The sequence below is a fragment of the Pan paniscus genome, chromosome 11 (genome assembly GCF_029289425.2).
Source record: "Pan paniscus chromosome 11, NHGRI_mPanPan1-v2.0_pri, whole genome shotgun sequence".
NCBI classification, from domain to species: domain Eukaryota; kingdom Metazoa; phylum Chordata; class Mammalia; order Primates; family Hominidae; genus Pan; species Pan paniscus.
This window is the reverse complement of record NC_073260.2, coordinates 122,850,090-122,994,268: the sequence shown is the minus strand read 5'-3', so window position 1 is coordinate 122,994,268 and position 144,179 is coordinate 122,850,090. Positions and strand designations below refer to the sequence as shown.

The 144,179-nt window shown below is 39.1% G+C and overlaps 1 long non-coding RNA gene across 1 annotated transcript; it reads left to right on the top strand.

Annotated features, from left to right (window-relative positions):
- Window positions 1-58,815: 58,815 nt before the first annotated feature.
- On the top strand, window positions 58,816-124,520 carry LOC134728551 (uncharacterized). Its single transcript, XR_010109069.1, has 3 exons — window positions 58,816-58,957; window positions 124,039-124,084; window positions 124,183-124,520. It is a non-coding gene; the product is annotated as an uncharacterized LOC134728551 (long non-coding RNA).
- Window positions 124,521-144,179: the final 19,659 nt, after the last annotated feature.

The following is a 144,179-nucleotide window of genomic DNA, read 5'->3' as shown; positions in this document are numbered from 1 at the left end:
GTGTGTATCCAAGAGAAATGAAAACACATGTCCAAAGAAAAATGTACACTAATATTTATAGAAGTAATATGCATAATGGCCAAAAAGTACAAACAGCCCAAATGTCTATCAGCTGATGAATGGGTAAATTCAATGTATTGTATCTATACATCTGAATGTTATTCATATATAGAAAAGAATGAAGTACTAATTCATGTTACAGAATGCATGAACCTTGCAAACCCCACGCTAAGTGAAAGAAGTCAGTTACACAACAGACTACATTAATATTAAATATCTATAATAGGAAAATTTATAGAGACAAAGTTGATTAGTGGTTGACTATGGCTGGGGAGTAGAAGTCACTGATGGATGTAAGATATCTTTTGAAGGTGTTGAAAATGTTCTAAACTTAGACTTTCATGGTGGCTACACAACTCTGTGAATGTTCTAAAAGCTATTGACATGTACATATTAAATAGGTGAATTTTATGTGTTGATCATATCTGAAGAAATATATTAAAATATATACTGTCTAATACGATTAATCTGTTTCTCTCCAAAGGAGTTTCGTTTTCCTCAGGTGACAGGAAAATAATTTATCTATAATGTCACACAAATAATAGATTTTTCCTCCATTTATGTTTGTGTGTGTGTGTGTGTGTTTTCCTTTGTGGGGATGCTGAGGAAAGCCCTAACATAGGAAAAAAAGTGGGGTAAAATACTACCCTAACAGGCCCTGTCTATCTCTGCCCTGGCTTTGCCGTCTTTGGGCCACAGAGCCATGAACTGACACAGCATGGCACTCTTTCTTGCTTCTCCCTTTTCATCACTGGGCACTTTTAAATGGCTGCTGCTGTGTGATAAGCAATATGCTAGGTACTCATAGATGCTAATATGTAATGACCTGGTGGGGAGGTGAAGAGAGATGTTTTCTCTTCATAGCATGTTAGATAATTTGCCCAGGGTCATACATATCCAATAGGGATGGCACAAAGGGCTTTGGAGCAACTGAAGAGTGTTGGGGATGACTCTGGAGGAGCTGTTTTGTAAGCAGTGTCTTGAGTAGGAGTTGACTGCTATGCCTGGGTCAGGCTCTCATGGCCCCTTAGCTGTTTCACTGGGAAGGCTTCCTCACACATCCTTGTCTGTGTAGTCTTTTATCTAGCAATCCTCCACTTAGCTGCCAGGGAATAAGCATCACTTCCTTTGATTTACAAGCACCCTGTATCCTTAATGGCTAACAAAACAAAACCTTAGCATGTGTATTAGTCTGATTGGGCTGCCATAACAAAATGGTGACCCAGATTGAATGACCTCCACGTCAGAAATTCATTTCCTCTCAGTTTTGTAGTCTGGAAGTTTGAGATCAGGGTGCTAGCATGGTCCGGTTCTGGTGAGGGCCCTTTACTGGGTTGCAGACTGGACTTTTCCTTGTATACTCATATGGCAGAAAAAGCAAAAGATGGAGTGCTTTCTGTGGTCCCTTTCATAAGTGCACTAATCCCATTCACAAGAGCTCTACCCTCATGATCTAATTATTTCCCAAAGGCCTTACCTTCTAATACCATCACATTAGGGATTAGGATTTTAACATTTTAGGGGAACACATTCAAGCCATTGTATAACCTCCTCTAGAGTCTTCTGTGTCTCCAATGTACTTTATGTCCTTATTAATTAACCATGTGACCTGGACAAGTTTCTTATTCTGTAGAAACTCCAGCTTCCTCTCTGTAAAGCGAGGATAAAAATAATGATATGATATGATATGATCTGTCTTACTGGGTTGCTGTCAGGATTAAGCAGGTCAAAGCACAGGAAGTACCTAAAGCACACAGCGGGAGTGCTATGATTAATCTTATTCTTTCTTATGTCTTCCATGAGACAGTGGGCTCCTTGACATAGGGGCATAGTCATCTCTTTTATTCAGCATTTTATTTCTTTTTATTTCCAAATAATATTCTGTTAACATACATTTACCACCTTTTGGTGTTTCTTTTTAATTTTTTTGTTTCAGTAACTTTAAGGAGTACAAGGGATTTTAGAAACATGGATGAATTCTATAATGATAGAAGTCTGGGTTTTTAGTGTCACTGTCAGCTGAATAGTGTGCATTGTACCCAGTAGGTAGTTTTTCATCCCTCAGACCCTGTACCTTCTTCCCTTGTGAATCTTCAGTGTCCATTATAACACTCTGTGTGCCTTTGTGTACCCATATCTTAGCTCCCACTTGTAAGTGAGAACATGCAGTATTTGGTTTTCCATTTCTGAGTTACTTCACTTAGCACAGTGGCCTCCAGTTCCATCTAAGTTGCTGCAAGTGACATTGTATCTTTCTTTTTTGTGGCTGAGTAGTATCCCATGGTGTATATGTACCACATTTTCTTTATCCACTCATTGGCTGATGGGCAATTAGGTTGATTCCACATTTTCAATTGAATTGTGCTGCAATATGTGTGCAGGTGTTTTCTTTATATAATGACTTCTTTTCCTTTGGGTAGACACCCACCCATTAGTGGGATTCCTGGATCAAGTAGTTCTTTGAGAAATCTCCATACTGGTTTCCATAGAGGTTGTACTAAGTTACATTCCCACCAGCAGTGTATAAGCATTCACCTTTCACCACATTTGTGCCAGCAACTATTGCTTTTTGACTTTTTAGTGATAGCCATTCTGGTTGGTGTAACGTGGTATCATCTCAATATGGCTTTACTTTGCACTTCCCTGATGATTAGTGATGTTGAGCATTTTTGCATATGTTTGTTGGCCATTTGTATATCTTCTTTTGAGAAATGTCTGTTCATATTGTTTGCCCACCTTTTAATGGGATTATTTCTCTTTTTTTCTTGATGATTTTAATTCCTTGTTCATTCTGGATATTAGGGGGACATATTCACCTTCTTATGCCTATGACACAGTACACAGCTATGGACACGATAAACAGCGATGGACCAATCAGACCTGAAAGGATCCTTCCACATCATCCTCTAACTCACACATTTCAAAGATCAGTTTATGGAGTTTCAGAGAGAAGGAACTTGCCTGGGGACCCACAGTTAATTGATGATGGGGCCAGGGTTCTGACATCAGAAAAGTGCTCTCTACTCTTTCTCATGTTACCTTGTGAGCTCACAAATTCAGAGACTCATTTTTTTCTTCTTGGGCAAAACTCTGTTAAGCCTATCACAATGATTAAGTGAAGGCAAGCAAGGGTTGCTCATTCTCTGAGCAAATCTGTGTGATGTGAACCTGCCTGAGGCAGAAGTTCTATAGGCTGCTGCTGCTGGGCAGCTATGGCTGCGTGTAACCACCAGGAAGCCTCTGTACACACCAAATTTCATCCCAGAACACCTCTCCTTCTGCGGCCCCATAAATCACTGCAGAGAGTTTGCCAGACTTAACCAGTGCATTGTTTTTTGTGTTTCTGAGAGTCATTCAACTGAGTTATGGGCAACTGAACATGAACATATGCATTTCACACAAATGCTCTGAGACCTCTCAGAGCATTTGTGCAAACTCATCAGAATCTGAGCCTGATACAAAGTTTGTGACCCAAAGAATCTAGAGAGCTGTTAGAATACCTAATCCCCTCTACATTTTAATCTCCCCCTTTTTAAAAAAAACAATGGTCTTGTTATTATTTTCTTGTTTAATATTGAATTAACACTTCTGACACATATAATAGGAGAGGCTCACAGTGTACAAGAAGTTCTGATTTATTATTGAAGTTCCCACTTTCTAACTAACAAGTGGACACTTGCAAGTAGTTTAACCTTTCTGATCATCAGTTTTCTCTATGGTTTCTAAGATCTCTTCTAGCGTCAATGTTTCCTGTATCTAAATCTACTCTATTACGTATTGAAATGACTCTTCAGGGAGTGTCTCTGACTAATTTTTTTGATAACTACATATTCCTATGGCTGGCAGTTGTGCCATCTCCCTCAGTTTTGTACAGAAGTGGGTGAAAGAAAAACACAAGATTGGCATTTGTTCTGTAACAGGAGATTTCATGACATAGAAGAAAGAAACAGATGGAGATTTAACTCTTAACACTGCCAGTAGTAACACTCTATGAGGCTGTAGTTTCATTATACAGTACATATCTAATGCGCTTAGCAAAGTGAATTATATTTATTAAATTTAGGTGTTTATGATATCTATATAATGCACCTAGTACAATGCCTGGCATACAATAGATGCATACTACATACTAACTGACCATCTCTCCCCTCTTGCTGTTCCTGCTCCTCAGTAGCGACCCTCGGTGGATGGATGGCAGCTGCCGATCTGGAGCTTCTAGTGATTTTGTCCTGAGCTCCCTTGGGGACCTATCACATTGAGCCAAACTCCTTTGCTTGCAGAGAGCTAATTGGAAATTATATCTCAGATAGCTTCCTTGGAAATTCTATGTTTCATAATCAAGGGACGTTCACTCCTGTCATTGTTTAGTAATTATTTCAAGCTGGACATTACAAACAGGCAAACTAGAAGGATGGTATTTTGGATGGAAAATATCTAGGATAAGAGATTACCTAGAAATTCCAGATCCATTCAGAGCTTTTAATCCCCAAAAGGCAGGTAATGTGGAGAAACTAGCTGTTTGCAAATGTTTTTGTAAGTCCTCCTCACTGAAACAGCCATTAGACATTGTAATGAGAATTGAATCTTTTGCTCTCTGTGTGTCCAATTTTTTGATACACCTTCTATCCTACCTCAAAGGCGACATTTACCAGAAATTTTGCTTCCAAGAAGCTTTTTCTCCTTTTTGAAGCAATTTGTATACTGACCAAATACAATGCATTTTATTGCCTTAGCCCTGGGATTTCCTAGTGTAGTGGTGACAGAATTAACTTCCTGTACTACTTGGGGATACTTTGCTCAGTAACAGGCCCACAAGCAATAAGATGCCTCAACTATCACGTTGCATTTAAATAATGTCTTCTTGTTCACAGAATCTGGGGAGGCAAGTGGTGTATGGGAAATTCTCCATCCTCAAATTCATGCAAACACTTCTGGCAAGTGACAATCTTTTCCACAAATTATTCATTTACCTGGTAAATTCAACTAGCTGCCTAACACATGGACCAAGCTCAGCACCTGGCAGTGTTATTTTGGCCTTTGCAGGGTCCTGCCTCAGCATATGGATGTGACTATTTCACCAAAAATTGATTTTTATCTTTGGTTGTTACAAGCTTTTCAGGCAATTTCCTAAGGCAATATTTAACGGAGAGAAGGTTATTGCCAAATAGATTGGGACAGGAAGTTCCAATCTATTTGATAATATCCTTCTCTCAGTTAAATAGTTGGGAAATGTACATTTCTTGCCAAAATGCTTGCCGGGAGAAATGTTTAAACCAAAATTTACTTTTTTTCCCTCTTTCCCTACCTCCTCATTCCTACAGATTTCTTGGAAGATGGAAAGAAAATTTTATAATATGCTAATGTATTTGTCCCTTTGTTATATTTGAAAAAAAAAAAAAAACAGACTTCAGTCCCTCCAGATGTTAACTTATTGGCTTATTTTAAAATTATGAGCAAGGAATTTCTTTTACTTTTGTAGACTTATTTAAAATATCCTGTTGTTTATGCTTATTAAATGCTGTACATCAAAGATAAAATTTATATATTCATATTTGACTCGTTTGATGACCTCAAAACATATATTAAGTAGACCCTTCAGAAATCCAGTTATTTCCTTTGATGAGGGAAGGACAGTCCTCCTCTTTCCCAGGCAGAGCCTGAGGCCAGGAAAATGGCATGTGAAAGCCTTTCTTCTGCAGCTGCCTCTGGCTCTAAATCAGCAATTCATGCCTACCTCTGTCCTCCAAAGACACTATGGCTTGGCAACTTAGGAAAACTGCAAAATAGCTACATAGATTTCGTCAATTTTTATCAATAAATATCAAATTTCAATGAAATAATTCTAGTTTTAAATATATACACATATCTGGCTGGGCGTCGTGGCTCATGCCTGTAATCCCAACACTGGGAGGCCAAAGTGGGCAGATCACTTGAGGCCAGGAGTTCGCGACCAGCATGCCCAATATGGTAAAACTCCGTTTCTACTAAAAATACAAAAATCAGCTGGGCACGGTTGTGGGCACCTGTAATCCCAGATACTTGGGAGGCTGAGGCAGGAGAATGGCTTCAACCCAGGACGTGGAGGTTACAGTGAGCCGAGATCGTGCCACTCGACTCCAGCCTGGGTGACAGAGGGAGACTCCATCTAAAAAACAAAAAACAAAAAACAAACCTAATATATATATAAATATAAAATATATAATTATATGTATGTATATATGTAATATATAACATATAAATACATATATAATTTAATATATATTTTATATAAACATACACATATACGTGTATATAAACAAACATGTATATACACACACACACATATCTACACATGCATGCACACATGCTTCTTAGGTTAGGTTTCCCCAGAAGTATACCCTAAGACATAGATTCGGGGTGAATATTTCATTTAGTTGGTGATCCCAGGAAGTACTGGTATAAAGTAAATACACAGCATGTTAATAAGCAGGCTAATGTTGGAACAACTACAGCTCAGTACTGTTAGGGTGGATATTGTAGTTTGAGTTGTCCCAATAGAGGAATGGAGAAGGCAGGGTATTGATCCACTAGCTCTTAACTGCCAATGATTGAAGGTCCATCCTCTGGGGGGGTGTAAATGCCTAGCACTCCCAGCTTGCCCTGTGTCTGCCTAGCATGTTCTCTTAAGCAGAGAGTTGCACGTGCTACAATAAAATACTACCCTGGAATGGTGAATGCCAAGTGGCCACACCTGGACACTAACACCTACTACATATGGCATCTAGCGCTTTCATAAAAGGAAGTTGAAGTGGGAATGAGGAGTAGCTCTGAGTTGTGAAGTCAGATAAATGCTTCAATAAGATGGACAGGATTTCTCTCTTCTTTTAATTCTAATTGTACAATCATTCACACAGTGCTATAGGAATTAAAATCACTTTTTAATTCAGCTAAAATGAGAAACACTTTTCTTTGTGGCTATTCTTGTTCTTTTCTACCTTTCCTATTTTTTCCTACCCCTTAATTACTAGCACCACATCCTGTACATAATAGGTACACAGTAATGTTTTTCTACAGCTCTTATTTCTTAATGCCAACCTTCCAACTTCCAAATGCAGCCTGCCCTTTCAGGCTCCAGCCTTCCTTTGCCTCTCAGTATTTTACAGAATCTGGTCTAACTTCTAATTTCATACATTAGGTTTTAATGATTCCAAGAGGTGGCCTGCCTTGGCCAATGTAAATAAGCAACTGTCCTATTTTCCAATCCCCTTTCAACTCCAGCTTGTCACTTCTGGTTCTTATTTGTTTAATTGCAGCAAGTTTTCTACCCTGTAAATTTTAATCAAGTCCCATCGGTCCTCTCTGGTCCTAAGCATTCAGTTTTGCCTTGACTCTGAGGAGGACTGGGGTGCAACTCCATCCCCCATCCCGGGACTTTTTTTCTTTGCTCAGGGGACCAGCTTTGGGCCAGTATTGCCAGCTCCATCCTCAACACTGACAAGCCTTCTGACTTGAGTAGAGATAACAGCTTAAATGTAAAGGGTCTGTTCTCTACCAAGAAGAGGATTTTTGTTTTCTCAAGCACTAAGAAATGAAGCAGCCTCTCACTCTAAGAGAAAAAAATCATCTAATTGTCACCTCATCTATGAAGCCAGACAAAGGTATAATTCTTCTGCAGATCTCTAAATTCCTTCTTGATTTAAAACTTAGATCGTTAGATTTTTTTTTATCCTACAGTACTTTATAGTCAGCCTTCAGTCTGTAGCAAAAAGAGTGAAAAACTGAAATAGGAGGCTGCAATCCCAAATCCACAATTTAAAATTTGCCCCAACCCATTGGTTGGCTGGAGGCTGAATCAGTGACATCACAGCAAACAACCAACCAACCAACACCTAAAACGACTTACTGCTTTAGGGACGGGGACTATCTTTTATGTTGTCACAGCCATTCCTGGTAAAAGCTCAGCCAGAGATGAGAATACTTATATTAATAAATGGTATAGGAGAGAGAGTCCTGAAAAGTCAGTAGACTGACATGCCCTTGTAGGTCCTCAACCCTTATTGAAAGACCAAACGATGTGTGTAAAGAGTCTTTCTAATTTTAGGACTAATTAGTCATGTAAATATGGACAAAGGGGTGTGTTTGCCTGTGTCCTGGACCGTACAATAGGGACATATATGCCCTTTTCACCTAACAAGAGCTTAGAGAGGATAAAATAATACAACAGAGGGAAAGATCTATTTTGTAATCACAAAAGTGACAATTATTGACTTGGGTTCTTAAGGAGGGAAGTAGGTTGTAAGGTCGTTGATTATTTCAGCTATAGCAATATTTAATTGCTTCCTGAGTCTTGGAAACATATAGAATTTTAATTTTTTTTCTATAAGACATGGAAGATCTGATTCATTTTAGCTGCTAACCCTGCCCTGAATTCCCAGCCTGTTGTTCTCAGCCAAGACTAGCAGAATGTTAGGACCCTGCTTTGGCAGGAATGAGATGTAGACTTTGCTTCTCAGTGACCAATTGCTTAAGATCAGTTTATAGCTATAAAACCTACCATGCTATTAAACATATTCTGAAATGGAAAATGCTTTTTCCCCATTAAAATATTTATTTTGTACATTGCTAGTACCACAGTTGCCCCAAACCATTGCTGTAAGGTGTTTACTTGGCCCTTATGAAACTGGAGGTACATTTGGGTTACTTCCAGAGTATAATGAGAAGAACTCATGTCCTAGAACCATACTCTGGCTTCTGCTTTTCCTTTGTCATAGCTAAGTCCACTCTACTGAACTAGAACACTGTGCATGAATGCGTTAAGTGCCTACCGTCTGCTTTATGCTCTTTAGGGCTCTGGGGAGGGTAAGATGGGTTATTGTGGATGTGTTCCTGATAAACAGACATGAATACTTCTCCCTTGGCAGCCTGAGACATCTGCCGAATTTGGGAGCATGATTATCCTTGTTCAGCATAGCCACAGGCTCAGTTTACTTTCTGTCACTATGCTATTTTTTCTTCTGTCCCTTGGTAAGGCCTGGGGAGATGAGCATCCCTTCCTCTGATGTAGAGCCAGTGGCCCCCAGTACCAGTGAGGGCTTCTTCATCTTTATTGTGCGTGGACTCCTTTGGAAATCTGATGAAACCAAATAACTCTTCTTAGAGTAGTATTTTAAATGCATAGGAAAATACATAGAGTTATGACAAAAAACAATTATATTAAAATTTTATGATGAAAAACTCTAAAAATCCCTATGGGTGAGGAATCCTTCTTTTTTGATAGAGAACAATGGTGCTACACAGAAAGAGATTAAGTATTTATATGGGTCTTTACAGCACTTTTCCTTGAAGTGCTTACAGAGTTTTATTAGAAACATTTGAACTGTGATAACGTCTCCTCAATATAGACACAAAAACCCAGTCAGTTCAAAAGCTGCTACAGTGGAGGGCCTCACCTCTAGCTTTCTCCCGGCTGTGGCTCTTGCCAATGGAGTGGACCAAGACTATCCCAATTCTCAAGTACCTGACCATTAGGGAGAGTCCCAGGGGTGTAAGGTGGTGTCGCTATTGATAGTGTTAATATAAGAGCTTGGAATGAGAAATGCCAGAGGTTTCATATAAGACTAGGTCATATGTAGCAAGCTTGGAGAGGATGGAACAGACAGACAAAGCCAAAAGTAGTCCCAAGAAGTGAAGTATGGATGTACAGCAATGGTGGGTGAAAAAAGCAGTGGAATTCCAAATTGGGTTAATTTCTAATTTTGCCAACTATGTCATAGCATAGTTCTGCTGTAATTTAAAGTGTCTAAGCCAAGAGAGAATTAAGTGAAATTTTAAAGGTAATAGTAGCAATATTTGGTAGTGTAGTATAAAAAACACATATTTTATGTTTTCTGCAGGTTAATAAAAATTCCCATTTTTGCAAACAAATTCTAGTCATAAAAAACAAACTTGGAAATGTCCTGTAAATTTTGTTGGCCAGTTAGGATTGTGTATTTATTTCTAGTTTCTTACTGACTACTTTAAAAAAATTGAGGCAACAGATAAGTCATCCTCATCCACATAACTGCTTAAGAGAGGCATTAATTCTGTGCTATGAACCCCTAACTTCCCTCATTAAACTAGTCTGTCCTGAGCAACAGAGGCACCTAGTGGTTGTTACAGGAAACTCTCTAATGCTGTTTCTTTAGTGCTTCTCAATCCGTAGCCTGCAGGATCTTCAAGAGCGCTAGTTAACACACAAATTGCTGGACACCACTCCCAGAGTTTCTGATTCAGTAGATCTAGGACGGGGCTCAGTAATATGCATTTCTAACATGTTCCCAGGAAATTCAGGAAAGCAATGCCGCTAGTCTGGGAGCCACACTTTGAGAATCTCTGCTTTACCATAATGGTCGTTCTTCTAAGGAATGTATGTAAAGGTTGTGTGCCATGATTTTCAACACTTTTACTGACCACAGGTCAGCTCATTTCACACTTCAGACCATTTTTTTTCTGTGGCCCCACAGCTTCTTATGTAACTGCATATTTGTACCATGTCTTGTCTAGCATTTACCTAAGACATCAAGAAAAAAGATCCTTTTTTTTTGTTTTTCCTTTCTTTTCATTTTCTTTTTCTTCTTTTTGTAATTGAGATTAAAAAAGGAAAAAGAAGAACCTGACATGGTCTGATAAACATGACTGGTTAACACATCTGGTTAAATAAATAACCCCACAAGCTTTGAAATTTGCCAATTGCCATTATATACTGAAGCCTTAGAAAGTGTCCAATTATTCTTATCTCCACTAAAGTTTCCACTTGCTTCCACATCTTCCTCTAATTAAAACGTGTTTTCATCAATAAATAATATGCAGAGTAGAAAATGTTATTGTATTATTTTTGTTGTTATTATCTATTTTGTTGAAAGCAAGCATAGAATCTCATAAACACATTAGGTGTTAAGGAGATTTTGAGAAGCCATAAACATAATTTATATTCTTATTTCTCTGTGGAACAGGCTCTAACTTCTAAAATATATCAACTTATAAGTGACCTTTGGAAACTATCCATTTATAAGTTTATAAATGCTCACACAAGGCTTTGGCGATTCAGTTGCCTTGTGTACCTATAGGAATCATAAAAGAGAATTAATTAAAAAACAGCAGAGAAGCAGGTCTGTGGTGCTTAAGACTGTTACTCACAACCAAATGGGAGAATGTGGCTTACCCTATAACTTTCAGAATTGTCATGGTGGTATTTTTAAAGTCCTTATCTTTTTATTCAACGTTAGGAGCATTTTGAAAATAAAACTACACAAACAACTGTTCCTCCTAGTTTCATCTTTTCCAAAAAAAACCCAAAAACCAAAAAACTTCATGAGACATTGATGCATGTGCAGCTTCCTCAGAGCCAGTGTGCAATCCATCCGTCACTTCCCCCCAGCAATTATGTCTCAGACTCTAAAACAGGAAGCTCGAGTATCCACTCTCGATGGAGATGAAAGATGTGTGGAGAATGCCCTGACGCCACCTTTTCAGTGTCTCCACAGCCAGAATGACTTTATAGGCCAAGTGAAAAACTACTGAGGACTAATTTGTCAACAAAGACTTTCTTTGAAGTTAGGCAGACAAGTGGATTCAAAACAATTGTATGTGTGAGTAACATTGGGCATGCTTTTTTTTTTTTCTCCTGGAAACAGCCAGGACTTTTGACACAGCAGAGCTACAAGTGTGGAACATTGATTTAGTAGGACCTTTGTGATTGACAGTCTCTTAGATCTCTCAACCTCTGGAAAATAAGGAAAGCTTATAAGGTAAACTGAGGTGTTGATGCTTCCTACGTCTTTTTCAAGGTTTCTTCTGTGAGGAAAGATGGAGCCATAATTCTCCTCTCCATTCAACCCTGAGACCCAGCTTCTGCAGCCCTAGCTGGGATAAGGTATTGGTTTATGGAAAATGGATATTTAAGATCATAAAGGTATTGCTGACACCCATTTACCCAAAGACACAAGCCCTGGAAGGAAACATGGGAGTTAATACCCTGTTACGTCTCCATGGGTCTTGGGATTCTGGCTCCAAAAATGTTGGGATGTTTGTCTCTTACTGAGAGTGAAATTCTTTGGAGATAAGGTTATGTGACTGAGACTCAAGAATCTGGTGCTGAGCTGCACCAGATTGCTCTGGCCAAGAGTGTTCTCTTCATATGCTCCTGTAAGGTAACTAAATCCTAATCTCCTAGGAGCAGCTGCTGTGTTGCATATAACCAAGGATACCAATCGTGCTGTAATCAATAGAATTCAAATTTAAATTATCCAGCATTATGCCTGCTTGCAATTCACAACCAAACTCATCAGTGGCAAAGATTTCATCATCTTATCAGAAAAACTCTCTTCGAATGTATTAGACTCATTATACTTGTGTACTTAATTCCCACCAAGACTCAAGTGGAATTATCTTCAAATCAGCTTGTTTATGATAAGCAGTCCAAAATGACCTCAAAAATCCTGGACAAGCCTGAAAACCTGAGAAGGATGACAGTCTTCTACCAAGAGCAAGGGATTTTCCAGGTTGGGTCCCCTTTTGTCTTCTTCCTTCTTTGCCTTCAGGGCAGGATTTCTACCAACTCTTGGTATTCTTTGGTTCCAGAGCCCTCCCTTTGCAAGGCAGCTCCAATATCCTTACACTGGGGAGAGTCCAGAGAGTCCAGGCCTGCAGTGCAGAATACCAGTGCCTCTCTGTGTCCGGAAGGCAACACGTCTGTATTTATCATCGTCGGAATAATATCAGCATATGCAAAAAACAACTGCTGCCTTCAGGTCTCCAGCACCCAAAAAACAAAAATAAGTCCAGCAAACCTAATATATTTTCCAGTGCGTGTCCCAGAAGTTTGAAAAAACTCCTTAAATTGCTTTTCTTTCCATTTTTATGGCCCTGGAAGGGGGGAATATCTATCAAATTTAATATATGCATTTTAGTTGGTGACACTTTCAGATTCAGCCATATCTGTAATGAAAACAGAGCAACCTTTAAAATTAAAAAAAAAAAAAAAAAAAAAAGAAAGTCCTTTCTACCAGAGACATGGCCTGAATCAGTGCCAAAGATTTCAAGCTGGTGAACCAGCAAAGGAGTCAGATAAATCAGAATGAGTGTAACAGATCTGATCTATTTCAGCTCAGATTAACCTCTTTACTATGTCTTCAATGGCCAAAAAGCCTGGGTCACAGGAGTAAAAATGTCTAATAAAGCAGAACCCTGGGGAAAAAAACTAAAAGAAGTGAATCGCATAAAGAAAAGTGAGACGTGTGACCATGGCAATACATGACTGGCTATGGTGAGGATTGAGAAAGGGGAGGGAAACATTCTTTACCATGCCAGTCCAAGAGGCAGATTTATTTCACTTGTATATAATAATTCTAGATCCCAGTGACAATTTACATTACTTGACAACAGCTGCTTATAGGTCAGGTAACAATAGCACTGAATAATCTCATAATGAACAACTGTGGATTTCACATTGGTGTTAATTGCATTTCATGCTCTTTGAAAGCCTCAAACATATACCTAATGCTAGATGACGAGTTAGTGGGTGCAGCGCACCAGCATGGCACATGTATACATATGTAACTAACCTGCACAATGTGCACATGTACCCTAAAACTTAAAGTATAAAAAAAAAAAAAAAAAGAAATAATACATAACCAAAAAAAAAAAAAAAAAAGAAAGAAAAAAAAAAAAAGAAAAACACAACCAGGTTCTTCTTTGCTTATTTTTTTTTCCCCCTGGGAGAAAGCCTTTCCAAATCCTCAAAAGGAAGGTGGAGGGTGAGAAGATGATCATGCGTCATGGACCAAGAAGGCCTTTCTGGGCCAAAGTTTGTGGATGTTTTCTAAGAATGAAGGATACCCATTTAAGCTAAAAGGAGTGGGAGGAAATGGTAAACCAGTCCATTCTTGGGGGCTGACCAGGACTGAACAAGATTTTGTACAGGATGAGCAGGGAAATTAACACACAGGGTTTACCCACTCTGTGTCAGTCATGTGTTTGGTTTAATTCTGCAACTTAAGTATTACAGTGACTGGAACAGCCCAGATCAAATTCCAGTCCTGTAGGCTGGATGAGTGTGCTAGATCAGTGTTTCTCATACTTTAAAGTGCATATGAATTACCTAAGATGTTGCCAGAATGCAGATGCTGGTTCAGCAAGTCTGGGGTGGAGCCCAAGATTCTGCATTTCCAAGGAGCATCCAGGTGATGCTGAATGCTATCAGTTTTTGGACCACATTTCCAGAACTGGGCTATAAACTCAGGCCTTTCAACAGTTCTAACGGTTTCTGACTCTGAGCACCATTAAAATTGTAGACTCTCTGGGACAGGAGATGTTACACCAGATGGCCTCCTGTAATGCTGAATGCTTCAATGCAAAGTTAAGTTGGGCCAGTTTCCGATTCCTTTTCCTCATAACTCATTAGGGCTACTCCAAAAAATTTATTGTGCTGTGACCACTAGCTTTGTTTACATTTTCCCAATAGATATTCTCTCACTTACCTGTGGACACTCTAGAGACAGCTGTGACAAGGCTTTGGGTATGTGTCAAAGTCTGTGACCCTTCCTCAGCTCTGATATTCACTAGCATTTATCAGAGACACGAAAATATAAACTTCAAGCACCCACACATTTTTCCCTTTGAAGACTCCATTTTCATTTAAATATTTATTGAGAAGGAAAACAGTATTGGCAAACAGGACCAGGCTAAGAATGGCAACTTTTCATTACAGTGTGAGATTTAGCATAGTGTATTCTCACTATATATAACTCCTTGGTTTTGTGATAAGATCGAGAAGCTTTACATGAATTTTGTTATAAATCAATACAAAATGTTAACACATGTATATAATTTTTAATTTTATTATACACATATGAATTTTTCTTATGAAAAGCGTGAATTTTTAGGAAAGATACCTTTAATGAATTTTTATGATATTTTTCCTCAAAACTATGCAAATTCTGTTTCATTGGAGATGTCTGTAGGACATCAAAGAGCTGGTCTCCACAGAGGAGGTGAAAATTCAAGACTTTGACACATACCCAAAGCCTCTCAGCAGAAGTTTGAGGACTTTCCACTATAGTGATATTTAGAGTTGTAGGATGGAAGAGAAAATTCAGTGGAATATTGGGGAATGTCTCCTTCTGCCTAAAATCTCCTCTGCTAGCAACAAATACCCCATTTACGTGATGTAATTATCATGCATTGCATGCCTATGTCAAAATACCTTATGTAGCCCATAAATACATACACCTATGTACCCACAAAAATTGAAAATAAAATATCATCCTCTAGTCCAGCTGAGATGTTCCTTATTTTATAAATCTCCCACTCCTAAGCAAAACACTGAGCAAGATAATTAAAGTTGAAAGGGACTTTAAAGTCATTTAATATAACTGGAGTGACTATATGATTTATCTTCCAAACTGGGACATTTTTGATAGTGAAATGGGGTAGAACTAATAATTATGCTAGGGAAACATGTAAACTAGAACTGTCCTGGGAAAAGTGAGATGCGTGGACACCCTAAATATAATCCAGCCTTTCAATGAGGTTAAAAATTCACCCAACCTCGGCACGGTGGCTCATGCCTGTAATCCCAGCACTTTGGGAGGCTGAGGCAGGTGGATCGTGAGGTCAGGGGTTCAAGACCAGCCTGACAAACATGCTGAAACCCCATCTCTACTTTAAAAAAAAAAAAAAATTAGCCAGGTGTGGTGGCGCGCGCCTGTAATCCCAGCTACTCACGAGGCTGAGGCAGGAGAATCGCTTGAGCCTGGGAGGCGGAGGTTGCAGTAAGTGGAGATCGAGCCACTGCACTCTAGCCTGGGAGACAAAGGGAGACCCCGTCTCAAAAAAAAAAAAAAAAAAAAATTCACCTGATCTCATCTCAGTTGGTCATCTGAACTCTTCGCTACAATACCTGAGTAGGGGTACCCATGCCTGCACAAAGGAATTTATTCCATTGTCAGGTAAATTGAGATTGTTTTAGTTATGAGATTGTTCTTTCTACCATTGCCATGGTATTCGCAAAACATTCCCTTAACTTCATGCTGCCACTTTGGGCAACCCAGTACAAGTGGGCTCCCTCTTGTTTGTGTTACTGCTGAAAGGATTGAGTGATTTTCTCTGTTAGGCTCAGTTCTTCAAAGCTACTTTCCTGTGTCTCCCACTGTGTGTCTCTCCCCACTAGTGAATGATTGACTCAACTGATAGACGAGTCCCTCGACAAACAATCTGAGTCTTACGAAATGTCCTAATTAGGACTATTGGAAGACATCTAGTCCAACCTCTAATCCAGTGTTCTCATCCAAAGGAAATCAGAATTTTCTCTAAGACACCCCTTCCAAGCTGTTGTCTATTCTGTCTTTAAACATTTCCAATCAATGGGAAATTTACTGCTTTCAGAGGTAGACTATTCCATCTTTGCCCAACTCATGACTAAAGAATGTCCTGCCAAAGTGCTTCAAAGTTTCATGATACACTCTATGGGAAATTTTGTGATAGGAATTTTGATCTTAGGATTTTGGAGTCAGTCATAAGACGAAATCCACGTTTAGGAAATATACGTACATTTAGAGTGAATCATTATTGCCTTAATTTATTCAAAAATATTTGTTGACCATGCATTACTTTTCAGAGATTAACCAGGTATGCTGCTGAGTCCCAAGAAAATTGTCCTCGAGCGAGAGATGATAAAATTATATGATAGCCCTTATAACATTTTATTTTTATTCACTTATAAAACTTACATAGGCATAAAAAAAGGGGACCAATTCAGTGTTGGCAGGACAGGGGAGACTCCTCAAAGGAAGTAGTAGATGAATAGCTGAACAGTATTTCTCTAGACAAAGAAGATGGAGAAAGCCACCCAACAGAGAGTACAAGAAGTGCAGATATAAGTGTCTCAAATTAGATGACCCAACAGTTCTCAGAATTCATTCCACTATTGATTTTCAGATTAAGTGACTGGGATATTTTTATATTCAAGAATGAGATTCTTAAATTTGTTAACACTGTATCTTACAGAGTGAATGAAGCTGACTTGGCGACTCTTAAAGTCTGCCATGAATGTATTCTTGGAAGTCTTTGTTCTCGTACTTGAAGTATAAGGGATATGGACTAGGTAATCTCAAGATTCTGTTATAACTGGAAAATTCTATTAGTTACATGGGTGCAGCAGTAAAAAAATTCCTAGATTGGGAGGCTGAGAGCTCTCCTGTGTCCAAACTTCACTATGAATTAGCTATTGCAACTGAGAAAAGTCCTTCTTCTCTGTAAGAGTTTCCTCTTTGTAAAATTAGGACCATACAAAGTAATTGTTAAAGTTCTTCCTGGACTTTCTATTTTATGATATTATCTCCTTCCTTTCTTTGAGTTTGCTCTATATCCTTTGTAAGGAAACTATCTTCCTTTCTTTCCTTGTGTATTGTATAATGTCCATGTTAAGAATTGGGTACTGGCTTTGCCTGAGCTTGAGGGTGACCAGTGGTCAATTCCATTGATTAGAGGGAGCTGAGGGTGAAGGGGAACAGAAAAGGGTTAGGGAAGGTAGAGACTGCCATGTGTCTCCGTGCAGCAATCTGAATAGGAAGTATGGAGCCTATAAGAGATACGGGGTGAAACTTAGCATTTTACTACCTTTTTAGTATCCTCAGCTCTGGAAGAATAATTCCCAGATTCCCAGAATTAACTCATAACTTCCTTCTCTCAGTATTTCAAAGAGTATCAAATTTGTTTTTTTAATTTTGAAAATTTTAAACATACTGAGAACTATAGAAAACAGTATACAGACACCAGTGTACCTACCACCCAAATTTAATATTGTTTGTCTACATATGAGCTTCAAATCATTTTTCTTATAAGAAAATATTGCATTACAAATATAACTGAAGCCCTAGAACACTCCTCCGAATTCCCTCTTCCCCAGGGGTAAATACTGTCCTGAAGCTGACATATGTCATTCTAGTGCATATGTTTTTTACTTCCACACTTTTATTCTTAAAATATACATGTATAGTGCTATATTGTGCCTTTCAAAATTTCACATAACTGGTATTATTATCTCTCTCTGTCTTTTTTTTTTTTAAGACAGGGTTTCACTCTGTTGCTCAGGCTGGAGTGCAGTGGTGCAACCATGGCTCACTGCAACCTCAACCTCCCAAGGCTCAGGTGATCTTCCCACCTCAGCTTCCTGAGTTTCTGAAACTACAGGATTGCGTCACCATGCCTGGCTAGTTTTTCTATTTTTGTAGAGATGGGTGTTGCCATGCTGCCCAGGCTTGTCTCGATCTCCTAGGCTCAAGCAATCCACCTGCCTTGGCCTCCCAAAGTGCTGGGATTACAGGCCTGAGCCACTATGCCTGGCCATAATGGGTATTATTCTCTATGAATCCTTGTGTGACTTTTTTTCAACTGACACTATTTTTTAAATATTTGCCCATGTTGATACTTGTAATTGACTCAACATCACATTGATGTAGCATTCCACTGTATAAATTAACCTTCTCTCTTCTTTATTCCCTATTGAGGGCTGTTTTTCTTTAAAAAAATAAAAAATCTGGGAAGAAGAACCCAAGTTTAAGGACTTTTCTTTGTGCCTTTGTTATATCCTAGCTATGTATGGGCCTTTTGTCGCATTTATCCTGTTGTTTTCTCATAATTAATTATCTTTTTTCCTGAATAGACTAAAAATGCATAAAAGCAGTTTCAACTCATTCATGCGTGCATACATTCAAGAAGCATTTAATTACAGTTATATTTTGCTGAATACTTCTAGAATAAAGAGAGATAGCCTAGATTAAAAGTCTTGAACTGGAGGTGCATGAGCTAGATTCACCACACAAAGTAGTCTTACTTTGTTTATAACTAAGCTAACCTTGAAAAATGGAAAAACCACATAAAAATCTGAGGTTCTGACTTCTCTTGAAAAACTGCAATACCACCTTACACTGTTCTTTGTTGAAAACTGAGTGGAGCTGTATAGTGGCTGTGCCCTTTAGATGGGGCAAGCATTCTTACTTGGACCACTTGCCTCATTTGTAGTGTCTGTTTGCGCCTCGTAGCCCTTCAAGTTGGTCATTCTTCACATAGACGAAGATGGGGGAGCCACGGCTGAGATCATATCTATTGAGGCAGAGCATAAGGCTAAGAAATGGAGCTGTCTAACCAGTAAGGTGAAGTGTTGGAGTACTGACAATCTATTTAGCACACAAGTAGTGTTTTGTTTAATCTCCCTTAACAGTTGTGTTTGTCAGTTTATCTTTGTATTTTACTCAGTTTTTGTGTCTTGTGAAGTATTTGATCCACGATATAATGTTAGTGTCTGCCATAACTTCATTATATGTTTTGACAATTCTAAATGGTCTCATTTATCTCATGCAATACTTTTCCCTCCAATTCTACCCTCTTAAATATCAACAATATCCATTTTCTTCCTTTTTTCATTGTATTTGCCTGATGATTCTTTGCTCATCTTTTTTTCATAACTTTTTAGTGTCATTTTGTTTTATATGTCTCCCATATATGATACAGTTTTGGTTTGGAGATATTTATCTTTTGATAGAGAAACATAACCATGTTATACTTATTATCTTTGTGTTTTAAGAAGAAAATTTAAGCAAATGATATTTAATTTAATTTGTATTGCATACCTTGTCTTGTTTTATGTTTTCTGATTTTGGTGCTTGCTCATTTTTTTCATGCATTTTCGGTTGACTTTATTTGTACTGTGTGATTACACTCTTATGGTTAGTTTAGTTTTTTAAGCAGTGGTCAGGATACAAAATAATTCTGATTCTCAGTGTATTAGAAATTGATTTCAGACTTATAAAATTCATAATTAACTGTGCATTTCCTTGCCAAAGTCAAAGACAGACTAACTTCATTTGGTCTATCCATGCCCAAGGAGCAACTTAGCATGTCTTTATGCCCCTGTTCTTCTTACTCCTCAAATCTCCTTTCTGTCAATTTAATCAGGGGTTAAAACATCACTTATGATTATCATATCATTATTATATTCTTACAATACTAGTCATATTTTAAAGAAGGTCTGATGTCATTTGATTCTATACATTTGATGAGTTTTCCTGCACACTTGAAGTCCTTTAAATACAATCCCCTATTCCTTTAGTCTTCTGTGTAAAAAAAAAGAGCCAAAGGGAGGAAGAGGAGTTTGTATAGCTGGCAAGGTTGTTCCAACGCAGTGCTTAGTTGGGTACCCAGTTTTCTGGTCTCTCTACCCACTTCAACTTAGAGTAAGCCCAATGGGGATTGGTGGATTGAATGAGGTGTTTCTTAATGGCAAATCTTAATGTTTTAAAGAACAAATAATAGGAGAAAGAATCACCAAACGTGGGTGCTAGATGAAGAGGATGTGAGAAGATCTTAGAAAATAGTTTTAAAGTTTAAAGACTCAGCAATTTCCACATTTGCTCACCTATCAATTTTCAGAGATCTATCATCTTGGGGCATTTCCTGTTTAATGACTTACAAGAGACAGGATGACTGGTGGGTGGTACTGTGGTATTACAGAGGCCTGGCTGTGGACTTTGACTCTGTCCTTTGCCAGCTATTCACTTTTAGATGGGACATATTATGTATCCGAGCCACTGATTCTTAATCTGTAAAGGGGAATAATGAAGCTCCCTTCACAGAATTAAATGAAGCAACAAACAAAGTACTAGGGCTTTGCCCGAAATATATTAAGTCCTCGATTTTAAAATATTACTTAGAGAGTTTTAGATTTGCTGTTTCCAGACTTGCTCTAAATAGTGCACCATAGGTTAAAAAAAAAAATCTGAATCCCAATCCACTTGATTGGCATATAGAAGGGAGAAGACTGACAAACTGGTGTGCCTTTAGGTGTATTAGCAGGATGTTCCGAAGTTGCACACTCAGCCATTCCCTAATTCGATAACTCAGAGATTATCAGCTCTGCCTTCTTATTTACTTGTGTCTTTCTGACTTATAATGACCTCTTTTGTAATGCAGTTTACCCATTATTTTTTCCTCTCTCTGCCATTCACAGACTCACTGATAGTGTTTCCTTTTCCTTCATCCTCATGCTGACCTATATTTCACTTCTGAGCCTTGCCTTTGCCCTCATGGATCACGCTTTATGAAGGTCTCCTCCGTAGCTCACTAGTTAGCAGTGTTTCCTTTTTGTCCTGTCTCATAGGAGTGCATCTTTAGGTTTTTTATTCATTCTTCCTGGGCACTCTTGTCTATTCTCATGGCTTCAATGGCCATCTATCTCGACTCCCCGTTCTGTATCTTTAGTGAAGGTCTCAATCTAGATACTAGTAGTTTGTTGGATATTTCTACCCGTGGATCCTGTAGAAACCTCGACCTCATTACAAGGCAGGTTCACTGTGCATTGGTATCAGTCCCTGGAAAAGGACTCTAAACACCTTGGGCTGTGCCCATTTCTATCACTTGTATGTATCTGATGAGACAAAACACATACACACAACAAATTACTTGAAGCAGGTTTATTACCTACAGATAGGCATCAAGGGATACCAGAAACCTAGGATGCATGGCAAGCTGATCACCCCAAGGCTCAAGGCTCAGGAAAGCTGCCCAGGATAAATGAAGTCTTGTCTGCATGTCCCCTACTTGCACCACAGCTGAGGGACCCTAGAAAGCATGCTCCATTCTGAGTTTTATACCCAGGGCAACATGAAACACTGAGCTAAAGCACTGTAAGACATCCTGTTCTAGGAGAAACTGGAACAGAGCACAGGCTATTCTGGTCGCTTCCTCTTCATCCCAGGATATTGCATTCTCAGCACATTCTACAGTTGTTCTGAGAACTACAAGGGAGGAAATAAGGAGGAGCTAGGTTAGTTCAAGGTCACCTGGAGAACTCTCCTGCAACTCATCACATTTCAAAATGAGTATATATCTGTCCCCTCAATCTGAGCTCCTCATTCTGTGCTCCCTGGCTCAGGGTACTATGGTATTGTTCTGAATTAAACCATGTTCTATCAGGGAAAATGAATCAAGAGCTGTGAAGTTCATTCTAGACCCCTTCTGCTTTTCCTCAAGTTTGAGGGGAAAAGACTTTTGAAATCCAACTTCAAGTAGCACCAAGTCCATCACACTGTCTTTATCCTCACCACTGGTGACTTTCTTCTCTCCCTTCCTATTTGTGGATGAATGCTACAGGCCCTTTGCTTTCCGATTCACTCTCTTCTGATATGCTTTATCTTCTAGGAGGTGGATCATTTCAAAATTCAAGTTTTCTTATGTTACTTCTTCTAGCTTTGAAACTCTACAATGTCTTCTCTTAACCTTTAGGATAAATCCCCAAATCCAAAGCCTAGCAAATAAAGCCTTTTGTTACCTGACCACTGCCTCCTTCTCCTGTTTCACCTCTCCTCATCCTCTTGTGTCCTCTCTGGGTTCCACCCATGCCAAAATATATGCCCTTCCTTGGAGACTCCACACTTTTCCTTGCTACTTCACCTTTAAAAATGTCATTCTCTTTGGCTGGAATACCCTCTCCTCTCTTTATCATTAGGTTAATTCCATCTTATTTTTTATGACCAAGCTCAAGTGTTACCTCCTCTGAAAAGCCCTCTGTGAACCCTTGTGGCATATGTTAATTAGTTAGGCAGATATTAGGACTCTGAGCAGAAGTGACAGTGTGACTTATGGACCAACACTGTTAGTAGTCAATGTGCTGCTTCCATTCCTCTCTTTCTCTGCCATGAAACCTTGGAGTCCACACATTACAAATGGCATAGCTACAGGAAGGCTGCCCAACATGCATCAGCTTCAAACGAGAGAGCAATAACCTTTGTTAAGCCCCTTAGGCTTCAGAGTTGATTTGTTACCACAGCAAAGCAAAGTCATGCTGAATAGTATCACCTCCCACTAAAATGAATAGAGGACCTTTCCTTTTTGCCTCCCCAGCCTGTCTCCACTGCAATCGTTGAGTTATTACTCTATCTTCTTTGCTAGACTATGGGTGTCTTAAGGAAAAAGATTGCTTTTTATCTCTGTGGACTCACTGCAATGCAATGCTAATGCACACTAGGAACTCAAGAAATACTTGCTGGATTGAATTGCATTTTGATTCTTTCCTAACCATAGACAGGGCAGCCATTATGATATCCATCTTCAGAGGGATTCAGAAGTGCAAGATGACTCTGCCTAAGGTCACTCAATCCACTAGACGTCAAATATGCTCCTCATATGCTCAGCTCTTGTGGTTTGTGAGGCTACCAAAGATGAAGCTTGGGTCAGTTAAAACTTTTTGTCTTCTCTCACCTTTATCAACCAGGGTCCCACAGAAAACAGATGGCATCTTTGTGTGGGAATTGTGAAAAAATGTTTACATGAAAGAATGATTTAGAGAAGTGTGGGTAGGTATAAAAGAACCCAACAAGGAATATTGAGGCACCCAGGCACTAACATGAAGAATAAGTAGAAATGGTGTTCCTGGAGCCCAGCTGAGAGCTGTAGCCAAGGAAGACTATGGCAGAAGCTACAGTCATAGAAGAATATGGTGACTAGTATAACTGCAACAAATCCAGAAGGAGTGCAAGTTATCAACACCACTCTCCTTCTGCTATTGGGCTCTTCTGCTCGTGTTTCCATGTTGGTCAAACCCAAATGAAGCCCAAGAGTAATGGAGTCCAGGTGATGCAGTCTCTAGAGGTCAGCCTCTCAGAGAAGGGATGTCAATCATTCAGGGAAGAGAGGATGAAGGATAACCAGCATATACCCTCAAATCAGCACCTGAGACTTGGTGAAGATTTCCCTTCCAAGCAGGCTTCTAGTGAAGTGTAGAAGGTAAGGTGAAAACTCAGTTCATTTTAGCACTGGTCTTTAACTCATCCTTCAAGGCCAATCTGATCAATCACATCCTCCAGGAAGCCTTCTCTAGACCCTTCTGTATGTCCCCTTACCTTCCAGTGCCTAACTCTTCCACAACACTTAACAAATTTCGCTGAAGTTATATCTATGTGTCTGTCTCCCTCACTGGACTGTAAGCTCCTTGAGGATAGGGATTATATATTACACACCTTTGCATCTAACATAGTGTCAGGCATCTAAAATTGCCCACTTTGTACCAGAGATTTCTTACTCAACAGTATACATTTTCCACCAAGTTCTTAGTCTTCAAACTGCAAACTTTCCCTTGCATGGCACTGAGCATGCCTATGGCCCAGTGAAAACTGAAAAACAGTGGTTCGTAACACAGGGATACAAAATCAACATGATGAATGTAAATGAATTTCTGGTCCATTGAGGGAAAACATGAAATTATACAACTGCTTCATGCATTATATTGACCAGACATCTCAGCCAGATCGCTGAACAGCAGCATGAGGCAGGCATGGTTCTGCTTGTAATGCCTGTGGGCACTTGTAGTCTGTGACTAACCCCCCATACAGATAGGTAAGCTGAGGATAAAGAGATAACTTAAATTTTTCTTTCAGATTTACTTACTTACACAGTGTCTTTTTATTTGTAGGTAGTGCGGGAATAGTGCAAAGCCCCTGACCCTAAAGATTAAACTGATTTGAGGTTAAATTGTAGCAAGTCACTTTGTGAGCTTGGACTAGTTTCTGACCCTTTCTGAGCCTCAGTTCCACATGGAGTTGTGAGGATTAAATTGAGCAACTTTTTGTAAAGTACAGGGTTCAGTGTAGGCACTTGCTGTGAATTTGTTCCTTTTGCTTTATATTATGGTGCCATACTTGTGGACCAAAGATGAGAAATGAGAGCCTGCCTTCCATCCTACACATACAACGGTGGAAATTTAGTTATGGAGCTGTATAGGTAGATATAAGATAAGATACCAAAGGGAAATAAAATCCTTGGAATATGATTAACAAAACAAATATCTGAATTGCTTGAACCACAGCAACTGGATCAGGTCTAAATCTCCTTTGCATTGATGTGCAAATACAAGCTGTCTTTGAATCAGGGACGGGGTCTGGGGGGCGATGGGTGCACCTATCCTCTCACCCAAATTTCCTGTGCTCTTCGTTTCATTATAGCCCTTCAGTGCCCTTCTCGGGGCTGTCAAAACTTACTTCCAATCACCTCTTCTTCTTTACAACCAACGCTCACCACAACCACACAACACGGTGAATAAAGCTGATGTAGAAGGGAGGTACAAAATCTTCCAAACAAAATGAGGAATGGGAAACAACTTTGTCTCCGTTCTCTGCTGTCAATTCTTGCTGAGTGTCAGAACACAGTCCCATAGTAGACAATGCCATCTTGTGGTTCTTGTGAAAATCATTCCTTGGAAAATTCAAGAAGGTCATTGTTTAAATTTCACCACTAGCGTTCCTTCCTATCATATTTGTACAGATTAAATCATCATCCCCTGAGGCTTCACCTAAGAAAAACAAGAGCCAGATTATTGATAAATGAGAAGGTCACTTTAAAATGGGAAAATCCCACTACTCTGTCTTTAAAGAGTCTTAGCACATTTGTGCTTTCGACTGAAAGATAGAGGCAGGCTGGCTTGGTGGTTTGTTTTCCTTGGGAAGCAGTCACATATAATTTTTTATAATCACATAGCCTGGAATACCAATTCCCATGCCACACTGTCATCCTGCATGTCAGCACTTTGAGTATTGAATCCTGTGCAGAAAGCCCTCATCGGCACTTGTCCGAGAGTGTTTCCTCTGGGTTAAAACCCGCACATAAAGGTTTCAGCAGCAGCAGCAGCAGCTGTTTGGGCCACTTTCTGGAGTTATGTGAGTACTGTGGGTTCAGTTATATTTCCTTGGAACATAAAAATAGGAGGTTTTGGTTTGTTACCTTTGAAACCTCAGGGAAATCAAAACCAGAGCTCATTTTGGATGCTGAAGCGATTAATCCATACTGCCCTCTAAGCTGAAGTAATGATTTGATGCACTGGAATAGTTTCTGCAGCAACGTTCTGCCTCTCTTCTGTTTGTAAGTGATCAGAAACAGCATTTTAAAAAATCCCACAGTAGGACACAGGTATTCTTATATATAATAAGCATACCAATTAATGGGGTTTTTTTTTTGTTTATAACCCAATTCCAGTGGAATCTATTAAAAGCAAATGTATATAAAATGTGGTTTTAAATTATTAATATTAAAGTTTAATTTGTCATATAGTATTAAAACACTTTGGTAACATTTATGGGAAAAAATAGACTATGTTTTGTAAGACAACTTGCCCTTTTAAGACCTCAAATATTCTCATAAAATTAACTTATTTTTTCAGTCAACAGATTTTTTTGAGGACCTACTAAGTCCCAGATACTCTGTGAGGGGTTGGGTACCAGAAAATAGTAAGACATGGTTCCTGCTCTGAAGGAGTTTACAGTGCAATGGGAGGAACAGAGAAATAAACAAGTAGCTACAAATGCATGTGGTTAGTTCTGTAATGGGGGGAATTGTGGGCTATATGAGCAAACATTGGAGCCACACAGCATCCAATCTTAGTAATTATAGGTTTCTAGACAAAAGTGACAAAATTAAAGATGAGAGAGTTCACTAAGTGAAGGAATGAGAAATAATATTTTGCCCAAAAAGAATAGCATGGGCAAATATCTAATATAAATACGGTCTTTGACTCAGAGAATGAGAAGTACTTAACTAAGGTTGAGACAAAGAATTAGGGATGGACTTGATTCACAAAAGGAGCAATTGGGCCTTCAAATCCATATCAATAACTGTTCCCAGTATCCTGAGGATGGAGGGAAGCTCTGGAAGGGTTAATAAAGCCAGAGGGACCAACTGTCCTTATTTTTGTGGAAATTTCACAGTTCTAGCACGGAAAGTTTTGTGTTTAAGGAAACCCCTCTATCCCAGACAAACCAGGGTTGTTGGTCCCCTTAAATGTGCCACGACATAGTTTGGTTTTAGAAATATTATCATGGCTACAAGATGGAGACTTAATTACAAGGAGTGTGACAGAAAGGAAATCAGTTAGGAGGCTGTTGAAGTGATATGGGAGAGAAATAACTGTGGCCTGAACTACAATAATGGTGACGGGGGATGAAGAGAAATGAACTGATTCAACAAGAGATGCTAAGACAAAGACTAGACAGAGGTCATATTAGACTTGTATGGTGTATTAGTGTGTTGTCACACTGCTATAAAGAAACTAGTTGAGACTCGGTAATTCATAAACAAAAGAGATTTAAGTGACTCACAGTTATGCACGACTGGGGAGGTCTCAAGAAATTTACAACCATGGCAGAAGGTGAAGAGGAAGCAAGGCATATCTTATATGGTGGCAGGAGAGAGAGAGAGTGAAGGAGGAAGTGCTACTTTTAAACCACCAGATCTCTTGAGAACTCACTCAGTATCACAAGAATGGCATGGGGGAAACTGCCCCATGATCCAATTACCTCCCACCAGGTCCCTCCATCGATACGTAAGGATTACAATTTAAGATGAGATTTGGGTGGAGCCACAGAGCCAAACCATATTATTCTGCCCTAGCCCCTCCCAAATTTCATGTCCTTTTCACATTTCATAACCTATCATGCCTTCCCAACAGTCCCCCAAAGTCTTAACTCATTCCAACATTAACTCAAAAGTCCAAGTACAAAGTCTTATCTGAGACAAGGCAAGTCCCTTCTGCCTATGAGACTGTAAAATAAAAAACAAGTTAAGTACCTCCAAGATACAATGGGGGTACAGGCATTGGGTAAATGTTCCCATTCAAAATGGAAGAAATTAGACAAAACAAAGGAGTCACAAGCCCCATGCAAGTCTGAAAGCCAACAAGGCAGTCATTAAATCTTAAAGCTCCAAAATAATCTTCTTTGACTCCATGTCTCACATCTAGGGTGCACTGATGCAAGGATTGGGTTTCCAAGGCCTTGGCAGCTCTGCTCCTGTGGCTCTGCAGAGTATAGCCCTGTGGCTGTTTTCACAGACTGGCATTGAGTGTCTGAGCCTTTCCCAGGTGCACAGTGCATACTGTTGGTGGATCTACCATTCTGGAGTCTGGAGGATGGTGACCCTCTTCTCACAGATCCACTAGGTAGTGTCCCAGTGGGGACTCTACCTGGGGACTCCAACCCCACTTTTCCCCTCTGCATTGCCCTAGTATAGGTTCTTCATGATGGCACTGTCCATGCAGCAGACTTCTGCCTGGACATCCAGGAGTTTCCATACTTCCTCTGAAATCTAGGCGGAGGTTCCCAAACCTCATATCTCGTTTTCTGCATATCCACAGGCCCAGTACCATGTGGAAGCTGCCAAGGCTTGGGGCTTACACTCTGAAGAAATGGCCTGAGCTGTACATTGGCCTTGTTGGGCCCCTTTTAGCCACAGTCTCTTGAATGCTTTGCTGCTTAGAATTTTTTTCTGCTGGATACCCTAAATCATCTTTCTTGAGTTCAAAGTTCCACAGATCTCTAGGGCAGGGGCAAAAAGCCACCCATCTCTTTGTTAAAGCATAGCGAGAATTACTTTGCTCTAGTTCCTAATAAGTGCCTCATCTCCCTCTGAGACTACCTCAGTCTGCCCTTCATTGTCCATATCACTATCATCATTTTGGTCAAAACCATTCAAGTCTCTAGGAAATTCCAAACTTTCCCACATCTTCCTGTTCTCCTGACATTATATTCTGCTGGCCTATAGGTCTTAGTTCCAGTAGGAGGAATGCTGCCACCAGGAGACACAACAATGATTCCATGAAACTGGAAGTTTAGATTGCCACCTGGCCACTTTGGGCTCCTCCTACCTCTAAGTCAACTGGCTAAGAAGGTAGTTACAGTGTTGCCTGGGGTAATTGACCCAGACTATCAGTATGAACTCAGTCTACTACTCCACAATGGATGTAAGGATCAGTATGTGTGGGATACAGGAGATTCCTTAGGGCATCTCTTAGTATTACCATGCCCTGTGATTAAGGTCAATGGGAAACTACAACAACACAATCAAAGCAGGACTACAAATGGCCTAGAACCTTCAGGAATGAAAGTTTTGATTAATGCGTAAGGTGAAAAACCATGACCAGTTGAAGTACCTGCTGAAGGCAAAGGGAATACAAAATGGGTAGTAGAAGAAGGTACCAGAGACAACCATGTGACCAGTTGCAGAAACGAGGTCAGTAATTGTCATGAGTATTTCTCCCTTATTTTGTTAAGAATAGGTTTGTGCACGTATACATTTGTACTAAGAAAATACCTTCTTTTATTTCCTTTCTTTTTCCTTTATCATGTGACATAAGATTTATTGACCTCATGTTGGCATTTAAGTATTGTTAACTTTATGCATTAATAATAGCACTTAGGTTAAGCATTAGTGCACTTCCAGTTGTACAAAGGATAGCTGTATTATGTTAGGTGTAATTATGACCTTATTATTATCTTTATTTGGAGGTTAAGTATAATTTCAGGAGATGTGTATGGGTTGAAGTTGACAAGGGGTGGACTTGTGATGGTTAATATTAAGTGTCAACTTGATTGGATTGAAGGATGCAAAGTATTGTTTCTGTTTGTGTCTGTGAGGGTGTTGCCAGAGGAGATTAGCATTTGAGTCAGTGGACTGGGAGAGGAAGACCCACCCTCAATGTGGGTGGGTACCATCCAAAAGGCTGCCAGTGCGGCTAGAAAAAGCAGGCAGAAGAAGGTGAAATAAGGTGGCTTGCTGAGTCTTCCAGTTTTCATCTTTCTCCCGTGGTGGATGCTTCCCGCCCTTGAACATCAGACCCCAGGTTCTTCTGCTTTTGGACTCTTGGACTTAAACAAGGGGTTTGCCAGGGCCTCTGAGGCCTTCAGCCACAGACTAAAGGCTGCACTGTTGGCTTCCCTACTTTTAAGGCTTTGGGACTCAGACTGAGCCACTACTGGCTTCCTTGCTCCTCAGCTTGCAGATAGCCTGTTTTGGGACATTGCCTTGTAGTCATGTGAGTCAATTCTCTTTAATAAACTCCCTTTCATATATACATGTATCCTATTAGTTCTGTCCTTCTTGAGAACACTGACAAATACATATGGTGTGGGAAGGAAGAGAGTGGTGTGGGAGAATGACGCATTTAGGATAACTCTTAGATTTATGGCTTAGTTGACTGGGTAAGTAGAAGTGCCAAACGCCAAGAGAGGAAACTGAAAGAGAAATGAGTTTGGGGAAGAAAATGATGAGAGAGTTTTGGAAATATTGGTAAGTCTGAGGTGCCTGTGAAATTCTAAGTAGACTGATCCTATAGACAGATAGTTTAGGTGAGAGATTTGGGTGAATGCATAGACTTGAGGGTCTTCTAGATATAGATGGTAACTTGGGAATGGGTGAGGTCACCAAGGGAGTATGTGAAAAGATTAAGAGAGGATAGCTAAAGTCTATAATTAGGATTTTGGCATTGTCAAAGGAAAGCACAGAGGAAACTTCCAGGAAAAGGAAAACCAGAAGAGAATAGTGTTATAAAAGCTAAGGAAAGGGGGGTTTTCAGAAAGAGGGAAGTGGCCAACATTATTAAGTGATGTAGAAACATTTAATAAGATGAGGATAAAAAGTGCCTATTGGGTGATCATACCACTGCACTCCAGTCTGGGCAACAGAGTGAGACCCCATCTCCAAAAAAAAAAAAAGTGCGTAGTGGATCCAGCAACATAGAGCTTATTGATAGCCACATGGATATCAGTTGCAAGGGGCCCCAAAGGTAGAATCAAGTTTACGGTGAATTAGTGACAGGTATTGTAAATAAAAGGTAAAAGTAGAGAAAGAAATTGCAGATAGATCTTTCACAAAGTTTGGTTGAGACAGGATGGAGGGATGATGATAGCTAAAAGATGATCAGGGATCAGAGAAGATCTTGTTCAAGATGGAAGCGCTCAACCTTCAAATAGGACAAGTGTCTTCATGCTATATCTGAGATAATTCTAGCAGTGTTGTGACTACTGGACCCCAGAATTCAGGCACTCCTCAGTGTAGACTGCTATATCCCTGTTTGAGAATGACTGATGTGCCTCCCTGGAGACTTGTGCCAATGGTAACACTTACAGTAATCATGTCAAACTGGTATAATAACTTCAAGAGCCTTTCAACTGGTCTCTCTTTCTCTAATATTTCCAACTTCAAACCCATTTTACACCAGCAGCTTGTGACCCTTTAAAACCGTAAACTATTGAACAACCACTAAGGAAACTACCCAAAGAGATACTATTAAAATGCTATTAAAAAGTAAGATGGGATTCTCAAAATTGTTCGAGTAACACAGGAAGGCAAGAAGAGAGAAGCATGGGAAGACAAATCAGAGACAAATGAAAAGCAGCTAGCAAAATGGGGGATGTTAGCTCTACCATATAAATAATTACCTTAAATTTAAATAGTCTGAATACACTAATTATGAGGCAGAGATTGGCAAAGTTGATAACTTTTTTTAAGATTTACTACCAAAAACAGAATGCATAAAAAGAAAAAATGATAAATTTGACCTCATCAAAATGAAAAACTCTTGTTCTACAAAAGACCCAGAGCAGGAGAAAACATTTATAAACCACACATCTAACAAGTAATTTGTATCTGAAATATGTAAAGAAATCTTAATACTCAATAATTATTTAAAAAAAAAAACAATCCCTGTAATCCCAGCACTTTGGGAGGCCAAGGCGGGTGGATCACGAGGTCAGGAGATCAAGACCATCCTGATAACATGGTAAAACCCCGTTTCTACCAAAAAAAAAAAAAAAAAAATTACAGTCATGGTGGCAGGTGCCTGTAGTCCCAGCTACTCGGGAGGCTGAGGCAGGAGAATGGCATGAACCCGGGAGGCAGAGGTTGCAGTGAGCCAAGATTGTGCCACTGCACTCCAGCCTGGGCAACAGAGCTAGACCCCGTCTCAAAAAAAAAATCAAATTAGAAAATGAGTAAATACATGAACATACATTTAGTTGAATGGTATATACAGATGGCCAATACACACAGGAGAACATGTTTAACATGGTTAGTGATTAGGGAAATGCAAGGCAAAACTGCAATGACATGTCATTACAACCTATAAACAAAATGAATTTTTTACAGTGGCAACAACAAATGCCAGGAAGAATTTGGAGAAAATGGATCACTCATACATTGCTGGTGGGAATGTAAAATAGTACAGGCACTCTACAAAATAGTTTGGCAGTTTCTTATAAATCTAAACATGTAATTCCTATAAGACCCGGCACCTGCACTCAGAGAAATGAAAGCTTAGGTTTACACAAAAAAATTGTACGTGAATATTCACAGTAACTTTGTTTGCAATAGCCAAAGACTAGAAGCAACTCAGATGTCCTTCAATGAAAAAAATATGGTTAAACACACTGTGACATATCTATACTATAACATATTACTCAGCAATTAAAAAGGAATTATGGAAATACACAACAATCTGGATAAATCCACAGAGAATTATACTGAGTGAAATAAGCCAATACCCAAAGACTAGATACTATTGATTTCACTTATAAAAGATTCTTGAAATGAAAAATTACAGAAATGGAGAACACACTAGTGGTTTTCAGGAGAGAGGAATGGGGAAGGAGGAGGGAGGGAGGGAGGGAGGGAGGGAGGTATCATTCTAAACGAGCAACCCATGGGGGATCATTACAGTGATAGAACTTCCTGTATCTTGACTGTGTTAGTAAAGACACAAACATGTGTACATGATAAAAGTACAAAGGACTCAAATCACAGACTGGGATAAAGTACTTGAAAAGGACATACTGATAAAGGACAGTTATCCAAAATATACAAAGAGCTCTTGAAACTCACCAACAAGAAAAGTCAGAGGAAGCAAATGAGAAACAACTAACAAAATGGAAACCAATAGGAAAATGAACTACCCGATTTAAAAACGGGCAAAAGACCCAAATGGGCACTTCATTCACCTACTGAAGCACAATTTGGCAGTTTCTTAAAAAACTAGATAGACTCTTACCATAACATTCAGGAATCTTGTTTTTTGGTATTTACCCAAAGTTGAAAACTTATGTCCAGACAAAAACTGCACATGGATGTTTATAGTAGCTTTATTTGTACCTTTCAAAAACCAGAAGCCACCAAGATGTGCTTCAGTAGGTGAATGAATTTAGGAATATATACAGATGGTAAATAAATACATGAAAAGATGCTCAACATCATACGTTGTTAGGGAATGCAAATTAGAACAACAATGAGATACCACTACATAAACCTATTTGAATGGCCCAACATCCAAAACAATGACAACACTAAATGCTTGTGAACATGTGGAGCCACTGGAAGTTTCATTGACTGCTAGTGGGAATGTAAAATGGTACATCCTTATTGGAAGACAATTTGGCAGTTGCTTAAAAAACTAGATAGACTCTTACCATAACATTCAGGAATCTTGTTTTTTGGTATTTACCCAAAAGTTGAAAACTTACGTCCAGACAAAAACTGCACATGGATGTTTATAGTAGCTTTATTTGTACCTTTCAAACACCAGAAGCCACCAAGATGTATTTCAGTAGGTGAATGAATAAATACACTGTGGTACAGACAATGGAACATGATGTGGCACTAAAGGAAATGAGCTATCAAGTGACAAAACATGGAGGAATCTTAAATGCATATTACTAAGTACAGGAAGCTAATCTGAAAAGTTAAATATTGTATTACTTAAGTGTATGACGTTCTAGAAAAGCCAAAACTGTGGAGACTAAAAAATGCAGCCAACAGACACATGAAAAAATGCTTATCATCACTGGTCATCAGAGAAATGCAAATCAAAACCTCAGTGAGATACCATCTCACGCCAGTTAGAATGGCAGTCATTTAAAAGTCAGAAAACAACAGATGCTAGAGAGGATGTGGAGAAATAGGAACGCTTTTACACGTTGGTGGGAGTGAAAATTAGTTAAACCATTGTGGAAGACAGTGTGGCGATTCCTCAAGGATCTAGAACTAGAAATACCATTTGACCCAGTGATCCCATTACTGGGTATATACCCAAAGGATTATAAATCATGCTACCATAAAGACACATGCACACGTATGTTTATTGCAGCATTATTCACAGTAGCAAAGACTTGGAACCAACCCAAATGTCCATCAATGATAGACTGGATTAAGAAAACATGGCAGATATACACCATGGAATACTACGCAGCCATAAAAAAGGATGAGTTCATGTCATTTGCAGGGACATGGATGAAGCTGGAAACCATCATTCTCAGCAAACTATCACAAGTACAGAAAAGCAAACACTGCATGTTGTCACTCATACATAGGAGTGAAACAATGAGAACACATGGATACAGGGTGGGGGAACATCACACACCGGGGCCTGTCGTGGCATTGGGAGAAATGCCTAGTGTAAATGACGAGTTGATGGGTGCAGCAAACTAACATGGCACATATATACCTATGTAACAAACCTGCACATTGTGCACATGTACCCTAGAACTTAAAGTATAATTACGTAGATAGATATGTAAATAAATAAAAATTCAATGGCTGTAGAGTTTGGTGGAAGGAAGGGATGAATAAACAGGGCACGGAGGATTTTTAGGGCAGTGAAACTATTCTATATGATACTATAATGATGGATACATGTAATTATACATTTCTCAATGCCTATAGAATGTACAGCACCAATAAATGAACACTAATGTAAACTATGGACTTCAGGCCACAAAGATGTGTCAGTGTAGGTGCATCACTGGTAACAAATGTGTCACTATAGAGCAGGATGCTGACAGTGGGGGTGTCCGGGCCTCGATGGAGAAGGGGGCATTTGGGGATTCTCTTTACTTTCTGCTCAATGTTTCTGTGAATGAAAAACTGCCTAAAAATAAAGTTTGTAAAAAAAAAATTACATAGAACTAAACACACAAGACAAATAAAACTGAGGGAATCTGAATAAGATTGGTTGCATTAATGTCAATATCCTGGTGGTGATATTGTACTATCATAGTTTTATGATATTATCATTGAGGTTTATGAGAGATATTATCATTGGGAAAACTGGGTAAAGGGTTCACTGAGTCTGTTCTATTTCTTACAACTACATGGGTATCTAAAACTATCTCAAAATTAAAAGTTTAATGAAAAAATCTAAACCAGATCAAGTCTCCATTTTGTTTAAAAGCATTTAACTTTTCATATCCCTTAAAATCAGAGCTGCTTTCTGTATTGTTTATGGTCTTACACAATCTACTCTTTGTCATCTTCTCTCTTTCTCTCTCTCTCTCTGCGTGCACGTGAGTGTGTGTGCATAGGCTTCAACCACAATGACTTTCTCTCCCTGCCTTGGATATTCCAGACTACATTGCTCTCTGAGCCTTTACATGGTTGCTTCTGCCTCGACTCTTCTCCAGGTCATTTCTATGGCTGCCTCCGTCTTGTTCATTAGTTCCAATGTCACTATTTCAGCAGATATGTTCCCGATCGTTCTATTTAAAATGATTTTCCCAGACACTCCATCACATTACCTCTATTACTTTATGTATTGTACTCACAATTGGAAGCTCTCTACATTTTTATTTGCCTTTCCCCCCTTGCGTATCCTCCTCTGCAGAATGCACGTTCCATCACTCAAGGAATGATTGCTTTGTTTCCTACTGTGCCTGGTACCCAGCTCAGTACCTGATTCCCAGTAAATGCTCAGTACAGATCTGCTAAGTGAATGAAGTTTTTTAAATGCATGAATGTCTCAAAGAAGATACCCATTTAAATGGGAAGAAAATTAAGAGAAAGAAAAAGAACTATAGCTTAAGGCCTTCAGAATGCAGCTGTTTAAATCGCACTTTTGCTGAGAAAAAAGAGCTTTAAAGGAAGGAAGACATACTGCTTGGTGGGAACCAAAATCAATTTCCCAGCTTTTCTGAATATTTGTAGAGGTGAGTCTGAAAAGTAATTAACTACAGGTTCCCACTCCCTGTGCTCTGGGTCTGTGAGTAAGGTTAATGTGCTCTTAGAAAGAAGAGTCCCTGTGCCTCCTAAGATGAAGGTCTGAGATCTGAAAGAATTACAAAGCATGTGTTTTTGGTACAGGATGCTAGGATGTTTTATTCTAGTTCATTGTTAAATCTATTATTTGCATACTGCTTGTCTGATGGCTCCCGCATTTCACTAGGTTTGGTGCCTGGAATGTATGAGGGAATGGTGAAGCATGAAAGAAAAGACATCCAACTTTTTGGGGGATAAAATGTGTTTACTCACCACAGCAGCACTTTGGCCTGACTCCATTAGGTAAAAATTGTTCAGAAGCAAAGCTCAGAAGAGGGCGGCAGGCGTTGCCACCCTTACCCCTCACACGACACATTCTCCTGATGTTTGCTGCTGCTGCTAGTCCTCTAGCTAGACTAGGAATGATTTCTCTATTTCCTGCTGTCTTCATTCAAGCTGCTATTACAAGATACCATAGACTGGATAGCTTAAACAATGGAAATGCATTTCTCATATGTCTGGCAGCTAGAAGTCTAAGATCAAGGTGCCAGATGATTTATTCCTGGTGAGGATCTGCTTCCTGGTTATGTCCTCAGAGGTGGAGGGAAGGAGGGAGGGAGAGAGAGGGAAGGAGAGAGAGAGAGACAGAGAGAGAGAGACAGAGAGGAATCAGGCTGTCTCCTGTCTCTTCTTATAAAGACGCTAATCCCATTATGAGGGCTCTACTCTAATGACCTAATCACCTCCCAAGATCCCACTTCCAATGCTATCACATTGGGGATTAGGGGTTCAATATATGAATTCTGGGGAGCAACAACATTCAGTCCATAGCTACTGCCAATCCCATCTTCTCTCTTCTGCCTCCAAGGTGGGTTTACCAAGATGTAATTTCTTAATATCCAGCGTCCATCTATAACCCAGGAGAGAGAAATGTATGAACAGTGAAGCTTTAGTCAGAAACCTCAAACTCTCTTAGTGGTTGTGAGAACTGACCTTCACAAAGCCCAGGTTCTCTGCCAAAGGATCAAATTCTAGTACCCCCAACTCCTCCTCCTAAAACAGCAAGGTTTTCATATGTTTTCTTTGTTGCCTTCTTTGGAAGATTAGATTTAGAAATAATTTCTGTAAGAGTTATATTGCTGTACCACAGAAGTTTGAAAATGGCTCTAGCATACTTCTGAATTTCCTCCTGGTTTAATTGCCAATGAGCTAATGAGTCAGTCTTCTTTACTGGACACCCTTCATAATTCAAACTTCTAAGCATCAGGGTGATTCAGGGCTCAGTCCTCAGCTCTCTTTTTTCCCCTCACTCCTGAGGGGTCCTTTCCAGTTCCTTGACTTTAAATACTATCTACATGCTGATGGCTCACAGACGTGTATCACCAGCCCTGACGTTGTCTCTGAACTCCAAGCTTCTCTGTGCAGCAGCCCATGAAGCTTTTCCACCGGAACGTGCACTGGACAGCTCAAGCCTAACCTGTCCAAAACAATTTTGGATAGAGCCATTCATTCTATATTCTTGACTTTTCTCCAAGTCATACCCCATATTTCATCCCTCAGTGAGTCCTGAATCTGCCCGTTCTTCAAAATATATCCCATCACTTCTCACCACCTGCACGGCATCCTCTTTGTCTCCTGTGATTTCCTGCTGTGCATCCTAACCATTGCCTTAATTTCTACTCTGACCCTCTGCAGTCTCTACAGAGCAGCAAGAGGAACCATTTCAAACTATAAATCAGATCATAGCATTTCCCCTGCTGAAAATCCTTGAGTGGCTTCTCATTACCCAGGGAATAAAATCCAAGCTCTTTACTTTAACTCAGCAGGCCCCACCTGGTCTGGCCCCTGCCCCTGCCCCTTCTCCAATGATTCCTTTTTCTACACTCTCCCGTAGCTGCCTGCTCCAGCTACGCTGGCCTCCCCGCTGTCCTTGCGCTCCTCTTCAAGGTATCTGCACCTGCCTTTCTTTCTGCCTTGACCACACTTCCCCCGGGTGTCTATATCCTTAGTCCCTCACTTCTTCAGGACTCGGCTCAAGTGTCTCCTCCTCAGAGAGGCCACTGCTGACCCTTCCACCTAAAATAGCAAAGCCCCTCACCATCGTTCCCTGTTCCCCTTACACAGATGGTTCCCAACTTGTGATGGGTTGACTTAGGATTTTTCAACTTTATGATGGTGCAAAAGTGATAGCATTCAGTAGAAACTATACTTCAAATTTGGAATTTGGGAATTTTGATCTTTTCCTGGACCAGCGATATGAAGTTTGATACTCTCTCTTGATGCTGGACAGTGGCATGGGAGGCACAGCTCCCAGTCAGCCCCGCCATCATGATCCCAGGGTAAACAACAAATAGTGTACTGCATTGCTGGATAATTTAGCCCAACTGTTGGCTAACATAAGTGTTCTGAGCACACCTAAGTAGGCTAAGCTAAGGTACGATGTTCAGTAGGTTAGGTGTAATAAAAGCATTTTTTACTTATATTTTCAATTTACAATGGATTTATCAAGCTGTAACCCCATTGTAAGTGGAAGAGCATCTATATTTCTTTTCTTAATACTATCCCAGTCTGATTTATATTATATTCATTATATTATAGTTAATATACTTTGTTCATTGTCTGTTTGACTCACTAGAATATAAGCTCCATGAAGGCAAGGAATTTCTCTTATTCGTTCTTCTATCTCCATCAGCCTTCAAAACAGCACCTGCTATATGGCAATTGATTAACAAATAGTTGCTGAACAAATTATCTAATTTTTCAGATAAGAAAATTGAAGCCCAGAAGATGGAAATACTAAGAGGTAAGAAACTGAAGCAATTGCTTAAAAAAATAAAAACTCTTACAAATTGTTTTCCACAGTGGCCGAACTAATTTACATTCCCACCAGCAGTGTATAAGCATTCCTTTTTCTCTGTAACCTTGCCAACATCCATTATTTTTTTTACTTTTTAATAATAGTCATTCTGACTGGTGTGAGATGGTACCTCACTGTGGTTTTGAATTGTATTTCTCTAATGATTAGTGATGTAGAGCATTCTTTCATATGCTTGTTGGCCAAGTGTATGTCTTCTTTTGATAAGTGTCTGTTTATGCCCTTTGCCCATTTTTAAATGGGGTTGTTTTCTGCTTGTTGATTTGCTTAAATTCCTTGTAGATTCAGAACTTAAAACAGAACTACCATTTGACCGAGCAATCCCATCACTGGGTATATACCCTAAGGATATAAATCATTCTACCAAGAAGACGCATGCACTTGTATGTTTATCACAGTACCATTCACAATAGCAAAGACATGGAATCAACCTAGATACCCATCAACGGTGGACTGAATTTAAAAAAAATGTGTTACATATACACCATGGAATACTACACAGCCATAAAGAAAGAAATCATGTCCCTTGCAGCAACATGGATGCAGCTGGAGGCCATTATCCTAAGTGAATTAATGCACAAACAGAAAACAAAATACCAGGTTTTCACTTACAAGTGAAAGCTAAATATTGAGTACACGTGGACACAAAGAGGGTAACAACAGACACTGGGGCCTACTTGAGGCTGGAGAATGGGAGGAGGATGAGGGTTGAAAAACTACCTATCAGGTACCATGCTCACTACCTGGTGACAAAAGCATTTGTATAACAAACCCCAGTGACATACAATTTACCCATGTAACAAACCTACACATACACCCCTCAACCTAAAAGTTGAAAAGGAAGAAAAAACCCAAACATTATTTTCAATTCACAGAATTTGTTCACCAAAATAAATTGTCACATTCAGGTATAAGGCCAAATAAAAAATCAGCATTTCCCTTCTTGACTAGTTATATTAGAGAACTAGCATTTCTGAAGGCAAGAGATACCAACATTTGTAGAGACTTTCTCAGTTTTCCACTGACATGAGCAATGACCAGGTAGTTGAGATAACATGCAAAACAAAAATAATGTGAAGCCTAGGAGTATGAAGTGAGGCAGAAATTGTGCAGTAATTCCTTAGTAATAGTCACATTCCTAGAGGGATGCACCCCTACTTTGAGATGCTGTGGTCTGCGAGGAGCCCCCTTGAGAGTAAAGGGGGATAGAGGCCACATCTATTTGTGCTCTGTGAGCAAAGAATATGTGGGTGCCCAGACAGAAGTAGCCAGTCATGCTATTTCAGGGTTAAAATAGATGGCTGAGGGAGTAAGAATAGATATGTCTGATGTACATCCCACCCTATCTATAGTATTATAGCAATAGCTCACTTAAGCATTTATGAAAAACATACAAATACCTATAGATAAATACTTTGCTCTCCTTTATAGGACAATTATTTTACAAAGCAAAAAGGATCATTGTACTAATTTCTTGATAATTAAAAAAAAATTTCTAATCTACTCATTCTGTGTCCATTGCCCCATAGAGAAAATGGGAGGAATGTCCTCTGGCAGGTCAACTGGTTGTCTCCGTGAAATCATCAGTGAATCCCGAATTGGGTCTCATCAACCTCTTTGGCCTTTAACATTGCTGTGGCTGACAGGCTGTTTTATACAATCTGCCCCTTCCTACCTGCATGTGCACACACATGGACACCTTCACACTTGTTCACATCTGGTACTAATGGAAGTCAAAGTCTTCCTGGGAAATGCTGTGCCATGATGGTAGGAGTCCAAGCCAATCCTGAATTTTGGGTAGTACCCAACCTGATATCTTAATTGTACTGCTAGAAGAGAGAACAATTTTCTTTCAACAATTTTGGTATTAGCAAAGTCTACTCACTCCCGGAAAAGATGTGCTAAGAAACACAGTACCATTGAACTTGACAAGGCCTGACTCTTAAAACTGGGTTTACTAGATTATTCTGCAATACAGACAGCGGTATAAAGGGATAAATGAAGAGGGGTCATCAAATTCTCTCCCTTGACATTGGTTTCACATTGTATTCTTTCTTTCTGAGTTTCATTCAGTGGCCATCTCTTGTAAGCAAGCAATCTTCCCCCATTTTCGCAAATTCACTTAAAAACATAGCCAGTTAACTTGAGCCACATCATTGAAGTGCAACAGTGCTACAATGATACAGGTACGTGCTCATCAATTCCTTAATGATGGAGCGGCTTACCTGCCTTATCTTTCCACTGTACAGTATGCTCTGAGGGAAGGCCCAGAATAAAATCAAAATTTTAAAGTCTATAATCTAGCATTCTCTAGAACCTCATATGGGGCATGTTAATGAAGCAGTGGCTCTGGTCCATGGCTGCCCATTAAGATCACCTGGCAACTTATAGAAAACGCCAGTGCATACGCTCTATCTGCAGGGAATGGGACTTCATTGGTCAAGCGGGGAGCTCAGGTAGAGGGCTTATTATTTTTAATGCTCCCAAGGCATTTCCTGTTTGCACCAAGGAATGGCACTACTTGGTCTGGGCAGATTTGAAAGCATGTTTCATCGTATACTACTTGTATTGTCCTGCCCAAGTTTGCTCATTTTCGAAGACAGGACTAACAATTAATATTTCCCTGGATTGTTATTCCCTGGATGGGATCACATTTTCCCCATTTGGAACTGACAACACTGCTTGAACTCTGTAGGCTACTATTTAACAGGTCAAAGATTTAGATTTCCTTTTGTAAAATGGAGATTTTTATAAGTATAAACATACAGGTTTAGTGTGGGGATTGAGTGAAATAACGTGAAAAGTACTTAGTCTGGTGCTTGGCACATAATAAGATTTCAGCAGGCCTTAACCACTCTGTTCACTGCCTAGCACAGTATTTGGCCAAGGGTACACTCTATAAATCTAAATCATTTCCTCTCCTTTCCTTCCATCTATCACTATCCCCTATCCTGATCTCTATCGTTATAATTTGGGGTCTTTGGTATTTAGTAACCAAATTCCTCTACAGGAGATTAAGATGTCTAAGTACAATTTAGAATTCCGTCTCTTTTAAAATGATGGTGAATTAAAGAGGACACGGTGTGTGTACTTGTGGGACAATGAATATATTTATAGATACAGTTAAGATGTTACTCAGGTTCTAGTTTTTAAAGGTAAAGCATGTAAACATTGGGCAATGCCAGGCACCTCATAGAAACTCACGAACATTCATAGGACCTTATTACTCAAAGTACAGTCTTTGGACCAACAGAGTCAGCATCTCTTGGGAGCTCGGTAGGAAACCATGTTCTGAGGCCCCACCTCAGAACTGCCAAATCAAAATCTACGTTTAAACAATATGGCCAAGTGATTTGTGCACACACTGAAGTGTGAGAAAGACTGCCATAGAATGATAAAATGATGGCTGACAATTGAAAGTACCCATGGACCTAGTTTACAGAGGTTTTAGTATCAATTCCTCACTGCTACTCCTGGCCATCCTCAGCCCAGGCTGCCAAATCAGCTACTAGGACCACATTGTTGCAGTGTGAGGAAAAGCTCTGAGTCTGAAGTGGCTCTAAACCAAATGCTCTAAACCAAATCCCTTTAGTGTGAACATACAGAGCCCTGGCCCTATTCACAAGCTGTGCCTCACACCCCATCACCTTTTTCCCATACCCGGATCTCCAGATCTCATCCTGACCTCCTGGACCTAGGGCTCATTGCCTTAGCCTCTGAAAATTCTCATACTTTCCCACTGGATCTGGCAAATGGTGATGCTCTTTCACTCCTCATTCTTGACTTTCCCCTTTTGGCTGCAATTGGCTCTTCTTATGTTCTCCTCTTCTTCCCACTCTGTAAAACAGCTCCACCCGGGAGGAGAGGACTCTAGAACGAGACTGGCCACTGAGAAAGGAAATCCGGCTAAGGAGGCAGAGTCAAGTGGGCTGTTGAGGGCTGCTTTGACCCTTTCACAGTCATCTGAGCCTCAGGCTGGCTCTGCGGGGGTGCAGCATTCCTTACAGGGGCATCGTTTCTTAGAGGAGGTGTCGGGTGGGAGAGGGAGTCTGTGAATGCTGCCAGAGTAACCCTTGTTTGGTAAAGGGAACACTGCAAGTGGCTAACACCACTCCTGATTTTCTCTTTAGGAACTGCCATTTTGAAATGGCCTTTCAGATTCTGGACTTTCTCCCTGTCTATTCATCTTGACCAAATTGGTTAAATAAAAGACACTCCGCTGTGCAAACCACAATTATGTTGGGAATGAAACTCAATAAAAGCTTCATCCGATGTATACATCAATCGATCATTCATTCAGCAATTGCTAAAGAGGATCCACCAAGCTGCCCTTGTTTTCCTGCAGATATGGTATTTTTGTTTATTTTAGTGCATACTGTTTGGCATCTTAAAGTAGTTTTTTATTCCAGTCATTTCACAAGCAAACTGATTTCACTGGTAAATTTCCCCCATAATGGCAATTTCACCACTTATTTTCATTTTACTAGGAGATGGCCTGTGGATTATTAAGCAGGTGTCAGCTCTCACCCACCCACATACCTTCAATGCAATCAGAAAAAGATGTCAACAGTTCTAAGGTGCGCCCAGATGATATGTAGTTTCCACAGTTTCACATTTGGAGGCATATATCATGCTATTTATGCATATAGGTTAGCTCAAGTATTTGGGATTTGTTTTAAAGCCTACTAAATTAATTTGAGGATCTCTGAATGCAACAATACAGATTTTAATTGGCTATGTTCTAGTAATATATGATTTTATACTGAATTAAAATATACTGTTATTGGTATTAGTTTAGGTTTCAAATAATATTTTGTATTTCACAAAGCCCATTTAAAAAGGTATTTGACTAGAATGAATAATACTCTATGAGACTGGCAAATTCAGGAAAAGGCAGTCTGTGGCATCTTACACCTATAAGTTCAACTGATGTGGGGGGTTGGCGTGATCCATTCCGCTCGATGAGCTAACTATTCCTGTTATAATCACACCTTCCTCCAATGCAGTAACACTCACATATTACCAATTAGGCAGATACTTTTTCATCCAGTCCCTAATACAGTATTTTTCAAAATGCCAGTTACAATCCTTTAGTGAGCCATAAAAACAATTTTGTGAGTTTCATACGGTATCTAAAACAATAGAATAGAATAGATCAGAGTGCCTCACAGGCAAATTTCAGTGACATGTATGTGTGGGTATAAGTACATGGTAATATAGATTGTATTGCTTATTATGGGTTGTAAAAAAAAAAGTTTGAAATACACAAATGAACTTAATATTGGTTCCCTCTTGAAATGATTCCATGATTTGGAAATCAAGGATTTTTATCTCTTAAGAAGCCAGAGTCCTTAGATTGCTACAAAGCTAATGGCTATCGCCATGTCCAAGGAATGGCTCTGGATCCTCTGGTTAATTAATAATATTGAGAATTATCTAATTATCCAAATCGGAGGTTTTCAAATTGTGGACCCAGGACCAGCAGCATCAGCTCTCAGCATCACCTGGGAACTTGTTAGAAATGCAGCTTCATAGGTCCCACCCTAGACCTGCTGAATTAAAATTTTAGAGAAGGGGCCAGCGATCTGTGCTTTAACAGCCCTCCAGGTGATTCTGATGCGTGCTGACATTTGAGAACCACTGGTCTATCCCTATATGCAACCCAAGTATGAGTCCGGATTTTGCTTCTACTTGTTTATATATGACCTTATCCATCTGAAAACCCCACCCCAAGTATTTCTGCAGGGCCTCAGAGGGTGTCTCCCATATGATGATTAAGTCAATTCAGTTATGACTTCCAACAATGTTTTCCTCCCCTTTTGCCCGTAGCCTCCTGCCCTCGGTTCTGCTAAGACCTGCTGGGTACTGAGACTACCTTTATTTGGGCTTGCTATCTCCCATTGGTACCACGAAGGCCCGGAAATGCCAATGCTATACATGGCTACTTCATAAAGCGGGAGAACACAGCATAGTCAGAGGCAGGGGCTTACTTTATGCAGAACCGTATAAACTCATACTAAATGGTTTTGTTTGAAAATATCACAGTCCATCCTATTCACTGAAGGTTCTTTAATATAATTTGATATATCAGTAATTCTTGTGTGATTTTATGTCCATTTTATGCACTTTTTAGATCTTAAACAGAGATAGCTTATTTAATATTTCCATAAATCTTATGAGGACTAAATAAGATAACTTAGATAAAATGATTTTTAGGTGTATGGCACAAAGTATGCATTCGGTTTCTCTCTGGCAAGATGAAGACCCTTGGCTGTTAGTTTAACAAGGTACAAGACTTTTCCTCAACTGTAAGTGTTCTGGTTTCCACAACATGAGCCCTAGTGTTTAGGGGACTACACGCATATACTTACATGAGGTTTTCAATCTGAGGGGCTAAGTAGTGTTTTTCCAGCAGAAATCCCAGTGTTTAAGTGGCGTAGAATTTTCTAAGGACTCAAAGGGCAGAGAATAGTAGGCTCTTTAGGCTAAAAAATTCTGCCATCACATCACACACACACACATCCTACAAATATCCCCACCCCCTACACAGCATACTATATACACGCATGGACAGACATACACGCACACCTTACAAACACATGGCACACATAACCATGTCCATACCACACACTGCTCCACACTTTCCCCCATATCATACACCAAGCACAAACTCACACACATACATAACACCCACACACATAACACACACAAACACACACACACACAGAGTCAGTAGGGTCTTGCTGCTATGGATTCTCTTTGCCCTGCCTCTGAGCCTGCTTCTACACTCTGTCATTTGGGACATGAGGCAGCCATGTCTTTTCCTTGACCTCTAGCCATGAGAGTAGGTGGGAAAAATGTAAAGTGTGCTTTAAAGAAATGTGAAGGCCGGGCGCGGTGGCTCACACCTGTAATCCCAGCACTTTGGGAGGCCGAGACGGGTGGATCACGAGGTCGGGAGATGGAGACCATCCTGGCTAACACTGTGAAACCCCATCTTTACTGAAAATACAAAAAAATTAGCCGGGCGTGGTGGCAGGCAGCTGCAGTCCCAGCTACTGGGGAGGCTGAGGCAGGAGAATGGCATAAACCCAGGAGGCGGAGCTTGCAGTGAGCCGAGATCACACCACTGTACTCCAGCCTGGGCGACAGAGCAAGACTCCGCCTCAAAAAAAAAAAAAAAAAAAAAAAAAAAAAAAAAAGTGAAGAGATCATTTATCATGGAAAAACATTAAACACAGTTAGAAAACTACTCTAAAAAGACTTCAACTCCAAATCACGTTATTAAGAGAGATTTCAAGCCCTCAAAATATAGATATGTCTTGGCTGGGTGCGGTAGCTCACACCTGTAATCCCAGCACTTTGGGAGGCCAAGATGGGAGGATCGCTTGAGCCCAGGAGTTCAAGACCAGCCTGGGGAACATGGTGAGACGTCATCTCTACAAAAAAATTTAAAAATTAGCTGGATGTGGTGGTGCACACCTGTAGTAGCTGCTATTTGGAAGGCTGAGGTGGAAGGATCAATTGAGCCAAGGAGATCAAGGCTGCAGTGAGCCCTGATTGTGACACTGTACTCCAACTTGGGTGACAGAGCAAGACCCTGACTCAAAAAAAGAAAAAAAGTAGATATGTCTCTCCATATAAATTATCCCAGAACACAGGAGAAGAGAAAAATACCCAGTTCACTTTATAAAATTAACATATGGTAGAAGCCAAAGCTAGACAAAGAAATGGCAGCAAAACATATCAATTATACCAATTATTATAGGTGTAAAACTTCAAAATTGAATGTTAGCAAATAGAATAATCCATCAATATATTTAATGAATAATACGTGATAACATAGTACTTTAATTGAAGAATATAAAGATAGTTCAATATAAATAAATAACCCATCATATTAGTAAGGTAAACAGAAAAATATATGATCATATGTATGAAAAATTATGTAAATGTAAGTCGACATTCATTCTTTTTTTAATCTTTTTATTGTGGTAAAAGGTACCACATACAATTTACCATCTTAATTTATAATTGTAAGTTCAATATTATTAAATATATTCATAATGCTCAATAATCACCATCATTCATCTCTGTAACTCTTTTCATCTTGTAAAACTGAAATTCTGTACCCATTAAATAACTATTATCTCCTCCCACTAGTGGGCAACCACCATTCCACTTTCTGTCTCTATGATTTTGACTACTCTAAGTATCTCATGTAAGTGGAATTATACAGCATGTGTCTTTTGTGACTGGCTTATTTCACTTAGCATAATGTTCTAAAGGTTCATCCATGTTGTAGTTGTAGTATATGTTAGCATTTCCTTTTGAAGGCTGAATAATGTTCCATTGTATGTATATCTCATATTTTGCTTACCCATTAATCCATCAATGGATACTTTGGTTGCTTTCATGTTTTCCCTATTGTGAGTAATGCTGCTATGAACATAAATACGCAAGTATCTTTGAGATTCTGCTTTCAGGTTTTTTTATTTATCCAGAAGTGGAACTGCTGGATCACATAGTAATTTTAGTTTTAATTTCGAACTGTCATACTGTTTTCCACAGTGGCTCTACCGTTTACATTCTCACCAACAAGGGTTCCAATTTCTCCACATTCTTGTCACCATCTGTTACTTTCTGTTTTTTTTTCTTTTTTCTTTTTTTCATAGAAACCATACCACTGGATGTGAGGTCATATCTCATTGCAGTTTTCATGTGTATTTCCCTAATGAATAGTCACGTTGAACATCTTTTCATGTGCTTACTGGGCATTTATATATTTTCTTTAGAGAAATGTCTGTTCAAGTTCTTTGACCATTTTTGATATGGGTTGTTTTTCTTGTAATTGTTGAGTTTTTTAATATAGGAGTTCTCTGTGTAGTCTGGATATTAGCCCTCTATCAGACATATAATTTGCAAATATTTTCTCCCATTATGTGGATCGCTTTTTTACTCCATTGAAATTGTATTTTAATGTACAAAATTTTACAAATTTTGTGAAGTCCCATTTGTCTGTTCTACTGTTGTTGCCTATGTCTTTGGTGTCATGTCCAAGAAAATGTTACTGAATCCAATTTCATTAATATTTTTCTCCATTATTTTCTTGTTATTATTTTTTTTGTATTTTGGAGACAGGGTCTCACTCTATCACTTAGGCTGGAGTGCAGTGGCATAATCTTGACTCACTACAACCTCTATCTTAGGGCACAAGCAATCCTCCCACCTCAGCCTCCTGAGTAGCTGGGACTACAGGTGCATGCCACCGCGCCTGGCTAATTTTTTTGTAGAGATTGGGTTTTGCCATGTTGTTCAGGGTGGTCTTAAACTCCTGAGCTCAAGTGATCTGCCCGCTTTGGCCTCTCAATATACTGGGATTACAGGCGCAAGCCACCATGCCCAGCCTCTCTCATGTTTTCTTCTAAGGGTTTTACAGTTTTCAGTTTTATACTTGGGTCTTTGAGAACTTTTTGTTAACTTTTGTATATGGTATAAACTATGTGTCCAACTTCTTTCTCTTGCCTGGTACCATTTGTTGAAACGTTTGCCCATTTCAACAAATGGTGAAACAAATGGTTTTCCCATTGAATGGTTTTGGCACCCTTGCCAAAGATCATTTGACCATATATGTGAGGGTTTATTTCTGGGCTCTGTGTTCTATTCCATTTGTCTAGATGCCTGGCTTTATTTCAGTACTGTGCTATTTTGATGGCTGTAGCTTGGTAGTTTTGGAATCAGAAAGTGTGAGACCTCCAACTTTGTTCTCTTTCAATATTTTGGCTATTTGGGGTCCCTTAAGGCTTTCCATATGAATGTTGAGATGGATTTTTTGTTGCTGAAAAAAAACATCCTTTGGATTTTGATAGAGATTTCACTGAACCTATAGGCTGTTTGGGGTGGTACTGACTTTTTAACAGTATTAATTATTCCAATCCATGTACATGGAATGTCTATCCATTTATTTGTGCCTTCTTTATTTCAGCAACATTTTATAGTTCTCAGTGTACGGGTTTTTCTTCTCCTTAGTTAAGTTCATTTCTAACTATGTTATTATTTTCGATGCTATTGTAAATGGATTTGTTCTCTCGATTTTCTTTTTGTATGATTCATAGTGAGTATATAGAAATGCAACTAAACATTTTGTGTTTTTTTTTTCTTGAAACTTTGCTTAATTAGTTTATTGTTAATTCTAACAGGGTATGTGTATGTGTGTATAATCTTAGGGTTTTTTATGTATAAAATATTGCCATCTGCAAATGGAGATACTTTCACTCTTTCCACTTTGTATGCCTTTTATTTCTTTCTTTTTTTTTTTTTTTTTTTTGGTCTAATTGTTCTAGCAAAGACCTAGTACTGCATTGACCAGAAGTGGTAAAAACAACATCCTTGTATTGCAGAAAGAAATTTCACTTTGTCATGGTGTGTAAGCCTTTTAATGTACTGTTGAATTCAGTTTGCTGGTAAGTTGTTATTTTTGCATCAGTATTCCATCGGGGACATTGGTCCTTAGTTTTCTTTTCTTGCATTGTCTTTGTCTGGCTTTGGTATCAGTATAATGTTTACCTCATAGAATGCGTTTGGAAGTGTTCCCTCTTCAGTTTTTAGAAAAGCTTGAGGAGGATTGGCATCAATTCTTCTTTGAATGTTTAGTAAAATTCATCAGTAAAGCCATTGAACCCTGGGCTTTTCTTTGTTGAGAAGTTCTTGTTATTCAGATTTTCCACTTCTTCATGATTTAGTCTTGGTAGGATGTGTACTTCCAGGAATTTATCCACTTCATCTAGTTGTTGGTGTACAGTTGTTCATAATTTTCTCTTAGAATTCTTTTATTTTTCATAAAATTTCCCGACATGTGCCCCATTTTGTTTCTGATTTTAGTTAAGTGTTTCCTCTTTTTTTCTTAGTCAATCTAGCTAAAGACTTATCAATTTTATTGATCTTTTTGAAGAAGCAAATCTTGGTTTTTAAAATTTCTCTACTATTTTTCTCTATTTTGTTTATCTCTGTTCTAATATTTATTATTTCTTTCCTTCTGCTAACTTTGGTTTCAGATTGTTTTCTTTTTCCAGTTTTTTATTTTATTTTTATTTTTATTTTATGTATTTTTTATTTTTTATTATACTTTAAGTTTTAGGGTACATGTGCACATTGTGCAGGTTTTTTGTGCAGGTTTTTTAAAGTGTAAGGTTAGGTTATTGATTTGATATCTTTCTTCTTTTTTAATGCAAAGGTTTGCAGCTGTAAATTTCCCTCTCGGCACTGCTTTTGCTGCATTTTGTAAGTTTTGATATTTTCTTCGTGTTTATTTGTCTGGGGATACTTTCTAATTTTTCCTGTGATTTATTATTTTTTTCAGCTAGTGTTTGTTGCATTAGTGATTCCTTTGCTTATCGTTATTTCTGTATTCACGCTTTTCTTTCTGGGATTATTTCCTTTCTTCTGAGGTTTATGCTTTAGGAGTTCCTTTGGTGAATTAGAAAACTAATTTAAGTTCTTAGTGCTCTCTATTTTAATTGCTCTGAAATATGTTTATTTTATCTCTTTTCTGTTCTTTTTTTTTTCTTTTTTTTTGTTGTTGAGACGGAGTCTCACTCTGTCGCCCAGGCCGAAGTGCAGTGGCGTGATCTGTGCTCACTGCCAGCTCCGCCTCCCGGGTTCACACCATTCTCCTGCCTCAGCCTCCCCAATAGCTGGGACTACAGGCGCCCACCACCACGCCCGGCTAATTTTTTTTTTTTTTTTTAGTAGAGACTTGAGTTTCACCGTGTTAGCCAGGGTGGTCTCGATCTCCTGACCTCGTGATCTGCCCGCCTCGGCCTCCCAAAATGCTGGGATTACAGGCATGAGCCACCGCGCCCGGCCTCTCAAACAAACCTGCACATTGTGCATATGTACCTTAGAACTTAAAGTATAATAAATAAATAAAAAAGAGAAAATATTTATCTTCCAAAAAAAAAGTGGTTTCACTAGGTATAGCAGTCCAGGTATCAGTATTTTTAACACATCGTGTGACCGTCTTTGGCTTTCTGAGGTTGCTATGGTAAGCGGAATAATGGATTTCCCAAAATGTCCTCATTCTAATCCCTGGAATCTGTGAATATGTTACTTTACATGATAAAAGGGACTTTACAGATGTGATTAAGTTAAGGATCTTGAGATGTGGAGATTCTTCTGGATTATTTGCATACACGAAATAAACACAAGAGTCGTGATAAGAGATAGGTACTAGGATTAAAGTCACTAGTAGTAAATATGATAACAGAGATTGGTGTAATGGAGCTGTGGAGGGCTGGCAGCCTTTAGAAGCTGAAAGGCGCAAGGAACAGGTTTTCCCCTGGAATCTCTGAAAGGAACCAGCTCGCTGACATCTTGATTTTGGCCCCATAAGATTCATTTTGAACTTCTGACCTCCAAGACCATAAGAGAATAACTGTATGTTTTTTAAGTCACTAAATTTGTGATAATTTGTCACAGCAGCAATAAAAATCTAAGGCAGCCTGCTGTTGGTCTAATTATAGTTCTACTTTAATCGTTGTTTTTTTGTTTTTTTTTTAATCTCTGGCTGCTCTTAAAGTTTTCAGTTTTGTCTTTGGTATTCTGTAATTTTATTTTGACGTCTAAGGTTGGATATCTTTTTATTTATTGTGCTTGAGAGTCATTGGGTTTTCTAACTGGTGTCTTTGATCATTGCTAGGAAATTTTCACCATTGCCTCTTCTAACATCAACTCTCTCCTCCATTCTATTATCTCCTCTTGGAAACCCACATTATGTTTGCAGGTCTTTTTACCCTATCCTCCACGTCCCTGTTTCTATGGGCTACATACTCTGTACTTTCTCAAATCTCCTTTCCATAGTCCCTGTTTACCTGCGTCTAATCTTCTGTTTATTCTGTCCATTGACGTTTTAATGGAAATGGTCATATTTTACATTTCTAAAACCTCTATTTGGTCCTTTTTCAAATATGTCTGGTCAGTTTTGATAGCCTTATATTCTTCTACCACACATTCAACATGGTATTTTATTTCTATAAACATAAAACACACGGATTTTATATTTAGTGTTCAATCATTCCATTATCTACAGTTTTTATAGATAGAGTAATGTGCTTTGTTGTTGTTTCTCATGACTTACTCATGGTGGTTTGTTCCCTCCTGTGCTCAGTGAGTTTTTGAGCTCTTGTGCCTTGTAAATTTTATTATGGATTTATGGAAATTCTTGTAGGTGTTTGTATAAACTGTGGTCCTCCAGAAATAATTTACATTTGCTTCTGCTAAGCACCTTGGAGAATTATCAACCAGGAAAAACTTTAAATTTCAGTTTAGGATTTTGTGTCACACAATCAGTATTAGTTTAAGCCCCACACCTCTGTGTTTTATGAGCTTGTGCATAAGGATTTTAAGGGGAGACTTTAATCTTTTTTACTCTTCTCTCTTCTCTATCTAGGGTGAAGCCAAAGACATGTCAAAGCCATCTTCTTTCTCATGGTAGTTTCTTTTCTAGATCTGTATTAGTCCATTCTCATGCTGCTATAAAGAACTACCTAAGACTGGTTAATTTATAAAGGAAAGAGGTTTAATTGGCTCACAGTTTTGCAGGGCTCAGGAGGCCTCAGGAAACTTACAATCCTTGTGGGAGGGGAAGCAAACACATCCTTCTTCGCATGGTGGCAGGAGAGAGAAGTATAAGAGCAAAGAGGGAAAAGCCCCTTACAAAACCATCAGATCTTGTGAGAACTCACTCACTGTCATGAGAACAGCAGCATAAGGTAACCATCTCCATGATTCGGTTACCTCCCACTGGGTCCCTCCCATGATATGTGGAGATTATGGGAACTATAATTCAAGATGAGATTTGTAGGGGGACATAGCCAAACCATATCAAGGTCACCCACTGAGCATGTCACATGTTTGATCACATGTGAATGGGGGTGAAGGTTTCTAATTAGACTTCCCAATCTGCCTAGGCCCAAGGCTTTGCCTCTGTCGTGAGTCCATTAAAACCCAGGACCTGAGTTACCAGGGACTGGCAGATATCTCAAAGGCAAAACAGACTATAGTATTTGCTTATCAGCTACTGAGATTTTACTTCTTGTATTTCTGAGTATTCCTTTATTTTCCTGGTAATTCATGTATACATTAAGAAATATGTCATCTGTATTTTATGCAGCATCTTTAGGTGTGAGGCCTCTAAAAAATCTAGTATGCTGTATTGTTGAAAAGATCCTTGTATTAGTTATCTATCCCTGTGTAACATATTATCCAATACTTAGTGTATTCAAACAGAAAACAACTATTATAAGTTCTGTGTGTCAGGAATGGATGTGCAGCTAATCTCTCTGCAAATCTGCAGTCAGTGTGTTGGCCAGGGCTTTCGTCACTTCTAGGCTCTGCTGAGGAAGGACCTGCTTCTAAGCTCACTGACATGACTCTTGGAAGCTCATGAAATGTTTATTTCATGACTCACTCACATGGCTGTTGGCAAAACTTGTGTCCTTGCTGGCTATTGGTTAGAGGCATTAGTTCCTTACCGTGTGGATCTTTCCAAAGGACAGCTCAAAACACAGCTGCTTGTTTCTCCTAGAGTCAGGACCCTGAGAGAGAGAAAGAGGGAGAAAGTAAGAAAAGACAAGGTGAGTAACATGGAAGTCACAGGTTTATGTAACCTAATTTCAGAAGTGACATCCCGTGACTTACCATCTTCTATTCACCAGAATCAACTCACTATTTCTAGCCCATATTTAATGGGATGAGGAAGAAATGTATTTACATAATATGAATACCAGGAGGAAAGAACCATTGGGAACCATTTTATTTTATGTTATTACTTTTGTCCTTTTTTTTTTTTTACTTTCATTTTACATTCAGGAGACACATGTGTAAGTTTGTTACTTGGGTATGTTGCATGATGCTAAGGTTTGGGATATGAATGATCCTGTTACCCAGACACTGAGCATAGTACTCAACAGTTTTTCAGCCCTTGCCACCTCTCTCCTTCCCACCTCTGTCCCCACTGTCCATTGTTGCCATCTTTATGTCCCTGAGTACCCAGTGTTTGGCTCTCGCCTATGAGTGAAAACATGCAGTATTTGGTTTTCTTTTCCTGTGTTAATTTGCTTAGGATAGTGGCCGCCAGCTGAATCCGTGTTGCCTCAAAGGACATGATTTTTTTTTGTTTTTTGGTGGCTCTGTAATATTTTATGGCATATATGTGCCACATTTTCGTTTTCCAATCTACCTCGGGGTAACCATTTTAAAGCTTGCCTACCTCACTTCAATAAATCAATCTTTTTTCAATGAACACCAAAGTGGAAAAAAATTAGGAAAATAGGGATTTTTTTTCAAATAAGAAATCTAAATGTCTGCTGAATATATAAAAAATGTACAACTCTGTAGTAACCAAAGGAGTGTTATTTAAAATAGTAATTAGGTAACAATCTTTATCTGACAAATTTTTTAATGCCAGATGTTGAGAATATATAAAAACTAGCAAACTTGAACAATGCTGGTAGGAGTGTAAATTAGTATCTATGTTGTGGTTTAATTCGGCAATGTCTTAATACCCTTAAAAGCCTAGGTGTCCTTAAAAATCTATATATTAAATCCATATTAAAAATTTATTGTTCCCAAATTTCACATTGAATCACTTATCCTAAGGAAAATTATAACATAATAAAAATATTTATGTAAACTATGGCCATATTTATGATAAAATCATTGGAAATAAATACCCCTTCTAAAAGAAGGCATTGGTAAATAAATTGCCCCACACACTCATAGAAGAAAACTATGCTTGTGTTAAAAATAATATTACAAATCTGCATACATGAACATGAAATACCCAACATATTGTTTTGTAAGCAAAATAGTGTATATTGTATGGTTCATTTTTATTACACATAATGCTTAAATACATGTATATGTAGGGAAAAATAGACTATAGGTAATGCTCAAAAACTTCTACATGTGGAGAAAAAATAGCAGACTATAGTAGACTATAGTTAATGAGGTCATCTATGGACAATGGAATTACAAGTGATTTTTATTTTCATCTTTCTTATCTGTATTGTCTAAATTCTCTATAATAAAGCTTTATGATCATAATTTTAAACAAAAAATGTTTATTTCTAAAATAAAAACAAAAACTATAATCCCAGTAATCTGTAAGAATATATAACTTTCTAATTATCTAGTAGTTCTTTCTAATGTTTTCACTAGAATTTCAGAAATATACATTTGTCACTGCATTGAAGGTCAATGTGTAATGCCAATATTTATTTTGTAGCCAGGAGTCCTGCCATTAAGAAACTGTCCCCTGACCCACAGATAATTATGCAATTAATGTAATTTTCATATTGTTGCCCCATTATCAAACATAAAAATAATCAAACTTATCATATGATAGTATAAAACATACAAAGCAATTTTCACATCACCAGTTTATTCAGTCATCAAAATCCTACTGTTGAGATAGGTATCACAATCATTGTCCATTTTACAAATGAGGAAATGAGGATTCAAAAAGGTGAAGTAACTTATTGAAGACATGATTGTTAGCATATGGAATAGCTGAATCTAAGAATTGTGCATCACTGACTCCAGGTGCTGGATGCCTTTTAGCTTCCAAGACTTTGGTGCATCTACGTCATGCTGAGGCACTCTGCTAAGTGCAGGAAGCAGAGGGATTAATAGGGACATTACTCTATCTTTGAGAGGTTTACATTAAACCCTGCAGGTACTCTTCTCACCTACAGATTGTTCTGCAAAAAGATGCCTGGAACAGACCATTCTTTACAATATACACACCCAGGTGTTTGAACCCATCGCTTGCTGACTAAGCCTATGTGTCCCTTTCATGTAATGATTTCCATAGCTGCATTTTACATCTTGGCAGTCTAGGCTGGCTGGATTATCTAAGTTCAAGGACTTGCCTTACTTTTGAACACTGTGCAAAGTTAAAACTCTTCGCGTGTACCAAGAATTGGAGTGGAGGATCTATGATGCCCAACAGGTTACTGCAGCTTCAGAGGAAAATGCAAAATGGTCCTCATAGGAAAATATAGAATGTGCCCTCACAGCACTGTTCCTTGACTGCAATAAGGAGTCAGGAAATGGTAGTTGGAACCCCCTGCAGAGCAATCTTAGAAATTTGAATTAGAACTATTGAATTTAGTTATTGCTTTAATTTCTACTTGATTTCCACTTTTAATATCCCTGCCACTTTATGGGAATTAGTATGAAGTTCTATTTTCTCAGCTGTGTTGTGTAACATTCCTTTTCTACTTGTACTTTTAAAATAAGCTAGTTCTGTTTTAAGAGAAGAAGGTGCCGTGTGTCATTCAAAAGCACACTTCTAAGAGAAAAAGAAGAATTCTGTGGCAGAATTGGAATCAAATAGCCCATTTTAAATAGTTAGGTTTGAAGTGTGATCGTATTAACTTTATCTAATGAATTTAGTTAATTATCCTCAGCGCATTTCATCTATATTCTTAACCCCCATTTTGAGATAATAGTAGTAGTAGTAATAATAATAATAATAATAATAATAAATGTACTTACAGCCCTATGTTTGTTTTAACTGGCACCCAAAGGGAGGGATCAGTCCATTGTCAGGGCAACTGTAGTGTAGGGAAAATAGAAGTGGGATATGATTCAACTCAAAAAAAATCCTTGCTCCCCAACCTACTAATTGTTTGACTTAGGTAAGTCACTTACGATCCCTGAACCTGTTTCCTATTTAGCAAATATGCATAACAATGGTTATGAAGTTGTTGTAAGGATCAAACAGGATAATTCATATAATGATATCAACATATATTTATTGAAAACTTACTGCATCTACTGTTTTAAGTCTTTTAGGTAAATTATTTGTCACAACTCCACTCTTTCAATGAATACTATTATTTCCGTTGTAATCCTCAATATGCAGATGAGGAAACCAAGGCTCAGAGAAGATGTAAGAATTTGCTCAGCTTTACGTTACACAGCTGATAACAAAGCCAGGATTCAAACCCAGGCAGTCTGGCTCAAGTGCTTATACCCTTAGACAGTGAGCTATATGGCCTCTCAAGTAAAATCCCTTATTGGGTTCTAGCTCATAATGGTGCACAGTGAAAAGTAGTTCTTATTATAGTTAATGCCTGTAAAATGCAGTCATTAAAAACCACCTTGCAGGGCTATAGTAAAGATAAATTAGACCTGTATATCAAATTACATGACACAGACCAGCCTGTAATATATGCACCACATCTTGTGGATTCCACTGTTTATAGCATAGAGTAAAATAAAAGAGCTAAGCTGGGTGAAGTTTAGAAAACACCCAGGGCTGCATCCTGGGGTATAACAGAGCACTTGAGGCCACTGTCGGTTTCAGAGGAGGAGAAGTAAAGGCTTCTGTTGAATCCCTTCTGCTATCCTATTCTAGGGCTTCAGCAGATGGGAGCTCCAACTTCTAGCTATTCATCAAAAATATCTTCTCTGACCTGAAATTGCCACTGCAGGTAGGATTCCATGGTAGAAAATGTCTTGTGCTACCAGTAAAGGGAAAGGAAAATGATTGGATACGTTTTAGTGCTAAGAGGAAAGAGTCTGTGGAGAGATGGTTATAGGAACAGAAAAGAAAGGGACTAGTTGAGTATCGCAGTTAAAACAAAGGGCTTTGGATTTCAACACACTTAGATTCTGTCTCCAACTTAGCCACTTACAGTGTTTCATTACATTTACACTCTCCAAGATGTTATTTATTTATCTCTAAATGGGTATAATAATACTTTCTACCTCATAAAACTATTAGGAAGATTAAAGGGAATATTGCATCTAAATTATTTAGTGCTGAGACCAGCACACAATGAGAACTCAAAAAATACTAGCTTGTGCTATGATCCTGGAAGGTGTGGAGGTTGGAGCTGCCTGGAATCTGAATTTGCCATCAATATAGGTGAACCAGAGCATGGAAAGGGATACTAAACTCTGAAAACCCTGCCAAAGAGGTGCAAGAGAGCCCCTGTGGGTCCCAGCAACCAGAACTGCCTATCAAAGGGAAAACCCGCATCCTACCAGTTCCAACACATGATGATTTTACAACACACTGTTTATTAGAAAACTCCTGGCATTCATGAGGCCAAGATAGAAATTGACAGGCTAAGAGTTAGTCTGAGCTTAAATTCAAGGAGTTTGTCAACTCAAGCCATGAAAAAGCCTCCTGTATAAAGGTAAATTCCATTAACGCCAATGGGTGTGCATATGTGAAGGCGAGATGGGTGCCTCTTCATGTCATTTTTACATTTTCTGGCACTGCAGTTTTTCTCCTTTTAAAGCATTCTTCTTAAAGACCTATGTGAGCGTTGAAAAACTAGACAGGAAGCTTGGGGAATATGAATACGTGTAAATAACAAGTCAGACTTTTTTAAGGATGTCACTTATTCTAAAGTGTGTAAGAATTACTTCAAAGCCATTAGTGTCTAGAATTCTCTAAAGGTAGAGACACGTCTTAAAAACACACTTTTTCAATCAGACTTTAATAGTGTTAAAGGCAAATCTTTTTTCAATGAGAAAGAAGCAAAAAATATTGCTTTTGACCTGACAAACCACAACATTCGCCTGTAAGCTTTTCATAAGGATCTCAGACACAATGTCTTCAGGTGTTCAGCCATAAAGAGTTACTTTGATTAGAAATGTAAAGGCAAAAAAAAAATTATTGCTGAATTGATGTTCTATATTTGAGGGTAAGTCAAACCTTGAACAGCATTTATTGTTTGGATTTCGATTATTACAGATTTTGACCTGTTACTTTTGTGATCTGTGAAATCAGAGGCAAAGAATGATTCATTCTTCTTTCTTTTTTTCACTCATCCTCAAATCATGCGTTGGGCATCTTTGCATTGTAGTGTTCTCTAGATGGCTCCGTGCATGACACAAAACAAGAATAAATATTAAAGTGCCAGTGTTAAAGATTTTAAGTGAATCTTGAAAATCTGCTAGCCTTTAAGAGCAAACTTCTCTTCACCAAAGGATGACTTAAAATAAGAAAGGTAATAATGGTACATCCCAGCTGTGTTTCATTCTGGCTGTTCTCACAAACTTCCCTCTTCTCTTGGTGCTTCCTTTACCAAGTATTTCAGAGAAAGCCGGTATCTGTTCTGAACTAACACCTCACCCTGCAAAGACTTAAAGGTAACTGTTTTCATTCTTCGCCCTTTGCATGCCCTCTGAAAAATTACAGCCTGATGTCAATTGCTTTGCATAGTGGATGGGAAAAATAGGTTCAAAAGGAGGATAATCTTTGCTGGATTTAGATTTTTGCTGATTCTGGGAACTGGTCTAATTTCAAATTGCAAACAGTTGCCTGAAATGAAGTAAGTGTCCTCTTCTCTCTGTCTCTTTCTCTCTAATGTGAGGGCAATGTGAAGAAATAACTTTATCAGAAAAGTCTTCCCTGACATTTTTTTGTTTGAAACACAGGAGAGATTTTGTTTCATGCCACCAAGAATGGGGAAGGAGAATGCCAGACAGAAGACAGGAAATAAGAGAGAAAAGGAGAGAAAGAAAAACACTGTAGAAACACGATGTGTTGTTCCCAACCTCTGCCCCAATGACATATTTGCTCATTCATTTGAACATGTACCTGGAATTAATTTTAGTTCCAGCAGACAAAGGAGAATGATACCTGGATGATTTCAGGCATTTATTTCACCTTGACCATAGTTTGAATGAGTAGAAAATAACTTTCAGACCAGGCAACTTGGTTGGAAATGACAATTTTGTGATGCCTCTAACTCTCAACCCTTTCCACCAGTTTGTGAGAAACACTACTGTTGTCAGCAAGTGACCAGTTTGTGTGGTGAGATGATAATTAAATAATATTTCTATTTCTCTGTTGGTGTATTGAAGTATTTGAGAATGTGTGACATGTGATATGTTCATGGAAATTCAGACAAATTACAATTACTTCAATACAAGTTTGATAAAGCCATCTGAAAAACAAATCTGAAGATTAAATGAATTCATCTGTGGGAAATACTAGAACAGAATGTGGAACAGAGTAAGTGTTCCATAGGATTAGGTATCATTATTGTTATCGAGGCTTTCTCTTCTTGTCAGAAACACTATTTTGCTTTGCAACCGCATGTTTAAAGGTATTAGAAAAAACTGGAAAAACAAGTTGACTTTAAAAGGAATCTGGATGATCAAATTGTCCCAGGAGACAAAAGTAAGTTTTGTCTTCCACACACTGGAGATCTATGTCTGCCTGTGTTCTAAAGTCGTTTCTGATCCATATTCAGTGAAATGGATATTAACCTTGAGATGTGGTGAAAAAGATACAGGCACTGGTGTCCGACTCACATTCAAACCCTGCCGTATTCTTTGTGATTGGGGCAGATTCTTTATGTGTAATCCTCAGTAGCATCCTCTTGTTTTATATAATTTCAATATTTATTTTAGATTCAGAGGCTACATGTGCAGGTTTGTAACCTGGGTATATTGTGTGATGCTGTGGTTTGAGGTACAAATAATCCCACGGGAATAGGTAGTGAGCATAATGCCCAATAGGTAGTGTTTCAGCCCTTGCCCTCCCCTCTAGTAGTTACCAGTATCTATTGTTTCCATCTTTATGCTCATGCTTTATGCCAATGCTTAGCTCCCACTCACTCGTAAGTGAGAACATGTGGTATTTGGTTTTCTGTTTCTGCATTAATTCACTCAGGATAATGGCCTCCAGCTGCATCCGTGTTGCTGCAAAGTACATGATTTTGTTCATTTTTATGGCTGTGTAGCAGTCCATGTTGTATATGGACTGTATATGTATATTATAAAGAAAATGTGTTTTCTTTATTCAGTTCACTGTTGATGGGTATTTAGGTTGATTCCATGTATTTGCTATTGTGAATAGCGCTGCAGTGAACATATGAATGCATGTGTTTTTGTTTTTTTTTTTTTTGGTAGAATGATTTATTTTCCTCTGGATACATACCCAGCATTGGGATTGCTGGATAGAATGGTAGTTCCATTTTAAGTTCTTTGAGAAATCTCCTAACTGCTTTCCACAGTGGCTAAACTAATTTATATTCCTACCAACAGTATATAAGTGTCTGTTCTCTTTTCTCCACAGCCTAACTAGCATCTGATAGTTTTTGACTTTTTAATAATAGCCATTCCAACTGGTGTGAAATGGTATCTCACTGATTTTGATTTGCATTTCTTTGATGATTAATGATGCATTTCTCTGATAATTAATGATGTTAAGCATTTTATAATGTTTGTTGGCTGCTTTTATGTCTGTCTTTTGAGAAGTATTTGTTCATCTCTTTTGCACACTTTTTAATGGGGTAATTTGTTTTTTGGTTATGAATTGTTGATAAGCTCCTTATAGATTCTGGATGTTAGACCTTTGTTGAATACATAGTATGTGAATATTTTCTCCCATTCTGTAGGTTGTCTGTTTATTCTGTTGATGGTTTCTTCTTTTGCTGTGCAGAAGCTCTTTAGTTTAATTAGGTCCCACTTGTCAATTTTTGTTTTTTTTGTAATTGCTTTTGAGGACTTAGTCATAAAGTTCTTCCGAAGAATTCTGATGTCCAGAATGGTATTTCATAGATTTTATTCTAGGATTCTTATAGTTTGAGGTCTTACATTTAAATCTTTAATCTCTCTTGAGGTAATTTTTCTAGATGGTGAAAGGTAGGGGTCCAGTTTTATTCTTCTGCATATGGTTAGGCAGCTATTTCAGCACCATTTATTGAATAGGGAGTCCTTTCTCCATGGCTTATTTTTGTTGCCTTGTCAAGATCAGATGACTGTAGGCGTGTGGCTTTATTTCTGGGTTCCCTGTTCTGTTTCATTGTTCTGTGTGTCTGTTTTTGTACCAGTACCATGTGTTTTGGTTACTGTGACCTTCTAACTTAATTTGAAGCTGGTTAATGTGATGCCTTTAGCTTTGCTCTTTTTGCTTAGGATTGCTTTGGCTATTTTGGCTCTTTTTTGGTTCCATATGAATTTTAGAATAGTTTTTTTTTCTAATTCTGTGAAAAACGATGTTGGTAGTTTAATAGGAATAACGTTGAATCTGTAGATTGCTTTGGACAGTGTGGCCAATCCGTAAGTATGGAATGTTTTTTCCATTTGTTTGCACCATCTATGATTTATTTCAGCAGTATTTTGTAGTTCTCCTTGTAGAGCTCTTTTACCTCTTTGGTTAGATGTATTTCTACGTATTTTATTTTTTTGTAGCTATTGTAAATGGGATTGCATTCTTGATTTGGCTTTCAGCTTTAAATTTAATGGTGTATAGAAATGCTACTAATTTTTTTTTTACATTGAGTTTGTATCCAGAAACTTTACTGAAGTCATTTATCAGTTCTAGGAGCCTTATGGCAGGCAGAGTCTTTAGAATTTTCTGGGTATAGAATCACATCATCAGTGAAGAAACATAATTTGACTTATCTTTTTTGTATTTTATTTGGATGCCTTTTATTTCTTTCTCTTGACTGATTGCTTTGGCTAGGACTTCTACTACTATGTTGAATAGGAGTGGTGAGAGTAGGCATGCTGTGTTCCTGTTTTCAAAAGGAATGCTTCCAGCTTTTGCCCATTCAGTATGATGTTGGCTCTGGGTTTGTCATAGGTGATTCTTATTATTCTGAGATATGTTCCTTCAATGCCTGGTTTCTTGAAGGTTTTTATCATTAAGGGGTGTTTGATTTTATTTAAAGCCTTTTCTGCATCTGTTGAGATAATCATGTGGTTTTTGTTTATGTGGTGAATCACTTTTATTGATTTGTGTATGTTGAACCAACCTTGCATCCCAGGAATGAAACCTACTTGATCCTGGTGAATGAACTTTTTGATGTACCGCGACTTTGCTAATATTTTGTTGAGGAATTTTTTGTCTATGTTCGTCAGAGACACTGGCCTGTTGTTTTCTTTTATTGTTGTGGCTTTGCCAGGTTCTGGTATAAGGGTGATGCTGGCTTTGTAGAATGAGTGAGGGAGAGTCCCTCTTCCTTGCTTTTTGGAATAGTTTCAGTAAAATTGATATCAGCTCTTCCTTGTATGTCTGGTAGAATTTGGCTGTGAGTCCATCTGGTCTGGGGCTTTTTTTGGTTGGTAAGTTTTTTATCACTGATTCAATTTCAAAATGTGATATTGGTCTGTTCCATGTTTCAATTTCTTCCTCATTCAGTCTTGGGAGGTTGTGTGTTTCCAGGAATTTATCCATTTTCTCTAGATTTTCTAGGTGTGAGCATAGAGGTGTTCATAATAGTCTCTGAGGATCTTTAGTATTTCTGTGTAAGCCTCAGTGGCATCATCATCATCGCATTATTCCCAGTAATGGGAATAATTGTCCTGTGGTTGGAGGAAAGATAACATGAAAACTAGTTACAGTTTAAAATGGATTCATTTAAATCAGTTGTGACATAAGCATATTGTTTGTCTTTTGAAGGACAAGAAAAAAATTACTAAATCATCTAGAAATATAGCTATTAAGGCCTTGACTTCTAGTCTTGGCTCACTCTAGAATTCTTAAGGAATACATTGATCTGTTGGTTTACATTTATATATGAAATAAGGTGCTTTCTTTCAGTAGCTTTCTTCCCTTTCCTCCTACATGGAAAGCCTTAGGAACTTAAAGGCATACCACATAAGACTCCTGCCCTGTGGGATGCTAGGGAATCAGGTCACATCCTGACACAAGAAGAACTCTATTCAAGACATGTGCAAAGAGACATTGGAACATGAAGGAGGGAGCCACTGAAGCTGCCTGCAACAGTGAGAAAGCTTCAGGGAGGAGAGTTCATAGAAATCTTCCTTTCATTCAGGAATGAAGGTGTCTTCAGGGGAAGAACATTTTTGGCTAACAAGGGATAATGAGTAGCATTAGGCTGAGGACTGTATGTACCTGTTCACTAGCAGTATCGGTAAACAAAAAGATTTGCTTAGATAAAAGACTATATATCATAATTAGATGGTATATAAAGCTGAGGACTGTATGTACATATTTACTAGCAGTATTGGTAAACAAAAATATTTGCTTAGATAAAACACTATATCATCATTAAATAGTATTAGTATTATTCAAAAGCAAAATTAAAATGTTTAGAAATTTCATTTCCAATATGAATGGCAATATTTATTGTTTACTAAACACACTGTCCTGCATACTGTGTATGTTTTAACTCAGGATGCTATTATACCCATTTGACAGGAGAAAACTGAAGCAAAGGGATGTTAAGATGCTTGCCAAAGATTACACGTCTAGGAAGTGGAAAAGCAAAGATTTGATCCAAGACAGTCTGGCTCTGGAATCTAGGCTCGTATCCATTACACTCTACTTCCTCTACAGCAACAATCTGGAGGTTGAAATATCAAGGCGTTATTTCCAACGCTTTAAAATATTATTTACACTACAAACTAGTCTAGGTGATTTTCTAAAAACAGGCCTTCGCAGCTTTGCAGTCCTTGCCAAAGCATGTAAAATGTGAGTTTGGGAGATTTACCAAGAATTTGAAAATCACTTTCAAATTCCTTTGTAGAATTCCATGGGAATGGGAGAAGAGACTCCAGGTTCATTATTGAAAGCATTTGGCATTTCACCCACCCACAGTAAGGAGGACACTGAGCTAATTTCTTTCATGCTGACTTAAGTTAGCCATTTAGTCAATCAATCAATAGTTCCCTGTTGCAAGAGGCAATATGGTTGGATTTATGTTAAAAATTAACAGTAATGAAAATCAGAGGGAAGTTGGGTCCAAATGTTTTCCTCCTTTAAGAGTGACATCATTTTCCCCAGTGATAGCTTTTAAGCTCTCTTCCCCATTTATAGCTGAAGAATTTGGTTTGGTTGCTGTGACATTCAGGTTGTCACATTAAAAATATTATTATTATTATTATTTAATGACTTTCTAACTCTCGCTTTATGCTTGCTCAAACCCAGGGTGATGAACTCACTGCTCTGAGCAGCCTTGTTGTGGCCAGCTGCCATCCCTTTGGGGGCGTCTGGGCTCCTCCACCCAGAAACACCAGCATCTGGGAATTATATAGGGATCTCTTCTCTTCCATTCTTTTTTCCTCGTTTTCCTATTTAGCTTTCTTTCTCTCCTTCTCTCCTTCCTTTCACACACTCCCTGCCAAATGCTCAGCTCTGCCTTTGGTTGTAAGAATGACCTTGATTACAAATGCCTGCTCAGGCAGGCCCAGCCTCCCAGACAGAAAACCTGCCGTGGCCTTGGCGGCATCTTCAGTGGTACCTCGAGCAGTGCCGGAGAAGCTGGGAATCTGCTTCAGCTCTTGTTTCTTGATTAGGCCCCGGAGCCAAGGCTTCCAGGAGGAGCCTCACTTGTCAGCTGTCAGTCAGGAGGCAGCCCGTTCCTCCCAGGCGCTGCCCCTGCCACAGGGGGGTGACCAGACTGTAAAAATGAAATAGACTTCAGTGGGATGCCTGAGATTCATTTTCTCCCTCGGATGCTTTCATCTCACTCATTTCACTGTGTTTACAGGCCCACAGGTTTCCTGAGGGCAGCCGTGATTTCGATTTACAGTTCCCCAGGCAGTCTGATTCTGAGGAAAAGTTATAACACCTGTAATGTATTACTGTCTCCTAGAGGAGCAAAGTATGTCAGGGGCTGTGGAGGTTGGCTACCCCAGTAACTGCAGACTCTGCACTGCAGCACTGAAAAAATTGCAGCCTTGGCTGGACCAGCCTCGGCCTCTCTCTCACTGCCTACCTGCTCATAGGCACACAACACACTCAAGTTCTTAGAGATCTGGGGTCTGTGTGTCAGGGCTGCATGGCCATTTCAATGTGTAGCTCTACAAGGCTCTGTGTAACAGAAGTCCAGCAGCCAAGTCCCTAAGAGTGGACAGGACAGAGAGAATTCAGATATAAGGCACCAAAACTAGACTGGATTTTGGGGGGAGTAGAAACACAAGACAATCTGGCTGAGATGAGAAAAGGGACTGCTGTTAGCAAACATAGAGGCTCCATGTTAATGCTTGCCTGTCTCGTTGATCTGTTTCACTTAAAATTGGTGCATCTTTGCCAGGACAAGGTAAAATCGTCATTTAGCTGAGCCTTCCCCAAGGAGTGTTGTCAAAGGGGTGCCTGCAGGGCCCTACGCCAAGTGAGAGGAAGGCAAGCCTCTGCCCTGCAAGGTGCCAGTTCTGGTCATTGTCCAGTAGAAATTCAGCTTCCTTGAGAGTCTGGCTGCTACTGCTGAGCTCAGTACCCACTTAGGAACAAAACCACAACAAAATCACTTTCTGAAATAGGAGGAGCTGATGAACACTTGAAAAGTTGAACCAGGTTTATTCTATAGCTTGCCTCCAGCACAGGCTCTTGAACATGGAGGTCCAAAGGCTTCATTGTCCTTCCTCACGGTGCCCTGTCCTTGTTCTCAAAGATCCAGTCTGAATTCAATTCACTATTCCAGCGCTGTCTGTATTGCTCTCACTTCCCTAAGGGTGGACAAGATCCTGAGACACTAATTTGCTTCTGTATTGCCCTTTCCCCACCTCCACCCCTTCTTGTTTTGCTCTGCTGTCTAACCTGCCAGAGGGTCTGTTGGCTCTCACTGTGGGCTGCTCAGGTCAGTTAGCATGTGGATGATGAAATAACTGGACAGAAACCCACATTTACCTACAGAGTTAAATGTGGCTTATTAATAACAAAAATTTCTATAGCATCAGGAGACTGTGTCCTCCAAAACCCAATGATAATCTCACATTCTGAAAGGACATGATAGGTTCTAGCATCAGTATTTATCTTCCCCTTTTGCCTGATGGCAATGTTTAGGGAGAGCCCATGGTTGTAAGTTCAGTAAATAATTCTTTAATTGCTGCTAAACTTTCTTTTAGACGTGATCTGGGATACTGAAGGAAAAATATCAGTGACCCTTTAAATTTTAACATTTCAGTCAGGGGCAGTTATTAATTTTTAAAAAGTGGAGCCCTTTGAAGGACTTGCCAAGTGCTTGGGGATCTTAAAGTGAAATTTTACCATAAGGAGGACCAAAGACTAACTGTCAAGGTGAGCAACAGAAAGAGTCCAGCATCTGGCCAACTTCCAAGTCTGGAAGGTCCTGAGGTCCCACATGGTTCTGTAGATGCTTTGCTTTCTCCTTTTACTGGATGGATGCTGGGGAGAACCAGGCTCTAAAGGATGTAGAGTCATAGGATATAAGGAGCCTGCTCCCTGAATGACAGCATGGAGCAGAGACCTCACTGTTCCCCTTTCCCCTCACCTACCCTTAATACACACCCACCTCCATCCCATGTTGGACTCTGACATGGGTGATAAATAAACTTTTATCGTGTCAAACCACGGAGGTTTTTGAGTTTATATGTGTTAGCAGTTAGTGATACTTATCCTAATGAATACATGTCTCTTTTTGGACTTTAGATTCTGGGCCATGAAAATTTTACATAAAATATTCTTAGTTTCAGTAAGTTGTTTGTACATGGTGACCTTTGAAGTTATTGTTTTTAATGTGGTATCACAAAAAAAACATCATTTTCTTTAAATATAAAATTTTAAAATTTATTCTACTCTTAAGCTGTATTAGGTTATGAAAATAAAATATCTCCACTTTACTCAGATAAGTGGAGACATATGTATTCATTCAGTTAAAAAAAAATGTATTGCCTTCCTAAAATGTGGCCAGCACTGTTCTAGATGCTGAGAACAAGGACAGGGCACTGTGAGGAAGGATAACGAAGCCTTTGGATCTCCATGTTCAAAAGCCTGTGCTGGAGGCAAGCTGTCAGAAGTGTCAGAGGTGATGGTGACTATGATGAAGTAGGCCCCTACTTTCACGGTGTTTGCACTCTAAGAGGGAAAGACAATAACTTGAAAGGTAAAAAAATACATAATTTATAAAGTGATAAGCATTGTAAATAAGGTAAAGTGCTTGGTAAATAATAAAGCAATAAGATCAAGAGTTCTGGAAGAGTTGCAGAGCAACATTCTGTCACCCCTCCTTTAACAGGCTGAAAGTGTAATTGATCTATAGATCTTTCCATATAAATTGTAATTTCAAGGTCTTCTTTCTATGAAATCATCTTAAGATCTAGACCCTCTTTCTTGGCGTGAGCCTAGGACATTTGTTTCTTCTGGAGTGGGCCCAGGAGATAAGACAGTTCTCAGGTCATACCCAGTCAACCGGGCATGGCAACCCTGAGGAAGCTAAGCTTGCTTCTAGAGAACACAACAGCTTCTTATGAACTTTCAGACCAAGCTCTGGAGAGATGGGGAAGCACAAGGCTGGGTGTGTCAAGGCCCAGTAAAAAAAAAAAAAAGCTATTTTGTGTTGGACCAGATATTTAAAATACTTCAAGAGATGGGAATTCCATTATGTACTTTCTCAAATTTTCTCAATTTTCAAATTTTAAGAAAATGGAGTAAATGACCAAAGTATAAAGTTAATTCAAATATTTTATTTCTCATGTATCTAATCAAAAGAACAACCTTCAAAAGATGACACTCAGTTAAACTTAACATACAATTAAATAGAACACCTCATTATTAGGGTAATTACTTAATATTTTACTCTAGCCAAATTCAGAAAAGAAACTTTAATGAAAAATTTTACTGGTTTAGCATTGATCATCATACAGGAATGATATAGGTCAAAAATTTAAAGAATAAAATCAATAATTTTTCTTTTAATTAAAAACAGTTTTGGAACTTTATATCTGAATAAGCTTCAACATACCTTTCCCATCCACCCTACCCCCTATATTTTATTGCTAGTGATCCCTTTATTTTCTCCACCAATGCTGTTTTATTTTTGTTCTGGTTGAAGAGGTTCACCTTGCCAAAGAAGACAGGCAGGCTTATCAGTTTGGATAAATACTCCCAGAAGGATATGCCAATTTGTAAACACTAACATAAACTAAGTGTTCAGCAGAAGAAAGTGAGATTAAATTAGGTGTATTTTGCTTCCATTCAATTCAGTTTAGAACATTAATAATATTAAGAGCATTTCCTATTTGCTGATATGTCATAAATAAATAAGATAGTTTAAAGAGATTACAACATTCTTAAGGCAAAATTGCAGGTATGAATAATAAGAGCTTCCATTTATAGTAGGGTTTATATGGGCCAAACTTTGTGCTAAGTACTTTGTGTGAATTATTTTCTTTAAGGATAAAGAAATTGAGGCCTGAGAGGTCATGTAAGTTGCTTAAGTTTACATAGCTGGAAAGTGGCAGACCCAGGAAGTCAATAACCTAAGACAGCCTGGCTCCAAAGTCCATGCTCTTAAATACCATATTTCCCATAATGAAAGATCAACAAATGTCAAGTCATTCTTATGATGAAAGGTGTATTCTGAATACGTATACTGGAAAAACTCCATATTTTTGGACCAAAAAAATCCACTTTACTTTTCATAACAAGGGCTGTTGAAATGCAGGTGTATTATGGCCATTCTACACAGGACTTTTGACAAACAGATCGTCTTCGTTCTGAATCCTCAGTGTTGATTTTCCTTCCCCATGGACGTGTGGCTTGGGATTTATGTGATTTTTCTTTACCATGTTCTATCACGGCCAGATCTCACCTTAGCTGACCCTGTTCTCCAAATTATACAGAGGTCTGCATCTTATGATGACAGCAAACTCAGGGAGAAAGGGACATTTAGAGAGATGCTGGATAACTTCCCTAAAGATACAGGTTTCATTTTTATTCTCCCACAGGATGTTACTGCCATGATAGCACTCTGGGATGGCTTGGGACAGCTACAGCAGAATTTCTTGCTATTCCTATATTAAGCATGTGTTCTCAGAAACAGCTGGTGTGTTACAAATGCAACTGAGTGCCTTAAGAAGTGGGATGATTGGAATCCCACTCCTAAGCACACAGGCTGTTGATGTTTGAGATTTGGTAAATGAGATAGCAGGAAGGGGTATGATGGGACCTGACAGGGTGGAGTGTAAGAGTAGGAGCCAAGCTCCATGCCTCCGCAGACTTTGTGAACCTGTGTCTTTCACCTAACATGGACTGTGGAGGACTGTTGTGGGAAGTAGTTAGTTTATATTTGTCCATCAGTTCTCAGATCTTTGCAGTAAGATGTTGGCTGCGAAGAATGCTTTGTGACAATCTTCATGGACAAACATGGATGGCATATGGATAGCTGTGAGCAGTCATTCTTCATTTCTTCTGAGATAAAATGGTCAAATTAGTGTGGGAGGACTTTTTGTTCAGTTAGATATTAGGAAAATACCCTAACCTTAAGGCACATATTGGCAGTAGATGCTGCATCATCTTTGTTTAAAATAATCACAACTAACAATTATAGAATGGTACATAATTTCAATTTGATTTTATATGCATTGTCCAGTTCATCTTTCAGCAAACAGTTAAGTGGGTAGAACAAGTATTACTGTTACTGTCCTCATTTTAAAGACGAAAAAAACGGAGAATCAAAGAGGTTAAGTGACTTGCCCAGTTTATTTGCATAAGAAGTGGTGTTATGTTCATTACTCTCCACCCTTCTTCCTTTTGACTCCCTACTTTTGGGGTCCAGGAAAGTGTGTCCCTGGTTCTTCATTTACCATTTGATTATTCTTCCTCAGTATAATTTTTTGGATTTTTTTTCTGTCTTCCCTGAAGTATTGGCATTCAAGTTTTTCATTTTCTCTTTCCCTTCTCTCCCTTTTTTGATAAACAGTCCTTGGAAAAGCTCATCCATCCTCTTTAAAAAACAAAGATTGGTTTCCTCAACATTCATTTGAACCTCTTCCTATTGCATCTTTCCATACAATAGAAGTTGCGAAACTAAAAAAAAAAAAAAAAAAAAAAAAATCACATTTCCCAGACTCTCTTGCAGCTAAATTTCTGGGTACAGAATAAGCTTCGCCAATTAGAAAATACGTAAGATTTTAACGTCTTTATTGAGATATAATTCATATAACATACAATTCATGCACTTAAAGTGTATAATTAAATGGCTTTTGGTACATTCATAGGGCTGTGCAACCACCATCATAATCAAGAAAATATGTAAATTTTGAAAGACAAAAGGTCAAGGCCATCTATTTGCCACTTCTGATTGTCACTGCTGGTAAGCACTGGGTTTTCTTGGCACCACTTTTGTAGTATCCAGTCACCAGCTTCTTATATGGCAACAGGCATTTGCAGCAGCAGTGGTGGCTTCCTGGTGACTTGATTGAGCTTCCTAATTATTATGGCAATTGTAGCTTTCCTGGCTTATTATTTCTGCAGCCATTTTCTAGGCATTATTACTGAAAATTCAACTTAGAACCTGCTCCTTCGGCCTTTCCAATGATTTCATAAAACACTTAACCCCCATATTAATTTCTTTGCTGAATAAAGTAGCTAGAGCAATTTGTTACAAATTAGTTGATTTGAGCCCAATGTTTTGTCTTTAACTTCCAACATTTTACTAATCTTCTCCCATCTTGAAAGGCATTCATAGTCAACATGCCCCCAAATGAACTCATTATCCTCAGTCACAGACCTTATCTCCTTCCTGATTCTCTACCTCAGTGAATACATCTACCTGATAGCCCATTAACCCTGCCGGTAACCTTGGAGTTCTCCTTAACTACTTTCCCTCAAATCTCCCCTTTCATTTTTTACAATTAGTTAATCAGTTACCAAATCCCAGATCTCAAGGTTCTCTGTCATCTCTACAACTGCCTGAACCTCTATTCTCTGTTGCTCAGATTGTTAGGAAGAGTAGCTTCCTACTTATTCCTCACTAGCCCTTGTCACCCTCTCAGATCATCCCACATGGAGGCCAGAGTGATCTATCTAAAACAGTGGTCCCCAACTCCTGGGCCATGGACTGGTACCGGTCTGTGGTCTGTGGCCAGTAAGGAACCGAGCTGCACAGCAGGAGGTGAGTGGCAGGCAAGTGAGTGCAGCTTCATCTGTATTTAGAGCCACTCTCCATCACTTGAATTACCACCTGAGCTCCACCTCCTGTAAGATCAGCGGGGGCATTAGATTCTCATAGGAGCCTGAACACTACTGTGAACTGCACATGTGAGGTATCTAGGTTGCGTGCTCCCTATGAGAATCTAACGCCTGGTGATCTGAGGTGGAGCTGAGGTGTTGGTGCCAGCTCTAGGGAGTGGCTGCAAATACACATTAACATTAGCAGAAAGGTTTGACTGCAGAGACTATAATAAATCAATTGCTTGCAGACTCATATCGAAACCCTATCAGTGAGTGGCAAGTGACAATTAAACTGCATCTTGTGGCAAGCTTTACAGTGGCAAGTGAGTTAATGTACTTCAATTGTACAGCTGCATCTGGTGGCCTTAAAAGTATGTCTAAGATAACTTCAAATCTTTGTATGTTCTGGATTAAAGTTAAGGCCTTAAAAGTATGTCTAAGATAACTTCAAATCTTTGTATGTTCTGGATTAAAGTTAAGGCAGACTATCCTGAGATTGCCACAAAAGCACTGAAAAGCCTGCTTCCAATTCCAACATCCTATCTTTGTGAAGCAGGGTTTTCTGCAGTGACAGCAACCAAAACAAGATTACAGAGTAGACAGGACATAAGCAATACACTTTGGGTGTCACTGTCTTCCATTGCCCCCAGATGGGACCATCAGTCTAGTTGCAGGAAAACAAGCTCAGGGTGCCCACTGATTTTACATTGTGGTGAGTTGTATAATTATTTTGTTACATATGACAATGTAATAATAGTATAAATAAAGTACACAATAAACGTAATGAGCTTGAATCATCCTGAAACACATCACCCCCCGCCCAGCCATCCCCCTTCCTGTCCCAGTCCCTGGAAAATTGTCTTTCACGCAATTGGTCCCTGGTGCCAAAAATGTTGGGGACTGCTCATCTAAAGCACCGATCTCATCATGTCATGTTCTTTTTTGAAATCCTTCAGTAGTTCCTCTTGCCTAGAAAGTAAAGTGTATGTAAAATTTAAGTTTCCTTAACATAGCATTCAAGGCCCCTTATGGCTTGGCCTCTGTTTAGCTCTCCAGATCCTTTCTATGCTGTTTCTTATTTTTTCGTATTTTGTACTTTAGCCATATTGAACTATACACCATGCCTTTTAATGCTCTCTTATTTTTGAGTATGGAGTTTCTCAACCTATTTTACTGATGAATTCTTTTTTATTTTATTTATTTATTTATTTTTTTTTTTTTGAGACAGAGTCTCGCTCTTTCACCCAGGCTGGAGTGCAGTGGCGCGATCTCCACTCACTGCAACCTCCACCTCCCGGGTTCACGCCATTCTCCTGCCTCAGCCTCCCCAGTAGCTGGTACTATAGGCGCCCACCACCAGGCCTGGCTAATTTTTTGTATTTTTAGTAGAGACAGGGTTTCACCATGTTAGCCAGGATGGTCACGATCTCCTGACCTCGTGATCCGCCCGTCTCGGCCTCCCAAAGTGCTGGGATTACAGGCGTGAGCCACCGTGCCCGGGCTTTACTGATGAATTCTTATTTGTTATTCAAAAATCCTACTCAAGTGTCATCTTTGTGACTATGAAGACTTTGCTGATCAACTCCCCTAAATGCCCCCCCACATACAATTCAGTATAATCAATCATTCACTCCTCTCTTCTATTTGCTGCTTTCTATTGTTGCCTACATTTCAAGTGTCATGTTTGTTTACCTGAATTCTCTCCCACTAGTCTGGTACTGTGTCTCAATACCTGTGGACCCCAAGTGCCTAGCGTAGAGCCTGACACAGAGTAGATACTCAGAATATATTCGAAGAATTTAACTACAATGGAACCCAGTCCCAGACCCAGTAATCTTTGACCAAATGTTTAAGATAAGGTGGATAAGCCAAGGCACTCTTCTTTAGCAATTCTACTTTTGGGTATATTCACTTCCGAGTCCAAAAAAGAAAAAAAAAAAAAAAACTGAAAGCAGAGATTCAAACATATTTTGCACTAATATTCATAGTTACATTATTCACAATAGCCAAAATGTGGAAACAATGTAAATGGCCATCTACAGATGAATGAATAAATAAAATGTGATACACACATATGATGGGACATTATCCAGCCTTAAAAGGGAGTAAATTCTGATGCATACTACAACATGGTAAGCCTTAAAGACATTGTGCTATGTGAAATAAGCCAGACACACAAAAAAATATTATATTATTCTACTTAGATACATATAGTAGTAAAAATTCATAGAGGCAGAAAGTAGGATGGTGCTTATCAGGGCCTTAGGGAAAGGAGAATGAATCAAGGCTTCAATTTAGGATGACAAAATGTTCTGGAGGAGGATAGTGGGGGTGGTTGCACAACAGTGTAAATATAGTTCATGCCACTGAAGGGTACATTTAAAGTGGACAAAATTATAGATCTCATGTCTATTTTACCATAATTGCTATGGTCTGAATGTTTGTGTCCCCCGAAAATTCGTATGTTGAAGTCTAATCACCAATATGGAGGTATTCCGAGGTGGGACATTTGGGAGGTAATTAACTCATGAGAGCAGAGCCCTCATGAATGAGATTACTGCCCTCATAAAAAAGGCATTAGAGAGCTACTTTCCCCCTTCCACTATGTGAGGACACAGCTAGAAGGGCACTGCCTATGAACCAGAAAGTGAGTCCTCACCGGACACTGAATCTGCCGGTGACTTGATCTGGGGCTTCTCACCTTCCAGATCTGTGAGAAATAAATTTCTGTTGTTTAAAAGCTACCCAGTCCATGGTATTTTCTTATAGCACCCCAAATAGCCTAAGATAACAATAACAAAAAAGCAGTATTCTGATCAGGATACGTGAGTTCTATTCTCAGATCTTCCATCATGCAGCTATGTATAATTGAACTATCTGATACTCTGCTTTCCTAGGGCTCAGTTTCCTTATCTATGTAGCGAAAAGCCTAGAATAAAGGCCTGACATTTCCTTCTAGCTATAAAATTGTTTTCCCACCCACTGGAGGATCTAGTTCAATTAGGTTGAAGGTCCATGTCAAGAAACATACTGCAAAAGATCCACCACCTCACAGCCTGAAAGAATCTATAACTTTTCTCCTGCAGGCTCATGAAGGCCAGTTGAGTTTCAGCAGGATGGTCTTAGCAATGGTTGACCAGAGTACGATGCATCCTTTCTGTCCATAGCAGATCACAAATGGAATAGAATATGTATCCAGGATTCAAATAATCATTCATTCAGCATTTATTATGTACCTGCCATGTGTCAGGGACTCTACTAAGTGCCAGGAGTATAGATATCAGTAAGACATGTGGATCAGAGCGTTTATATAATAGTAAAGTAGGAAACACTGGCATATTAACAAATACTTAAGATAAAGGAATTCAACATTAAAAAACCAAATAGAGACATGTACAAAGAACTAGGGATTCGTAGGGTCCCTTACTACCTGTGAGGAGTAAAACATCACAGAGAAAGTCAATTTTGAGCTAGTTTTGAGGGATGAGGAGTTCTTGAAGCGGGAGCTGAGTAGTAGAATTCTTGATTTTCTTCTTTCTTGATCTGCTCTCTGTGTTCATGTTGCCCCAGCATGGCAGCTGGGATATGAGAAGAATTCAGAAAGGTTGCTATATCCATGGTACGATGGCTGCTATAAATAGCATTTTTCCTTAAATCTTATTTCTTCTGATACCTTCTCAAAAATATACCCTCTCTTAATATCCTTTAAAGACTCCTTTAGGCAAAGATAAAATATTACCCACAATCTGCTATTCTCTTAATAGCTTTGCCAATGTTTGCTGTTCCAATGTCAACAGTCATTATATAGCGTGGCTTTCAATTTGGGATTAAACCTCTTTTATTCTTGCAGTAATCAGAAAAGTAATTGGATAGTTAGTATGCTCTTTGGAATTCCATTGAAAAAGAATGAGATTCTGCCAGATCCTGTCATGGAAGAAGAAAACAGGCGCAAAAGGTGAAGAAAAAGCTCCTGAAAGGGAAGTGCTGACAGGTGACACCAGTCACAAAACAGACTTGCAGCACCCAAGGGGCACCAGCTTGGGAGATGTGCCAAAATTGGCCTGTGGGTCCCAGCAAGCAGGAGCTTGAAGGAAACTAATTAATTAAAGAGTGTCAAACACATTGTCAGAGTGCAGACAGCAGAAAATAAAATGGACTTCACATGGTTTGACCAGTAGGGCAAGAGTAAGATCATACTGAACTCATAAACTTTTTTTTCTGAAAAAGATAAGTTCAAGCACATTTTAATTCTATCATGGTTAGAAGACAAATTGCTATTTCAAATTCTGGCTGAAATAGAGGCTTCCTAAAAAGAGAGAAAGAAAAACTAGTATTTATTGAGCACATACTATGTGCCAAACATTGAGAGAAGCCTTCTGGACAAATAAGTTGACACTTCAAGGGGCACAATTTACACTGTAGTATATGTGAGGTTGTGCAGGGTTTCAGCACTTCTGCCATTTTGTGCATGTCAACTCATTTAAACCTTGTGAAAGCTCAGTGAAGGAAGATGTTATTTTTACAGATGAGGAAATAGACCTGGGTCTTGACTTCAGCTCCCCAATGTATTATCTGTGCTATCTTTGAATGTTACTTAACCTTGCTGAGCTTAGAAGTCCCTCCTTATTCCACTATCCCATATGGATGTCAGATGGCAGCCACTGCAGTATAAATGGCTTCCATGGAAACAAAAACTAAAGAAATTGTCTAAATCTGTTTGGTGTTGCTATAGGAGATACCACAAACTGAGTAATACAGGCCTATGAAGGCCCTTTAAAGGCCTATGAAGCCTTGACCTTGGACTACCCTGCCTCTAGAACTGTAAGAAGTAAATCTTCTTACAAGGTCAAATATCTTGTGAGGGCCTTCTTGCTGTGTCATCCCATGGCAGAAAGCAGAAGGGCAAGAGAGCACACACTTGTGAGAGAGGAAGGGAGACCAACTTACCCTTTTATCAGGAAACCACTGTCATGATAACTAACCTACTCCTACATTAATGGGATTAATCCATTTATGTGGGCAGAGCCCTTATGACTTAATCACCTCTTAAAGGTCCCAGCTCTCAAAACGTGCACTGGGGATTATGTTCTGAACACATAAACTTTGAGGGACACGTTCAAATCATAAAATGGTGCTCCAAGGTCCCCAAATTAATATCCTTCTCACATATAAATACATTAATTCCATTACAGTAACACCAAAGTCTAACTCGTTCTGGCACCAACTCAAGTCCAAAATCTGAAATCTCATCTAAATCAGATATGGGTAAGACTCAGGGCATGATTCATCCTGAGGCAAATTCTCTTCTAGCCATAAACCTTTGAAATCAAAACAAGTTACCTACTTCCAAAATGCAATGATGGGACAGGTATAGGATAGACATCCCCATTCCAAAAGGGAGAAATAGGCAAGAAGAATGGGTAACTGGTGCCAAGTAAGAACAAAACCCAACAGGGAAAACAACATTAACTCTTAAAGAAGAATTTTCCTACAACTCCATGTCCTGCATCCTGGGCACATGGAGGCCCTCAAGGCCTCAGGCAGCCCTGCCCCTATAGCTTTGCTGGGATTAATCCACCCAGCAGCTCCCACAGGTTGGAGTCTTGTGCTAGTACCTTTCTTAGGCTGGGTTTACACACTGGTGACCCTACAGTTTTGGGGTCTCATGAACTGCCCAGTTCTGTGGCTCCACTAGACGTTGTCCTAGTGAGGACTCCTCAGTGGCTTTGCTCCTACAGCTTAATGGGCCATACCCTATTGGGTGTTCTGTGTGAAGGCTCTGCCTGGGCCCCTAGGTTGTCCATGACATCCTTTGAAATCCATGTGGAAGAAGCCATGACCCCATAGCTTATATCCTGCATGCCTGTAGTATTAGCACCACATGGATGCTACCAACATTTATGACATGTACCTTCTGGAGCAATGAACTGAGATGCACTTGGGCCTCCTTGAATCATGGCTGGGGCAGTTGAGTGGTGCTGTGTCAGAATTTTGGGAGCAGAGTTCTGAGGCAGCAAAAAGCAGCAAATGCAGAGGACCTTGAAGCATCTCTCTGGAAACCTTGCCCTCAAGATCCTAGATTGCCTCAGAAAATCTTGGAAATGTCTTTGGGTATCATTCTCACATTGTCTTGATGATAGCACCCAGCTTAATATCTTTAGCAAACAATCGCTTAGCCATGCACTTGGTTCGCTCTCCTAAAGATGTCTTTTCACTCTTTACATGCTAGGCTGCAAATTTTCAATATTTTTACATTCTGTTTATCTTTTAATTATAAATTCTCTATTTAAGCCATTTCTTGTCTCTCACATCTTATTGTATGCAGTTAAAAGTAGCCACATACCTCCTTCAATATCTGCCTTAAAAATGTCTTCTGTCATATATTCTAGTTCCTAAAGTTTGCCTTCCATAGAGCCCTCAGGCATGGACACAATTCAGCCAAATTCTTTGCTACTTTATCACAAGGATGAGCTTTATTCCAATTTCTAGTACCTTATTCCTCAGTTCCATCTAAGACCTCATGGAAAGTCTTTACTGTTTATATTTATACCAATATTTTGATTATGACCACTTAAGTAATTACTAAGAAGTTTCAGACTTTCCCTACATTTCATTTCTTCTGAGTCCTCAGCAGAATTGCCCTTAAGGCGCCACTCCTGGCAATCTAGGCTTTTTCTAGCCTGGTTCTCCAAATTCTTTCAACCTCTTCTCATTACTCAGTTTCAAAGTCACTTCAGGTATTTGTTATAGCAGAAGCCCTACTTTTCAGTATCAATTTTCTGTCTTAGGCCATTTTGGGTTGCTGTAACAGAATACTACAGACTGGGTAATTTATAAGAAACAAAGATTTATTTGCTACAGTTCTGGAGGCTGGGAAGTTCAAGGTCAAAGTTCCTGAATTTGATGAGAGCCTTCTTGCCACATCATCCCATGGCAGAAGAACAAGAGAGCACTTTGGTGCAGGAAAAGAAGGGGGCTGAACTTATCCCTGGGGACACAGATACAAACCATAGCAGAAATAGTCCTAATGCTTTAGACTTTGCTGGCCTAAGCAAAATGCTGACATGGACAGAATTTTCCTCAACCATTTTTTTCCCTCATCAAAACTTTTCTTCTCAAGGCATGAACTTTTTAAAGATCTTCCTCTTTTCAAAAACCAGCTCTCAAATTCTGCCTTTATGTCAGGGCATAAAATTCCCATGCAACTTTTTTGGTGTCTACCCTTTCAAAAATATCTGCATTTTAACAGATAAGTAAGCATTTGAACTAGGGTCCTTTAGTAGCCATTGACATCTGTCTGGAAACCTGAGAATCTTACCTGAAAAAGTTTCCCTGCCAAGTCCTTTTCTTTTCTTTTCTTTCTTTTTCTTTTTTTTTTTTTTTTTTTTTTTTAGACGGAGTCTCACTCTGTCATCCAGGCTGGAGTGCAGTGGCACAATCTTGGCTCACTGCAACCTCTGTCTCCTGGGTTCAAGCAGTTCTCCTACCTCAGCCTCCTGAGTAGCTAGGATTACAGGCACCTGCCACCATGCCCAGCTAATTTTTGCATTTTTAGTAGAAATGGGGTTTCACCACATTGGCCAGGCTGGTCTCAAACTCCTGACCTCAGGTGATCTGCCCACCTTGGCCTCCCAAAGTGCTGGGATTACAGGTGTGAGTCACGGCACCTGGCCCTGGCCCTTGCCAAGTTTCTTAAGGAGCCTATTGTTAGCATGGCATCTTCATTTGTGGCTGCTTCTAGAATTAGGCTCTTAGATTCATATTCTCCCTACGGAAGGGTGCTGTAGTGTCTGTTTCACTCATAGGAAGGTTTCTGGCTCTATTATCACATTGTCCTCTTCAGTATCTTTACATTTTGGTGCTGTCTGTGGGCCCAGACATAAGGTTAAAGCAATGCTCATCATAGAAAAAGATAAAACAGGGAAGAGCAAGTACCTCCATGCCCATCCAAATGAGACTGTCTTCCCAATCTATTGTCATGCCTTGTCTCTATGGTTTGTTGGAGTCTCCTCAGGAATGAGATACACCATATTGGGCTGGGCTCCCTTTCCTAATCTAATCACACTTGGTTATTTTTCCTTATATACAACAGACTGCCCACTTATCTTACAATTGCAGAAATAAAAATAAATAAAATACTTGTTCCTTACAAGAATGTTGGACATTCTTGGTTTCATCAAAAATAAGAGAAATATAGAAGACACATGTTTAGGCTTCAGGGTATTGTTAAAGGGTGGGAGGGGATTTGGGTGGCCCATGATATTTCTTCATGCTCTAAAATCACACTAGCAAGTAGTCAACCACTTCATGTAACTTGAGGCTATTCTTGCTCAGACTTCAATAATAATTTCTCCCTTAACCAGTGGGTACCATTGCCGCTTACTTAAACTATTCCTACAGAGATGGTTCATGCCTGCCTTCAGGTTTCTATCTGGTATATTCTCCTTCAAGGAGCTTAGAAAAACAGCTTCTCATTTTGTTTCACTGTCCTGAAAGTTTGAAAGAACTGAAAAGAGAGAGGGAGAGAAGTAATACCCACTGAGTACCGATTATATGCTTGGCTCTTTGTATAAATGACTTCACTAAATTCTTCTTAAAGATACTGTGTTGCAGATCTTATTATTGCCATTATACACAGTGGGGTATACTACATCCTATACATTGTACTGAATTTACCAAATCATTCACTGTCAATAGCAGAGCCTTGAAATGAGCCGCTCTCTTATATCATCTCACTCTACCATTGCCCCTGACACTCTCAGTCCTAGTCCTAGACTTTCCTCATTATCTCCATAATGTGAGGAAACTGGGAGGAACTTATGTTCTGTGGGAGTTACCTTTGGTTGTATATTTACTGCCTCTGTCTTTGGAAATTATTATTAATCCTAATCTGAAACTGCAAAGCAGCTCAGGTCAGAGGAAAAAAGAAGAAAAGCTGTGAATCAGCAACACAAAATCACAGAGCTGAGAGAGGCTTGAAAATTATCTTAGTTTCTTCCCCCTTTGGAGATAAGGGGCCCTGAGGCCCACAGAGAGACTGATGAGTACAGGGTCACATAAATAATTAAGCTCAGCTTAGAACCCAGATCTTCCAGATCTTAAAGGCTGGTGCTTCAAAGAACATTCCTATGACCACATGCAGTGTTTCTTCCTCCACATAGTTCCACAGTTTTCTGTCTCTGAGCCTTACAGTGGGGTATGAATGCAGCCGTTCGGGGTGTGCTGAGAAAAAACAATCCAATATACTGCATTGTTTCAGGATATCACGTTATTCTGTTAAGGATCCTAGACATTCACAGGACGTTCAACCTCAATAGCTGGATATATCCACTACCAAGACAGAGTTCGCAGTGCAAGTCCTAGCACATGACACCTTGCTTGTTTTGATTTACCCATTGTCTAAAAAATGATCTAGAAGTTGGATGCTACTTCTAAATCACCTGGTTTTTCACTGTAAGTGACAACTTTTGCATTTTATTAGCCTGGTCTACTTTCTAATAAGCCTTTACAGGACTAATATATCATAAAAACATCATTAAAACATTCCTCTCTACTGGTTATAAATTGCCTTGATGGTGCTATGACTACATCTCCCAAAGCACTTTTGACAGAATGAGCCTTAAGATCCAGGCATGTCATTGTCATAGCAGAAGGATGACATTGCAGCTGGCCTGACTCCTTCCCCTCTGCAAGAAAAAGACATATGGTGGTACAAGAAAAGGAGACAGGCAACTGTCCAGGGCGTCATTGGTGGGTCTATCACTGATGAGCTAGCTGTTAGACTTTGGAAACCCACTTAACTTCTCTGGGCCTCTTTGTAAAATAAAATCTGCCTTGTCTAGCTCACAAGGTTGCTGTGAAGAGCAAATAAGACAATGCATATGAAAGCATTTTGAAGAGCAGGTTGGGCTCTTCAGAAAGAAAACTCTGACAGATTGTAGTGCACAGGTTGTTTATTGGAGAGTGCCCTGGGTAATCACACCTCTGAAAGAAAAGCAACGTTGGATACAGGGAGAAATGCGGAAATTATGCAGGCCCAATGACAGCCTCAGATACCCCACAAGAAAATCTAGAGCTAGCTTGGACCATCGGCATTGTGTCAACTTTTGCTGAAATGGCCAAGCCTTTACAGCTGGCATCAATTAGTCATTGGATGTCAGTTGCCACAGGAAGGGGTGTGAGTTAGGGCCATGTGGCTCTCTGCAGCTTAGGTATGAAAGATAAACATTGTCCACTGACAGGACTCCTAGTAGCTGGGGCAAAATTCTTTACTTGAAGAGAGAACTTGGTGGTGAATCAGAGTGTCCACCACAGTCCACCCCTTGTGCTGTCCAAATTCACATCTTCATTTACATTCAGGAAGCAGCTATTCCAGAATTCCGGGAGCCTCTTTTTCTTGGGGGAAACATGTAAAAGGATGGTGAGTAGGACAGACTATAGTCCCTGCTGTGCTGCTGCAGCTGGTCTCAAGCCCACAAGAGATACTTTTGCTCACCCTTCTCCACTATCTATTTCAGATTCTCCTTACCTCTGCTAGCACCTTGGTTCATCTTATTTGCTGACCTGGCATAGTGACTGAGATCCTCAAGCTTGATGGGTTTGAACACCTCGTCCCACTGCCCTTCTCAGTCTTGCTTTACCTGTCCATTTCCTTTCATCGTTAGGCAAGTAAGTACCAAGAGGCATGCAAATGGATCTCCTGGGTGCCAAACATATTCTTGCCTGCCCCAGTTGTGTAAAATCAGCCCGCTGATGAGGGTTGGTCCCTATGCATAAGAATCATGAAATGAGCAGATGGAAGCTGTAGCTTACTCTATGTATTCAATGTACTCTAGCTGTGTTCTCTGGCTGGAATGTTCCCCCTTGGGTGACCAGGACTGCTAAATCCACACAGTCCAACATTGTGAGAAAGGAAAGCATAAGTTTTCTAAGTGGTTCCTTAAGATTGATGGTAGCTGGACTGCTTCCACCCCTTGATTTACATGCTTATGTATTCTGAATATTGGAAACAGAGCCCATGTATAGATCTTTAGTTCAAATTATCTGCTGTGTCCTGGAGACTGGCACAGAGTCCTTGTAACGTACAACTTCTGAGCTGGTGCTTCAGCCTGGTCTTCTGCAAGCTATTCCAATGCTCTATCAGGCCAGCAGTGTCTGAATGGTGAGATATACTATATGGCCAGTGAATCTCATGGTCTATAGTCTCTTACTGTCTCTGCCGTATAGGGTCCCATGGTCTGATTCTCAGATATGTAGGACCATGTGTTGGTGGATCAAACACTCCACTTTTAGCAATATTTTCTCTCACAACTCTTTTTCAACATTAACCCTGAGTGAAAATACAGTATAGCCACCCACTTTCAGCTTTGAGCACAGAATGAACCAACCCATTCATTTGTATTTCATGGGTCCTTTTTTCCTCAGTCAGCTGTTCATAGGGGCCTCCCCTACCTTCTCCTTACTACTGGGCCTGTGGTCGGACAGAGTGATGCCAGTGCAACAGTGGTGGATGACACTGGAGTCTGGGCTCCATGCAGCTGACTTGCATCTTCCATTTGCCTTGCTTGTGCTTGATTCCAGATGCCCCACTTGCATCTCACAATGTGTTGTTCTGGGCCTGTCTGACTTCATAACTGGCTGGATCTGACAGAAGCCAGTTTGTGATAGGCCATTCTGGGTGCATAGTCATTTGATGTCCCATGGTCAAATGCCCTATATCTATCAAGGGTTAATAGCATGCCAGATGTTGTTTTTCAAGAAGTGAATAATTCTGCAGTACAAATGGCATGGCCTTACTCAGGAAGCTCGGGCACCTGTTTTAGTCTCCCACTTGGCTTGTCATAAACTCCATAAGGCAACTTTTCCCACCACTGGCACCTCTAATTATACCACAGGGTCTTGGGCATATTTGAGTTGCAACCTAAATCTGCTACTGGAGGTCCTATTTTCTACTTTGGGCTCTCTAAAAACTAGCATCCTTCTTCAGATAAACTGAAGCAGAATTCTCAGGATATTGCCTTCAGAACATGAAAAGGTCTAACACTCACTGATCTTCCTTCTTTGTGGTAGGAAAAGTATAATGAAATAATTTGACTATTTCCTTTGGAAGGCATAACACAACATGTCTCTAACCACTTGATCTCATAAAATTGTACTAATATTGCAGGCCTCTTGATCTTTGTAGGATGTATCTAAATGCTGGAGCACATGTGTCTTACTAAGGTCTCCAAAGTGCTAGCCACTTCTTGTTCAACTCTTTGTAGGTCAGTCCCCCTTGGTTATCACTCTGATCTTCCTGTTCATTATAATAATCACATCCACTTGTCTTCCAAGTGGCTTGGATCTGGCTTCTGTGGTTTGGGGTCCTATCATCTCCACTGCTGTCAGCGAGTCTAAGTCTATAATGGCTTCACCCAACGTCTCGGGTCTATAGACAGGAACACCACTGAGCTCTTTAGTGGTGCTGGTGCCCTTCTCACAAGAGCAATTTTATGGCCTCGGCATCTGGTGTATCCTCTGAGTTTCCCATGCAGCATAATCATGTGGTGGGTTTTTTGGCTTTACATAGTATATCCGCTGCAGCATGCCCACTTCCCTTTGCCTTTTGTTCCCTGTCTCCACTAACTGCACGAAAATTCCACATTTGAATCTCGTTCAGTGTGGGCCATCACTTTTTCCAAGTTTCTAGAGCCATCCTAGCAGCAAATTTACACTTTCTCCTGGGGTCCTTGCCAGGCTGTTAAATCCTATTTCTCAAGAGAATACTCCCAAATTTAAAAACTCTCCCTTACTCCATTTAATGTTCTTGTCCTTTTGATCAAATACCTCAAATCTAATTCCATGTTCTTTTTTTTTTAGCTCCTGCCACACTTGGTGGCTGGGTTTTACAGCTCCTATGGGGTATGTTCCCTTTCCTCCCTTATTAGGTCTGGAATGTCCCCAGCTGGGTTTTCCTGTGATTTAATCCTAGGGGCCTGGAGAGGAGGCAGCTCCAGGGAGGGGGACATGTCATCTTGCAGGAGAGAGGCCTCTGTATTCTTTAAGCAAGGAGATAAGGTTAATGGGGAGTGCTGGGCCACTTCTGCAGATTCAGGGAGTTTAGGGGGACCTAAGTATTTGAGATCTTCAGAGCCACCAATCCAGCTCTTTCCATTCCGTATGTAAGGGTCCCAGGTTTTCCCAGCCAATGTCCTGACCATGAAACAGCAGTCCAGCCTTGGTTCAGAATTTAACCTTCTTGGGAGGTTGGCTACATTTATTATTAATGTTCCAACCCTGGTCCTAAGCATTCTCTGCCGTTCCATTGCAGGAGAAGAGAGTATCTTCATGTGGCAGCAAGGTAGCCTTCTTGTTTTCATATTTGGCTTTCGGTTGCCTGTTAATTTCTCTTAGCCTTTCATTATCTTTTTCTAGAATGTCATCCAAGCTAAGTATTAATCATTGAATGCTATCCCTAAAGTTACTTTCTCCTCACATTTTTCAAAAGTCTGGTACATTGCACCAGTCAATGTACTCCCATCCACCTGTATACCATCCCAGTTCACCCCAGGTGAATTATTTCTATTTGCTGCACACTGTGAGATGTGCTTTACATGTGGGCTTTTTCAGTTTTCACAGCTACAAGGTGAGGTTTGGCAGTGGGATCTTCCAAACCCCAGGTTAAACAGCAGGCTCTTTATTTTCATTTGAGGCACAAAGAAGCAGGAAGACCCACAAGTTCTATTGTGCCATTCCTGACTTACAGACTCTGAAGTCAGTTCTTGCTTCATCTCTTGGAAAAATGTAGTTACGTCTGCAGAGCATAAATCTGTGAAAACACAAAATTAATACATCATATCCATCTTCAAAGTATCCACATTTGGGAATTGGGAAACTACAGTGAGTATTTTTTCTGCAACAAATCAGAGACTAAGCCAGACACTGAAGCCCCAGAATGCACCTGTGTTCGACAGTTCTATCTGGGGAGTAACCCGGCATGATCTACTGCACTAGCTCTTTCAAAGAGAAGCCTCAGAAGGGAGGAGAAGAATGTCTGAGGGTTTGTCTGGGGAAAAATAAAAGAAATAATTGTTCTAAAAAAAGGAGAAATTGGTATTTCACTGGCAGCCCAAGTTGCACAGGAACACTTTAAACTTCTGTGGCCGGTATCCTTCATCTGAAAATCACCAACTTGTTTAAAAAACCCTCATCTGGGGATTTAGTTGCCTGCAATCACACAACCTGAAACTGAGTGTGTCTAGATACCCATATGTCCACAGCAGGGGGCCCTGGGGTACTCTGGTGGGCTGCAGCATGAATTCTGTTCACCAGCATATGCATGGGAAGCAGCTGAGAGAGAAATCCATTTTTCAACATAAGTTATCAGCCATTAAGAAGAAGGAGGGACATGGAAATTAGATCACGATTTTGATGGGCCCCATGGTGTATGATAGAGGGGCCATTTCTGCCCCAGACTTGGCACTTGACCATGCTGTACATGGTCCCCAATTTTCGTTCCCTTAAGATAGAGATAACATGATCCTGTCTAAGAACAATACGTGTGGCCATGGTGCACAGAGCTTTGGGGTATGTGTGTGTCTGTGGGTAATGAATCTAAAACCCTCCCTTCAAATTGAATTTGGTTTAATGTTTTTCAGTCTGCACCTACAGTATTTAATTTCTCTCTCATCTTTTTTAACTGTGAAATTGTACTCTTTCACTGGTAAAGCATTTTGGCATGCTGCAGGGATAAATGGCATTGTGGAAAATAAAGCTGAGTTATGTTGTAGTAATAATATTAAAGCAGCTCAGAAAGAGGCTTAGCAGCACCTGGCATAGCGGGTGGCCACGTGGACTGGAAGTCAAGGACCTGAGGGCTCATCTTTAACCTACCACCATACCAGTGTGTAACTTTAGCCAAATCATTTATCTTCCTTGGGTTCCTGGTTCTTTATTGATAAAATGGACAGATCGTAGGTGGTATGCAAGATCTCTTTCCACTTCAGCAGATTCTGGTCTGCGTCACTTTGCAGAATTCTTTTATTCACCTGCAAACATTCACCTACCATTATGTGCCATTTACTGTTCTAGAGCTTGGGGATTCAGGAATAAATAAGCTATGGTCCTGCTTCCGTAGAATTCAGAGTCTAATTCAGGAGGGTCAGCAGTAGCATGAGGAATGTAAACATACATGAAAATGACTACAACACAATAGCTGTCAGAAATACGGAACTTTTAAGGACAGAGTAGTTAATTCTGGGTGCTGGAGTGAGCGGATTGTGTCATGATTTGAAAGATAATATAACATTTATCTGGATAACAGGCAGGAAGTTTGCCAATTAAGAAGGATGGGATGTACAAAGATCACTCCAGGCTAGAAAAACCCCAGGTACAAAGGGACATAAGCCAGACATAGAATGGTATGTTTACAAGACAGCAAATAAACTAAAGGGGGAATGGTGGGCCATGATGCTGGCAGAAGTTAAATTGGGGTTACCTCATGCCTGACCATATAGAAAACAGGGAAGTAAGTTTAGTTATTGCCATGTAGTACATACAATACAGATTCGAAATAGGGAGCGTTCGAAATAGGGAGAAACTGTTGGAAAAAGAAATAGATGTGGTTGAGGGAAAAAGGTGAAATAATAATTCCTGTGGTAGATGAATGGAAAAAGATAAAAATATAATGATTTTCAGTTTCAAGCTTGGTGACTAGGTGAGTAGCAGGAATATTTCCAGCAGCAAGTGCCAAAAAATTCAACGAACAGTTATTTAAGCCATAACAGAATTTGTTATTTTCTTAATGGGAAACATGGAATGAGATGGTTTTGGAAGATAAAGCTTCTTTTTGGAATCAATGTTTTCATCATGATCCAGAACGCCTTATTCATGTTTGAAGCTATGTTTTGGGTGCATACTGATTAAGAATCGTATATCTACTTGGTAGACTGACTTCCATATTATTATGACATGCTACTCTCTATTGTTATTCTTGCCTTAGTTCTATATTTATTCTTGCCTTAGAGAATAATTGTGAAATATTAGTGCAGTTACATTGGCTTTCTTTTTCTCTTGCTAGAGTTTGCATGATATATGCTTTTATTTTTAATTTTTCTGTGTATTTACAATCAGGACATTTCTAGTAAGCATCATATAACTGGGTTTCATTATTTTATCCAGGTGATAACATTTATATTTTACATAGATTAGTTAATTTAAAGGTAATTTCAGACATATTTAAGATTTTTCTCTACAATCTTACGATTTTTTTCTTTTTGATCCTCCTGCTTTATGTTACTGTCTTTTGTTGATTTCTTTTAGAATAATCAAATATTTTAAGCATTTAATTTCTCCCTTCAAGATGGGTAGTTATATATTCTTTTCCAATTTTGGGGGAAGGTTACAATAGAGATTACATTTACCACTGACCGATTATTGTCTAAAACAAATTATTACCACTTCTTTTTGTTATTTAACATTTACTATTTATAGCCTTCTGCCTTTTGTGTTATCATTGTCATGTATTTTAATGCTATAACTATTTTAAATTTCATAAGATAATACTCATTATTCTGTACAGTCAGGATTTATTTATATTTACCCACATTTTACCGTTTCTGTTGCTCTTCTTGCCTTTTTATACCCTGTGTTTCCTTCTGGGATCATTTTCCTTCTCTCTACATAATTCATTTTACTATTTCTTTTTAGAGTAGATTTGCTGGTGAATTATTTTAGTTTATGTTTGTCTTAAATTTGTTAGTTTACCTTTTAGTTTTAAAGGATAAAATTCTAGTTAGTACTTTCATTCAGCACTAAAGATGTTATTCCATTGTTTCCTGATTTTCATTATTTTAATTGATAAATCATCTTTCAGTTTTATTGTTGCTTTATCGAATGTAATGGATCCTGTTTTTCTGACTGCTTTTGAGAGATTTCTCTTTACTTTGGTTTTTGGTGTTCTTTCTGTGATGTGCCTAGGTATGGTTTAGGTTTTTATTTATGTTGATCTGTCTTTCAGTTTACTAATCCTGTCTTCTGCTTTGTCCTGCTACACTCATTTGGTGTCTAACCCATATAATGAATTGTTAATTTCAGATTTTTATGTAGTAGTTCCAAAATTTCCATTTATTTCCTTTTTATAGACTCTAATTCTCTGGTGATATTACAAGACTTTTATCTACCTTCTGCATCTTTTCACCAATTACATTAAATATATTAACCATGATTATGTTTAAGTTCTTTTCAGCTAACTACAGTGTCTGTGTGTCTTCTGTTCATATGGCAGGTGGGGCGTGGCACACACAGCCTTGCATGTGCATGCACAGGCACGTGTTTTCCTCTTGGTTTTTAGTTATGTGGTCTTATTGGTCTTATCTTTGGTCAGGTAGATAGAGTAGTAATTGATTGCCTCCCTTAATCCATTTAGGGACAGGGCTGAATCAAATTTAGTGTCTCTAGTAAGACCTAGTCTGTCTCTGGTTCATGCTGGGCCTCCAAGGTTTTCAACAAAAGTCCTGCTGTGTCCTTTAAGATCTTTCCATGTGGTGTACACCATATTCCAATATTTGTCTCATAAAACTATTCATGCTCTACTCTGCTTTTCAGAGATTTTCTGCTTAGATCTTTAGCCTCCTTCCCTGCCCAGCCCCAGAATTCAGCAAATGTTCTTAAAGAAAAACTAGTTGCATGCTAAATTTCACTTGACTACTTCACCCCAGGTCTCAGCCAAAAACTCTGCCAGTTTCTCTATTCCCTAGCAGCAATTGGTACAAATCCCAGAATCTAAACCTCTTGCCCAAGCTCAGAATCACTAAATGCCACCAGATTAAAAATGGTTGCAGAATTAAGCTCACCTCTTTGAGATCTTTCCCTCTCCGCAGTTTTAGCACACATAGTTCTCATAGCATCAGCAGCTATCCAATGCCTTTAAACAAATGATTGCTGCATTTTCTCTGACATTTTTAGCTGTCATCAGTGGGAGCACTGGCCTGATGCAAGGTATTCCAACCATCAAAATTGGAAGCCCTTCCAAGCCTTTTACATAGTTTTGATTTATCATCTCAAGATGAGAACTTTCTACCCTATGCTTTTTGTCTCCTGGTTGTAACCTGAGGTACTACTTATATCAGTAGCTCAGCATGAAAGAATGAGATGGATAGAAAAGAACCTTCCATTTACTTTCAGAAGCCACCAAGCTGCTTTTCTTTAGCTCAAATAAAAGAACTAGGTCACATGCTCACTTCTGGTTATGAGGGAGTCTAGAAAAGTGATTATCTTGCAAAGGGAAATAATATTGCCATTATTGGCAATATTAATAAGCCAATTATGGTTTATTTTCCAGAAATGGGCATTTTGCCACCCCCTTCCAATTAAGGTTCTATTATCAGGGAATAAAGGTGGTATGGAATGACCTTTGGATGAACAATCACATTCTACTTCACCGTGGTTAAAAGAGATGGGAATGTAGACAAAGGAGTATAATAAGTAGTCAGTGTCCTGCTTCTTCAATGGATAAATAATATATAAATGACAAGATATTCATTTTGGATCAGTGATTGGAGAGCAAAAGATAAGTATGCCCAATTGGTCTTTCCATTTCCTTTACTGACTTACTGACTTATATACCTACTTGTGTGTCCTACAAGATTCAGTAAGGACAGACATTGTGTTACATCATTTTGTAGTTAATATGTTGTCAGACAGAAAGCATTCAATTATCATGTGTTAATCTGAAGATAACTTTAACGATTGGAGAGGATTTGAATAGTTCTAGAGGATAGGGCAACAGTTACAGTGATGGCATGGGGGTGTTGTGTGTGGGGGTGGGGAGTAAGCGGTTGTGAGGTCTGTGTGAGTGTGGGATATGTGAGGGCTAGACAGTGTGCAACAGCCTAGCTCTGTTGGAAAGTCCATGCTGGTGATAAATGAGGCACTATCTACTAGGGCTGAGCTTTTAGAGCTCTTATACAAATAGGGTATGGAACGATAGGTATTTCACTGGGCATAAAAGGAAATCAAAGAATAATAAATGAACCAGCCCAAGGTCAGAGTATATAAGATAGAATTTATTATATAATCCATATGGCCACTCAAACTCTCCAACACTCCATTAAAATGAAATCCTTCCAGTGAGTTTTAGGGAGTTTTGAAAGACATTCTTTGACCTAGACACCAGATAAGTTATACACAGCTAGACTCCACTTAATTGCATAATGAATGAATCAACTCTTTTAAATCACTTTACAAAATCCCATACACTATCACATTTCCTTCCTTGTTACCAATACCTGTTAAATGCAGTCCTTATAGAGAAATAATTCACTTCATTGTATTTAAAAAAAAATGCCCAATTGGAGTTCTTTAAGTGTTGCAGTTCTAATTATCTCACCCCAAATCCACTGTGAAGTGATAATTAAGGGCTAAAAGCTAAACCGATTACTGCAAAATTTTCTCCTGACAGCCATTTAATAGCTAATCAGGTGTTAAATCCCCAAATTATGCATTTCTCAGCAGCGCACTGATCACAATAAATTTTAAAAGTTTGAGTTATCAACTTGTCTTTCACAACTTTGCCCCAACACACCAAAGCTAAAGGAATTACCAATTTAGAGGAGTCAAAATTCTTAATAATTTATTCCATTTCTCTATTTAGAATGCTTGTTTTCATTAATGGTCCTAAGTCTCAGTTCTGGTGACAGTACCTTATCATAAAACCTGCCTTTGCGCAGTGAAGAATAACACATCTTATTAGTATCAACATATTAGATTGCTTAATTTGCATATCTGTAACACCTACAACTAGATCTGTGAAGGTCATGGAGCCAGTATATGCACTAAAGGTATTTAGGACCATCTTATATGGCTTTACTAGCTTTAAATGCCCTGAGTTTTCACTGTTATATTACACATGCTCCTGCTGCAGGGATACAAGTAGTCCCACCATTGTTCTAATACTGCAAAGTTGAGTCTATGGCCAGAAACTCTGAACTTCACTCTAGTGGGACCACTCACAGCACATCCAATCTACAGTGACCAGATAGACACCTTTCAGAGATAGAGAGAGTGTGAGAGGGAGAGCAAAAGAGTGAGAGCAAGAACAAAAGTGAGAGAAAGAGAACAACAATATCTATGTGTTAATTAATGGACCATCACATACAGCCTCCTAATGTTGAGGAATTGTAGCCTCATATCCCTACTTCAGTAAAATGGGGGAAGTGAATTAACAGGAAAGTTTTATTTAGATAGATCAGATGGTTTATATACATAGTGTGTGTGCAAATATATATATATATATATACACATCTGTGTATAATTTTTCATTGTTTTGAACAATTCTAAAATAAAAATAATCTACAAAGGCTATCTGTGGTCAGTTTCCACATTTTAATGATAAAACCAGTGGAGTAATATAACACATTTATTTCAAGGTCAGTGGTTTTCAACCAAGGGAGATTTTTCACCCTAAAGGATATTTGGCAATATCTGGACACATTTTAGTTGTCACAAGTGGAGAGACGATATTACTGGCATTTAGTGAATAGAGGCCAGGGATTCTGCTAAACATTAAACAATGCAAAAGAAAGCTCCCAACTGACGACAACAAAAAATATCTGGCTGGTACTGAAATGGGATAGTTCCCTTGTCCCCTTCATGGGACTCTTGAGGAAGGTGGCTTGTTTACTCAGCCTGCAGCTCTTAACCCCTCACAAGAGGAGGCACACGCAGGTGAGTGGATGCGGGGGCTGAGATGAGTGCTTCTGGGTGCTGGCAAAAATAGAACTCCGTGCGGTCCCACAGCAGCATCTGGCGAGGGCGGGGGTGTTATCCATGACCCCTGGATCCCCAGAGGACATCTGTTACAGTGTGCTTTTTTAGCTTTGCCATCCAAAGATGGCTTAAGTATTTAATGGCTCAGTGGGACAGCCCTCTGTATCTTGAGCTCTGGTTTGGCATCCAGGAGGAATCAGGTCACAGGAACGAATTGAAGATGGTAAATGTGGAGGATTTTATTGCCGATGAAAGTGGCTGTCAGTGGGATGGGGAGCTGGAAAGGGATGGAGTGGGAAGATGGTCTCCCCCTGGAGTTTGTCCATCCCTGGCCAAACTCTTCTCCAAAGTCCCACCATCAAGCTGTCCCTTTAAAGGCAAGCTGCTCCTCTCTAATGTCCAGCTGCTGCTTCTCTCCTTCTCTCCCACTCCAATGCTAATGGAGCCTGGGGTTTTATGGGTACAGGATAGGAGACAGGACAGGCCAGGGGGGCTTTGGAAAAGGCAACATTCAGGCTGGAAAACAGGAGTGCATGTTCTCACTTTGGGCCATGGGTCTAGGCTTGAGGGTGTGGCTTTGCCAGGGACCTAACCCTTCTCTGCCTGGTATTTCCCTGCCTTCTGTCCCTATAGGTAATGCCAACAGTGCTAAGGCTGAGAAACTCTGCTCTAGGTGCTAGACTCCCATGGCTTTGACACTTCACTACATCTGTATTCCCCAGTCCTTGGGGACAGTTAAAGGGCATGATGGAACATGGGAACAAGGTCCTATAGATCTTATTTGGAGGGTCCATTCTGTTCACCATCTTTTTTTTTTTTTCTTTTGTGAGACCAAGTCTCGCTTTGTCACCCAGCCTGGAGGGCAATGGCATGATCTCGGCTCAGTGCAATCTCCGCTTCCCAGTTTCAAGCGATTCTCGTGCCTCAGCCTCCTGAGTAGCTGGGATTACAGGCGCATGCCATCACGCCCAGGTAATTTTTGTATTTTTAGTAGAGACAGGGTTTCACCACATTGGCCAGGCTGGTCTTGAACTCCTGACTTAAGTGCTCTGCCTGCCTTGGCCTCACAAAAGTGTTGGTATTACAGGGGTGTGCCACCACGCCCAGACCACCATCTTTTAAGAGAATATATAATTCTACTATTAACTCCACGATCTTTTTCTCCCATTTTTTAAATCTTCATTAATTCTCCTCATTATTCACCAAAATACCTCCTCACTGCCCAGGTGCATTTATTGGTTTAATTTTATATTTACATATTTATTTAGCAAATAACCTTCAAGTGCCTATTGTGTGCTGTGTATGGTCCTTGACCTCATGGATATTAATTAGACATTAGTGGTAAATACCAGGAAAGATGTAATAAATATAAAAACTTAAGAAAAAATATATATACCAGATCACTCATATTTGTGGATCCTGATGGGGATTATTTTATTTGGACTGAGATTTTCTTGGGGGAATAAGTAGGGAGAAGCACAGCAAAGAATAAAAATTGGAAAATGACCTATTTGTAAAAGGAATGGGTTTAGAACTGGGACAGTTCAACCTATAGAGGGTAAAGCCAAAGTATAATGTCATAAAATGATAAAAGTCTTAATTATTTCCTTCTTTTCTTCAATTTCTCTTCTAATCAAAATAATACATGTGTTTGTTTCAAAGTCATGTCATAATTAGTATGAATAAATAGCAGTTCCACTTCCCCGTGTCCCTCCCTGTGACTTGACACCTGATTATCAAAAGTATTCACTTTTGCTTATTTTACCTGTTTCTTGTGACATTAAGTATGATATTTCTAAATAACATGCTTATACCACTATTTCTTAGTTTTTCCTAGCAGGGGTAGCCTCCTGCTTTAAAGGCCCTCAAGTGTCATAAAAACACAAAACAACCTATTAGAAAACGTACAAGCACCTCTACCTTGTAGTATCTGTTGCTCAGGACTCACATAGAATAAACTATTTTTCTAAACATTGGCACACATGACCAATACTACTCAAGCCCTAGGGAAGCACTTCTTAATATTTCTTTTCTTGTGTTCTAAAATCAAAGAGCCTGCCATTTGGTGGGTTGTGACACTACTGATACATAGACATCACTTCACTGTGTGCCAATGATTTGAGTGGCAGGAGCTTTTAGTAAAGACAAAGGACAAATTAATTAACTTGTCAAATCCCCCCTCTCAGATTCTTGAATAAAGACTCATTTCCCAAGAACTTCTAGTGTCCATTGTCTAGTTCCCAATGTATAGTTTCATAGGTAATCACAAGTCAACACAGTATTTACAGTAATTGCATGTGGTGACTGAGGAAAAATTTTGCTTTATTAAACAGTTTATGTTATTCCTCATCAAATTTGGGAAGCTTTTAAAAATTAATAGACTTTAATTTTTTTTAATTTTGTTTTTTGGAACAGTTTCAGATTTACAGGAAAATTGGGCAGATAATACAGAATGTTCCATGTAACCCTCTATGTCTTTTTCACAATTTCTCCTACTGTTAACATCTTACATTAGTGTGGTCCATTTGTTATAATTAATGAACCAATACTGATATATCATTGTCAAGTAAAGTCTAAAATTTACATTAAGTTTCCTTGTGTTATACAATTGTGTGTGTGCATGCGAGAGAGAAAGAGAAATACAGTTCTATGGGTTCTGGTAAATGCATAATGCCATGTATCCACCATTACAGTATCATACAAAATAGCTTGGCTACACTAAAATTATCCTGTGCTTCATCTGTTCATTTATCTACCTGCTCAGAAATTCCTTGAAACCACTGAGTTTTTACTGTATCTATAGTTTTGCCTTTTTCAGAATGTCATATATTATAATCATACAATATGTAGTCTTTCCAGACCAGACTCTTGCATTTAGTAATGTATATTTAAGGTTTCTCCATGTATTTTTGTGACTTGATATCTTTTTGTAAAAAATCACTGAATAATATTTCATTGTGTGTATGTACTATAGTTTGTTTATTCATTTGCCTATTGAAGAACATCTTGCTTGCTTCCAGTTTTTGGTGATTATGAACGAAATTGCTATAAACCTGTGTACGAGTTTTGTGTTTTCAGAAATTTCCAAATGTTTTCATCTGCCTTTTTCTCCATTCCATTTAGGATTCTAGTTACATGCATACAGGACAGCATTTCACCTTTGCACAGGTCTCTAAGACTTTGTTCATTTTTCAATTTTTAAATTCTCTCTGTTCTTTAAATGGCATAATTTTATTGATCATTATGTTTATTGAGTCTTTTTATAATCACAAATCTTCTGTTGAGGTCATCTAGTGAATTTTTAAGTTCAATTGTTCTACTCTTCAGCTCTAGAATTTCCACTTGTTTCTTTCTTCAATTTTATTAATACTTTCAATTTCTTTGTTGAGATTTACTCATTAATGCAATTTTTAAAAATTCCTTGAACTTATTTATATTATTTCATTTAAGAACTTTCTGATAAATATATAATAATATCTGGGCCCCACTTGATATCTGTTTGTATTGACACCTCCTTCTTTCTCTGGTATGGATCAGTCTTTTCTATTTATTTGCATCTCCGGTGATTTTTGCTTGAAGACTGAACATCATAAATAATATGCTATAGTGACTCTGGATTCTGTACTGTTCCTCAAAAGATGACTGAGGTTTCTGCTCTAATATACAACTACCTTGTCTGGACTCCAGCTACGAAATCTGAATTCTCATGGATGACAGTTTGTTGTTGTTGTTTTTCCCGGCTTCCAGCTGCTGGAAAGTTGAAAGCTTCCAGCTGCTTGAAAGTTTATTTTCAACTTGGCCCCCTAATTACTTTTCCTGTGCCTGCAGAGTTTAGCATTCAAGAATTTGAGTGGATTTATACTAAGATTTTGGGGCTTATCCTCTTTGTGCTTCTGCAGTTCCCCGTAAATTTCCATTTGCTTCTTCAGCCCCTACTGAAGTTCTTCCTACTGATATCTCAAGCCAGTAAAGCTTCCACTTTTTGCCGCACAAACTGTATGTGGATAGGGAATGCACTCAGTAGAAGGCATAATAAGTTTACAAATCTCATTGAGCAGCGTTGTTTTTCAATTGTAAACAATTCTTTAGTTTCTGCCGGCTTTTTTGTTGAGCTCCCTGAGATCTCCTGTGTACATATACAGTTTAGCAGTCAGCCACGGATTTGAGCACAGTTAATACTCATATTTTGGATCTCAGCCTTTCTGATCCTCTCTCACTTCCAAAAATTGCTCCCTTAAATTTCCTGCTACTTGATGATCTGATGATCTGAACTTTCTTGTCTTCCACCTCAAGCTGGCAAGATTGCAATTTTCTGTCACCAGAGCTGGGACGGGGATTGAAGAGGTATTTAGGCAACAAAGCCACAAAATCCCACTTCTCACCCAAAGCACTAAAAGTCTGTCAAGACTATAGCCTTCTCCAGTCTCTACTTGTCATTGGTCATTTTCCAGTGCCTTCAAGTAATTGCTTTATTTTTACCCAGTTTTTAAAATAATCGTCTATAGGAGGTCAACTTCTTCATGTCAACATCACTGAATATTAGGCTTATATCATATTAAACTTTAATTTTTTATAGAATTTAAAAGGCAAAAGCATTTAAAATATGAGAATGGGTACATATTACATATACAAATATGTAATTTATGACAAAGTGTGGGGTGGAACTGTAAAGGAGTAGCATTTTTATATGCAATTGAAGTTGTTATCAGTATAAAATCGTTTGTTGTAACATTAAGATGTGTATATAATCCCCATGATAACCACAAAGAATATCTACAGATTATATACACAAAAGAAATCAAAGCATATCACTACAAAAAAATCAACTAAACATGAAGGAATAAAAGGAGAAAATGAGGGACAAAACTATGAGACATATGGAAAACTACAAAATGGTAATATTAAGTCCTTCTCTATCAGTAATTACTTTAAAAGTAAGTGGATTAAACTTCCCACTTGAAATACATATATTGGCTAAATGGATAAAATAACAGGACTTAACAATATGCTTCCTATCCTAAGAGACTCACTTTAAATATAAGAACATTATAGGTTGAAAATAAAAGGATGAAAAAGATATACCCAAATCAATAAATGTAATCCAGCATATAAACAGAACCAAAGACAAAAACCACATGATTATCTCAATAGATGCAGAAAAGGCCTTTGACAAAATTCAACAACCCTTCATGCTAAAAACTCTCAATAAATTAGGTATTCATGGGACGTATCTCAAAATAATAAGAGCTATCTATGACAAACCCACAGCCAATATCATACTGAATGGGCAAAAACTGGAAACATTCCCTTTGAAAATGGGCACAAGACAGGGATGCCCTCTCTCACCACTCCTATTCAACATAGTGTTGGAAGTTCTGGCCAGGGTAATCAGGCAGGACAAGGAAATAAAGGGTATTCAATTAGGAAAAGAGGAAGTCAAATAGTCCCCGTTTGCAGATGACATGATTGTATATCTAGAAAACCCCATCGTCTCAGCCCAAAATCTCCTTAAGCTGATATGGAACTTCAGCAAAGTCTCAGGATACAAAATCAATGTACAAAAATCACAAGCATTCTTATACACCAGTAACAGTCAAACAGAGAGCCAAATCATGAGTGAAGTCCCATTCACAATTGCTTCAAAGAGAATAAAATGCCTAGGAATCCAACTTACAAGGGATGTGAAGGACCTCTTCAAGGAGAACTACAAACCACTGCTCAATGAAATAAAAGAGGATACAAACAAATGGAAGAACATTCCATGCTCATGGGTAGGAAGAATCAATATCATGAAAATGGCCATACTGCCCAAGGTAATTTATAGATTCAACGCCATCCCCATCAAGCTACCAATGACTTTCTTCACAGAATTGGAAAAAACTACTTTAAAGTTCATATGGAACCAAAAAAGAGTCCACATCGCCAAGTCAATCCTAAGCCAAAAGAACAAAGCTGGAGGCATCACGCTACCTGACTTCAAACCGTACTACAAGGCTACAGTAACCAAAACAGCATGGTACTGGTACTAAAACAGAGACATAGATCAGTGGAACAGAACAGCGCCCTCAGAAATAACACCACATATCTACAACTATCTGATCTTTGACAAACCTGAGAAAAACAAGCAATGGGGAAAGGCTTCCCTATTGAATAAATGGTGCTGGGAAAACTGGCTAGCCATATGTAGAAAGCTGAAACTGGATCCCTTCCTTACACCTTATACAAAAAGTAATTCAAGATGGATTAAAGACTTAAACGTTAGACCTAAAACCATAAAAACCCTAGAAGAAAACCTAGGCATTACCATTCAGGACATAGGCATGGGCAAGGACTTCATGTCTAAAACACCAAAAGCAATGGCAACAAAAGCCAAAATTGACAAATGGGATCTAATTAAACTAAAGAGCTTCTGCACAGGAAAAGAAACTACCATCAGAGTGAACAGGCAACCTACAAAATGGGAGAAAATTTTTGCAACCTACTCATCTGACAAAGGGCTAATATCCAGGATCTACAATGAACTCAAACACATTTACAAGAAAAAAACAACCCCATCAAAAAGTGGGCCAAGGACATGAACAGACACTTCTCAAAAGAAGTCATTTATGCAGCCAAAAAACACATGAAAAAATGCTCACCATCACTGGCCATCAGAGAAATGCAAATCAAAACCACAATGAGATACCATCTCACACCAGTTAGAATGGCAATCATTAAAAAGTCAGGAAACAACAGGTGCTAGAGAGGATGTGGAGAAATAGGAATGCTTTTACACTGTTGGTGTGACTGTAAACTTGTTCAACCATTGTGGAAGTCAGTGTGGCGATTCCTCAGGGATCTAGAACTAGAAATACCATTTGACCCAGCCATCCCATTACTGGGTATATACCCAAAGGACTATAAATCATGCTGCTATAAAGACACATGCACACGTATGTTTATTGCGGCACTATTCACAATAGCAAAGACTTGGAACCAACCCAAATGTCCAACAATGATAGACTGGATTAAGAAAAGATGGCACATATACACCGTGGAATACTATGCAGCCATAAAAAATGATGAGTTCATGTCCTTTGTAGGGACATGGATGAAATTGGAAATCATCATTGTCAGCAAACTATCGCAAGGACAAAAAACCAAACACGGCATGTTCTCACTCATAGGTGGGAATTGAACAATGAGAACACATGGACACAGGAAGGGGAACATCACTCTCTGGGGACTGTTGTGGGGTGGGGGGAGGGGGGAGGGATAGCATTAGGAGATATACCTAATGCTAAATGACGAGTAAATGGGTGCAGCACACCAGCATGGCACATGTATACATATGTAACTAACCTGCACATTGTGCACATGTACCCTAAAACTTAAAGTATAATAATAATAAAATTTAAAAAAGTTAATCCAGGAAAAAAAAAGAAAAAGATATTTCATGCAAATAGTAACCAAAAGACAGCCAAAGTGATTATATTAATATGAAACAAAATAGAATATAGGTCAGAACTTATCGCAAGAGACAGGGCATTATATAACCACACAAGGGTCAATTTACCAAAAACATTTAATAAGTATGCAACAAACATCAGAACTCTTAAATATATAAAGCCAACATTGACAGAATTAAAGATATAGGTCAACAATAATAGTAAGAGTCTTCAAAATCCCATTTCGATAACGAATAAAACAACCATAGAGAAGATCACTAAAGAAATGAAGGACTTCATCAACACTGTAGTTCAAATTGAAGTAAAAGATAGATATATAAAGGACATTCTACTCAACAACAATATAATATATGTTTTTCTTAAGTATACACATGGAACATTCTTCAGGATAAAACATATTAAGCCACAAAGCACGTCTTAATACATCTTGAAAGATTAAACCATACGAAGTATTTTTTCCTGATTACAATGGAATGAAAGTAGAAATAATACCAGAAAAATTACTGGAAAATCTATAAGTATCTGGAAATTAAATAACAGCTTCAAATAAACAATAGATCAAAGAAAAAATCACAAGAGAAATTAAAAAATATTTTCAGACAAATGAAACGAAAAACACAATATACCAAACCTGTGAGATACAGTGAAAGTAGTGCTAATTAGAACATTTATAGCAGTAAATGTTTACACTAAAAAGGAAAAAAGATCTCAAATCAACAGCCTAACTTTACACCTCAAGGATCTAGACAGGAATAAACTAAACCCAATGCTAGCAGAATGAAGCAAATATTAAACATTAGAGCAGGTATTTAAAAAATAGAGACTAAAAAATAGAGAACATCAATCAACCCAAGAGTTGGTTATTTGAAGAGATCAATGAAATTGACAAACCTTTACCTGGATTAACTAAGGAAGAACAAAAACACAGAAGAGTCATGTAGCTAAAATCAGAAATAAAAGAAGCAACATTACAACTGATGCCACACAAATGAAAATGATTATAAGAGGAAAATTTCAACAATTGTATCCCAACAGATTTAATAAGCTAGATGAAATAAATAAATTCATGGAAACACACACCTTACCAATACTGAATCATGAAGAAACAGAAAAATCTGAACAGACCTATAACTAGTAAGGAGATTGGATGGGTAATTAAAAATCCTCCCGTTGCAACAACGACAAAGAAGCCCAGAACCAGATGACGATGACTTCACTGGTGAATTCTACCAAATATTTAAAAAATTAATACCAACCCTCTTCATCTTCCAAAACATTGAAGCAGAGGTAACATTTTCAAACTCACTCCATGAGGCCAGCATTAACCAGACCAAGACTATGCAGGAAAACTAAAGACCAGTAATCCCAGTGAATATTGATGCAACAATCCCCAACAAAATATTAGCAAACCAAACTTAATAGCTTATTAAAATAATTATAAACTATGACCAACTAGGGTTTCTTTCTGGAATGAATGATTCAACATACAAAAATGAATCAGTGTAACACTTCACATTAATGGAAGTTTTGCAAAAACAGATGATCAACTCAATTGATACAGAAAAATCACTTGACAAAATTCTACACCTTTGTATGATAAAAACACTCAACAAATTAGGAATGGAAGGAAACTAGCTGAACATAATTAAGGCCATGTTTTTTTAAACCTGCAGCTAACATACACAATGGTCAATTACTGAAAGCTTTTCTTCTAATATATGGAATAAGACAAGTTTGCCTACTATCACCTGTTCTATTTAACATAGTCCTGGAAATCTAGTCAAATCAATTAGGTAAGAAAAAGACAAAAGGCCTTCAAATTAGAAGGAAGAAGTAAAATTATCTCTGTTCACAGACAATAAGATCTTATATGAGAGAAAACTTAAGGATTCCACACGCAAAAAGAGTTATTAGAACTAATAAGTAAATTAGGAAAGTTACAGGATACAAAATAAACACACAAAATGCAACTGAATTTCTATACACTAACAATAAATAATTCTAAAGGAAAATTAAAACAGTTCCTTTTATAATAGCATCAAAAGGAATAAAATATAATAGGAGTAAACTTATCCATAGGTGGAAGACTCGTACACTAGAAATTACAAAATGTTGCTGAAAGAAATTTAAAAAGATACACACAAATGGGAAAACATCCAATCATAGATTGGAAGACTGAATATTGTTAAGATGTCAATACTACCCAAAGTGATGAATAGATTTAATGTAATCCCTTTCAAAATCCAATGGCGTAAATGCATGAATAGAAAAATTCATCCTAAAATTCAGATGGAATTTCAAGGGTCTCTGTATAGCCAAAACAATCTTGAAAAAGAATAACAAAGTAGAAGTCTCACACTTTTTTCAGATTTTAGAATTTATTACAAAGCTACAGAAATCAAAACGCTATAGTACTGGAATAAAAACAGACACATAGACCAATGAAATAGAAAAGGAATCTCATAAATGAACCCTCAAATATTTGGTTAACTAATTTTCAACAAAGGTGCCAAGACTATTGAGTGACAAAAGGGTAGTCTTTTCAACAAATGATGTTGAGAAAACTGATGTCCACATGCTAAACAATAAAGATGAACCTTAACATATCACAGATAAAAGCTAACTTAAAATTAATCAAAGACCTAATGGAAGCACTAACACTATAAAACTCTTGGAGGAAGGCATAAGGAAAAAGCTTTAGGACAATGGATTTGGCAATAATTTCTTGGAGGTGACCCAAAAGCACAGGCAACAGAAAAAACCTGGATAAATCAGAGTACATTAAAATAAATAATTCTGTGAATAAAAGGACAACATCAACAGAATGAAAAGGCAACCTGTGTAATAGAGGACAATATTTGCAAATCATATATCTGATAATGAGTTAATATCCAGAGTGTAAAAAGAACTTCTACAACTCAACAACGACGACAAAACACAAATATCCCAATTCAAAAATAGGCAAATGACTTCAACAGATATTTTTTTCTAAAGAAGTTATCCAAATGGCTAAGAAGCACATGAAAATATACTCAATATCAGTAAATATTAGGGAAATGCAAATCAAAACTACAGTGAGATACCACCTCACATCCATTAGTATGTCTACAGTAAGGAAAAAGAAGCAGAAAATAAGTGTTGGCAAGGATATGAAGACATTGGAATTCTCCTGCACTGTTAGTAGAGATGTAAATGGTCTATTTTCTATGGAAAACTGTATAGTGGCCCCTCAAAAATTTAAAAATAGAGTTACCATAATAACCATTAATTCCACTTCTAAGCATATATCTAAAAAAAAAATGAATGCAGGATCTTGAAGAGATATTTATACACCTACATTCATAGCAGCATTATTCACAATAGCCAAAAGGTGAAACCAACCAAGGGTCCATCGACGGATGAACTGATAAACGAAAGGAGCTTATGTATACAATGGAATATATTCAAGCTTCAAAAGAAAGGTTATTCTGACACATGGTTCAACGTGGATGAACCTTGATGACACTATGTTAACCAAAATAAGCCAGTCACCAAAAGACAAAAGACTGTATGATTCTATTTTTATTGGATATCTTGAATAGTCAAATTCATAGAAATGGTCGTGACAAAGTCTCAGGGGAGGGGAAATGGGAAATTGTTGTTCAATGGATAGAGCATTTCAATTTTATTAGATAAAAAGTTCTGGATATTGGTTGCCCAGCAATATTAATTATCTCCAGAAAGTGAATTTTATGCTTTAAAAAATTGTGATGGTAAGTTTTATATTTATTTTTCCATAATTTTTTAAAAGACCAATCTTCTATTAATATAATCAAACACATATTTTGTTTGTTTGTTTTCGAGGTATCCGTTCTATAACTATCTTCCTGCTGTAGTATAGACTGGTCTCTCTTTACTCTACAGCTACTGTCAAGCTCTCCTTTTACCATTAGCTTAAGGATTCCTTTTTTTTTTTTTTTTTTAATATGGAGTTTCGGTCTTGTTGCCCAGGCTGGAGTGCAACGTCGTGATCTCGGCTCACTGCAACCTCTGCCTCTCAGATTCAAGCGATTCTCCTGCCTCAGCCTCCTTAGTAGCTGGGATTACAGGCATGTGCCACCATGCCCAGCTAATTTTGTATTTTTAGTAGAGATGGGGTTTCTCCATGTTGGTCAGGCTGGTCTCGAACTCCCCACCTCAGGTGATCCACCCGCCTCGGCCTCCCAAAGTGCTGGGATTACAGGCGTGAGCCACTACACCCGGCCAGGATTCCTTTCATTTAAATCTGCTGTTAGGTCCTCTGGTTCTTGGATCCTGTGCCTTCTCTCTTTTAGTTCACTGCACTGTTTTGTAGAACACCTTCTCAAGCAGCTTCCAAAGAAGGAGTTCATGGGGGGTTTGTTTTTTGTTTTGTTTTGTTTTTTTCCAAAACTATCATGTCTGAAAATGTTTTTCTTCATTCTTACACTTGATTAACCATTTTGTTGTGGAAACCAGAATTTTGCAATGTTACTTAATTTTTTTCTTTTTTCGCTGGGGTGGTTGAAAACTCAACTGCCATTTGGATTCCTGATACCTTTTCTGAAGTTAAATTATCTATCTATCTACATTTTTTTTCTGGAAGTTTAGAAGATCTCTCCTTGTTCTTGGTTATGCTGGTCCCAGATTTTGAAATTTCAGTTATTTACCTTGGTATGTGTCTACCATGGTGCTGATTCACTGGGCCCTTTGAATCTCGAATCTCAAATCTCATGTTCTTCGATTCTTAGGAAAATTTCTTGAATTGTTTCTTTAACAAATTTCTCTCCTTTATTTTCTGTATTTTCTTTTTCTAGAAATCATTTTTACATGTTACTAATTCTATCATTTTCTTACGTTTTCTCTTCTATTTTCTCTCTCTTTCACCCCTAATTTCTAGGGCATTTCTTTTTAATTTTAGATTCTAAACATTCTATTGATTCTTTTTCATTTCTGCTATCGTATTTTAATTCCAACTACCAAATTTTAATTTTTTGAATCTTTGTTTTATTTCTATGCCTTCTTTGTTCTATCTTCTTTCAGCATTCTGAGAGTTATATATATTCCTACCTTTCTTCTGCTCTTTACATTGTCTCTGTTTCCTTCAAATTTCTTTCATCATGTTTGTCTGTATTGTTTGCTGCTTTAAAGTTAGATTCTTTTCTCAAATGTCTAGTGATCCATGGCTGGTCATTCGATTTAAGAATGAGTCACTATTTATATGATTGAATCTCTGTCTCCATATACAGGGATATGGATTGGTTATCAGGTAGGATAACCTAGCCATTTTGTTGAATTACTACTAAAGGCCAGAATCTCTTGATTCTGTCCATTTCTCTAGAAAAGTATCCTCCATTCTCCTGCTTGGCTGCCAGTGCTTTCAGGAGCCAGATAGTGAGGAGTCTATAAGGGGAAGAGATTTAGTGGTGTCAGGTTTTACTTATTACCCTTTTTTTTTTTAGACTCTTGCCTTACTCTTACATTTTGCTATATCAGCCATTAACAAGTTATGAACACCTTTGTTTCCAACCTCTCCAAATCTTTAATCTGGAATTTTATTCCAGGGCTGAGAAAGGAACAAAGGGCAGTTCCTTGGCTGTGTGGGTTGGAGAAAGGATCTGGAAATGGAACTGCTTCTTACATAGACTTTAAATTAACCCTGTTTTCGAGCCCACTCCCATTCCTACTCTCATAGCTTCCTAGTATTTCCAGTTCCGGAGTTTTTAGATTCTGTAGGGAGAATTGCTAGCTTCTAGGTCTCCATTACTACAGGTGAGGTTTTCAGCTGTCTTTGGTATGCTAATTCAGCTACCGAAAATAATCTATTTTTTTGCTTTCATCAATTTTGTGCTGATGTATCTTAACCCATGCTCCTTGATCTTTTCTTTGAAATCATTTTAATCATTACTGTGTCTTTAGGTGTATTTTAAGAAATAATAGAGATAAAAGCATGTGCTCATTTGAAGAACTTCAATATCTTCATTCTTAAATCTCTATCTTGGCCCATGTTCAAGGATAGAATTGTCTATGCTGAGCAGTGTTTTGTTTTCTCCTCATTATTGTTCACTCATATTTTCAACATCTACTACATGACAAACATTCTACCAAGCTGAACGAGACATTAGGTACATTGCAAGGAACAGTCTCCTCTTGAGAAACCTATTTCTGCCTTTGCTGTAAGAAGGTTGTTAAGGAAAACACTTACCACATAAGCCTCTACATAAATTATTTTGCCTTCAAATACTCAGAAAATCTTTGCTTCTTCTGAAGAGTAAAAACCCCACCCCATACAAACTGTGCAATTTACCATGCCTCACTTTGCACCTAGGTTTTCAGAAAGCTTATTATTAACTGTGAGATTTTAACCACATCTTTATAAGTTACAGGATTTTCTTTTCACCTCTTATTCTTGAATTTCTATTCTTATATTTTTATCTTTCTTGATTTTCAGTTCAAAAATATTATATAGGTTTCTTTCAAGATGCCTCATGCTATGGTTTGAATGTGTCTTCCAAAATTCAGGTGTTGATACGTAATGGCCAATGTAATGATATTAAGAGGTGGGCCCTTTAAGAGGTGATTAGGTCATAAGGGCTCCTTCTTCATGAACAGGATTCAGGTCCTTACAAAACAGGCTTGTTGCAGCATTTACCTTGCTTGCTCTTCCACCTTCCACCATGCGAGGACACTGCATTCCTCTCCTCTGCAGGATTCAGCAAGAAGGTGCCATCTTGGAAGTAAAGAGCAGTCCTCACCAGACAACCAAACCTACCATTGCCTTGATCTCAGACTTCGCAGCCTCCAGAACTGTGAGAAAATAATTTTTTTTTGTATCACCATAAAATAATGAAGATAATTCATATTATTTGCTCAATGAGATGGCATTTGCGTTTCTATTTGCATTCATGAAAAAGACAAATAGTTAATAAAAATTAACTGAGCACTTCTTGCTGAAACACTTAGAGTGAACTTTAAGGAACTTTTTCAAAGAAAATGAAAAGCTTTTCTTCTTCTCTATTATGGATAGAATAAGGGTCAAATAATAGTAACTTGCATCAATATCGGGCATTTAGTAGTTTCTTTAAAATATTTCCTAAGCAAATGAATGAATGGAAGAATTTCTTAGCATTCTTGTTAATTATCAGAATTAAGGTTTGTTAATTATGAGAATGCTTTGCTGCTGCAAAATTAAATGATCCCTTTCATTGGCATAAATCAACTAACATGTATTAAGTACCTTTTTAGTTTGATGTCTTCTTTAATTAAAACCCTTTTTTTTTGGTCTGGAAAAAGAATACACTTGATCTCTCAATGGCCCTGTCACTGTAAGATTTGATGCTTTCTGTGATTTTACAACACTACTCGTTGTTTGATTTTATATTTTAGAGCAAGTCTCTAAGCATTTAAGAAGTCAGTAAAGCAATTTAGACCTTCACCCAGATCAATGCCTTGAACTTCTGAAGACTGGATTTTTGTTGTCCTCCCATGTTTCAGAATCATATAAAACAAAAACAAAATCAGTCTTGGTTGAGTGATGGGTGCCTTTAGAAGGGCCGGCTATATTTCCGGGTGTGAGAATATATAGCTCTTCTCCAAGAGTCTACCCACCAGCTCCCACCAGGTTCTCCCATGCAGATGCCTCACCCTCCCTAAAAATGGCAAAAAAATTGACAGGTAGTGTAAGATCAAGAGAGTTCTTACACTTAGTAAAATCTATAAAAGTTTGATTATTCAAGATTCTGATCTTGAATAATCTTTTAAAAATAGGTCTCTGGTGGATTCTGTTGTTGATTGTTGTTACTGTTGTTGTAACACTTATTTGCCATTCTGCCGGTTTCAGTCAATATTAGCTAGTTCATGGCACTTCCAAAGTATTTATACAATGCAAGGATTTATAATTTTCTTGGGTGGCTTACTTTTCTCCATGAGGGAAAGGTGGAAGAAACAATATTGGCTAAGCAAATGTTAATATTCAGAATGTGATTTAAAGTACAGAGCTCAGATTGGCTTTTCCATTACACTGAAGGATTACAGAGATGCGGAGAAACACTGTTGGTTCATCATTACTAACACATACGTGCCAGGACATACAGGCAGGTCGAAAGATTGAAAAGCAACCACCTTAGCTCTGAATTCCAGGGAGTTTACAGGCTTAAATCACAGAGACTTGACATCAGGCAAATGGAGTTTCTGAGGCTGAACAATAATTTGGAATCAAAGGTATTTGAGAATGCCAATTATTAAGAAAAATTCTTTTCTCAGGATCACCATAGCAAAGAAACTCCTAGAAATGTGGTTATGCCAGTTCTTGCCTTCCATAATTTAAGCTGTCTGTACCTTTTTGTTGGAAGTAAGCATTTTGACCAAGCTGGTTTGATATTCCACGTAGTCCTGTGAGAAGATGGGGAAAATCTGTGATAGAGGTTCCTGGAGAAAAAAATATCTCAAGTCTGTTAAAAGACAGGGCAGATTCACCTTTGAACAGGATTACATCATGTGTATTCAAGGACTGGGGCCACTGCACTTCTCCTCTTAGTGGGAAAAGACCATTTGACCATATCTTGACTTTCTTTAGGTGAAGAAAGTAGAGATTTTGACTAATCACATAATAAAAGTTGAAATTTGGAGACGCAATTAAAGAAGGGAAGGCCTCTTCTTGATGTTGACGTGATAGGAGACACACACACACACACACACACACAGAGACACATACCTTAGATACTGTTTATTAAGCAAAAGATTGTGAATTTGAAAGAGGCAGCAGCTACCCTACAACTTGCAGATGCTATTTAGCACTTCTAGTACTGTTATTTAATGTTTTCATGTCCAGTCACTTCAACTAGATTGTAAGCCCCGTAAAATCAGGGATTAGCTATTTGCTGCTTCTCCCAGTGAAAGTAACACATGGCCTCACACTGTAATGGAAAACAGTCTGATATAAGGAGAAAAATCTTACCTTAGGGGAAAAGGTATCTGGGGAAGGTTACTTCACTATTTGTAAAATCAGAGAGTTAGACTAAAGAAAGAAGCACAGAAGGGAGAAATAAACATGCAAGAGGGCAAATAATCCCTAGGCTCCCTTGTATCATGCTCAAGTATGCATTAAAACTGGTTTTGATTATCTATTTTTTATTTACAAAACTTGTTTTTCTCAACCATATTGCAAGACAAGGTCTGTTACGCATTTCCATCAGCTTTTTTTTAAAAAAACCTTTTCTTTTCTGGATTACATTAATTATCTTAGTTATTCACCAAAATACCTCCAAATTGCCTAAGTGCATTGTAGTTTGAGTACATACTTACATGTTCATTTAACAAATAATGTTCAAGTGCCTACTTCGTGCTATGTATGGTCCTGAGTTTATGCATCTAAATTAGACATTAATGGTAAATATCAAGAAAAGTTGTGGTGAAGATTTAAATGTTAATAAAAGAGATGCAATATATCAGGTCATACATAGCTGAGGGTCCTGGAGGGAAGCGTTTTCACTGGGCAGAGACTTTCTTGGGAAATACAAAGGGGAAAATCAATCACATTATAGAATAAAAATTGGAAAATGACTAATTTGGAAAGGTTAGTTTTAGAACTGGAATTATTTGATCTCTGGAGGGAAAGATTAATGTTTAATGTCATAAAGTCATAAAAGCCCCAATGATTTTCTTCTTTTATATAATTTCCCTTCTAATCAAAGTAATGCACATACTTAGTTTAAAAAGGCAACTATTAATTACTGAAAAATAATAATTTTCAGCCCATCTCCCCATGTCTTGACACCTATCAAAAGCATATACTTTTGCTTATTTTATCTATTTTTAAATATTTAATAGTATATCATGTTTAAGTCTGGATTAAAACAGTTCTGCTTATCTATTTTTTATTCCCAAAACTTGTGCTCTCAATGAAATTGCAAGCTCCTGGGGTACAAGGACCTTGGGTGGCACTCTCTCCCTCATGTTCCCTGTACTACACTGCCAGGCAGACAGAAGATAGTCGCTGTTTGTTGCTTGATCAAATGTGGCAACCTTTCCTGAGGTTCCTCTAAATGCTCAAATGGCGGTGAGGATCAGTGGCCTCCCTAAGCAGCATCAGGGTTGGGGAGATTATATTAGAAGGGAGGATGATGGAGTGGGAATTTGGAATTAAAAGATGTTTGTTTGAGTTCTGTCTCGCTGTTGCCTCTCTGGGTTTCAGTTCCTATCTGTAAAACAGTATTATCAGTTGTTTCATATAAAAGTTCTATTGTAAGGCTGGGCGCGGTGGGCCACGCCTGTAATCCCAGCACTTTGGGAGGCCGAGGTGGTTGGATCACAAAGTCAGGAGATTGAGACCATCCTGGCTAACACGGTGAAACCCCATCTCTACTAAAAATACAAAAAATTAGCCAGGCGTGGTGGCGGGCGTCTGTAGTCCCAGCTACTCGGGAGGCTGAGGCAGGAGAATGGCGTGAACCCGGGAGGCGGAGCTTGCAGTGAGCGGAGATCACGCCACTGCACTCCAGCCTGGGCGACAGAGACTCCTTCTCAAAAAAAAAAAAAAAAAAAATTATATTTTAAAGGGAACTAAATGAGATTTACATATACAACTGTAAAATGGTCCATAAATTAGTCATTTGTCATTCTTACACTGTCCAACAGAACATCCTGTGAGGATGAAAATGTTGTATATCTGCTCTATTCAGTATTGTAGCCATTAGTCACTAACTACATGTAGATATTGAGCACTTCAAATGTGATTGATATGACCAAGGAAGTGAATTTTAAAAATGTATTTAATTTTAATTAATTTCAATTTCAATAGCTCATTCGGACAGCATAAATTTAGTCTACACAGAAAGGTGAACCAGGAGTCACAGCATCTGGACGACTTCACACTGACCTAAACCAAAATGTGAAAACAGATGGGGTCCTAAGAGGCTTACATGAGCCACCGATGAAGGAAGAGTAGAGAGTAGAAAGGGATGAGCCAAGTGGAGCAACACAAAGGGACGGAAATCAGCTTATAGTCCTTTCCTCTAGTTCCACCCTTCTAGCACACCATTATGTAACTCTGAATCTCCAGTTTGTGGAAAGAGCTAAGAGTCTTCGCTCTATCACTCATTATCTGTGAGACCACCTCTCCAGTTACATTTTGCCATCTGAAAAGGGACAGTTTTATGTTAGAGGATTTCACAGGATATTTTGAATGCTAACGCCTCATGTCCTGTCATTCAGATCTAGCTGCCTTGGTAGCCCTTCTAGAACTTCTTGGAACTATCCTGGGTAGCTCCAATTCAAGGTTTCTTCCTAGAATCCGTCTAGAGACACTTGAAATGAGATGCTGGATGGCAAAGAAGGTGGATTAACTGCCTCATGACCGTCTTCAAGGAATACACAAAACATGTCCCTACACAAAAGTGCAACACACACCTAGATATGTCAAATACACACAAATGGTATGTTAGTTCTGCAAGAAAAACATAAAAGTTCAAGTTTCTTAGATGCTTGCCATATGCTAGGTATTGGTTTTCTCAAAAAATCCTTTGAGGTAGGTATAATTGTTATTGTCCCCATTTTATAGACACTTTATCTAGGTAACACCATTAAAAATCTGATTTGAATATAGATTGTGTGACTACAGAGTCCTCACTCTAATGATTAGAATACAATGAATTCTCTATAAATGTTCAACACAAAGTAAGTTACTTGGAAAAATAATAGCTGGAATCCTGCAATTCACATGATGGCTGGTAGTTTTGAAAGAAAGCCTTTCACTAACGTGTACTTTCGCCCCCTACTGCATGGCTAGTCATCTTTGTATAACCAGTGACCACCTACGGAGTCTGGTACTCAGCAGGTGCCCAAAACATGATGAATGAATGAAAGATTAACTGAATAAATAAATGAGTACTAAGTCCTGATTTTTTTTTCTTGCTCAAATTTCTGCCTAAGGGTTCTAGGGAGTCATGCCCTGTAAACCACAAATTTTCATCAGATGGGTTTTATTTGACCCTGTTTATTGTGACTTACTTTTCAATCTGACTCTGGCATAACATTATGAGATAAGGAAAAAAAATATGTAACCTTAAAATATATTTTCATGCCATATCTTAAAATTGCCCTGCAAATTCTTTTGTGTGGAAAAGTCCACATTCTATAAAAAATACCCTTCCCCCTTTGTTTTCCTTCCTTACTTCCCAGATCCAGGAGATAATCAACTAAGAGTCAGGCACCATTTTAAGTCTGATAAAAAACAGTTTACAACCTGCTCTCTCTAAAGTCGGCTACCTAAGAGCTTCCTCTGCACAATAAAACTTGGTCTCTGCAATTCTTTATATTTCACCTGAACATTCCTTTCTATCGATCCCAGGTATTCAGACAACCTCAACCAGTTGTCAACCAGAAAATGTTTGAATTTACCTATAGCCTGGAAGTCCCCACTTTGAGTTGTGCCACCTTTCTAAGCCAAACCAATATATTTCTTAAATCTATTTGATTGATGTCTCATGCCTTCCTAAAATATATAAAACTAAGCTGCACCCTGACCATCTTGGGCACATGTTCTCAGGACCTCCTGAGGGCTGTGTCATGGGCCATGGTCATTCATATTTGGCTCAGAATGACTCTCTTCAAATATTTTAAAGAGTTTGACTCTTTTTCGTCAACATGACAAAAACCATACAGACAACATGTCTCTCCTACCTCAATCAGAAGTAGAAAAATTGGGGTATTATTCTACATGTTCAGTATGAGAATAGCACTTTCTTTCTGTTGAATGTATGGAAATACAAACAGGTGTTAGAAAGCTAGTGTTACATTTCAAGGAAATCCATTTAAATAAACATGCCTGGGCTTGCCATAGTTCATTGAACTTGGAATGTAGTACAACCACCGTCAAAAAACATAGTGAATTTTACCGGGAGCTCAACAAAAAGCAATTTGCACAGGGGGATCTATGTATCAGCAACTTTTCTTGCAAAGGGATGCTTTGGTGACCATAAACCAGATTTTTAACCAGACACTACGCAAGATATCATGGGGATTGGGGTCATTCACCTGTCCAGAAATAGACTAAATGATCACATTCATCTACCAAAAGAACATCTGATAAATCCCTGCCTTATTCACAATTTAATCTCTAAGAAGGTATAAAAAGTAATGAGGGACAGGATTCTTCGATTTGAAAAGAACACTGGGACTGGGGGTGATTATAATGGGTCACTGTAAATTCATCAATTGTAACAAGTATGAAATTCCCCGTGAGGGAAGCTATGCCTGTGTGGGGTTTAGGGATATATGGGCAGTCTCTAAGCCTTCCTTTCAATTTTGCTGTGAACGTGAAATTGCTTTATAAAGCAGTCTTTAAAAAAATATATTGATGACGCAGAAGGGTAAGATTATTGTAAGAAATTATTTATATTATCCTCAGAGTATGATTGTAAAAAATGTAATTCTAAGACCTTCAAAAATATCCTCTGCCTTTAGGAAAACAAATATGAAAAACTTAATTTAAAAATGTATTTGAATCTATGAGGGAGGGACTCTACTTCTAATATACCACTTATTGTCTGCCTTGTGTCTACCATATTTATGCTTGCCTTCTCAATGAGGCATTGTGAGAGCCTGGAGAGCAGACATCTCATCCTGTCAATCTTTTTCTGCCTTCCAGTACCTAGCAGGGAGTTTTCAACATAGCAAGAGCTCCATAAAGTTTGAATTAGTTTAAATCAGTTCCAGAAGACTTAACATGTACAGTGTGAAATTCTATCAAGCCATTTATGGATAGATAGCCCTGATGACTATGATAAGGAGGAATGTGCTATGGTTTGAATATGTCCCCTCCAAAATTCAGGTGTTGAAATGTAATGGCCAGTGTGAGGCATTAAGAGATGGGACCTTGAGGAGGCGATTAGATCATAAGGGCTCCTCCCCCTTGAACAGGATTAAGGCCCTTATAAAAAAGGCTTTGCACAGCTTGCTTATCCTTCTGGCTCCTGCCATGTGAGGACACAGTGTTCCTCCCCTCTGGAAGTTGCAGCATCAAGGTACCATCTTGGGAGCAGAGAGCAGCCCTCATCAGACAAACCTGCCAGCACCTTGATCTTGGACTTTCCAGCCTCCAAAACTCTGAGAGAGAGAAAAAAAAAAACAAAACCTGTTCTTTATAAATTACCCACTCCGGTATTTTCTTATAGCAGCACAAATGCACTAACCCATGTGCCAACAGAATGAGCTCTGTATTTAGCTGAAAAGAGTAGACACCAAACATGGAAGAAGTAACAGAGAATGAAGGACTAATAATGTAGTGAATATGACTAGCCTGCTTCCAACAATACATTTTGCCATTTGCTCCTGTGGAAACAGTTAGCTATGACTGCAATCAGTCATAAAGGAACAGGTTAAAGTGTACAAGTTACTTGGTGTTGGGGAGCCATGTTATTTAACAAGAATGCTTGACAACATGGATGACCATGGATACATGATGGTAAAATGCATGGTTGATTTGATCCATTCAGTCAAACAACTAATTCCCCTTTTCCTGCCACAACCTGTATAGGTAGCCTCTTGAGAACTTGGGGTAACATTAAAAAAGGCAAAGATCAACCTGCTACAAATAAACTAAAGATAATTTATTGACTTCAGGATAATCTTGGCCATTCTTTTTGTTTTTCACAATTTTGATCCTCCCCTTTGGCACCCACTATTTCTTGCTTATGGCAGGATGACCTCAAACCATTCAACACAGGAGCACGCTACCACATAATTTATTTCTGGCTGTTATGTTTCTCTGGACACTGTCTGCTTAATACACTGTCTTGGATCCCAATGTACTTTATCCAATACCTATAATGAAAGCAGGGGTCAGAAGAAAGAAGCCACTAGGGGGCCTGTGACACATGGGATTGTAAAGATGAGTCAAGAATGTTCACCTTGGAGACCTCCCAAGATGCCTCCTAGAACTGTCCTAAATTTTTTTCTTAGACATCACAGAGTCAGGTCCATTCTTTGATTACTGGCACTGAGAATTCTATAACAAAACCACGTGAGAATGTTTTCTTGGCAATATAACTCCCTCAATTTTTATAGTCAAACTCCAGACTTTATTTTCTCATCCATCCTCAGCTATTTATCTCCAGTCTCAGAGGACAATACCTTTTCTCATTTCCAAAACTAATTTTTTTACCTAAGGATTTCTTCCCTCCCAACCTCTTTAAGGACTTTCCCCATCAATTATCTCCACTCTTACTTAAGTCTGAAATCTCTCCCTCTCCCTGATTGTTTCCCATGCTTAAGTAAATTGTTCAAGTCTTTCACACCTTTTAAAACAAATAAATCAGCTTCCTGAAGTCTATAGACCTCTTCCTAACTGCAATTATAACTTCATTTGTATAGATACAACAGTTTATATTCACCGGCTTCATTTTCATGCCCTCAACCCATATTAGGACCTGGAGAATCAAGCTCAGGGAAGTGCCCAATTCTATATATTAAACTTTGGATTGCACTCAAAATTATTTTCTCTTCCCAGGGTTGGGTTTTTGATAAGCCAGAAGACAGGGAATGCAGATATGGTCCTTCTTTCTTCTCTTTTTTTCCACTTAATGACTCCACTTCTTCTCACTTATTTGGTATCATGATTTTAATGCCACCAGGGCTAAAACCAGAGGAAGAGAATGAAGTCTATGAGGGCAGAATATTCTCACTGAATGGTTAATCAGCTAAGACAGCGTTATGCTCTCTGTCCTGACAAAGTTTAAATCTAACCCTTTCTTTTCTTGGGTACTTTTGAGGTTCTTCACAGGCCTTACTGGGAACATCATTTGTACTTTCCAGGTGATACATGACTCCCATGTGCTGTATGAAAAATTTTCCTTCATCCTTTGTCCAAAGTGTCTGGAATGTGGGCCAAGTCCCATGCAGTGGCAACGCTGCGCTCCATTACCAAAGCAGGACCCAGACTCTTGCCCTCCAAATTACTCAAATCATTATCAGACACAGGCCAAAGTTTCATGGGACATGTATCAAGCTGACAGAATGATCCTGTTGACTTAAAGTGACAAGCGAAGCATCTCCTTTCCCTATCATTATCATAAATTATCTCTCTCAAACACAATTGTTTGATATCCTCAAAGCATAGGAATGATAAAACATATGCTTGACACTTTGAAATTTGTGCATGTTTGTTCAGGTATCTATCATGTTAGGGTATGTTTGAAAGTGTACTTTAACATCCTTTTGGCAACACAGTTCCAGAGATGCAGGTACTTGGAGACAGACTGACATACCTTGATCCTCAGTGGTTTTGCTGATTGGAGAGATCATTGCCTTGAAAATATCTTCATCAGGAGCAGTGAATCCTAAATATCTATGTCTCCCCACAGCCTTATTACACCTGGGGTTCACAGTCTCAATGATCTCCGGATAACATGATCTTAACCCTGTCAAGGTCTCTATCTTATTTAAGGTGATCGCACATGAAATATGTCCCATTTGGAGGCTCCATTTAACATGAATTTTGAAGGATTTTAAGAATTAGGGCCTGGTGAGAATGGGAATTGGGAAGATATTAAAAGAAGAGGCAGTAAATTGTTTTAGGACAGATAATGCAGCATTTTTTTTCAGGTTAAGGGATTTCCACCTTACCTTACAGAAATCTTCAATTTCTACCATCCAATTCCATATCCTTAAATATTGATCAAGGATAATTCACTTCTATGAAGAACCACTGGGGATGCTGCAGAAAGAATGCTTCATGAATCCCAATGGTAAATTACAATCACTAAAGTAAAATGAGCACGTCTGTCTTATACACAGTCTGAAAAATCCTTATTGTTAACATGAGGGTTACAACTGGGTTCATGAGAAGGTTTAGGTACCCTTCACCTTCTATATTGTCTCCAATGGTGGAGACAATATAGAAGTGAGAGCTGAAGAGTAGCTCTCACTAGGCTTTATAAAAATTTAGAAGTTTCAAAGGTGGATTTGGGTCAGGGTCGTGTAAGGGGAAAGAGGATTAAAATATAAATTAAGAGACTTTTAAAAAGTGAGAGATCAGGTTGAAGGGAAAGGATGTAATTTCAACATTTGAACTCAGAAAGTTGGACTTGGATAGGAATGTGCTGGGGCTCTAGGCAGATGGGATGAGTACAGGGATTGAGCTGAGCTGGATGGAGATGGGACAAGGCTGTCTCGTGGAAGACAGAAGGGCTCCCTCACCCACATCTCTCTTGGTCACAGCTTCCCAGAATATTCATAATTTGTCTGTATACCTAGACTTCCACTGGGAAGGCCAGAGAATCAAGGGATCGCCCAAGCTGTTTTCTGTTTCCAGAGCAAGATCAAACAGGATAGATCTGGAGCCAAGGCTAGCATTCAAGGCTGACTGACCAAGGGCTGAGAACCAGACATACCCAAGTACCCAATTCCCTGAGGTCTTCCCATGTAGGTGTTACAGGCAGATGGAAGCAGGGGGAGAGAAGAATGTAAGAGAAAAACATTATTTATCCTCTACTTGGCTATTGCATAATTTAAAATCTTAGACCTGGCCACACCACTTCTTTATTTTCAAATGTCCCCACATCTAAAAGAAGAACAAATACAGTGTGGCAAACAAATGCCCTCCACAACATGGCATTGCTTTCCTGCTTCCTTAAACTCATCTTTCACATACGCCAGTGCTCTCACCGTAGGTACTGCCAAAATTTCACCATATTCATGCCTCCTTGTCCTTGTTTATGCTGTACCTCCTGCCCTTACATCTTTTCTGCATTTGGTCAGTGTCTACACATCCCTCTGAGCTCATCTCCTCTGATCTTACTCAACCTTCCTCCGTATCCCCAGAGAACCCAGGCTTAATTCTTCCTTTGCTGTGGAGTTATACTGTGCAGCTTGCCATTCTGTTAGTAAAGTTTGGTGGTCATGGTGGACTCAGATGACCTGATTCTTACTATGGATCTGCCACTGCTAGTGTGTGACCTTGAGATATTTATATAACCTCCTGAAGTTTCATTTTTCTCATTTTATTATCTGAAAAAAATGAGAATAATAATTCATACATACCTCATCTGGTCATTATGAGGCTTAAGTGAAATAATGCATGTAAAGCATTTAAAACAGTGCTTAAAACATTTAAGCTTCTATTAAACGTTACTTGATATTAATCATAGCATTTATGAGACCTCATATAGTGTCAGACTCAAGAAAGAAGCAAAGAGGTATACATTTTTCTCCTCAAATTTTGAAAGTATTAATAACATTGAATTTCATCATATTAAAAATTAAACCTTTGGGAGGAGGGGCTTGGAGGGGCTACTAAATCAAAGAGCAATAGGAGACAGGCATTCCACAGAGCAGGGGGCCTACTTCCCGGCAGATATCCGTGCCCTCCTCTTACTCCACTGTAAAGCAGTCGCTCCAGCCAGAGGCAGCCGAGGCCCAGCCATGCCATGGGTGAGAGGTAGCCACTTTCCAGGCGCAGAACTTTCTCCAAGAGAAAATGGCAAATAAATAAATAAAATCTGTATAAATTTAAATAATTGGAAGGCAGCTTGACTGAAAAAGACACTTTTCTTTTTCACCACAAATGTCACCATCTGGACTTTTCCTTTTTTAATTTCTTTGGGACCTGACAAGTCACTGGGCTGCTATAATCACACCCAGTCAAAAATGACAGACACATCTCGGTGAGTTACGGTGGGCAGAGTTCCAGGGTGGCCAGTGAGGACCCAGAAATCAGTGGGAGGGTAGTTTCAACAGCCACCCCCTCCCCAGAACACAAAAGCTCCTGAAATGTGAGCAACCTGAATACACCACACACATACACACACACACACACACACACACACACGTGAGCATTTGAGGACGTGTGTGCACTTTCCAGATAGCATTCAATTAACCTACTAGTTAACTCATTTTCTAGCAAAAAACTAAAGGGCAGGAAAGGCCACTCAGCAGATTGTGCTGCTATTAATAAACTACATGTGGCCACCTGTGTCTGTGCTTGTCTTGGTTTCTCCCAAACTGTCCTTCATCAAGCAAGGCAAGAATAATCCAGGGGAACCAGCGAAGTGGATCCATTTTTCTATATTGGTCAACTGAGAAACTCCATGCAGCCACAGGTCTACAGGCTTATTCACAGCAATCACATATAAATATTCCTACCCACAAAATCACGTTGTTTAATATTTTATTTTTGCTATTCCTGTACTGTTTTAGTTACAATTGTCTGGAAAGTACAACGCCTCCCCTGTAGATCTTGTGCAGAGTACTTTTTCAAAACAGAAAAATTTACCATTTTGTAAATTGTCTTCTATGGCAATTTACAAAGCTTCAGTCTTTAGGAATATATGCCTATTGCTTAGTTTATTTGCATAGGCCTTAATGAGTGTATGTACATAGGTGGACATATACATACATACACACATATATGAATATGCATATATTCATTTGCCCAATTTTTGCAGTGTTCTATGTATAAGTAAGCACTGTGATAAAATTACAAGCTCAAGGTCTACTAGGACAGTGCTTTTCAAACTGGAATGTGCCTACAAATCACATTAGGAACTTTTCATTTACTAGTCTGTATTTCTAGTAAGTACCAGGAGATGCAATGTCACCGGTCCGTGGACCACAGTATGAGTAGCAAAGTATCACAGGAAATAGACATAGTTTTGTTTTTGAGATGAAGTTTCACTGTGTCATCCAGACTGGAGTGCAGTCGTGCCATCTTGGCTCACAGCAATCTCCACCTTCAGGGCTCAGCCGATTCTTCTTCCTCACCCTGTTGGCCAGGCTAGTCTTGAACTCCTGACCTTAGGTGATCCTCCCACCTCGGCCTCCCAAAGTGCTAGGATTACAGGCGTAAGCCACCGTGCCCAGCCTAGACATAGTTTTTAAACTCGAAATTTATGAGTCCTCCTGCAGATACACCTCAACGTCACATTCCACACCCAATCATTACCAGAGCAATCACTTTATAAATGCCTCTCAAATGCACCTTTTGTTTCCACCTTCGGTGTCACTAGGCTGGTCCATCTCCATCACAACCACTTGTCTCCCAGACTAGGGTAGTTTTGCCTTTCTTCGACCGTATTTAACAAGCACTGTGGCCAGAATGATATATTTAACATGCAAATCAGAACCTTGGCTTCTTGTGCTTAAAATTCTTAGATGGCTTCCCATTGTCCTCAGGATCACATCCAAAATGCTTAATATGGTCTATGAAGCCCAGTGTGATCCAATTCTCTTCTATCTGTGTAGCATCATCTCCCACCAGACTCCCTCTTTATCACTTACTTCATCTACTCTAGCCTTCTTTTGGCTTCCTGAGTATGCACAACTTCTTTGTAACTGAGGGACTTCAAACCTGACATTTCTACCCGCTGCCTGAGACTTTTTTTCTCATGATTTCTCCTCCTCTGCTGCCCTCCTACCAGCTACTCCCAACCCTCTACTTCAATTCACCCTTCAGGTCTCAGCTGAGATTTAAGCTGTTCAACTAGGTTTCTGTTTCCTGTTTGACGCTATCAAAGGACTCTGCATTTTGCCTTCGTAGAATGTATTAATGCATTGTTTACATAGTTGTTTTGCTTACTGTAAGCTCCGTAAGGACAGGGTCTAGGTCTACCTCAGCATCATTGAACCACCAGCACGTAGCTCAGTATGTGGCATACAGAAGTCTCTCTTACTGAATGTTATGAATGAATGAAGAAAAGAAACTGAGCTTGTGACCAGGGATGCACAAGTGGTATGTAAAACTCCAGTGAAAGTGGCTCATGCCTGTAATCCCAGCACTTTGGGAGGCCAAGGCGGGTGGACCACTTGAGGTTAGGAGTTTGAGACGAGCCTGGCCAACATGGTGAAACCCCATCTCTTCTAAAAATACAAAACATTAGCCAGGCATGGTGGCAGTTGCCTGTAATCCCAGCTATGCAGCAGGCTGAGGCAGGAGAATCACTTGAACCAGGAGGTGGAGGTTGCAGTGCGCCGAGATCATGCCACTGCCCTCCAGCCTGGGCAACAAGAGCGAAACTCTGTCTGAAAACAAAAACAAAAGCAAAAAACTGCAGTGACAGCCAATAGTGAGTAAAAGTTTTACTGTGCAGATGAAGGGCAAAGGTGGAGTCAGATGTTGTGGCTCACATTGGACGGGGATTCAAGGAAAAGAAGTACTTGGGCAAGATATTAGAATAGGTGCTTGTGAGGCAGATGTGAGAGAAAGTGTTCCAGACAGCAGGAAAAGGGGCAGGCAGTGCCCAGCGTGTACAGTCTTTTATGCCATGGCAAATACTTTGGCCTTTGGCCTATCAGTGGTATGGCAGAAGGACAGAGAAGTTTTAAATCTGGAGATGATGTAATTTTATTATCATTACATTTGTGCTTCAGAGACATCTCTGTGGAAGCAGAATACAAAATGGGAAGGATAAAGAATTGTGACAGAGAAGATGGTTAAGAAATGTTGGTATTAGCCCGGGTAAGAGATGAAGCAAAAACAAATATCATTATAGAAAATAATATTTTAATATTTCCAGCTTTCTTGAAGTTGGGACATAAACATGTGACCTGGCCTCAACCAACAGATGTCACCCACCAGAGAGTTTGAATTGTGGACTAGTGACTGAAAGAACAGAAGCAATTAGGGATCAGTTCATTCATTGACTCATTTGTTCAACAAATGTGTATTGAATACTTTATCTATGCCAGGCACTTTTCAAGTTACTGAATCTGTAGCAGAGAACAAAGCTGACTAAAATCTGTGCCCCGTGGAGTTGACATTCTATAGTAGGCAGAAAATAAACAGGTAAATGAGTGAACTATATAGTATGTCAGATGCTGTTAACTAATATTTTATTTTAAAAGAAAATAAAAGCCAGCATCATGGATTAGAATATGTTGGAGGAAGGGGCAGATGGTAAGGGTAGACAGTTTTAAATAGTGTGATCCCTGAAGGTCTTGCTGAAAAGGTGACATATGAGCAAAGACCTAAAGCAAGTTGGGAGACAAGCCATGTGGCTATCTGGGGGAAGAATGTTCCAAGAAGAGAAAACATTTAGATGGTGGTTACATCAGCATCTCCCAGGATGCAGTTCTCCAAGGTCACCAGCAGTTTTGGTGCCAGCAGCCATGTCTCTACCCAATGGCAGCAAGTCGCAGCCGTGGCACAGGGGCCCCTTCAGCAGTGATGCCCTCACCAAATGGTTCTGTGATATAATGCTGGCTGTAGTTCTGGTTCCTTCTGGCCTCTCTTTTTCTGCTTGTTTTTCGAACTTGGTTCTCCAGCTTTCCTAGTGATTTTCTAAGTACCCTAAAATCCTTTCACTAAATTCCTATTCTTACGTCAGCCAGGAATGGTTAACTAAGAACCCTGATGAGTTCCAGTGAGTTCCCAATCCTCAGGGAGCTGAGGTCTCTGAGGTTAAGAGGACACCTCTCTCCCACTTCCCTTACCCACAGCTCTAGTTCATGGTGGCATAAGAGATTTTCAGCTTCTGTGTCATGCTACCAGCTGCCCTGCCCAGAAGAAATGGAATCACACATGCATTTCTAAGAATGAGCAGGTAGAATTATAGACTTGAGAGGAAAATGGGAGTACAGAGGGCTTCCTTTGAAAACCATGCTTTCGTGTCAGAATAAGGAAAGACAAAAGAGACCCAGTTAAGATATATGGGTAAAGTGTCTTAGCACCTGAATTGAGATAATGGCACAAGAGTCTAAGCACCATGGCCATGCAAAGAAAGGAGAAAATGCTGGGGGTGAGGCATCTGCATCCATTAGGGAATGCGTATTTTCTCAATTTTGAGTTGCATTGTTTTTTCATATTTTATTTTATTTTCTTTTATTTGAGACAGAGTCTCACTTTGTCACCTGGACTGGAGTGCAGTTGCACAGTCTCGGCTCACCACAACGTCCACCTCCTAGGCTCAAGCGATTCTCCTGCCTCAGCCTCCCGAGTAGCTAGGACTACAGACATGTGTCACTACCACCTGGCTAATTTTTTTATTTTTATTTTTAGTAGAGACAGGGTTTCACCATGTTGGCCAGGCTGGTCTCAAACTCCTGACCTCAAATGATCCACCCACCTCGGCCTCCCAAAGTGCTGGATTTACAGGTGTGAGCCACTGTGCCTGGCATGCTTTTTCATATTTTAGTAGCACTGAAACTGATATGCATTTTACCACCAATTGTACATGTAATATAGTGTCTTCCCTAAATTTTCAAAAATCTGCTATTAAATCTATGGTGCATCCTGCAATGGACAGCACTAGAAAATGAGCAAAATATGAATAGATAGCATCTTAGATCAGGGAGGCTATCTGTGGCTTATATTCCCTTCCTAGTTAGCACGCATACAGCTTATCTTCCAGAACATGATGTAAGAATATGGGAAATGCCAGTAGTGAATATGCAGCAAACTCATTTCTGAACACTTTCACTCCCTAGTTACACAGGGATAACTCTGACACTGAGGCTTACTGCTGGTATAAGGCCACTTACAAGACAGTGTAGGGACAACTCCACAGAAACAGCTGTTTACTAAAAACACACCAAGTAACTTAGAAATTCCTTGCTCCTGGGGTGATGAGGACATCTAGTTCAAAGGAATAAAGAGAAACTCCCTGGGGAAGCAAAATCATCATATGAACTGTAGTAGGAGCAAATCTGATACTGTGATGGGCTCCAGGTAAGCAAAATAATGACAATGGTAGTATAGAATGTAAAATGTTTTAATATGACATCCAGCCACAGTAAGTCACTAGGCTCACAAGAGCACAGAGCACATTCCAGGAATCAGAGACGTAGACCTCTGACAGAAATGTGTTTAATATAGTTGCTGCTTTGACATCCATTTCTAGGCCTGACATAAAGTTATTCGAAACCCGGTCATACTCCATCTCCTTTGGCCCCTTCCCATATGATTGTTTGGGATGTAGCTCACTTGTCACCAACCCCAAACCAAAACATTGCACAGCTGCTGACCATGATAAAACCTAATGCTCAACACCAGAGTCGTATAAATGGGTTTCCCCCTTCATTAGTGTTTTATTTAAGCTAGCCAATCCACACCCCTAAAGGAAAGCCTAAGGAATGACACCTGTAGACTGCTATAAAGGCATAGTCCTCTCTCTCTCACTTGCTCTCCACTGGCTGATTGAGCTCCTTTCTCCCTCCAGACTTCCCACTGGCTTCCAGCTGGCACCCCTAACCTCTTCAGGACCTGTGAGTAATAAATTTATTTTGTTTTATGCATGTTGGTTTTACCTCCTCTTTGTGTCTCACCTGACACACACACCTGAACCTTCCTTCCTTCCCATTAGGGCTCTCCTAGACAGTGATTATCTTGGCACATTGCCACTGTCAAGAGCGACACCTCAAGACCAAATTAGAAACAGTCAGAATAGCTTCACTTCTGTCAATGGTTCAGCCTGAGCAACAGACATAAACTTCATTTTTCTTCACCTAATACTCTCTGATTCAACACCCTACATTTCTGCCAGGCCTGTGTGGTCTCTTTAGAATGGCCATACTCTAAAAAAAACTGCAAATGGAACTGCAAATCCACTACCTGTGTGTCTTCGGACCAGCCATATCACTTTTGGATTTCTCACTTATGAGATGCAGTAATTGCCAGTTGCTTTCTCAAGCCTAAAGTACAATGCCTTTTACCACAGTTATTGATGAACACTTATCTGAATTAAAAGGAACTTAGCATCTTCTTACTGAGGTTGAAGTGTGCTGGTGCCTTCTGTTTGTTTCCTGGTTACTGTCTCCATCTCGGCAACCAATATAAGAGGGTGGGATGAGTGGCGTCTACTCACTGTCTGTATTCATTTACTGTATAAAAAACCTCCACAATGTCTCATAGGCACACAACAATCTGCATTTATTTAGCTTATGTCTGGGGATGGTAAGTGTTGGCTGGTCCTGTCCTGACCTGACCTGTCCTGAAGTGACTCTGCCCCACATGCCTGTCATCCTCCTCCTGGACCAGAAGGCTCACTTGGGCATGTTCTTCTGGCACTGGTAGAGTGCCAGAGATGAAGGTCAATTGTGCAAGTGCTTTTCAAGCCTTCAATCAGATCACACTCCTTATATTCTGTTGCTTGAAGCAAGCCATATGGTCAACGCCAAAGTCAACGTACAGACAAGCACCCTCCATCCTGGAGGTGGGGAGTGAAGGAGGGTACCTTTGCCTCATTGCCAAGCAATGACTGGTCCCAAAGTGTGTCATCAGGGGGTTGCCAGGTTCTGAGTACCACTTGGTTCTGACTTACTGGACTGCTCTGACCCTGGTTTCTGGTTTTAATTCCAGTCACTAAAACAGATGTTAGTGTCCACTAGGAACTCACATTTTCTGAGCCCTTAGTATAGGTCAGACCCTATGTTATATACTGCATATTTGTTATTACATACAGTCACCTATAGCCAGCCATACCTACAGATGAATCAAGTAATTATCCTCAATTTTAGTGAAGAAAATAACACTCAGAGTGGATCAGTACCTCCAGGCACTCTTTCAGGTGTCTTGGGAGTATACAAAGTTGAGTAACAGTTCATGCCACACACCCTCACGGAGCTTACTGCTCTACTACTTGCTGATTGTCCACTTTAAATAAAATTCCTAACTTCCTATATCCTTAACTGTCCAAGCCTTGGCTACTAGAGCTGTATTTTTCTGATTTGTCATCCACTATAGTCCTGAAATGATCCTTCAAAAGACTGTAACCAGCTGAAATATAGCAGGCTGCTCAATATGTTCACATAGTTATTAGATTTATTTCTTATCCAAACTAGAAGGAACTAAGAGGCTTCATGCAGAAGTGTGCTGATACCTTCTAGCCTCACTAAGAAGCCATTGGAAGAATCTGCTTCCTAGCCACTGTTAGCTTTCTTCACCTATGAAGCCAATCTTAGAGAGTAGGATAAATGATATCTACTCACTGTTTTTGTTTACTGCTTAACAAACAACCACATCATCTCAGAGGCACACAACAATCGGCATTTAAGCTTATGTTTCTGGGGTAGACTTTGGAACCGGACCAATCTAAGTGTGAATATTGGTTGGCCTGTCTCCTCATCAGAAAAGTAAAACTATTAACACCTCCCCTACCATGTTAGTATAAAGATTACCTGGGGATACACTACATAAATGTACCTAATACAGACCCTGCCATACTAAATATTTATAGGTTCCTCTCTCTCTTTCTTTCCCAAGAAATTTGGTCATCAGCAGTTGCATCTTCAGCCACATATAAATCCCTGAATTAGACTTTTCAGGACAAAAGAAATAATGTAACAACTTATGATGTTTTATGGAGCTTTCATTTGAGTAAAACATATATATATATATATATATATATATATATATATATATATATATATGACACCTATAGGATGAGTCTTGGATTTGTACATGTGGATTAGAAAGGCAGGAGTGCATTGGGGGAAATGGCACTGAGCTAATAAGTTCCTGTCTGTGATTTGACCTGCTCTACGCCTGACTAGCTGCATATTCATGTCAATTTCCTCCCAGTTACCTAGGGCAAGAAATGAAGAGGAAAGATCTTTAATCATTTTTTTATTCTAATTGAAACATTTTCCTTGCAAGTGGAGAGAGAACAGGTGCCTAACGAGCCCACATGATGATTCACAAGGTAGTAGATATCGCCACAGATATAATTAAACTGGAAGATCAATGAAAATTTCCTTTTTGGACTACTGCCAGGTCACACAGACAAGGATCCAGCTAGCTGTATTTATGCACAGCAATATCCAGAAGTGTGTACTCACACAGGTGTGCCCTGCAATATTGTATCATGATAAATTAAACAGCCACAGACTCGCACATCCAGTATTACTTATTTAGAAAAACACCTCGATTTCTGTGTGCAGTTAATGATGCTGGACTACAAACATTGTCTGTCAGGAAGGCAGACAATTGCTGCATCTTATCAAATCTCACTGTCCTTTTTCCTTTATTATGTTTTTCATTTCTTTATATAAAACAACCACATAAATAAGAACTGCCCTGGAGGATCAAGACCTGAAAGAAAGGGAAGAAGGGGAGAGAAATGCAGGGAGGGAGGGAGGAAGAGAGCCAGCAGGGGATTGAAGCATGGCAAATAAGTGGGCTTTCCTTTGTAGCGCCAGAAAATTGTAATGCATTTACTTCAGGATGTCTAACCTCTCTGGGTCTCAGGATTCTCAGACTCTCTCAGCCTATAAATAAGCCTATTCCAATCTTGACTGTACAGAGTTCTTCTGGTAAAGGCAGCAAGGGAAGAACTTAGGGGAGAGGACTGGCGTTTGAGACTGGCCACAATGCAAATTTTGCAGGACTGAGAATTTTCATAACCTCATATTCTTTGAAATTTCTCTGTAGAAATGAGAAAAAATACTCATCCTGACAGTCTTTTCAGTTGTTTTGTAACAAGACTGTAATTGAAAAAGAATCACTCCTAGCGTTAGATACCAAACACGTTGTTAGTTCCACAAAACAGAGGTTAGTTTGATGCCTAAAGCTCATAGGAAGATCAATGCTTTGCATATATTTCAGTTAAGAAAAGAATGCAAATTATAATTCAAATACTGTATTGCCCACTCATAATTTGCAAAAGAAAAGGAGAATTACAAAAGAATATAAATTGTTTCATTAGGTCCTTAAAGATAACTCTAGGTAAACATACCTGTTTTTATCAGACGAGGCTAACTACTGTAACAATTTCAAATTTCAGTGGCTTAATGGAATCACAGTTTGTTCCCATTCACACAAGGTCTAATTTGGATGTTCCCATTTGGGCACATCTCCTTCAGGCAGTGAAGTTAGAGATCCAGGCTCCTGCCAATGTGAGGCTTAACCAACTCAGAGACCTTCAAAGTCATTTGCAGAAGGTGGAAGATCACATGGAGCATTTTATGGCCAGGCCTGGAAGTGACCCACATTCCATTGGTCAGGACTTAGTCATATGGTATCATGTAGATGCAATCGTTGCTGGGAACTGTAGTCTTCCTGTGTGAGCACAGGAGCAACCCAGAGCACTGTCTCTGCTATACTTCCGTTTTCCAGATGAGGAAAGTAAGGCTCAGTAAGTGGATCTGATTTGTTCAGAATGAATCAGTGGCAGAGGCAGGACTAAAAGTCATGTCAGCTCACTCTATCTTTTTTCTTTTATATCTCATTGTTTCCTAGGGTCTTTGCAGAGGTGCAGCAAGGCTTCAGTTTTCTTAAGAAGGATCTGTAACCACAAGGAAGAAACTTCTTCCTAGAATTCAATGTCAGCTTTTTGTACCCTTATCAGAGGAAATGTCTAGAGAAAATTTCAAATCTAATTAATGGGTTTATTTAATTCATTAAGATTTTTCCTAAATGATTTCTCAGATAGTTGTCCTGACTTCTGGAAAGGTCACGCATTCATCAAGAATGAATTCCTTTTGATCTTTCATAACATCTAATAGTGCAAGGCATGTGGTCATTGACGGATAAATATTGTTGCCAGCCATGGTAATACTGTTTCTTAAAAAGGTATCTATGTGAAAATGATAAGAAAAACAAATAACATTCTGATAAAAGGGTAGGCAGTCATTCCATGTAGTCATCAATGTTAGGCATAGTTCTAGGTTCTCAGGATGAGGTAGAGAAAATGTTTGCCAAAAACTCAGTTGGTATCTGTAGCCTAAACTTAAGGTTCTCTAAAGCCTGAATCTGTGCAATACATAGACATGTTAACTACTCCTTCTTTCCCTTCTTGTATCTGTAAAAAAGATATGGCAGCAATAATCTCAAACCTCTCTGAGCTGTTAGGCAAATGGTCGTAGAGTGAGTAGAAATGCAGAATGATAGGAAATAAAACACCCAGTGATAAACTTTTAAGGAAGGCAGGTTAATGGGGCAAGTATGTGGAGGGCAACCTGCCTGGCTTCAACAGGTCATTATGTATCCTTTCTTCAGAAGAGCTTGTCTTTGCGTTGCTCCTTCTGAAAATAGGGTAACAGTGATGGAAAATGCAGGGCAGCGCTAAAGAAAGGGTTTAAGGTAGCCATAGTCACATGAGATGAGTTCACTGAGATTTATGTCATTATTGTAACAAACCACTGAAGGAATTTATAATGATGAGATCATTATGAAGGATTCTAAATATGCAGTTAACTGGACATTATGACATCATCTCTCACGGTTTACTCAACTTAGACAAATGTCTACACCTTTAGGCACAACTAGATCTTCTCTTTTCTTTTTATAAAGAAAATGTTTTTTATTTGTTTGTGTACAGAAAGCCTCAAGATCCTTCCAGCTTTGTTATTCAAAGAACATGGAATACTCAAATGGTTACTTCCTCAATAACTGTCCCTCAGGCTACACAGTAGTGATAATCAACCAGACACCTGTTATTCCTTTTGCACAATTATGTCAAAGTTTTATCCAACTAGGACTCTTAACCAGATCCTGTTATAAGCACAACATCGCCCCTGATACCTCTGTTTGCCCGGAGCTTACAGCCTTTGCATTTTCTTTGTATGCTTTAATCTTCTAGATAGCAAACTCCTTAAGCAAAGGGACTGTGTGTTACTCAGCCCTTTATCTCACATGACTTCCCCAGAGATTGGCTCATACTACATGCTCAGTAAGTATTTGAGAATGAATGATGATGGTTTTCAAATGAGAACAGTGTCTGTGCATGGGTATGTATTTTTCTGTGCCCAACATCCCTTTGAAGAAGTGAGGGTAATGTTCCTGATCAGGGGCCAGCAAACTTTTTCTGTAAAGGAGCATGTAGTGAATATTTTAAAGTTCGTGGGCCATATAGTCTCTGTGGAAACTGCTCAGCTACACTGCTGTAACACAAAAACAGCCATCAACAATATGGAAACAAGTGGGTGTGCTGTATTCCAAGAAAACTTTCTTTATGGGCGCTGAAATTTGAATTTCATACAATTTCCACACATCACACAATACTACTCTTCTTCAGATTTTTAAAAAAACATTTAAAAATGTAAATACCATCATTGGCTTGCAAGATATACAAAAACAGGTGGTGGGCCATTTGGCCCAGGGGCCACAGTTTGCTGACTTCTGAACTGGATCACGGGGTTGCTGGCACTGGTCTCAGTGGTGGGATTTACTAATTATAGAAAGCTGCTTTCTGAAATCTTCTCCATTTTCTTAGCGAATTCATAAGTGCTTTAGTCGGTCCAATTCCTAAGAGGGGAATTACTATTTTGTCTGACTGCTATCTTCAAGTGCACTCTAATGAATTAAGGTTATGGAATTGTTGGGCAAGATGTACCACCTTACGATTTACGATTAAAGAGTTATGATTAAAATATTAAAATGGAAGAATAAAATATAATTCATGATTTATTGCAAATCATCTTTGATACTTTTAGAAATCAATAACCCATGTCATCATTCTCATTTTTCCTGTGACATTCATTTATTTCACAAAGCAAGCATCCTCAATAATAGGAAATGATGCCAGACCACATGCATGGGTCAAGCTAAATATGCACCCCAAATTCTGGCACTATTGTGAGACATGATGAAAAACAAATCCATCTACTTGTATAATTTTAGAAATCAAGTTTAGATTTTAATATAATGTTAATATTTATTATAAAATACATCACCCTGATGATAATTTTGCTACACAAAATATGCACACAAAAACAGTAATTTAAGCAAATATACACAACAATAATACAAAAAAAATCACGGCTGAGCACAGTGGCTCACGCCTGTAATCCCAACACTTTGGGAGGTTGAGGCGGGCAGATCACTTGAGGTCAGGAGTTTGAGACCAGCCTGGCCAACATGGCCATGTACTAAAAATACAAAAATTAGCTGGGCATGGTGGCACGTGCCTGTAATCCCAGCTACTGAGGAGGCTGAGGCAGGAGAATTGCTTAAACCGGGAAGTAGAGGTTGCAGTGAGCTGAGATTGTGCCGTTGCATTCCAGCCTAGGTGAAGAAGCAGGACTCCATCTCAAAAAAAAAAAAAAAAAAAATCACAACATAACACCTTTACTTTAAGGCCGCCTGCTTTTACACACAGTTATTTGTTGAATGCAGGTGGGAATCAGACTGTGTTCTTTACCTGCTGTCATTTTGGAGAGAATGCTTGTGAAAGAGGGTTGATTTACAAGGAAAATGCATAACAATTCCTATGCAAATCTACTTCCCAAAAAAGGTTTTAGTTGCTAAAAGTGTAGGCTATAGATTCAGACAGTCCCAGGTTCAAATGCTGACTTTATCACCTATCAACTGTGTGACCTATTAAGTTGCTTACCCTCTCTGAGCTTCAACTTCTTCACCTAAAAAATGGGAACACTACTAATAATTGCGGGTACCAGTGAGTTAATGTGCGCAAAGTACGCTACACAGTTCCTGCTCCTCTGCAGTAAGCAGTCAACAAATAGCAGTTGCTATTATTAGTACATTTGTCATTAGCAAAAATAGAGACTTTGGTGCAGTGAAGTAACACACTTTTCAATGGTATAATGAATTTCAAATATACAGCAATGTTGAAGTTCTGAGGAATGCTTTCTCTTGCCTGGGTTTGGGAGATGGTAATGGTGTACATGCATCTCTGTTAGATCTGCTTAAACACAGGCATCATTGTGCCTTGGTTTTCATGGTGGCTGTGTTTTGGTTGCGTTGTGGGCTCTGGTCATGTTCTCTGCAATTTTCACTGCATTTATGCAACTTCTCCTTACCTAATATTTTGGAATTCCATCTTAATTTTATTTTTCTCATTCTTATTCCCTTCTGCTTATTTTATGGGCTCATTATAATTTATCAAATTCTTACTTATTCAAAAGCCTCTGATTTCCAATTCTTTTTAATCAAGATGTTGCTCATCTACTTAAGTCAATGTGCTGAGTAAACCAGTAAATGGATACTTACAAATCCTTATCCCTTAGTGTTTAGGTGTACAAAACCCAGGATACCAAAAAGTCATGGGCTCAAGGGAAGATATGAAGGCTTATTTACAACACAGGATGCACTCAAGGCTGCAGAGTGTGATTCAAAAGGCATAGGATTAGGAGTCAGAGTTTACTTGGATTTGGGGATTTTCTCAGCCAGCACAAACTGTAGAAATCTCGGGAAGTCATTCAGTCTCTCTAAATTGACTGTATTGGTCAGTAAATTGGGAATGATTATGATACTTAGGTTATGTAGTTTAATATAATTAACAATGAATATAATAATCACTTTGTAAAGTGTAAGTCACCATGCATAGTGCTACAAGGTTACCACTATCATGATTTTCATTATTTACCACACATGTGCATGTATCTACAAGATTATCCTTTAGGAAATAATTTGTGATAGAAAGAGTCTAGTTTTGCCTCTGATACTAACCTGGTATGTAACTTTGGATAAGTCTTTCATTTACTTAAGTACTAATTTCCATATCTACAAAATAGATACTCATCAATGTCCTTTCTAGGTATAAAAGGTTGGGGTTTCACTAATACCAGGAAATAGGCACGGAGAAACAGGCTGATGACTAGAGTCTTGAAAAGCAGAAGTAGTGAATATGTGATTCTGTAGTCAATGGGGCCACTGTAAATGTGGAATTCGAAAGATGGCAGGGAGAAAGTGACTCCAGAGGAGATTCACTGGGTAACAGGGTGCACAATGGGCTCAAGGAAATGTTGGCTAACACAGAGCCCACATGGTTCCAAAAGTAGTAAGACTGAAGTGCACGCAGAGCACCTGAAGGAGACAGGAAGTCACTGTTGTGCATCGCCTTGCATAAAGTGATAAAGGACTGGCCCAGGGTGTCCTTCACGTAAGTAAAAAAGGAAAGAAATAGAGTAGGTTCAGGAATTACAGCCGCCTGAATGGGCTTCATGCCACTCTCCTTCCTCTCTAGTCCATCCACCACATTACCACCAGAGGGACCCTAAACTCAAATATGGCCCTCCCCCTTGCAGGATTAAAAAGCTCTGATTGCTTCTTATTATCTACAGAGTAAAACCCAACACTCTGCCCCCACCTTATGCTTATAGGGTTGTTACTATATATATGGTCTACTCTCAGTCCTCAGCCTCATGAGTGGCTTCTCTTTCCTAAGACCAAACCATGCTGAACTTGCCTTCTTTGTTTTCTTCATAGCTCAGTGTCTTTGCATATGCTGTTCCTCTACCAGTAATATCCTCATGCAATTCCCTACTTGGAGATTTTCTTCTTTTCCTTTCAGACTCAGCTTAAATATTATCTTCATGGTTCAAAACTGCATTATGCATTTGACATACATTTTTTAAAACAGGTGTTTGCATGTCTGCTTCTCTACTCGCATGTGAGCTTCTGGAAATGAGCCCATGTTTTATAGTACCAGTATGTACTTTGTTAATATTTTGTAAACTTTAGTAATAGCTAATTAAAATAATCCAAAGGATAAAGATTAGGGGGCATCTGACAAGAACAGAGAAGTACAGGACTTGTTAGAATATAAACAGATAATACCTAAGAAAGAACAAATTTGAACTTAACAAAATTATAAACAGAGTGGATAGGGTAGATATGGACATCTTTACCAATTAAATGATTTATGCAGTAAATAGTAAATGTCTCTTATGCACCAGGTGTTCAGGGTACAGAAGCAAACAAAGCTGACTTAGCATGTTCCATCAGCTCCAATACCAGTATCCCAGGAGTGTGGTGAGCAAGGGGAAGATGGCACAGAAAGAGGGTTTGTAAGTTATGGTGAGAATTTCTTTCTATCGCAAGTGCAGTAGAAAGCCTTTGCTTTAAAATTTAAAACAAATCTTAATGATGAGATGATTTTGTTGAAATTTTGAGGGAGTCACTCTGGCTCCTCTATGGAGATCAGACAAGCGTATAAGTATGGATACCAGTTAGGAGGCCAATACATTAGACCGGGTGATAAATAATATGGATCAGAATCACCTGGAGGGCTCTTAAAACACAGATTGCTAGACCCCACCCCTAGAGTTTTTGATTCTGTGGGTCTTGTGAATATGCAGGTGCAATGGGCGCACGGGGTGGGCAGAGAATCTTTGTGTCTAACAAGTTCCCAGGTGGTGCTGATGCCTCTGATCTGGAGGCCACACCCTGAGAACCACTGGCCTCTATTATGGCGATGGCAATGAAGTTGGAAGAAAGTGGGCTGATTTGAGAAAAACTCTGAAGATAAGATTAAAAGGGCATGCCGATGTACCAATACTAGAGAATATTAGGACAAAGCATTTTCCTTTAAAACATGAAGGAGATGAAATACTACAAAATTTTAGGAAAAGAAGTATCTGTCATATGAAACTTGAATGAGGTTAAATAAGAAAGAAAAACAAAACAAAACAAAAGAAATACCCTTCATGTAGTAGGCAATAAATGTTTGAATATCATTTACTCTCCCCTTCACACTGACTAGTAAAAGCAAATGGTTTCCTAAAGTGTTTGAAATAATTGTAAATTTCATTACCAAAAGCAGCTTCTAAAATGTAGGATCTTGGGGATGGTTGAGTAAGAGAAGATAACTACGCTTTTTCATTGTCAGAGCTTTGGGGTGTCAAAGGAAAAGGAGAAATGAAGTGGTATAAACAAGTGTAAAGCCTGCCCATTCACCTGCCCAGATTAGCTCTTCTGTTTTAACACCCAATACTGTATCCGTCTCTCTCCTGGAATGGACTCCTTACCACAGCAGCCCTCTCTCCACATGTGCACCCTACAAGTCCATTTAAAAAACAAACAAGAACTCTGCATGCCAGTACCTTGGGGACCCTGCCCAAGCCCTGCCTCCTGATTTACCTTGGTATCTCCAATTTCTGCCCTATTAGCTACCATATTTCTGCCTCTTTGTCCAGCTCCATTATGAGTTGTGTCCTTCAAACATTTGTATTTTGAAATCCTTAGAATGTAACTTTATTTGGAAATAGAGTCATTGCAGACGTCACTAGTTAAATTAAAATAAGGTCATTGGGGGGGTCCTAATCTAATATGACTGGTGTCCTTATGAAAAGGAGATATTTGGACACAAAGATATACACACAGGGAGGTCATCACATGAAGACAAAAGCAGAGATCAGGATGATTCTTCCACAAGACAAGAGCTCCAGTGATTGCCAGCACAGCCCCAGAAGCCAGGGGAGAGACCTGGACCACATTCTCCCTGAACGCCCTCAGAAGGAACCAACCCAACGACACCTTGATTCCAGACTGCAGCATTCCAGAACTGTGAGACAATACATTTCTGTTGTTTAAGCCACTTTCTCAGCGGTACTTTATTACAGCAGCCCTAGGGAAGTAATCAAGTGCCTTTTGATGATTGCTTTAGTTGAACTGTCCACTCAGCTCTTAACTCTGCCCTCTTTGTCTCTCAGATCTGCTTCTCTTCTATGCTCAGTGGGTGAATGCGGACCCTTCCATAGTACAGACCAGGCCCTCTGGGACCCCAACCAGGGCTCAATGCGCTGGATTCCCAGCTTTCCAAATATGGGGTTCTGACACTCATTCCCATCGGACAGTTGCCTCCTTAGGAGTCTGTCCTGTTTTATTATTCATCTTTGGGTCCTATCAATTATCACAGTGCCCATCTCATAGCCAGTCGGTTTGTTGAATGAATAACACAATTAACGAACTAGTTATTATTTATTTTTTCCCTTTGATAAACAAAAAACTCGAGGCCTTTTGACCTTCATGCTGGTGTATTTTTGTCAATACAATGAGTGGTTTATTTGAGAAGCATCTGTTTTTGGATCACATTACTCAGTAAATGTGTATTCTTAATGAAAGTGATCAGTGCAGATCAAGCTGACATTAACACTAAAGATATGGAGGATTGCTTTGGTGTGCAAATGGAAATGGTTTGGTGCCGGGGGATAATGAATACATGAGAATTAGGACTGCGTTATTAAACTGAGGGGATGAAACTTGTCATTAGTTCCCACTGCTTCTTGGAGTTATTGTTAATAGCTATTTGAGTGAGGAGACGGGAACATGTGGAGAAGAGGATGTGAAGAAACAAATGTGTAGATAACGTCTGCTCGCTGAGATATGTGATGTTTGGAATTGATCATCCTGCAGTTTTCGCTGAGAGGCTAGTGATTTTGAACTGATCTGTTTTCCCAAACTCAATCAGAGGTGCGAGCAGCTGACAACCCTGCAGATTCCTCCTGTTGTCTGCACAAGACTTTGATTTCCAATGAAATGCAAAGTCCACATGCTACATTTGGGGGCCAGATCCCAAAGAATGATGATCTTTGTTTATCCAGGGAGGAGTTGCTCATGGAAAGGATGCCGATAAAAATTACCAAACTGTCTTAGTCTTTTTGAGGAACTATAATGGAATGCTGGGTGGCTTATACACTTTAGAAATTTATTTCTCACTGTTCTGGAGGCTGAAACGTCCAAGATCAAGGCCCTTGCAGATTCAACGTCTACAGAGGACCCACTTCGTTATAAGACCATCTTCTCACTGTCACCTTACACTGTAGAAGGGCTAGCTCACTGTCTTTTATAAGGACACTAATCCCAATCACAAGGTCTCTGCCTTCATGACCTAGTCACCTCCCAAAGACTCTACCTCCTAATATTGTCACCTTCGGGGTTAAAATGTCAACATATTAATTTTGGGACAGAGACATTCAGATCACAGCACAGACCAAAGCATTTTCGAGAAAGAGGCATTATTTATACTTAAGTAGGGACAACAGTATAACCTGTGTTGTTCCCGGGCATATTGGAGAAAACCATCACCCTACTGATGAACCACCCAAAGTCCTATTAAAATTTGATCAACCCCCATTCCATGTGGTTTCAATCAGCCTTAACCAAGAAACATCTCTGCCAAGGTCTGCTCTTGTGTTTCTAGAACTTCATACATAAGAACATTTCTCCATGAAAACCCAACATAACATTATGATCTATGTTGTTTTATGACATGGCCCAAATTTTCAAAATTATTATTATTATTAATTTTTTTTTGAGATGGAGTCTTGCTCTGTCGCCCAGGCTAGAGTGCAGTGCTGCGATCTAGGCTCACTTCAAGCTACACCTCCTGGGTTCATGCCATTCTCCTGCCTCAGCCTCCCGAGTAGCTGGGACTACAGGCGCCCACTACCACGCCCAGCTAATTTTTTTGTATATTTTTAGTAGAGACGGGGTTTCACTGTGTTAGTCAGGATGGTCTCGATCTCCTGACCTCATGATCCGCCCGCCTCGGCCTCCCAAAGTGCTGGGATTACAGGCATGAGCCACCGTGCCCGGCCTCAAAATTATTTTTAGCTTCCTTGAATTTAAAAAAAATTGAATTATAAAGCTATGCTACCATCCCCCCTCTCCACAACACACACCACAGACAGTTTGAACAAATAGGCAGAGAAGAAAATAGTCTTGACTACTCATTAATAGATATCCAAAATTCAACTCAAAAGGGTAGAATAGCCGGGAAGCACAAAAAGCTCATGGAAGTAGTGAAGTAAAAATTGGTGTGACATTTGGAATAAAACAGCTTGACTTTGAATCCCAGCTTGGCCTTTTCTAGGTGGGTGATGCTGACAAGGTCATTTCACATCTCTCAAGCACATTTTCTCATCTGAGAAATGGGGTTAATATATACTAGATTTTTTGTGAGGATTGAATAAAATAATGCAGAGAAAATGCCGAGCACAGGACTTGACACATAAATGTTCAATTGATAGTAGCTGCTGTTGCTGTATCACACACTGATTTTTACTACCAACCAAACTATGCTTATTTTAAAAGAACATTTTAATGTAATGATTCTAATACATTTTTGAACATTTATATTCCACCCTACCTCCAAAATACTGAAGTTTGTTCATATGTTTCATGATGCACCAAATGACTATAAGTAAAAAATCAGAAATTTTGGCAAAGTTGAAAGAAAAACCTAAAAGATTTATCAGGAAATACGCCTTATTGCCTGTGATGTATTTTGTGAGCCAGACATAGTAAAACTAAATTATCTCTGGAAATTGCAGTATAGCAAAAACTGATTAGAATTTAGGTCAAAGAAAAATCAGTGAATGAGTCTTCCAAATGATCATTACAGCTAAAAAGGTATTTTTCTCCCAACCAAACCACAGATGTAGGAAACAAATTATTGAGCTGTTGGTTTCTGTGATCTGAAGTCTCCATCGTGAGTCTTTACCATGAAGCTTCTAATATTCAGTAATGTGGAAACCTGCACACTGTTGCCCATGAGTGGTTACATAAGAGTGCCACCTACAGGCAAGGGGTAATGCATCATGGCATAGTAACTAATATTTAAAATCATTTTTATGTATTTATCCTGACAATTCTTTCTCAAGTGAGAATCGAATCAGAAAATGACTCTTCCCACAACCAGAAACGGAGCATGCATTGCAATGTAACTTTACATGAACTGTAAATGGAACAGTCTAGTCAGTTAGTAGCTTGGTGACTCTGAGAGTGAAGCTGCATTTGACAGAGGGCAGCTTGCCTGAAGAAAGCAAAGCCCAGATAGGAGAGTAGAAAGATGCAAGGGGAGTGAAGGGGATAAGAGCTAGATATCTGCAGAAGGGGAAATACGACTTTTGATAGAACCAAGGAGAACAGTGAGTAGGAAGGGAGAAACTGGCATAGGGCCACCCATAGTAGAAGGGATGAAGGGTAAGGGATGTGACCACAGCTGTCATGGGGAAGAGGCAAAAAGAGAAGACCACACAGTATCTCTAAGAATATGCATATGCTGTGAGCACCACCAATATCCTTTGTAAAAAGACCAACACATCATTGGAGACAAAAAGGAAGCTAGCAGAAGCTTAGAAAGTCTGAATTTGGGCTGGCACGGTGGCTCACGCCTGTAATCTCAGCTCTTTGGGAGGCCGAGGTGGTCAGATCACAAGGTCAGGAGTTCGAGACCAGCCTGACCAACATGGTGAAACCCTGTCTCTACTAAAAATACAAATATTAGCCAGGCATGATGGCGTGCACCTGTAATCCCAGCTTCTCAGGAGGCTGAGGCAGGAGAATTGCTTGAACCTGGGAGGGGGAGGTTGCAGTGAGCCAAGATGGCACCACTGCACTCCAGCCTGGGCAACAGAGCAAGACTCAGTCTCAAAAAAAAGGAAGTATAAATTTGGTAGCTTTATATTACAACAATGAAATAAACCGTGTTTTAGGTAAATGTAGCAGGTATGACTCTACAAAACAAGTTTTTTTTGTTTTTCTGAATCAAACAAAATCAGGCTCTGGGCCTTACTCATCACAAGTAGCAGAGACTCCAGTGTCTGGCACTTTTCAGAAACCCCTCCCAACTCCTTTGGAGTCATACTAGAGCCTTGAGGCCCACACTGCCCATGAAACTAGGAAAAGTTGCAGGTCCTTAGCCCTTGTGGCTGCTGCTCCTGGTGTTCCGTGTTCAGGCCTGTGTCTTTTTTTAAGATGATTCTACCTTTCCCCAGGGCCATGCAAAACAGCCAAGAGAGGAAAGCCACCACCAACTGGGATCACCTGCTTTGGACCTTGATATTAGCACGAACAAACTTCCAGTGATCATATAATCTTAAATTTGTTTTGCTGTCATTGTAACAATAGTTTAGTCTACCCTAACTAGCATATTTTCTTATGCTACTCTATAGTTCACATTCTGTCTATATGATAAATACTTCCAGAAGAAAAGATGGAGAACACGGAGATTCATATGTATATTTTGTAAAGCTAATCACTAGAAAATAGTTGTAAAAAATAATTCCACATGTACTACCAGAGCCATAAAACACAGAAGAGGGATTATAACAGAGAATGTGGATTTAGGGTTAATGTCTGGGGTAGAGAAACAGCTGCAGAGGCCAGCAGATCCATAGCAGTCTTTCTGGATTACTAGGAAGAGTGGACAGCTGGTGCTTTACACCTCTCCACAGAAATCTGTGGACAAAGGTGATATTTACAGGGTGCTTTGAACCTTTGAGGGAGAAAAGACCAAGAACTTTCCGCAAATAGAAATAAATAAGGGCTCTGATATAAAGTGGTAACCTATCTCAATAGAGATATTATGTGATGAAAAGTAAATTACATTTCATCAGTAGAACCTGGAAATAATACTGATGTAGAAGTTTTGCAGACCAGCCTGAGCTATCCAGGCCTTTATGATCCCTGAAAGTCATTGGATGTGGGCTAGCCTTTGATAGCGATGTAGCTTTGAGTGAGCCAGGTTTCTGAAGCTGAAGCAATCCCTGAAGGGGCAGGCAGCTTAAGACCACCAGCTCAAAACATTCCCAGGAGCTGGGCCACAAGTCCCTCATGGAGGGGGATCTGGGAAGCATCTGAATCAGGACCCTTTTGTGTATGAATGAGGGCACTGCTAATAAAGATGCTGTGACAACAGGCACAACCATGACTCTCCAACTGGGACATGTGGCCACCTTTACTGTGACAATCCTTGATGCTACCCCACAATAGACACTTTGACAGGAAGTATAATACCAGGAACTATAATAGAATTCAGACTGGACCAGAACAGAGACTATCTCAGAAAACATATCAGCAAAAATGCTTCCATTGTTTTCTTATTAAAAAGAAATTGGAATTTACATCAGAACCCCCCTATGTATTTATATAGATTAGTACCTTTGTAAATTATAGTAAAACGTATATAGTCTTTATCCCATAGTTTGGGGTCAGTCCATTTTTTTAAGTACTTCTGTTATTTCCACAAAATCCCAAGTTCATGAACCTATCTAGGTATTATTGCATATGGATTTCTGGGCCAAGAGAATGCCATCCAATCATTTTAGTGAAGACCTTATCATTTCAAGAGGGCAAAACTAAGGATACTTTTCTCCTAATAAAATGTTATCTCGACCAAATATATTTCTGTCTGGCATGCTGAACTTTGTAGTGTTAGTTAGTCTCTACATTCATATATGAAATTTTAATATTTCAAAATCTGGACAAATAAGATTTTTGTAAAAAGCCCAATAGACTCTTAATGTAAGCCAAGCTGAGAATTTGGCCCCAAATATCCATTATTATTGATAATCAAGGTAGACTTGGAATTCATAATCATTTCCCTGTGGCAGCAATCAAGTTTTATATTTGAAAAGAACTGTGAATGATAGAACTGGGTGTAAGGAAGAAATTTTTTTGCTTCCATCATTATATTATTCACTGTGGTATCACTGAGGCCTGATTTGCGGTCTGGCACATTGCAGGAGTGCAATAATTGTTGAATAAAAGATTGAAAGAATGAATGAATGGAACAAGTAGAAATGTTCAGATAGGAAAGGAGTACAGGTCTTAATTGTAGCAATCATATTAAATTCTACAGTACTAATAGCAGAACAAAGGACTGTCAAATGTCTCCTGGGGCTAAATTCTGGCACATAAAAACGTGTCATTGCATGGACCTCAAAGGACCTCTGCCCAGCCAGAGGCTGCCCTGGCTGTCTGGAGCCATCATTGCACTTTTTTTATATTATTGCTTTAAAATTAAGCAGCTAGGTTAGTTCCTAGGTTAATAGTATTAATGACATTCCGAGACTTGATTTTTCCCCATTTTTAATCAGAAATGGAGACATGTCTTTTTAATAGTTGTAATGATTTCTAATTTTAGAAATGTTTATGAAATCAAATAGTCTGCATTTTAAATGGAGCTACAGATATCAAAATCGGGTGATTTTTCTATTTTAGAAATATACTAGTTTTCAAGTGGAATACCAAGTGTGTTTAAGATTTACATATCCTTGTAGAATTTCCGTTTATTTACCCTTAAAAATGAGATAGATTGGATGTCTTATTCTATTAACCTTTTATATGCAGACTGCTTCATAGCTCTCAGTGGAATCTAAAGTATTGTTAACTCAAAAATCAACAGTGTGATTATAAAGCTTCTTGAAGCCAATCACCAGAATGCATTAAGTAACTAGCAAGATTACATGGTGTTTCTAGCCTAATGTGGCACAATTCAGATTGCAATAATTGTTGCCCAGTGAAGGAAAGTATATGTCAAATCAATGAACTTATTCTTCTATGCTGATAACTGAGCCTAGCTATTAAAAGTCATTGATTAGCTTGAGAACAGCTATTAAAAGAAAGAGGCCAATAGGCTGACTGAGATGTTTAACTCTAATTTTAAGTAGCTTTGCTAAAGTAAATAGCTATTGTTCCTAAGCAATAAATCAATGTCTGGAAGAGCACATCAGTCATTTCCCAAGGCAGAACTCATCAGCCACATTGACTGGCTCAGCTCATGCACGGTGCTTCCAATTCCATTTTAGGAGGTTTTGTGCCAAAAGACAGAATGGAAGATGAAATATTTTGACTTTTTATTGCAATATTGTGCTAGATTTGGGGTGTTGGCCCTCCTGGCTTCAATGTCTAGTCCCTTCTGTGTTCTCTGCTGTCTTAGAGGCCTCTGAGTGGCCTTCCACACTGGGATCACTTTTGTACCACAGACCACGGACTCCATGTGAATGAAGGCCATGCCGACTACCACTTATGCCTATTTAGGTTATACATGCACAGGCCAAAGAAGTGTTTATTGGATGGTTTTCTTGACTCAATAGGACCACTGTGAGGTGAAACTTGGATAGGACTATGTGTATAACCTGGCTTCTGTGTGCCCCCAGTTGAATAGGGATGTCATGATGATGTTTCGGATTTCTAGTATCAATGTCAATTAGGATTCTGGGTCCAACAATCCTCAGGATATTTATGCAGTCCCCTTTCCCCAGTTCACAGTTACTCAAGTAAATAGCCATCAGCCCCTTCAGAGAAAGACTGGTGGCATTTTCAGCATTCCCACCTGCCAGTTGTTTCAGGGTCCTTTTTCCAGGGGACCCAAACTCTTCTTTAATCAGGTTTCCAGTGATAAAGCTGTCTCAGGGTTTGGAAACTGGACAATGGATCAAGGCTTTTCATTGGAGCAAGTATTCTTAGCTTCCTGATCATCCACCCTTGGTTTCTTTTGATGCTACAATTTGGCCCAGCGTCAAAAGCCCCTCCCAGTATCATTGGTTGTGGGTTGGCTTCCCTGGGAAGCAGATTCTAAAGCAGAGTTTAATGTGTGCAGAGTATTTATTAAGGAGTGCCCCAGGGTCATCATCTGTGAAAGGGAATGCAGGAAGGCAGGGCTGGGCAGAGAGAAAGTAAGTGTCAATGCAGGTTCTCAGGGACCCCCCCGGGGCACTTGAGAGCCAGAACTCTAGGACCCTTCAGGCAGCCTGAGCTATCCAGGCCTTAGGATCTCTGAAAGTCATCGGATGTGGGCTAGCCTTCGGAAGGGGTGTGGCTTTGAGTGAGGCAGGTCTCTGTGGCTGAGGCAATCCCTGAAGGGGCAGGTAACTGAAGACCATCTGCTTAACAACATTCCCAGGAGCTGGGCCATTCCCACATGGAGTGGCCATCTGGGAAGCATCCGAATCAGGACCCTTTTGTGTATGAATGAGGGCACTGCTAATAAAGATGCTGTGACAACAGGCACAACCATGACTCCCCAACTGGGACGTGTGGTCACCTTTGCTGTGACAATCCCTGATGCTACCCCACGAGAGACACTTTGACAAGATGCTTCAGCATATGGTGATGTGCTGATGTGGAGAAGCACTCATGCCTCCCTTGTACTTTCAGCTTCTACTTATCAACCACAGTATAGGATCGGTCCTTCAAGGGATATTAACAAGGACACGATATGAAGGTTATCCTCTATGAGCTTTTTGACGTGAGAAATACTTTAATACAACTTTTTTCAAGGGAAAACTATGCCTTTTGTGTAAAGTACTTAAAAATAGGCAAGTGACATTAAATTAAATATTCCCAGACTTATTTCTCTAAATCCTGACCTCACAAGGCAGAAAATTGTACCTCAAAATTGATGTCATTTACTGGATATCATCAATTATTAAGAGGTGTTTGGTGCATGATGGCTTCAGGAATCTTGATCAGAAGATAAATGGAGGATGAAACAATGAGAGAAAGAGGATGTGAGAGGCACTGAAGTACTGCGAATGTCCTACTGGGGCCTTTACGTGTCCCTTCCTTCCCACATCTCTGGCATAGGACCTTAACCCCTAACTATTCCTCCCTATCCCCTCTTGATAAAATTCACGTTGTCCAAACAATAGGTGCTAATCCACAAGAACTTCTCTCTTTTGAGAACCACTCTTATTCACAACTTAGGAAACTAGCTGAACTTGCTGACCCCTTCCTGCTAAATCCCTATAGAAGACCCCTCCTCCTTCTCCAAATTAGGAGGCCTCTTCAGAGCCTCTCCTGCCTGGCATGTAACAATGAAGGCTTATACTAATGGCATTCTGGGCTGGATGTGGTGGCTCACGAGCCTGTAATTCCAGCACTTTGGGAAGCCCA